The sequence below is a fragment of the Leucopleurus acutus genome (genome assembly GCF_964270905.1).
Source record: "Leucopleurus acutus genome assembly, chromosome: 6".
In the NCBI taxonomy this organism is placed as follows: domain Eukaryota; kingdom Metazoa; phylum Chordata; class Mammalia; order Artiodactyla; family Delphinidae; genus Leucopleurus; species Leucopleurus acutus.
In genome coordinates, this window is record NC_139149.1 from 58,297,941 (window position 1) to 58,404,786 (window position 106,846).

The 106,846-nt window shown below is 37.9% G+C and overlaps 1 protein-coding gene and 1 pseudogene across 2 annotated transcripts; one reads left to right on the forward strand and one right to left on the reverse strand.

Annotated features, from left to right (window-relative positions):
- Positions 1-5,356: 5,356 nt before the first annotated feature.
- On the reverse strand, positions 5,357-94,770 carry SLC25A12 (solute carrier family 25 member 12; the record flags this gene model as incomplete). The annotated part of the gene is made up of 18 exons (XM_082840955.1): positions 94,712-94,770; positions 93,710-93,763; positions 75,664-75,806; positions 65,790-65,905; positions 57,574-57,713; positions 48,341-48,487; positions 46,052-46,190; positions 45,283-45,376; positions 43,626-43,710; positions 32,462-32,543; positions 31,019-31,177; positions 27,688-27,740; positions 27,361-27,441; positions 11,729-11,869; positions 9,760-9,898; positions 7,051-7,209; positions 6,851-6,941; positions 5,357-5,555 (listed from the first exon to the last, which is right to left on the reverse strand). The coding sequence occupies exons 1-18, from the start codon at positions 94,721-94,723 to the stop codon at positions 5,357-5,359; spliced, it is 2,034 nt and encodes a 677-aa protein (XP_082697081.1). The 5' UTR covers positions 94,724-94,770.
- On the forward strand, positions 36,009-36,287 carry LOC309962879 (small nuclear ribonucleoprotein E-like; annotated as a pseudogene). The gene has a single exon. The product of its transcript is annotated as a small nuclear ribonucleoprotein E-like (transcript).
- Positions 94,771-106,846: the final 12,076 nt, after the last annotated feature.

The window sequence follows — 106,846 nt, forward strand, 5'->3', positions numbered from 1 at the left end:
AAATGAGACGAAAAGACAACCCTCAGAATGGGAGAAAATATTTGGAAACCAAGCAACTGACAAAGGATTAATCTCCAAAATTTACAAGCAGCTCACGCAGCTCAATATCAAAAAAACAAACAACCCAATCCAAAAATGGGCAGAAGACCTAAATAGACATTCCTCCAAAGAAGACATACAGGTTGCCAACAAACGTGTGAAAGGTTGCTCAACATCACTAATCATTAGAGAAATGCAAATCAAAACCACAATGAGGTATCACCTCACACCAGTCAGAATGGCCATCATCAAAAAACCTACAAAGAATAAATGCTGGAGAGGGTGTGGAGAAAAGGAAACCCTCTTGCACTGTTGGTGGGAATGTAAATTGATACAGCCACTGAGGAGGACAGTATGAAGTAGTTTTTAAAAACTAACAACAGAACTACCATGTGACCCAGCAATCCCACTACTGGGCATATACCCTGAAAAAAACCACAATTCAGAAGGAGATATGTACCACAATGTTCATGGCAGCATTATTTACAATAGCCAGGACATGGAAGCATCCTAAGTGTCCATTGACAGATGAATGGATAAAGAAGATGTGGCACATGTATACAATGGAATATTACTCGGCCATAAAAAGAAACGAAATTGAGTTATTTTTAATGAGGTGGATGGACCTAGAGTCTGTCATACAGAGTGAAGTGAGAAAGAGAAAAACAAATATCATATGCTAACACATATATATGGAATCTAAAAAACCAGAAAGGTTCTAATGAACCTAGGGGCAGGACAGGAATAAAGACGCAGATGTAGAGAATGGACTTGAGGACATGGGGAGAGGGGAAGGGTAAGCTGGGACAAAGTGAGAGAGTAGCATTGACATATATACACTACCAAATGTAAAACAGATAGCTAGGGGGAAGCAGCTGCATAGCACAGGGAGATGAGCTCGGTGTTTTGTGACCACCTAGAGGGGTGGAATAGAGAGGGTGGGAGAGAGGTGCAAGAAGGAGGGGATATGGGGATATATATACACGCATAGCTGATTCACTTTCTTATACAGCAGAAACTAACACACCATTGTAAAGCAATTATACTCCAATAAAGATGTTTAAAAAAAAAACATTAAAAAGACTTAAATAGGTTTTCCCTAGTGGCGCAGCGGTTGAGAGTCCGCCTGCCGATGCAGGGGACACAGGTTCATGCCCCGGTTTGGGAAGATCCCACATGCCACGTAGCGACTGGGCCTGTGAGCCATGGCCAGAGCCTGCGCGTCTGGAGCCTGTGCTCTGCAACGGGAAGAGGCCACAATAGTGAGAGGCCCACGTACCTCAAAAAAAAGACATTAAAAAGACTTAAATAAGTGATACAACATGTTCATGGATTAGAAGGTCCAATATAATAACATTAATTCTCTCCAAATGCCCTGCAGAATCATGGCAACTCCAATCAAAATCTCAATGTGTTTGGTTTGTTTTTTTAGTTTTGGGGAGGAAACTGACAAGCTGTTTTTAAAATGGATATGGAAGAACAAAGAACCAAGAAGAGCCATGAGCTCTTGAAGAACAAGGTGAAAGGACTTGCTATACTATATATCAAAACTTTTTTAAAAGATATAGTAATGAAGAGAGTGTATACAGCACAGAAGACCAATAAAACAAAATTAAAAGTCCAGAAATAAATCTTTGCATATATCAATGCTTAATATATAACAGAGAAAGCACTTCAAAGCAGTAGGAAAAGGAAGGTTTTTTTCAACCAATGGTGCTGGGACAACAGACTAACCATATAAAGAAGCAAAAAATAATAATAAAAAATTACCTCATACCACATGCCAAAGACAGTTCCAAGTAGGATGAAACTTCTGTGAGAGAGGCAAAACTAATAAAGCATTTAAGAAGAAAATATCAGCCATATTCATAACCTGGAGAGAGAAAAAAAGTTAAGTGAAATATAAACCATGCTACCCATAAGGGAAAACTGATGTATTTGAACATACTAAAATTAACATGTTAATCAAAACATTGTGAAAAGACAAGCCACAAACTGGGAAAAGATTTTGTAACACCACTCATAAAGGAATAGTATCCCGAACATATAAAGAACCCCCTGCCAATTATTAAGAAAAATGGACAAAACCTGAACACACATTTCACTCACCAAAGATGAAATCCAAATAGCCAATAAACTTATAGGCATTCTCACATGCTATGAGGTGGAAAGTAAATTAGTAAAGTCTTTTTGAAGAACAATGTGGCAATATATATGAACATATAAAAGGCGTCAGCCTCATCTGATATAAGGAAAATGCTAATTAAAATCACAAGATAACATTATACACTCGACAGATTGGTAAAACTTAAAGAGCCAATACACTCTTGAAGGAATGTAAATCAGTACGGGCATCTCTGGGAAAGAGTTTGGCATGATCTAGCTAAGTTGAATCTTATAAACCTTGTGCCTCTGTGGTTCTGCTCTTAGGTATATATCCTTTTAAAAATGCATACTCCAAAACACACATACAAAATATCCAGAGCCTGTAATATACCCAAACTGGAAACCACCCAGATGTCCAGAGTAAAATGGCAAAATAAGTTGTAATATATTCATACAATGGAGTAAGCAAATCATAGCTTATATAGCAATTTATAGGGATGAATCTTGTAATGTTTAGAAAAGGAAGTAAATATATACAGTATAATTTGATTCACATAAATTTCAAAAACAGGAACTAAATAGTGTGTTTAGGAATGTGTACGTGGGTGGTAAAACTATAAAGGAAAGCAAAGAAATGAAGAGCAGGGATGGTGTTAAAGACGACAGCAGGGGTTATGATGGGAGGATCCTGTGGGGGAACTTCTAAAGTATTAGAAATGTTCTTTCTTGACCTGGGTAGTTACATGGGTGTTCACTTTATGACTGTTTAAAAAATATCTATGTGTGTGTCTCTGTATACATATACACATAGATGTTTCATGTATTTTCTGTATATCGCACTATAGTAATCAGATACACAGATAGTAAATATGGAAAGACATTTGACCTCACTAGTAATTAGTAAAATGAAAACTAAAACGCCTATCACGATTTGCCTAAAACGTAAAATACTGACAATATCCATTTTTGCTGCGGTTGCAAAGAAATAGGCGTTCTGCATATGCTGTCAGAAGGAAAGTAAATTAGTAAAGCCTTTTTGAAGAACAATGTGACAATATATATAAAAATGTAAAACCCATTATCTCGTGAAGTACCAATTCCAATTTGAAATATCCATCCTAATGAAATACTAGCACATGTACTCAAAATACATGTACAAAGATGTTTACTGTTCACTGCAGCATTGCTTGCAATAGTGAAAAAATGAATAAATGTCAATAAGGGAGTTTTTGTGAAAAGTATCATAACCCATACACTGGAATACTATGCAGCTGTTAAAAATTAATCTTTGTGAACTGACCTGGAAAGATCTTAAAGACTTCAAGTGAACAAAAGCAAGTCACAGAACAACACATACACAGCATAATCCTGTTTTTAAAATATAAATATGTACATATATTTATATACATATATATGTATGAAAAACAGACCACAAATTTATACTCTAACCTGTTAGCAGTGATTACCTCTGGGGCAGGGAGGGTAAAGGGAGAAGCAGGGTAAAGAGGGTACTTTCACATCTCTCTCTCTCTCTCTCTCTCTCTCTCTCTCTATATATATATATATATATATATATATATATATATATATTTTTTTTTTTTTTTTTTTGTCCTGAAACTTTTGCAAGAACATATCCGTGGTCTACTTGCTTACTTTTAACCGGTGGTAATAGCAAAACAACTGTATTGCTATTTATTCCATTCCAATGAGAACAGCTGAATACATTTGGAAATAACTTGCTTTCGAAGCGAATTCTTTTGTTCCTGGAGGGCCTCGAGAGAGCCTATAGTGTGCTACAGGGCTGTCAGCCATCAGTTGATGAACCACGTGTAGGATATTAAGTGACTTGGTCCAGCTCCAAGCTCCCCCTTGAAAATATTTGCATACATTCTCATATGCCGGCTCATTGGCAATAGCAATAATGTTTTCCCAAAGCACTTGGCTAAAGTAAATAAATTCTGATGCTATACATCAAATCACAACCAGAGCAAAGTGTTGATGTGGCTGTCAAGATGCATGTTTAGATCTAAATTAGCAATCACACCCTTGGTGAGTGACTTTTGGAATAAGTTTGTATTTGGATTCATAATGAAGAGCCTAGACCCCACCAAATTATGAGATACAGCTTTTCTCTTTCTTCTGCACTCCTCTCACTCCACCACAGCCCTTTCCAAATCAAATGATTTCCTATAAAAGTGGGAAAGAGGGAAACCTGATCATTAGTTATTGGGAATCGGTAGTGAATCAAAATAAAAAGTACTATCAGTACCTTTATGAAGGAAAATCCAACTCCATGCATATATTTTGGTGTGCATTTTATTTTTGATTGGAATCATATCCATATGAAGGAAAATTGCCAAAGTATTCTTTACTCTTTTGAAAGCTAGGCCCTTGCCTTGCTGTGTCAGAGGAAGGCAAAACTAAGCCAGTAATGCTGGAGACATCCCTGTTTCCATATGCACACTGGCAGGAGAGGAGCTGTCTAGGAAATGCCTTTTGATTGATGAACAGAGGAGACGTGAAATATACACACGTGAAATATAAATAGAAACCTATCAGTACACACACAAGTCATTAACCTGGTCCTCCGGCATCCACTGGCATGCATCTGTTCCAAAGGGTCTCTTCTTCAACGGTCTCAGCACTTTGTCTCATTATGCCTCTTATCAGCAAATACCTTTTTATTCCAGAAGGGAAAACAAGCTAGGAATTAAATACATCCAATACTGAATGCTTTATTTCCGTAAGTCACCAATAAGAGAATGAATTTAATTTTAATACATTTATTTTCATGTAATTCTTAATAAAGCGCTTTCAAAACATTCTGTACATTTCAAGCCACTCAGAACTGCATTACATTCTATAAATGTGATTTGTCGGGATGAGGTGCCAAGATGTCTCTGTACAAAGATGTACAATATGTACAGTCACTAGAAGTGCAAGCTGTGCGAAGCAGTCTAGGACAGTAACTCATGCCAAGGCTTAGAAAACGTTTCAACACATAAAACTAAAGGTTCAAACTGCGTTGTATTTTTTTTTTTCCTGGGCAAATGATTAGTTTATAAACAAATATATGTATATGTCATATAGAAAGAATAGTTTGACCCCTCAGCTCAGTCAGCACCATGCAGCTGACTGGATGCGTTACGGGGCTGCTCTCCTAGGCCTCTCTCTCTAGGGCGCCATTTTGCCGCACTCGAGGGTTGTCTCATCACTGAGCTGCCGCCGCCACCTTTGGCTGAGCCACAGCAACACTAGGAGGTTTAAATTTGGGGAGATAAAGGCCAAACTTGTTTTCGATGCCAGCAAAAGTGGCTGTGGCGAGTCTGTATCCGCCGATGTGGTCGGGATTGGCAGGAGGAAGGTCTGCGATGCGCGACTTAGGTGTTGGTTCTGAGCCAGAGGGTTTGCTGTTGATAGGGAAAGCCAATGGTTAGTGGGCCCGAGACTGATAAAGATGGAAAACTACTGAACACTTTCAATCTGACCCACATGCCTCAAAGAAGAGTGTCTGTCCAATGAGTTCCTTGTCATTTATGCTGCATTAGTCATTATTTATAGCTACTCTGAAAGCAACACATTCACATATTTGATTAAGAGAAATGGCTTCAATTTCATATACATATATAGATCCACAGAAAAGAGACCAGAAAAAATACACTCAAATATCACCACTCTGGGAAGTAGGAATACGGATGATTTTCTCTTTTTGTTTTCCCAATTTTTTTACACTAAGCATAAATTAATCATAGAAAATTTACATCTTTCTTTTATTTTGACATAATTTTAAAAGCTAACTTTTAAGGTAACAGACTCACGAAGGTTATTACTAAAATTACTTAAAGAGAAATAGATATAATTCTTACTTTTCCAGGATGTAAAAGTATAGAAAAGCCTGGAATTGTGAGACTGCTGTTCTTACTTTCTTTGTGTTAAGTCCCTCTACTTCTTGGTTCAACAGCTAATTCCCTACTTGGCTTCTGAGCAGGAAAGGGGTTCACAGGTTTATGAGGAAAAGACTCAGATACAGAATTTGATCTTCTGCTGAAAAGCTGGTAATTGCTTCCTTTGGGTAAAACCTTCGCCAGCAAATTCAAGTGATTCCTCTTGTCCACAGCACAAGCTTCAAGTACTAAGCTTCAAAAGGCCCAATTTCTGGCCTAAATGTCACCAGTGATTTTGTCCGTGGGAATAACCTCTCTTTGAATTTTTTTTTTTTTTTGCAGTAAATCAGTTCTAAGAATGTCTATACCTATCTAAGAATAAATTATGGTGAATAATGAAATCTTGGGAGTGTGAAAGGGCTTGACTGAGTCTTAGAAAGTTTACAAAAGTGTAACTAATACAAATTTATATTACTTCTGGAGAAAAGGCCATATATAGTAAAATCCAAATAAGGAGCTAAATCCATGAAGCTCAGTATCTGCCTACACGTAGAAGACAGTTATTCACGTTACATTTTAATTTGCTGCCTCCCTAAACTTTCCCCAAGTAACTGCTTAATACTTGTATGATGTCACCCTGCCAAGGTCTTACTCCTCCGACACTGAAGCTTCTCAAGTCCACTGTCTGTTTTAAATGTGTTGGTCCTGCAGGATCCTCTGTCCTGTCAGTTTCTGTTCCAAAGCTGCCTTAGTAGGCTGAACAAAGACCTGTTTGGGGTTTTGGTGCTTTCTTTATAAGGGAGTTGAAAAGCTGCACTTACAGGCCTCCAAAATCAATGTAAAACCACCGCTGGAGAAGTTCATAGGTGACCAAAGTAACACCAAACTGGGGAGAGGATCGAAACACTCGAGCTGAAAGAGAAAGACTGGGGCAGTTAGCAGCAGGATGACTACGGCAAAGACAACCAGTAATGGGACCAGGACCCCAATGCCAGCCTTTCCACATGGCCCCAGCCCCTACCTGCGGTCCCTTTCCAAAATGCAGAGGGCCCTTCTTCCCGGAGTATCTTCCTGAAACAGTCGATGACACCACTGTAGGTCGTTTGGCCAGCGCGGGCGGCCACCTGCAGTCTTGTCTTGATGACATCAGCAGGGGTCACCAGAGAAGCGGCAGGCACACCTTTCGGGAGAAAGGCACATTTAATTCATCCAAAGTGCCTTAACAAAGGAGAGACATACTGCTAAAACTAACAATACAATTAGCAGCTTTAACTAGAAGCTTTTTAAATAGATACCTGGGTGCTAATGGAAAAAGGATCTATAAGCCTATTAGCTGCTTCAATGGGGTCAGGGCAAAGCTCTTTTTTTTTCTTTCTGAATTAGGAAAATCACTCTATATTGCATGATCCCGAAGAACTGTGAGAGGAAAAAAATGCAGCAACATGACTAGGACAATCCCCAAGTGTTCTTTAGGTTTCAATTATTTTACCTCCTTTCTTTTCTTAAATAAGATACAGTATTTTCATATATAATAGAAAAAATGAGGATAATGCCAATTTAATGAGCTGCTAAATATATCTGATACCAAGCTGTAGTGTTTTTTGCTGATTCCTGTCACCTTACTGTGCAAGGTGAATATCAACACTCGTATATCCACTCACCCGTTTGAGGGGCTAACTTGAGAGCTGACTGTGCCCCTTTCAGACATGCTTACATGACAGAAGTCATTACAACTGAAGCAGAGGAGGCCAGGCAGGCAGTTAAGGAACGTAAGGGAACTGATCATGAAAAGGCCTTGTCATCCGTCCCCTGTGCCCCAGCTCCCCGGGGCCATGTTAAGATTCAGCAGCAGCAGGACACACGAGATGGATTTCACAACCACACCTTTCACTTATAAAACAAAACAGGGAACAAAGGAGCAAGATAATCTTCCTCAGGGGGAAGAAATTCAATTTGGCCTGAATATCACCGAATGGTCACTAGGCAGATGGGGCCGTGACTCTGGGGGGGGGTTCTGTTAGAGACGAGGCAAACATCCCCCCGCAGAGCCCTCTACATTGTTCAGACAGAACTAGGTAAACTGCCGCCTTTGGAATGTTCTGAATTCTGAATGTTCTCAGTGCCTGCCAGCAAAGCTTTACAGGTAAAAATTAGAACAATTCATGTCTCATTCTGAAAACTGACATTGAATGTCTGTGGGCAAGAAGCTGGTGCTGACAGTTCCATGAAAATGTTTACTTGGTTCCGTCAACCACTGGCAAAACGCCTGTCCATGATAAGGCTGTTCTTTGCTGCTGCCTGGACAGCAGAGAGAAAAGACTGGGGGGAAGATTTGCTGGCCCTCACTTAAAATGGGGAGGCTTTGGTGAACACCCAAAAGGAACTGGATGAACACTCGGTGCCAAGACTGAGCAGGCAGCTTTACTGGCTTTCAAATTATAACTGCAAGTGACTGTCCCAAATAAGGGCTCAAGGCTCCCTGGGAGAGTTTCTTGATCATCACAAGTCATTCCCTATCATTGTGGATGAGAAGAGTAACATGCCCACCCGACACCCCTGGAAGCAAGGGCTCCTGCCACACACCACACTCCAGGGAGTGCTCGGGCTATCCCGCTGTGCTTAGCCAGCAAACCAGAGGAGAAGGTGCCCAGCGAGCCACACAGCAGTGCCAGGAGCCAAGTGGTAAGAGCCACCCTAAGCACCTGGGGACAGCCCTGGGTTTGTGCTCATTCACCTTGCCCGTTTGTCTCCCTGACCAGCTGTAACGGGGAGCAAACATGCGCCCTTTCCTTCTTCTGTCACATCCGAGGGCTGGTGCAACAAAGGACGCCTGGTCCTCCCCTTCTATCCCGAGTCAGCTCCCTCACAGCTCAAGAGGAAGGCTGGAGCATGAGATCAGGGGGAAGTGTCTTAGTACCTTCCTGCACTTGTTGGGCTCCTCTTTCAGATGGAATCTCTTCTGTGCTTAAATCCGGTATCTTAGACCAGATGAGGATTTTCATTCGTTCCGTTAACATTTACTGAGCTCCTATTATTACTATGTTGGCCACGTAGGGAAGGCAAGGATGAACAGAATGAAACCCCTGCCCTCAAGGAGCTTCCAGTCCAGTACAGGGGGTAAAACTTATGCAAACAACCATTAATAAAAGACAAAAAGTGTTAAGCGACAGAGAAGAGATGCCAACGGAGTGCAAGGTGTGTGCTGGGGAAGTACGGCTCACTTTGGTCTGATGAGGACGATGGCAGAAGGAACAGGAACAGTTTCCTGAAGCAAACTCGATTTTGAGCCAAATCGTGTTGATTCCAATATACAGAATTAGAAAGTGAGAGCATGCTTAGACCTGTGCGTCAGGTACAACAAAGCAACTGGTTTGATGAAGAATTTTTCCACCTTAATGCTTAGCTTGGCTGCACCCAAGGTTTCAGGGGTAGAGGAGGCTAAGGAACATGTTACTGATGAAAGCCAATTGAGATGGGCAGAGCTAATTTGGCTCTAAGTTGCTAAGCTGCATTAAGCTGTTTATCCACATTATGCAAATGAAATTAACTCTCATCAGAATTACAGCACACCTCGCAAAGGAGAAAAAGGGATCATATTTAAACGAAGTCAGATACAAACAATAACCTTTCCAGAAATAAAGGGGGAAAGCACATACAGATTCTGTACTTCTTAAAGAGAATGTAGGGGGAGGCGGGGACTCTTTTGGTTTAAAAAAAATATTGTAGTTACCTGCCATGGCTCCAGCTGTAAGGAGATATATACCTCCCACGTGTCCGTGTTCATCAGCCAGAAGTAGTTTGCAGTGAGCATAAACAGGAAAATAGATTGCAGAGAAGGGAATGTCTCGGAGGAAGCACGCTTTGGCACCCTGTCACACAGTGAGGAAACAGTGCAAAACAGTTGTGTAAACAAGGTGTGAATGCCCACCAGGGATCCAGGGTGACAAGCCTGAGATGTCCCTCAAACAGCTTTGGGACTGATGTGGAAGGGAAATGGGAGAACCAGCTGGGCACAGGGAAGTAGAGAGACACGGCTCAAAGTTTGAGAAACACTGGTGGACCCAGGAGTCCTAGAGTTAGTTAACTGGGTAATGATGGTATTCTGACAACTAAGCATTTTCTGGCATTTCCAGTATAGATTCAGATTTTAAGGTTAATAAAAATTCAATGCTCCAATCTCTAGGCTGCTTGTTCTGTTTAGCTTTGGTGAGTGCCAGGGGGAGGGCGTGTGGGTGGGAACAGACTTAGAAACCCAATATTAATAGCTTGATTTCAAAGCAACCAGCAAAGGCAGCCCCCAAAACTAACAAATTACCAATTCAACCCACCTCAGCTTTGAGTCCCTGAAGTACCAGGTAAGAAGCTATGGACAGGAGCAGTGGAAAAGGAAAGTGACTATTTTAGGGAAGGGGAAAAAGAAACCACCAATCTTCCCTCCTCATTCCCCATGTCCTAAATAGCAGAGGACGGGGGAAACCCAGACAAAATATTTTAGCAGGAAATTTCCCTGGGAGTAGAAATCCAGCCAGGTACAGCTTGTCTCAGTGACTGAGGTCGCAATGAACACCTTCCTCAACCCCACTATTCTACTCCCCAGGCTTTAGCTAGCCAGGCAAAAACTCCGTCTTTGGTACTTGTTTCCCCGATGGCTCTGTTTTTAAAAGACAAACTCAAACATTAAAAAAAAGAAATTCCTGGGACTCTCTGAAAGATGATACAGAGAGAAACAACTTTAATAAAATCAGCTCTCAAAGGGAATTCCAAAAAGGAAGTTGGGGGCAGAGGGGAGGGAATATGTAAAAAACTCTCTCAGGATAGGCATCATTGGTTTACTGGTCTCCTAAGGGCCTTGTAGCTGTGTGATTCTAATCTAGAGAATTTCTAATTTCCAATTTGTAGCTACAGAAGCCAATTTACACATTTCTACTGTGATGGATCTATAAATAAATCAGATGCTGTGGAAACACAGTTGTCTATAAAAGCTAAATTTACGTATACCCCCTTTATACCAGGCAAAAGAATAGAAAGAAATATTCTTCCTTGTTTAAGAAAAATAATAGCTTCTGCTCCATTACATCTGATGTGTAATGATGGGAGTAAGTACACCTGTGGGGAAGGAATCTGTTGACTGGCGTTTTGCTAAAGTACAGTACACCCTGGTTTGGTTTGGTTTTGTGTTTTTAAATGGAATTCATTATTGACAAATCCCACCACTTAACTTCTTAAAGACCTGAATCCTACCAAACTCTACTACTGTTTCACTGTGGTCAAATTATTAAGACAAAGAGAAGCTCCTACTGGGAAGATAACAATAGAGATAACTCAGACTCAAAATAAACGTAAGACTATTTTGAAGTCCTAAACCAGCCCAAAAAGAACACCAAAGAAACTTCCCAAACCCACCGTCAAATAAAAGGCTGTGAGCCTGCAGCCAGCTGGTCTGCAGGGCTGGCCTCCCTGCTGGCAGCTTCATAAAGGCCTGAAGATGACAACAGGAGAGCGTGTTTGTATATCCCAATGCCTCTAATAGAAGTGTCCTGGTTTTTCCTTTTTGTTTGATTTTCTACTCCAGGGACCACCCTGCTGGACAAGATTCCTTTTCCATTTGGCGGGGGAGAAGTCTGGTTCCACATTTTTTCACATTTCTATTGAGTACATTACAACCTCTCTACTGAGATAACCCAAGGGAATCTACTCACCTTATACAGACCAAAGAGTCCCAGGTCCCGGAGTACATTCAGGGCACTGACTCTGGGTCCTGTGGTGATCTCTCCAGCTACCTGCAGGCGAATCTTGACTATCTCCAGAGGGTTAGTAAAGATGACCTGAGAGCCACCAGCCTGCAGGCAAGAAAGGAGAGATAGAGCAGATTTCCAAATCAGCCCCACCGGAAGTACAGGCAAGAAAAATCCGGAGATGCCTCCACATTGTACCACTTTACGCTTCCCTCTTCACGGGGGGAATGAGAGTCCGACGCTTTGGCCTATGCTGGAGGGGCTCACAGGGATGGCCCGAAACTCTGTCTCAAGCTTTGTTTCTATTTGAAATGTCAAGAGTGTTTCCCAGAGCAGTCTTTCCAGGGTTAACCCAGCCATATGCAAAATGGCAAAACTAATAAACTCATTTGGAAAACAACAGTGAAGCCAGATGTGGCAGCACGAGAGCCAATGAAAGGGAACGAGATGGCAGAAGATTGATGGGTATCTTTTACCATGCTGGAGCTAAAAGTCGGATCTACAACAGTTTCTTTCCTCTTCTTAGCAAGCATTCTCCTTAGCTCAACCACCTGCTTCTGCTTCACTGGATTGCAGAGCAATTAACACAGAGGTGTTTCTGCCCCACAGAGGTGGCTTAAGTCAAAGGGGAAAGTCTCCTCTAGTTCAAATTCTAAAATGTACTATCCTGAACAAAACTCTGAGCCAGATCTACAACTACACCCACACAAAAGAAGATAATTTGGAAGGACAATTGCAGTATCATTTCAAGACCAAACCAGAAACACTGTTCAAAGACAGAGCTGGAAAATGGAACATGTAGTTACCATGAGAACGAGAGGGCAAATCAAAGCCACACTCCACACTCTCTAGCGGTGGGTGACTGACAGAGATATTTGAATTTGGCTAATGAAAGTGTATTTGCACCTGAAATCTGTTAACTAGTGGTGGGGGGGAAATGTTTAACAAAACTGCTACCAACTCCTTTTTTGGTTTCTGTGAGAAAGAAAAAAAGTGTTTATGTGTATGTGTGTACATATGGATATATAAAAAAAAATAAAAATTTAAAAAAAATATATACATCTCCATTCATGAAGTGAAAAAAATCTCATTTCCACATCTTCATCTCAAGTGTAGCTGTTTACATTATATAATCAGAACCACATTCGTATAATCATATCACATTATATAATCATAACTTCACTGTAATAGCATGTCACATGTGAAACAGGAAACGGGTACCTCACTGGTGATTCTAATTCCACAGGTATGGGTGGACTACAAACAACACCCATAGAACTCACAAGCAGGGGCTTCCCTGGTGGCGGAGTGGTTAAGAATCCACCTGCCAATGCAGGGGACACAGGTTCGAGCTCTGGTCCAGGAAGATCCTACATGCCGCGGAGCAACTGAGCCCATGCGCCACAACTACTGAGCCTGCGCTCTAGAGCCCACGAGCCACAACTACTGAGCCTGTGTGCCACAACTACTAAAGCCCACACACCTAAAGCCCGTGCTCCGCAACAAGAGAAACCACCGCAATGAGAAGCCTGTGCACCACAACGAAGAGCAGCCCGTGCTCACCGCAACTAGAGAAAGCCCATGTGTGGCAATGAAAACCCAACGCAGCCAAAAATAAATAAAATAAATTTATAAAAATTAAAACAATGGGGCTTCCCTGGTGGCGCAGTGGTTGAGAGTCTGCCTGCTGATTCAGGGGACGCGGGTTCGTGCCCTGGTCCGGGAAGATCCCACATACCACAGAGCGGCTGGGCCCGTGAGCCATGGCCGCTGAGCCTGTGCATCCGGCGCCGGTGCTCCGCAACAGGAGAGGCCACAAAAGTGAGGGGCCCGCGTACCGCCAAAAAAAAAACAAAAGTAAAAATTAAAATAAGTTATAAAACAAAAAATACTCACGAGCAACATTCAATGCCACCTCAGTACTCTACCTTCACCCACACTCCCGTTCATTTTTTCTAAAACCCACAGCCCTCCCAGACCTTTTCCAAGGGGGAGCAACAAGTCCCAGCCCATTCTCCTAACTGGCCAGGGGCTATAAACCAACTAAATACTCTTGTTCCAATCCTGATCCCTTATTCCTATCAACAACCACAACTGCCAACAGTGACACAAGATTCCTTTCCTCTTTGTGAGACGCTTACTGTCTTGGATTCCTCAGGGCCCTAATCCTCTTTTTGTCCACCAAGCACAGAGGGTGCAGCAATTTGCTGTCTCTCTGTGGACTTCCTGCGACTCCCAACTCTACACAATCCAGACCACTGGCACACAGGCCCCTGAATGACGACTGACCCAATTCTACATGTTGGTTTGCCTGTGTTTCTCTCTCTTTTAATCTAGGGCACTGCGGGCAGGAGGAAGTATTTCAATGTTTCAATCGAAGCAAACAATACTTTCAAAAGGATTGCTGGGTGAAGAATTATGTCAAAATGATAATCCAAGTAATTGCTCCCCGTAGCTGGCATTAAAGACCAAACCAATCGAAAAAGTTTACTACTTCCCTGAAATCTCTTGTTTAAATAATTGTTGCAAAGGCTGTATCTTTGGGGAAATGCGCTTTATGTTCTAAACTAAAGCAGATTAAATTAAAAAAAGAACCAGTTTTTATTATAATCCCCCAAATTTGCCACCACCAGATGATGTCAACCCCTGGGCGCTACTCATTAAACATGGACGTTATGTTTAAATAAATACAAGGTTCTTTCATGTTTTTAACCATTAGTAAATTATAACATCCTGCAGAGCAGGAATACTCCAACTAGCGCTCCCCCCAGCCACAGCTCCCTCCTCCTCGCTCTCTCACAGACCCTTCTGGAAATAACTGCCAGGTTACTGAGGTTTGTATTTCTTTAACAACTCTTCAAATTTCTTTCCACGGGTACATGTAATAGGCTTTCAATTAGAACAGTACACAACTAAAAGAAGGACACACAAACACATTAACCACTGCACGCTTTGAAGATCTGTTACCCAGCACATATACTAAGTCCCAGCAACGCACTGGAAACAACCACAAAACTAAACATATATATATATATGAAATATGACAAATGAGTGTGTAAACAATGAAACAATGACACTATGATCAAGGCACACACCGTGAGTTTGTTTCACACCTAAGTATGTACTCTACTATGACTGAAGGAGAAAATTTCTACCAATTTCATAGTCTGTATATGCTTTAAAAATTAATAACCATTTTTAAGAACTTTATGATAGACCTGGGAATATGTAGACAAATATTATTCCAGATGAAATGGAACAAGACCCCATGGGGCACTCCTAGGTAAAAATCCTTTCTGGGTCCCCCGTTTGTAGTTTGTAGGAAATAGGCTTCATTCAGCCTCCTTGACCTTCCCTTAGTTCCAAAGGGCAGATTCAAACAGTCGCTTTTCAGGGAAGGGACGGAACCCAGAAACAAAGCAGGAGCAATCAAGAAACAATACTGCAGCCATGGGGTGGGGTCCTGGTGCCTCCTCAAGGAATATACGTAACAAAATACCTTTGAGTTCTTCTGCAGGAACTAAGGCCCTACCCAGGTGGAGGACCGTAACTTCAGGTTGAGCACAGGATTCCTGGAACACTGCCTGGTTATCTCATCACCAACCAATCAGAAGAAAGGTACACAGTGGAAGATAAGGAAGACTCTGACCTCCCTCCCCAAATGATTCACCCTTTAAAAACTTTCACGGTTGAGCAGAATCTTTGAAGTTGGTTTTTGGACACGAGTCCGCCTTCTGCCCAGACTGCCGGGCTCCTAAAGCAAACTTTCCTTTTCCAACCAACACTTGCCTCTCAAGTACTGGCTTTCAAGAGGCGAGCAGCTGAACCTGACTTCAGTAATACAGAAACACTGAGTAATAAAGATTGCTATCTAATTTGTCTAAAACTTTGGATATTTTATAACACTTGAAGGAAAACATACAAGGCAAATACAGATTGTCCTTTTTTTTTTTTTGTGGTGTGTGGGCCTCCGTTGCAGAGCACAGGCTCCAGACGCGCAGGCTCAGCGGCCGTTGCTCACGGGCCCAGCCGCTCCGTGGCATGTGGGATCTTCCCGGACCGGGGCACGAACCCGTGTCCCCTAAATCAGCAGGCGGACTGTCAACCACTGCGCCACCAGGGAAGCCCCTCAGATTGTCCTTTTTTAAACGCTGAGGTTAACCACTCTCATACATATTAAACTGGGAACAGGGGGCAGGGGGAGTAAGATTTGCAATTAATTCAATCACTCTGATAAGAAATGTAGTGACAAAGAATGAGGATTATGATGTTATCACATCCTTAACTTTTTCCCCTCTGAGAAACAAACACCAGGAAAGTATCATTTTTCCTCTATATTAAGATGCTACTGATTATTAAGTGATATCATGAATTTAATAACAGCTTTCCACAGGGAAAAAACACTACTTACAGTAAATATAATCACTTAATATACAGAATTTCAGAAATGTTAAATTGTGAAATAAAAATATAATTTTCAATTTAAAAAGTACCTGTAGTTTTACAAATATGCTAACGTTTGCTATTTTAAAAAGCAATAAAATTAAACAGAAAAAAATTTTAAATGCCCATAAGTAAACAGTTAAGTAGAAATAATTATATGCTCTTAATAAGGCAATAAGATTAGGTAATAAATCATGCCAAGTGACATAAACAGAACATAAAGTATTAGGTACCCATTGATTACAAATATATCAAAATTTACCTAAGTTTATCAAAACCAGAATAGCTTTAGAGATGAAAACATTGGTTGCTCCCCTGGAAGGAGAAATAAATAGCTAGAAGAAAGAATCTGCAAAGCATATGCTGTTATATCTTTTAAATTCTGAATCATATGAATGCATTAACTATTCAAAAACAAAAAGCAACCCCCCAACGAGCACCACAAATGAGAAACAGAACTGGCCTTAGAAACAATGGCTCTTTTTACAGACTAGGTCCTCTCTCTCACATTCTTCCCCATGGTAAACTTGGTAATTCATACACTTTAAATGAATTTTTAAAAACTAGTTAGCACTTGTTATCTGTGGATCCAAAACTTTTAAAAGGCTTACCAACATACACATATATGAACATCAAAAAAATCTAACCAATTAAAGCTAGTGATCCTAAATAATAGACACCAAGATAAATAAAATTTCAGGTTAAAGCATGATGATACGCAACTATAACATAAATATATATGGACGTTTAATGTGTGTGCATATGTATGTGTGTTCATGTAAGTATGCAAGCATAAAGTTAAGACCACACTGGTTCCTGGGGATGGGAGTGGGAGAAACTATTTCCAAACAGCTCTTTAAAGAGATGTGCAAGCTCAGCTTGCCAAGAAAGACATGGCTTAGGGAGCTGGCTAGCTACCAGTTGTGGCTCCCAGGATTAGTAAATGCTCCAACTATCAAGTGGACCTCTTGCTGCACCTATACGGGCATGGGTATGGGTGTGTGTGCGTATGCCCATGTGCACATATAGGACAAAGACAGAAGAGTAGAAAGATTCCAGGTTCGGAAGGCTGTTGACCTATATGGTCGTTAACTTTGTAACTTTAGATAGGTCATAACCTTTCCATTCCTTGGTTTCCTAATATGACAACAGAGATTCCAACAACCTCACAGAGTTCTTATGCACTAACCTAAGGTGAGAGCGCTACGCAGATTGAAAACACCTGCAGCATAATGGGGTCACATCAGTCCTTTGTTGAGCAATAAATACATTTTGAGTTTTATGACTTATCCATTCAGAAGTATCTACTCCCTGAAAGAGGTAATGTGATCAGTCAGGTAAGTGCTCTGGCTAAGTTTAACAACATAAAAACCAGAGAGATGATTACAAAATACATGTAGGTCAGTCCCTTTAGACTTTTGAACTTTCTGCTTTGCTGACTCAGAAAGACATTAAATTTTTTCCCACTTAGCTTTATGAATGTGTCTAAAAAACTCTATATCATCTTTTTCTTTTATAAAACCAACACAGAGACTATTAAGATAATTAATAGGCAAGTCACAGCCTGGGCAAAATATTCATAACACATACACCTGACAAAGGACTGTATCCATGATTTATAAAGAACTCCTACAAATCAATAACAAAATATGAATAACCTAATAAAAATAGGCAGAAGACTGGAACAGATACTTCACTGAAAAAGATGTAAAAAGCCAATAAACACATGAAAGGATGCTCAATATCTTTAGTCATCAGGGAAATGCAAATTAAAACCACAGCAAGATATCACTTCACACCAAGCAGAATGACTAAAACAAAAAGACTAAAAATATCAAACATTGTTGAGGATGTGGAGTAACTGGAATATTTGTACACTGCTGATGAGACTGTAAAATGGTCCACCCACTTCAAAGAACCAACAGGCAGTTTCTTTTAAACTGAACATACATCTACCCTAGTCTACTCTTAGTCACCCAAGAAAACTGAAAACATATGTTGACAAAAATATTTGTACAAGAATGCTTATAACAACCTTATTTATAATAGATAAAAACTGGAAACAACCCAAATGTCCATCAATAGAAGAATGGACAAGCAAATTGTAGCTAATTCATACCATGGAATAATACTCAGTAAAATGAAAAACAAACAAAAAACCCAATACTGATACCCACACAATAACAAGGATGACTCTTGAAAACACTCTGTTAAGCAAAAGAGGCCGACCATAAAAGAATGCATTTCGTGCGAGTAGTTGATATGAAATCCAAGAAGGAACAAAACTGTTGACAGAAATCAGAATGGTGGCTGCCTGGGGGAGGGGAGGAATGACTGACTGGAAAGAGGCATGAATTAATTTTCTGGAGTGAAATGTTCTTTATCTCACTCTTGAGTGGTGATTTCATGGATGTATACAATTGTTAAAACTCATTAAGCTGACAGCTAAGTTTTTTTAATACATTAATTATACCTAAATAACATATATATGTATATATATTCAGATATATGCTAAATTTCTATGATATATATCTATGTAATATTTTAAAAAAAGAAAGAAAAGCCACTACAAAGTTGAATGGTCTCATCTAGATTTACTTTGACACATGGAGAAGGCCTTGATTTGATTCCCTAAGACAGCATCATAGAACAAAAGGAGTTGGTCTTTTCTTTAAAATCAAAATATTTGGGTGTACATGAAAACTGCAGCATATATTAGCTGTGTGATTTGGGGTGAGAGTTAGCCTGTCTGACCTTCTGTTTCTCATCTACCCATTTTATAGGAGGTGGTAATAGTGCATGTTAAGGTAATTGGAAAAATTCTAAGTTGACAACGAAGTATTGATATTATTCCTGCACACAACAGATACCATAATTAAACACTCAATTTTATATATATATATTTATTTAATAAATTTATTTATTTTCATTTATTATTTTTGGCTGTGTTGGGTCTTCGTCGCTACCCACGGGCTTTCTCTAGTTGTGGCGAGCAGGGGCTACTCTTCGTTACAGTGCGCAGGCTTCTCATGGCGGTGGCTTCTCTTGTTGCAGAGCACGGGCTCTAGAGCACATGGGCTTCAGTAGATGCAGCTCATGGGCTCTAGAGCACAGGCTCAGTAGTTGTGGCGCACGGGCTTAGCTGCTCCACAGCATGTGGGATCTTCCCGGACCAGGACTCAAACCTGTGTCCCCTGCATTGGCAGGTGGATTCTTAACTACTGCACCACTAGGCAAGCCCTAAACACTCAATTATATTTATGTCTGATATGGACATGTAATATATGTATGTGTAACATATATGTATACATTTATATATATATAAAGGGAGACTTTCTAAGAGAAAAATGAAAACATATGGCCTGACAAGAACGGCTTACCTGTGAGAACAATGAGAAAAATTATTGGAAACCTACTGTTACATATACATTACTCATAAGCATCCATAACAGATATTTGCTGAGTAACTGTATCCATATGCATACACTCTTATCTCATCCCCCCCTAAAGAAGGGTGGAGAAATTTAATCTAAAGTTCGAGTTATAGATACAACAACAAAAAAAAACGTATCAAATCTAAATCATAAATTCTGAACTATTAAGTCTTTTTTGAGAAGATTTTAATATAGATATAAAATACGTTTGGTTAATGTTCCCAATGAAGATTTAAAATTTCAAAACGCACACTCTGTTTATAATTCTGTTCCCAAAGGTTATATCTATTTCCAAAGTGAGAAGCTCCACTGTGATTTTCTGCTGCCCTTAGAAAGTGAGAGCTGCTTGCATTTCTAATCAGGAAGTCAGAGCCAACAAAACTTCTATCTGGTTTAAAAAAGAATGTGCATCATATGGTCACCTTATCTATGATGAAGGAGGAAAGAATATACAATGGAGAAAAGACAGCCTCTTCAGTAAGTGGTGCCAGGAAAACTGGACAGCTCCATGTAAAAGAATGAAATTAGAACATTTCCTAACACCACACACAAGAATAAACTCAAAATGGATTAGAGACCTAAATGTAAGGCCAGACACGATAAAACTCTTAGAGGAAAACATAGGCAGAACACTCTATGACATAAATCACAGCAAGATCCTTTTTGACCCACCTCCTAGAGAAATGGAAATAAAAATAAACAAATGGAACCTAATGAAACTTAAAAGCTTTTGCACAGCAAAGGAAACCATAAATGAGACAAAAAGACAACCCTCAGAATGGGAGAAAATATTTGGAAACCAAGCAACTGACAAAGGATTAATCTCCAAAATTTACAAGCAGCTCACGCAGCTCAATATCAAAAAAACAAACAACCCAATCCAAAAATGGGCAGAAGACCTAAATAGACATTCCTCCAAAGAAGACATACAGGTTGCCAACAAACGTGTGAAAGGTTGCTCAACATCACTAATCATTAGAGAAATGCAAATCAAAACCACAATGAGGTATCACCTCACACCAGTCAGAATGGCCATCATCAAAAAATCTACAAACAATAAATGCTGGAGAGGGTGTGGAGAAAAGGGAACCTTCTTGCACTGCTGGTGGGAATGTAAATTGATACAGCCACTATGGAGAACAGTATGGAGGTTCCTTAAAAAACTACAAATAAAACGACCATATGACCCAGCCATCCCACTACTGGGCATATACCCTGAGAAAACCATAATTCAAAAAGAGACATGTACCACAATGTTCATGGCAGCACTATTTACAATAGCCAGGACATGGAAGCATCCTAAGTGTCCATCGACAGAAGAATGGATAAGGAAGATGTGGCACATGTATACAATGGAATATTACTCGGCCATAAAAAGAAACGAAATTGAGTTATTTGTAGTGAGGTGGATGGACCTAGAGTCTGTCGTACAGAGTGAAGTTAAGTCAGAAAGAGAAAAACAAATAATGTATGCTAACACATATATATGGAATCTAAAAAAAAAGGTTCTGAAGAACGTAGAGGCAGTCAGGAATAAAGACGCAGATGCAGAAAATGAGCTTGAGGACACAGGGAGGGGGAAGGGTAAACTGGGACAAAGTGAGAGAGTAGCACTGACATATATACACTACCAAATGTAAAACAGATAGCTAGTGGGAAGCAGCTGCATAGCACAGGGAGATCAGCTCAGTGTTTTGTGACCACCTAGAGGGGTGGGATAGGGAGAGTGGGAGGGAGACGCAAGAGGGAGGGGATTTGGGGATATATGTATACGTATAGCTGATTCACTTTGTTATACAGCAGAAACTAACACAACATTGTAAAGCAACTATACTCCAATAAAGATGTTAAAAAATATATATAATGTACGTGCATGTGTGTGTGTGTGTGTGTGTGTGTGTGTGTGTGTTTATGTCTGTACATGCACAAAAGCACGTCTATAAAAGCATTAGGAGGAAATATACCGAAATGTTGACAATGAAAAATAAAACTTTCATTTGGTAATATCTCTGCTCAAAGCAAAACACCGGAAAAAATTAAGGTTAAAAATTTGTGTGAAAGATCAAAGACCTAAATGTAAGATCTAAAACTATAAAACCCTCAGAAGAAAATAGAGGTATAAATCTTCATGATCTTGGATTAGGCAATGACTTCTTAAATATGACACAAAAAGCACAAGCAACAAGAGAAAATATAGATAAGTTGGCCTTCATTAAAATCAAAGTCCAGTTCTTCAAAGGACACAGTCAAGAAAGTGAAAAATATTTGCAAATCACATATCTGGTAGGGTACACTAAATATATACAGAATTCTTGTGTGCATACAGAATACCCTAAATACATATAGAACTCTTACAATTCAATAATAAAAAACGAACAACCCAGCTAAAACATGGGCAAATATTCTGAATAGATTGTTCTCCAAACATAAACAAATGCCAGTACATTCATGAAAAGATGCTCAGCACTGTCAGTCATTAGATCACAGTAAGATACCATTTCATACCACTAGGATGGCTATAACAAAAAGACAGATAATAATAAGTATTGGCAAGAATGTGGAGAAATCAGAACCCCCATACATTGCTGGTAGGATTGTAAAATGGTGCAGCCACTTTGGAAAACAATCTGGCAGTTCCTCAAAATACTAGTTAGGGTTACCATAGGACCCACCAATTCCACTCCTAGGTATAAACACAAGAGAAATGAAAACATATGTCCACAAAACTTCTTACATGAATGTTCATAGCAGCATTATTCATAATAGCCAAAAGGTGGAAACAACCCACGTGTTCAACAACTGATGAATGGGTAAAAAAAATGTGGTATTATCGGTATAATGAAATATTATTCAGCAATAAAAAAGGTCTGAAATACTGATACATACTACAACATGAATAAACCTTGAAACGTTACACTAAGTGAAAGAAGCCAGACACAAAAGGCAATATATTGTTTGATTCCATTTATATGAAATGTCCAGAAATGGTGAATCTATAAGGACAGAAAGTTTACGAGTAGTAGCCTAAGACTTGATGGGGAGAGGGCGGGAAAATTGGAAGGCAATAGCTAAAGGGTACTAGGTTTCTTATGAGGATGAGAATGTGATAGTTGCACAGCTCTGTGAATATACTCAAAACTGCTGAATTGTACACTTTAAGTGTGGGGAATTGTATGATATGTGAACTCTATCTCAATAAAGCTGTTATTTTAAAATTTTTTCCTGAAACATAGCAAGCATTCGATGAATGAGAGAATGAATGAAAGACTGAACGAATGGAAACATAAACCAAGTATGAAAGAATATAGATTAGAGACAGAAGTGGTTTGAATCTCAATTTTTCCATTTACTAAGTGCTTGATTTCACTGAGCTTTTAGTTTCTTCGACTCTAGCTGGGAATAATGAGATAATGCCTATAAAGTGTTCAGTCCAGTGCAAGAGGCTCAAGAAACGGTAGCTATTATTACAATGAATTATAATCATAAGCACGTATTTTCTTTGGTGACATGCAGAAATGAAGCAAATCACGATAAGGAATTCTACTTTCAAATTACCACAGTGGAATATGTTTAGATATAAGATTAGGTTTTATCTGGTGAGAATGGTCAGAACTACCCTTTTTCTATGAGATATAAACATTTCCTAAGTCTAGTTCCTTGCACAGGAAGAAACTCTAAATCCTTCTCAGCCTTGACAGCTTGTTGGATGAGAATGAATAAATGGAAGAAAGAATGAATGAAAACATACCAAATATGAGTTAATAGAGATTTGGAGACAAGAGTGGTGTGACTCTCACCTTTGCCATTCACTAAGTGCTAGATGTCTCTCAGGTTTTAGTTTCTTCAACTCCAATTGGGAATAATAATGACAGAATGCCTATAAAATGTTCAGCCTAGTAAGAAAAGTCCCTACATGCTCATTAGCATTCTAGCAGATTAGAGCTACAGTAAAAGCAAAACCCAGCATCAATGATAATAGTAATACTGTAGTTAGGTTGAGTGGTAGGCTCATGGATGCTCATTTTATTATAACTTTTTGTTTATATAATGTGTTCTCTTTTGCATATATCTAATATCACATACTTTTAAAAACAGATCACAAAATAAAACAAACAACAAAAAAACACATAATGCTTAAGGACTGGATATTTTCATTTCTTGGTCACCTCAATGATCTAGTTAGTGTACATCATTTTTCCTATAGGACGGCACAGTCATTTTCAGAGCAGTAGAATTTCCCTCCCATATGTAGGGAACTCAAGACCCTAGTCCTAGCTGATTCTTCTGCTATGGAAAAAAAAGTTGTAAAGTCAATACTAACTGCTCAGTTTGAGCCATTTCTTCTGAATTAATCTGCATTAGGTCAACACATTAGGTATTGGGCTGGCAAAAATGTTTGTTCAGTTTTCTCCGTAAGATGGCTCTAGTAGCACTTAGTTGCCTTTAACTTCATTCAAAATAATTTTGTTAGACTGTATGTGACAGCTGTCATATCAGCATGCATTTAAAAAAAGACTTGTCAAAATTGGTGAATTTTTGTGTAGGCATTTTAATATTGAAGATGGAAGAAAAAAAAGCAACATTTTCGGCCTATTATGCTTTATTTGTTATTTCAAGAAAGGTAAAAACGTAACCGAAATGCAAAAAAAGATTTGTGCAGTGTATGGAGAAGGTACTGTGACTGATTGAACGTGTCAAAAGTGGTTTGCAAAGTTTCGTGCTGGAGATTTCTCTCTGGACGATGCTCCATGGTCGGGTTGAGCAGTTGAAGCAGATAGAGATCAAACCGAGACACTGAGAACAATCAACGTTATGCCATGCAGGAGATAGCTGACATACTAAAAATAACCAAATCAAGCGCTGAAAATCATTTGCACCAGCTTGGTTATGTTAATCGCTTTGATGTTTGGGTTCCACGTAAGTTAAGCGAAAACACCTTCTTGACCTTATTTCCGCATGCAGTTCTCTACTTAAACGTAATGAAAACGTTCGTTTTTAACACAAATTGTGATGGGTGATGAAAAGTGGATACTATACAATAATGTGGAATGCAAGAGTTGGTGGGGCAAGCGAAATGAACCCACCAGTCACACCAAAGGCCAGTCTTCATCCAAAGAAGGTGATGTTGTGTATATGGTGGGATTGGAAGGGAGTCCTCTATTATGAGCTCCTTCTGGAAAACCAAATGATTAATTCCAACAAATACTGCTCCCAATTAGACCAACTGAAAGCAGCACTCGACAAAAAGCATCTAGAATTAGTCAACAGAAAAGGCATAATCTTCCAACAGGATAACGCAAGACCATATGTTTCTTTGATGACCAGGCAAGAACTGGTACAGCTTGGCTAGGAAGTTCTGATTCATCTGCCGTATTCACCAGACATTGCACCTTCAGATTTCCATTTATTTAGGTCTTTATAAAATTCTCTTAATGGAAAAAATTTCAATTCTCTGTAAGACTGTAAAAGGCACCTGGAACAGTTCTTTGCTCAAAAAGATAAAAAGTTTTGGGAAGATGAAACCATGAAGTTGCCTGAAAAATGGCAGAAGGTAGTGGAACAAAAGGGTGAATTCGTTGTTCAATAAAGTTCTTGGTGAAAATGAAAAACGTGTCTTTTATTTTTACTTAAAAACCGAAGGGACTTTTTGGCCAACCCAATACATCTTTAACATTGAGTGATGTTTGGAAGAACAGCTGCACTCCTCTCACCTGGTGGCACTGACAGCATTCGGCCAAACACCCACAGGACACTCCACATTCTATCACCACCTGTACCCAGGATCCTGAGGGTTGGGTTCTCCTGATCAGCCTCACGGGCAGCCACTCTTCCTAGTGTTTATCTGGTGGCTGCTTACCATGTTTCATTCAGCAAAAAGAGTATTCCTATATTCCACAGTGCCTGATATTCTATCAGCAGAGACTCGTCCTTTTTGTTTAAGGTTATTCTCTGTTGAAATATATAGACTTTTGGAAGAAGTAGCAGATTGTGCTTTAACAGTCATTTATACTGTAGTGTGATCGAATTCATCAGTAGAAACTCAATAATTATACATTTTCTTTCCTCCCTGAAATGAAGAGATGTAGAGGAAACAGGGAAGCAGAAAGTGTTTGTGGTGAAGAAGTGCATACAACCTAATCATCCTCCTATAGCCCAACCTGACTATTTTTCACACTGTCAATTTCCAGCTAGACAATCCATCAAAGCGCCCAGAAATGAGTCAAAGCGTCCAGAAATAAATCTCTTAAGGAAGAGATTCAGACTGTCAGCACAACCCTCGAGGCACCCCAGACTTCAAGAGAAATTCCCAAAGTTCAAAAATAGAAACAGGGTCAATACCTAGGAAGAACAAAGGAACCAAATACCTGATTATAATTTAACCACTTAGGTCACATGTCAGACAAGAGAACAAGTCAGGTTCATGGGCAAAAACCTCTGGATATTACAAATGGAAACAAATAATTAGTTACATGGAACATAGAGAGCATGACTTGGAAGATTTCTGACAAATGTACACAGTGTTGCAGCAAAGCTGAGTTAGGAAATTTCTTAACCAAATTAAAACTAAAACCACTGAGAAAAAGAATATTTATGATACGCAATGGTTCTTTCATTAGAAGAGAAACACTTACAGCAACTAATTGGGGTAAAGAGGAGAAACAACAGTAAGAACTAAGCAAAGGTCTTAGTCTATGTCCATTATTTGTCCTACATGAAAAAAGTTAGCCAAAGACATGAGTTTTCTCCCTGAGAATGCACTTGGGCATGTGTGCAGGTATAGCGGCAAATGCACGTAAGTACACACGCGTGCACGCACGCACACTCACACAAAGGGAGTGCGCCAAGCTACCTCTTCCATAAGAACTTTGGTTGCAGAAAGATGAGGACCCAGGTATGTGCCAGGCTGACAAATATCATGAAGGAGAATCCAGAGCACCCTCTCTCTCTGACCCTCAGGGAATCTTCTCTGAATTAAAAGCTGCAAAGGTCACTGACCTCATCACCTCAGGTTCCACAAGCAACTGAGGAGGGTTTAGCCAAGACTGTCAGCCAAGTCAACTGGAAGCCATTAAGGGTTTCAGGGACAAAATGGACTAAATAAATCTTTAAAAAAATCATGTACTACCAAATGTGAAAGGAACACCACAAATAAGATGAGTTGAGCTGAAAACTTAGATTTGAGAATTGGTCTAAATCCAATGTCATGCTCACACTTTAAAGACAGAATCTCTTTAAAGTTCAGAATTGTCAATAGCTTCAACATAGTTATGGTTGTTTGCTCTGGTCCCTAAAAGGAGGAAAATTATAATTATACCACAATGGCTTACTCAATCCTACACCTAAAATACAAGGGTCCAACTAATCAGTCACCTCATACTTATTTTAAAGTTCCAGTCAATATAAATATAGGGTAACTCTACCCACTACTCTGTTTTCTGTGGTATTTAAAAAGAAACAGAATTAGAACTCTAAAAAGTGTAGAAGGTAATGTTTTAGGAGCTTCTAAGAATACTACCTCTACAAAAATACTACCTCTTTTCTGCCTCAAAACCAGTGATATTATGCAATGAAATTTAAAAAATGATTCCTTATTATCACTGAGAAAATCTGCTTAGAGTCCCTTGAGTTCAGGGGGCATGTCACTCAGACAGTATATCCAGTGTGCAAAAATCCTAAGGAACATATTTGCCGTGAGAAATCATCAGTATTAATACTTACACAACCTCCAGCAAGGACTTCTGCTAAAAGTGGAATGGAGCCATCTCTCCTGGTAAATTTGTCCCGGACAAAATCATTGACCTAATTAGAAAGACAACATCAGTTAACCAGAATTCCCAATCATTACCTTTAGTAGTACGTTACTGGTTTTCCCATATCAGCAAAATATTTGTCTCATATAAAATTTAAAATTAGCAAATGACTACAAATAAGTTTAAAATTGTACAAGTGCCTTGATAGTGTGCTAATCTTACCAGCATCTGTTTTCACTTTTGGCTTAATGATAATCTAAACAAAGGACATAAATTCAATGAGAAAGAAACTTACTGTCAGTTTAATGGCCTTTTCTGGAGCAACCCCTATAAGTTGTGGTATCAGACCTAGGTAAACAGAGAGAATCGTTAGCGGTATAGATGTACTAGACGTGAATACACAAGCCCAACAAGGTGGTTTTCCCCATATTATTTACCCATCAAACATTTTAGGGTTTTTATTAAAATGGGAAAAGTGGCTTATCCTAAAAACTATGCATATGTATATAATAATTATTCATGTCAAAACAATGTTATACTTCTTGAGGCTATAAATCCTTTTCTTAAGCACGCCTCCTTTAAAGCCTGGTTATCTAACACCTCCCAAAAAGTATGAGGAAAGAATGGAACCCATGGATCTTGTCTACTCCCAGAACACTGCCAATAGCAGGGAAACCAGATTACCTCCCTTTACAACCAACAACATACTAACATACACAGACACTTTAGAGAAGCCAATGTTGTATGCTTGGAAAAGCTCTGCAAAGCGTCCTGTTAAGTAGACCCAGATTTTGCCACAAATGATGCTACCTGCATAATAGCATACAGTGGCTTGGCTAATACAGAAAACCAACTCCCATCATTTTCTCTTTACAGAAACCCAGAATTCAGTACTCATTTATTTAAAAGAAAGCCAAGGGCTTCCCTGGTGGCGCAGTGGTTGGGAGTCCGCCTGCTGATGCAGGGGACACGGGTTCGTGCCCTGGTCTGGGAAGATCCCATATGCCGCGGAGCGGCTGGGCCCGTGAGCCATGGCCGCTGAGCCTGCGCGTCCAGAGCCTGTGCTCCGCAAAGGGCGAGGCCGCAACAGTGAGAGGCCCGTATACCGCCAAAATAAATAAATAAATAAATAAATAAAAGAAAGCCAAAACTGCAAAGAAAAATGCAGTTTTAAGTAACATTTAATGGGTATCTTCTACAAGCAAAAACAGCCCATTGTTAGCCTATTTGCTAATATATGTCAAACTTAAGACATTTCAAAAGATTTCTCCTAAAACAAAGGAAATCATTGTTCTTAGAAAGTTAAATTTTCCAGGCTGGCTGCAAAAGAAAAAAATATATAAACAACTCAACATCTGTAGCTATTCATAGGGCTCAACTTTCTAAAGCACACAGATTATCGAAATCGCTAAAATACATTTTTTGCATACATCTTTTAAAGATGCTAACAATAAACATACTATATCCTTTAAATCACCCAGCCAAGGGGAAGTTATGTATGTGTTTGCATGCTTGCTGCTGATCTTAAGCCTACTTTGAGGATACTGCTGAGTGATTTTCTGCAAGTTGAGAGCCAGCAAGTAATCGTACATACAGCCTACTGTCAGTCAAACTGAATTATCAGTGACAAACACAAATCTGCACACACCTTTAATGGGTAGCAAACTGATTTAAAAGAATAAATCAGCAGATGGCAGTCTTAACTTTCTAACTCTCATGATTATCAGGCCCTATTACTTTTAAGCTGACTCCCATACAACCGTGTCAGCATGTGTGTTTGTTTTACTACTTGTCTCAATAAGGCTCATGGAATTTTAATAAAGTATTGATTTATGTCATTTTATCATTGTTGCCTATAAAGAAATTTAGGCTAGTCTGTCAACAATTTTGTCAATCATCTGACAAAATAATGGACAACTTCTAAGCAATATATGACAATCTCAACAATCACAGTGTTCAGATACAGGACTCCTACAATCTCTCACTTAAAGGACTGATTTTATCAGCTCACATTCTGAATCAAGCTAATGATCCCTCCGCACCCTCCACCCCCAACTTGCTATATTGGACCCATTTAATTAACATGACATCTCTCCCAAATGAAATCTTCTGTAAGCATCCATCCATTGAGGAGGCTAAACTGTGAGGTGTATGTCTAGGTTCCTTCTCTTTTAAAGTATACCAAAGAGGAAGAAAGATTCTTACTTAACAAAGAAAGACTGGAGATGTCAAAGAAGCAAACCACCATAGCGCCACATAACCCTCAGATTCCCTATTAAATAAAATCTAGATATGCAGTGTTTAATACAGTCTAAAACAAGCACTCACATGCACAGATCTGCATTCTAACAAAGCACACCTCTTCCCATGGAGTAAATGTCGTACAGCTAGATTTCAGACAGGCTAGAGTTCTGCATATCTGAATAAAATTCATCGCATTCTTTCTCAGGAGCAGGGTATTGAGCCTAGTTTGATTCCAGAACAACTCTCTCCTCTTGTTCTATACAATGCCAAAAATGAACATCCTCATGACCCTCTCCTTCAAGTATAAGTATATTAGAACTACATTTTCACTTGAGTATCTGCACATAATGCCAATCAGAAGTGTTTTTCCTCCTGGTCATGAGCATAAAGCTTTGCTCAGGCCCAGTTTTTCTTTCCGAGGAAGAGGTTCTAAGCCAAACAGTTCAGCAGAGCTCAGAATGAGCTCAGGATTAATGGGACTGTGTGTGCGAACAAACAAGTACAGTAAATTACATAAATGCCCTGGAATTGAGCATGTAGAAAGTTTTTCAAAGAATTCCAAGTGGCGCCCAAAGGGATTAAAAAATTAATCTCCCTCCCAAAGGAAACCCTAAATTCTAATGTGAAAACATGTACATGAAAGTCTCCCTCTCCTAAGAGAACAAGTTCCTACAAAGCCGATGGGGGTGGGGAGAATTCTGCATGGGGTTGCTGCCTCTGATGCCGATAGCAGTGTGCTCAGCTTAGAGTTGGTGGTAACATTCCCTGCAAAAGAAAATCTCTCTGCTTCCACTCAGTGCCTCTGAACTACAGGGAGAAAAGGAGCAAGAATAAGATTTGGAGCAAAAAGGTTTTCTTTTCTTTCTTTCTTTCTTTCTTTTTTTTTTAACCTTCAGATGACTCACTGGTCTCCCTGGAAGAGACAAAAATGTGCAATATTTCTTTCAGGTGAAACAAACAGATAGAGTGTAAACTCACCTTCAAGTGGCAGCCTGGTTTCTATTTCACAGAGGAGAGATATATTTTTCCTCTCTAATTCTTTGAGAAAAGAAGCTCTCTATTTCTTAGCTGTCATCCTTGTATTCCACCTGCAGACATGTGCCTTAGTTTGTAAGAGCATGGTGACCACCATAGACCCATGCTGGGGAAAACACAGGCTTTAGATTGCAGGAAGAAGAAATAAAGACCTTGTCTGCAGACTAATATTGCTAGTTACCAGCAAGAATGTAAAAAGGGAAATGAGCAGGGAGGAAATAAAAAGAGAGAAACAGCCCTAGTCTGACTGAAAAGGCTATGCACTGATTTTCACAATCAGTGAGTCTGAAACCTGCTGCTGGTGAGATAAACTCACTAACTTCAGCAGCTGAGATCTGCTTGCTCACCCCGGTAGAGTCCAAAGAAGCCCTCATAACGCAAGACTTTCTTAAAACAGTCAAAGCTGTTTTTGTACATCAGCTCCCCGACAACAGAGCCGGTGCCACGCTGATTCTGCATGCGGGTCTTCACCAGGTCTATAGGGTACACCGCAGTGGCTCCCACAGCTACAAACGAAAACAATTGTTAGGCTTAAAAGAGAGCACAATTAAACGGAGAATCTGTAAGGACAACAAATCTCTTAATCAAAGGACTAGAAAACAGAACACAGTATATATCCTCGCCAAAGAGATTTTACGTAATTTTCCCTTCTTCCATACACAGCTGAAGGATCACAGGCTAGCAACCACTGGGATCCATAAATACAGCTGCTTCCGAGAACAACTGTAATGGATTTTCAAGTCATCTCCAACATTAGATAATCAACACTCAATTTCCTTTAACAACATTAAACTCTTATATATAACATATTTCTTTGTATTTTCCATTAAATGCCTACATATTATACCAGTTACCTCTTAAAATAACTATATATCTACACATAGGTGGCTGCAATTTTAAAATTTAGTTTACTACAGCATTTTGGTAAATTAACCTTAGTTACAACTATAATATTGGAACCAAATCTCAACATGACCCTCCCCCTACTCACAGCATTCGGTTTATAAAAATAAAAAGCCCGGGCTTTAGAACTTCTCAGGGACTGAAAAATTTATAACATGAATTAGAGTATTATATTTTTCAACTGTTGAAAACCAAAACATGCTTTGCAACTTCTAAAACAGATTGAAAAGAAAAAAATAATAGTTTCATCAGTTTCGACTTCTTTTGAAAAATCATAAGTATTTTAATCACACTACTAGGTTCTTCTCAATAAAGCAACTTCAGATTTTATACATTTTCTGTGGAGAGATTTAAGCAAAAAAAGCCTCTCAAATTTTGCCCAGGAGCAGGGAAGAGAGGTTCATTTTAACAAATAACCTTCAAGTCTAGATATTCTTCAGCCAGTAAAAGATGAGGTGAGGGGGGGGAAACAAGCAGAAAAGCAAAAGCGAATCACTGTGAGAGGTTGTTTTATTTCATAAGGTTCTGGAATTTGTACCCCAAATCTTGATCTCTTACCTGCCCTCACTCCTAACACCAGAAACACAGTCTTATTCTCCATTTCTTCGTACTGGCTTTAACCAGTATAATTAAGGGGAGTGCAGCACGCATCCAAGACTTTCACATGATTACAGAGGTTTTGTCTTGAAGACAGACTGGAGCCAGAGGGGCCATGGCTGTGCTATGACAAGTCCTCTGATCGTAGGTAAAAATAAAGAATACTTCAGAAAGCCCTGCAGTCGTGACCCTTGGGAACAATGAACTGAACCTTTGCTGATCTGTCCCGGTCTAGTGAGATAATATTACATGAACGCAAGCTTGAAACAGCACATAGACATGTCACTCACCTCCAGCAACTGAGCCCAGAGTGAATCTGTAAGCAGACTCGGCAATCTGGAGCCAGACAGGCCTGCCTAAACTGTGAGATTGCTGTGGGGAAGAAGAAAACATGTGAAAAATTTTGGAAAAGCATACGGCGAATGAAAAAAGCTATAATTTGGCTGTGTTAAGATTTTGAAATAGATACTCCTATTATTAGCATTTAAAACCCATATCTGGCCAAACAGACACAGTAGCTTTTTCCCCCCATTTGCACGAGCCTATTAACGCCTCATTTAGCTGCTACTACTGGGGAATACACTATCATTCTACAGAAGTGAATCTTTCAGGTAAGTAAATATTTCAGGTTTAAAATCATTTCCCCCTTCTTTACTTTAACCAACTTAGAATTTTAAAATCTTTCTAAAATGTATAGAAACTACCGCGATTCCTAAATCAGATAATATTCATCATAATTTTCCGCCTATGATGACTGAAGGTCAACATATTCATGCGTCCATCAATTTCTGCATCGAGATCTAACGCAGCTGTTTGTGCTATCTTCCCACGCTTGACAACTCTTACTTCTTTTACCAACAGCCTCCTAGTTTGATTTTGCCGCTTCTCATCTGTCAGGGCTGGAGAAATCACATAACTAGAATTGTTAGGATTATATGTAAAGCAAGGTCAAGGACTTCTCTTTTGGGCTAAAGTGAAAAACTTTAATAGCTGCTATTTCAAGGGTTCAGAGCCTTTGCCCCTTTATTTGAGGCTTTGAAGCTCAACCACTGAGGTTATCAATAGATAAGTATAGTATTTCTCACCTATGCTACCGAGCATTTGCTCTTCTAGACCTATGTATTCCTCAACTCTGCCTACGCAAAGAAAACACCTGAGGGACCTTAAAATATATATCCCTGAGGCCTGGGGTTTATAAATTTTTAAAAGGCTTCAAATCATTCTGCTGTGTAGTTAGGTTGAGAACCACTGTCCTAGCCATGTTTGTAGTTCTAACATAAAATCTATGTTGAAAATAAAGCTAATGGGAAAAACCTATTGTGGTTCAGAATGTTATTTCATTGGTACCCCAAAGCATAAAGGACTTGAAATAATTTGTCTATATTAGTGTGTCAGTCTTGTTCTTTAATATTTTCATTATGAAAATAACAGTTATGTGTATAAACAGTCTGAAATAAAGGAATAAAATACTGCTTTATCATAAGAAAACTTGAAAAATAACAACTTGAATGAGCTTTCAAAACACAGCATAATAAAAATGTTTAGATACTCTCACTAGAATAATTTAGAATAATTTAATGGAGAGGGACTCCTTGCCTAAAATCTAAAGAAAGAAAAAAGTAAGCTAGTCTACTCTCATTTGCTTTCATTTGTACAATCTCTTCAAAGTTCAATTAAGGAAGCTAAATATGGCAAAACCAGATATTTATAAACAATTTGGGAAGCAGCCTACAGAAAGGTTTTATCTGTCTTCTTGTTTTGTAAATTTTGCACCACAGTAAGTATCATTTCTGTTTGAACAAAAGCATCTGATATCTAAATATTTAACGTTTGATTGTGATCTCTGTAGGCAGAGATCTTTAAAAGCTCATTATGCTTGTCATAGTGTTGTGGTTCAATATATTCTATAGTGAAGGAAAATAAGTAATGTTTGATGAAAAGTCAATAAGAAACCCTTGGAAAATCTGGCAATTAGTCAAACACCATTACTTCAAACAAAATCACTACATATTTTATAAATGTCAACTGTCCCAATATACCAACTTTACTATGATGAAATTAGGTGAAAGCATACATCTATTACATCCAAAACTGAATGTAATACATGGAAGAAACCATCATAAAAAAAACTGCACAAAGACATAATCATGATTTTGTAGGGAATACATTTTTTTCCTAGCAAGTTAGCCCATGCAACTGCATGGCCATCCATTACGTTTGATCTACATGCTGTAACAAAAGTGAGCAATTAACAATTTAATATTGACATTTTATTTGAAATTTAATAAGGGAAAGAGTAGAATATTTTAACAAAACCTTGAGTATAAGCCTAATTTTGACTCATTCACAGAACAGCAAAAAATATGCCGTCCACAAAGATATTTTTTATTCCATTTATTACTATGATAATAATACTAACTTTAGACTGTTTAGAGATTTGTTGTCCCCCAAAAGGTGGAAGTACTTGACCAAGCACTCAGGACTGTTGCCCTGATGCAGCCCTCAGGGGTCCAGTGTTTTTCAATCTTCTGTAAATAAATTCCCTTGTGAGACCATAGAAGGATGCTTTACTCTCAGCAATTTCTAACCACAGTGAGACCACACTGTACTATTTTGCCAGTCAGTCCACTATACATACAAAGGTAAGATGGCCACACTATGGACAGGACAGGCGACTTGCCAAAGGTCTCACTGTGAAATAGGGAATAAGCAGAGCAACGGCCCCTGTCACTCCACTGCATTCTCCATTGTAACTGAACACTCGTGCCAGGCAAAGATTGTAAGCACTTAACTCCAATATATGATTTCATTTATAAATTATATGCATGTTTTACTGTACTAATTATATACATAAAAATCTAATATATATTATTAAATTACATATAATATACATCTAAACATAGAAATTATAAAATGAGATGAAATAAAATGATTTTTTAAAATTTAATTTTGCATTTATTAATGCAAAACCCTTCTCGGTATCACTTTAAAATATTATATTAACTGAATATGCTTCAGTTAGTTTTTCAAATATTGATTGAACACAACGCGGGTAATGAGTTAATTCTGATACTCTGTTTCAAAGACAATCCAGTTGAAAACAAACGCAATCTGTATCTCTGAGGTAAAGATGATGTTCAACATCACACATTTTAAAGAAATTCAAGTTATGGCGTATTGGCTTAGATTTTAAAATCTTTTATAACCAATGTGGCTGTTATACTACCTATATAGCATATATGTTTTTAACTTCTAAAAATGCACACATAAAACTTTTTTTCCGAAATCAAAGTTTCTCAGTCACAAAACTGGGTGAAAATAAATCCATTCTCGTAGATTATGAATTATTTTCAATCATGACTCCTTTCAAAAGAATATGTTAAATTTAAAACTCACTGACTAAAAAGAGCTATGGTCCCAAATATGAATCAAGTACTGGGGAGGGGCAAGATAAGGGTATGGGCCATATGATATCACTGATATGTGGAATCCAAAATACAACACAGGGCCTTCCCTGGTGGTCCAGTGGTTAAGACTCCATGCTTCCACTGCAGGGGGCACAGGTTTGATCACTGGTCAGGAAAATAAGATTCTGCACACCGTGCGGCACAGCAAAAAAAAACAACCAAACAAACAAACAAAAAACCCCGACACAAATGAACATTATCTACAAAACAAAAACAGACTCACAGATACAGAGAACAGACTTGTGGTTGCCAAGGGGGCCAGGGGGTGGGGAGGGGGGGACAACTGGGAGTTTAGGATTAGTGGATGTAAACTATTATATATCAGATGGATAGAGTGTGTGGGATAGTGTGGTCTTTGTGAGCTTCCACCATGGCGTACTGGGGCCAGGGCCAGAAGGTGCAAAAGGTGATGGTGCAGCCCATCAATCTCATCTTCTGATACTTGCAAAATATATCTCGGATTCAGGTGTGGCTTTATGAGCAAGTGAATATGCGGACACAGGGCTGTATCACTGGTTTTGATGAGTATATGAAGTTCGTATTAGATGATGCAGAAGAGATTCATTCTAAACCAAAGTCAAGAAAACAACTGGGTCGGATCATGCTAAAAGGAGATAACATTATTCTGCTCCAAAGTGTCTCCAACTAGAAATGATCAATGAAGTGAGAAATTGTTGAGAAGGCAATGCAGTTTGTTTAGGTGTCCTTTGTTAGAAGTGTAACTCTAAAGCATTTATTCATATTGTTTTGCTCACCTTTATGTTATTACCAGATGACAATAAATGCTGTGGGATTGTTTTTATTTTTAAAAAAATGGATAAACAACAAGGTCCTACTGTATAGCACAAGGAACTATATTCAATATCCTGTGATAAACCATAATGGAAAAGAATATGAGAAAGAATATATATATGTATAACAGTCACTTTGCTGTACAGCAGAAATTAAACACAACGTTGTAAATCAACTACACATCAATGAAATTTTTTAAAAAACTAAAAACAAAGGGAGGGTAAGTGAGTAAGAGACACAAGCTACTATGTATAAAATAAATAAGCAACAAGGATATATTGTACAGCTCAGGGAAATATAGTCATTATTTTATAACATTAAATGGAGTATAGTCTATAAAAATACTGAATCACTATGTTATACACCTGAAATTAACGTAATATTGTAAATCACCTATACCTCAATTAAAGAAAGAATCAAGTAACCACTAATTCTCTTATTCATACAAAAGCTTTCTCCTGTGTTCAAGCACATATATTTTCTTTATATGCTCTTCCTTTAAAGAATGTTTATAAGCCCTAAAAAATCCTGTGAAAACTGTAGGATTATACTGTCTTTAATTCTTAGCTAAAAACATCTCTAACTATAAATACCCAAATGCCTTTTGAAAATGCCACCTCTGCCCTTATTAAATTGCATCCTATTTTTTAAAAAACATACAATATACAGTTACTAAGGAGTTTTTTTTTTAGGCTTAGCTATCACTATAACTTATGGTTCACTTATATTCAGGTATGTAAATTAATATAATTAATGCTATGGATTTCATTTCATGAATATTCATAAGTAGAATGCTACTGTAGCTGTCATCTCTATTAATGACTGTGTACTGAATTTTTTAGCATTTAGGCTGAAAGAAAATCTCAGCACTAAGAAGATCACCTACCGTGAGCAAATGGGCCAAAGGAAAAGGCACTCTTTTCCTTAAGGTTATGATTATGATCATGGTGATATTTAACAAGATTAATTAAGTGTTTTTCAAAGCAAAATAAGAGTTGAAAATCTTAAATGATTTTACACCTGCTGCCTAAGCGTGTGTGTATGATAGGAAATGAGGAAATGGCTCGACAGCTCATTGAGAGAGGAGAAAGTTCTTGTACTTTGTTGTTAAATGTACCTTATCCTATAAATGAGAATTAGATAAGGCAAGATCATGTCAGTTAACAAGTCAGGCACCCTGCCCAAACCAAGCCGCTTCATGGAGTATGCCAACCCAATGATGAGAACTCCCTCTTCCAAATGGCACACTATTGACGGACAGAAGGAAAGGAAGGAAAAGCTGAAGTCTTTTACACTGAGCATGGGTTGTGGCGGGAGAGGGGAAGGCTAGACTTTACACCAACTAAAATGTATGACTGTAACAGCAAAATAAGCTTAGGGAAAATAAAATTCTTTTGTCTGCAAATCACATCTATGAATTTAGTATGCCTGAATTTGAATTCCATACTCTTGGCCTCATAAAACAAGATTAAAACCCAAAGCTGTTCATTGCAGCTCTATTTACAATAGCCCGGAGATGGAAACAACCTAAGTGCCCATCATCGGATGAATGGATAAAGAAGATGTGGCACATATATACAATGGAATATTACTCAGCCATAAAAAGAAACGAAATTGAGCTATTTGTAATGAGGTGGATAGACCTAGAGTCTGTCATACAGAGTGAAGTAAGTCAGAAAGAAAAAGACAAATACCGTATGCTAACACATATATATGGAATTTAAGAAAAAAAATGTCATGAAGAACCTAGGGGTAAAGCAGGAATAAAGACGCAGACCTCCTAGAGAACGGACTTGAGGTTATGGGGAGGGGGAAGGGTGAGCTGTGACAGGGTGAGAGAGAGTCATGGGCATATACACACTAACAAACGTAGTAAGGTAGATAGCTAGCGGGAAGCAGCCGCATGGCACAGGGATATTGGCTCGGTGCTTTGTGACAGCCTGGAGGGGTGGGATAGGGAGGGTGGGAGGGAGGGAGACTCAAGAGGGAAGACATATGGGAACATATGTTTATGTATGACTGATTCACTTTGTTATAAAACAGAAACTAACACACCATTGTAAAGCAATTATACCCCAATAAAGATGTTAAAAATAAATAAATAAATAAAATAAAATTATAAATATCCAAAAAAAAAAAAAAACCCAAAGCTGTGACGATATATACTTTTTTCTCAGTGAGAGGTGAGGTTAAATTGTGTTAGAGACTGTAATAAGTCTTTAATTCTAATACTTTAAATGAGGTAAATGGCTAATAAATACATAAATAAAACTAGTATAGAAACCCAATCTCCTCCTTTTTGAGAACAGATTTCCATTTATGGTAAAACTATTGCAGATGACAGAGGTTAAAAGTTCCAAAAAAAAGAAAAGAGTAAGTGGATTGTAACGCTTTCTCTTTACTCATGAAAACAAAGTTCTCAAGAAGGTCCATTAGAATGCAAAGCACACAAAGAGACAAACTCCTATTTGTCTAAGAAATGCTATATAGAAAACAGAGAGAAAAATCATTCTAATAATGTTCTGATAGAACCCAAGCCAGCTTATATTGCAAAAGTTCTTTGTGTGAGCGGTCTGTAGCTTGAATGTAATTTCCCATAGAAACAAAACTTTAAAAAAAAAGTATTTATATGCCCAAGCAGGTCCATCATAGATAATTTACCCCATATAGTTGAAAAAGCAATTACGTGGTATACAGTAAAGAAAAAAAAAAAGAAGTTGCCTACCCATTCTCACATTGGGCTAGATAGAATTGGTCTTTAACCTCCAAAGCACTTCATGCTTCAAAAATGTCACATCCTCTTCTCTCTGCAACCCACCTCCTTTTATTTAACCCATTTTACCCAATCAAAAATTTCCAATTTTCTCACTGGTCATCTCTAAACCACAACATATTTACCCATTCTACTATGGACACTTACTGCAAATAATGCTGCTATATACATTGTTGCATGTTCCTTTTAATCAACATATGTACTTATTCCTGTTAGGGACTACACCTGGGAGAGGAACTGTCAGGTCACAGGATATATGTCTCTTCAATTGTAGCTGATATTCCCAAATAGTTTCCAAAGTTGTGATGCCAGAAGTTTCTGACAGTTCCCATTCCTCCACCTCCTAAACAACACTTGCCATTGTCAGAGTATAATATCGGCCAATCTGGATAGTATAAAACAGCATCTAATTGTAGTTTTAATGTGTATTTTTTTTCTGTTTACTAATGATGCTGAACTAACTTCCCATCCCCTCCCCTCCCCTCCTCTTCCCTTCCCCATTTGGATATCGTCTATCTTTCCCTTTTGTGTAGCCTGTCTTTTCACCCTTTCAGTGATATGTTTTAATGAACAAAGGTTCTTAAATTTAATGAAGTTCAAGTTATTAATCGTTTTCTTTATGACAGGTATTTTGTGCCCTGTTTGTGAAATCTTTGCTTATCTCTCGATTATGAATATAATCTCCTATGTTATCTTCTCTAAGCTCTCAAGTTTAGAACATCCCAACTGGAACGTACTTTTGTGTATGGTATGGGGTGAGAATTTTTTTTCTATATGATATATATCAGTCATAATTTAAAAAAAATACAACGTAGAATTTCAGCCAGCACAAAAATTTTAAAAGCAAAACATTTCAGGCAATAAAGAAGAAAATACAAAGATATAATTCTTCCTCACTTCCCATCCCCTTCCACCTAAGGAAAGTGGATGAAGGTGGATGAAGGAGTTGTGTCATGTCTATATTTGAGCCCAACTTGTAGTTTGCTCGGATAGCTTTCTCGTATTTAACAACAATAACAACAACTGTAATAGCAGTTAACATTTATTGCATGCTTACTAGGTGTAAGTGCATTAGCTCATGTAATTCTCACAATAACCCTATGAGATGGATACTACTGTCTCTTCTTAATAAATGAGGAAACTGAGAAAGGAAAGATGTTACATAATCAGTCCCCAAGTTCTTAACCTCTGCCTCTCTCATAACTTCTATTTCTGAACTCTCAGATTCTCCATCATGCATATGTGCTTTCATAACAACTTTCATAGATTGAGATAACAACAAAACATGCCTTCCTTCCTATTTTTTTTTTGTTGTTGTTGTTTTTGGGTTTTTTTTTGCGGTACACGGGCCTCTCACTGTCGTGGCCTCTCCCGTTGCGGAGCACAGGCTCCGGACGCGCAGGCCCAGCGACCATGGCTCACAGGCCCAGCCGCTCCGTGGCATGTGGGATCTTCCTGGACCCGTGTCCCCTGACTCGGCAGGCGGACTCCCAACCACTATGCCACCAGGGAAGCCCCTTCCTATTTTTTATCTAAGTTTCAAGTAAATTCCTATAGAGGAACACTCTACATACAAAATGTAAATAATCATGTATTCATATTTGGTAGTATAGAAAAAATAAGAGAATCAAAAATGTCTTCTGAAAGTGACATGGAAACAGTTATGGTTAGCACTAATGTAATTCTGTGGCTTAGAGAATTTTAAAAGACAAGTCAGTCACTAAAATTGAAGTCTATATGGCTGCCTTAGAATGCCTCATAAATCTAAAATACGTTAACTGAAAAAACCTGTTTCTAGATTGAAAACTGCAGAAAGTTTATTACTTTGTTTGCTATAATAACTTAGGCATATTTTTATATTATTCTACTTGGGTCCTAGGCTATATTCCTTACATAGCTTTTAATGCTACAAGGAAAAAGGAAGATACACTAAAATTTTTGAAAAAGAAAAAAAAATCTATTGATTCACATAACTTTTACAGAATGCAAGAACTTAAAGGATTCTTAGAAATATCTGCAGGTACTAATTTTACTAAATGAGAAAGTGAGGCCCACAGAAACTTGTACCAGATGCCAAGGACAGTAAAGGTCAGAATTACAATGGATATAACTGGGGATATTAACTTGAATCCCTCTCAAATAATCTTCATAAATCTATTTCTATGAAATTCTAAAGATTATTTATGACTTGAGTTTTATTTTCCCAGGTATTGTTTTTACCCTAATTTACAGGGAAAAAACAGATTTAAAATCTTCATTTTATTTCTCTATTCCTAACCCTCAGCAATAAGACTACCCAATCTAGCTGATATGTGAAAGGAAAAATAATACAGTCTCTGACCTTCCTCCTTTGAGACCAATGTAAGAACACCCAGGATCTCTACATGCTCTCTGGAGACTGCAGATCCCTGTGCCATCCTACTGTTAGAGAAAAGGCAGAGAAGGCACTCTACCACCATCCTGGATGCCAATCAGAAACAAAGGGTAAGAAGAGTTAGTAGTGGTTTTTATCACTGCCCATTTTCTAAGTATCTGACAAGAGCTTTGAGGCCATCCATGCCAGCATAAAAAGCACCCGTGCTGCCACTGAAGGCAAATCATCTTCGAATCTGTCTTCAAAACAATTTCCAACAGTATCAGAATTACATCACCTTCCTAAGGAATCAGAAATATGAGCGACGCAGACTTAGGGCGCCAAAGATTACAAAAGTAACTTTCATTTATGGCCTCCAGGAAAATCGCTAGGGGCAAGAAAGGCAGGTAAAACAAAAAAGAGTGGCAGAAAGGCTTAGAAAGGAGGAAATGGGTGGGTTTTTTAAATTCATCACATTGTTTTTAATAAGCTAAATGAGATATTCCCCAGTTACAAATATTAAAGACACCCCCAAGGAAAGCTCTATTAATAGACCTGTAACACTAAAAAGTATCTCCTTTTGAAATGCAATTTTTCAAACTTCAAGAATAAATTTTTATAAATGTGTACTACAATATATGAAATTAAATTCAGTAAGAACTCTTTAAATATTTCAATACATCTCAAATTTTAAATAATTTTATTAAATTTTACTATAAATCAATGAATTGGAATAAATCCATCTATTTTTTTTAAAGGATCTGAGAACGTGTAACGAAAAGAAACTCTGATGTCAGCAGATAAGAGTTTTTTGCTACTAAAGAGGGTAAATCACAGTGGGTTACAGATATATTTTAATTTACACACACCAAGCAAAGTATTAACATAAAATGCAGATATAAAAGCAATTATTTTCCATTTTCAATTTACTTACCTGACTACAAAAGTTCTTGTTTATTTTACAAAGAAAAGCTGGAAATTCTAATTCATTTCAGAGGCAGAACCATCATTCCATGGAGTTCAAATAGAAGAAAGATTTGCTACTGAAACTTCCCACAGTGAACCACACTTAAATACCTAGATCTTTCACTAGCACACGTGGCTATTCAACAGTGTGGTAGCAGTAAAGAAAAAGCAGACTTGGTCTCTTTCCATGGCATGCCCATGTAGCTTTCTTCTCTCTCTTCTTGTCTCCTGTCTTCATCCCCCCTCTCCCCACACCCTCTCCATCTCTCCTAGCCTCAAAGGGCATCACAGTCTCCTAAAGAATCATGAGCGACACGGGTCTCATGTGTATTAGACAAGGACTAGCCCTCCTATAACCCTCACCACCCCCCGCAACCAAAACTATATGACCATTGCTGCAACTGAGGCTTCCTCCAAATGCTCCAGAAGTAGGGCTTCAGTTTAAATCAGATTTTTATAAAACTGCTCCATTCCACTATTCAAGGTAATATCATGGGGTTTATTTTCCTACCAGGACAGTATTTTTGAAACCAGAAATAAGACTGCATTAACTTTATAGGACTCAGAGCTATTGTTTTTATCACTCAAACAAAAAACTAATATTATCAAAAATGTAGTAATAATCAAGGTTTTCCTTCTGATTCATTAATTAGATAGTTTTCCTGTGTTACTGTTGTAATCTGTAAGACACATTCTCAGTGAAAGATTTAGTTCAGTAAAGGAATGTTTTGTATTTTAAAAACCCTATAAATACCAGTTTAATGATACAAAATGAACTTAACACTTATCTTTCAATGTCACTAGACAAATGAAAGGAAAAAACTGCTACTCCTAGGGGGAGGGAAGCCAAGCCCATGTATGTCTGCACTCTTATTTTCCTCAGCTTGATAAGCTAAAAGAAAAAACCACAAACATAAATCTAGTTGCTCCATAAAATACTCTGGGAGAGTAAGGGTAAAAGTTCTATAAAGCTGGTCTCTGAGCTAAGTAAAGTCTTTCTGTAAAGCAGTTTTTAATTTTCATAGATTCAGGAGCCTGAGGCTGTCATGTACATATTACTTCGGCATTTTTGAAGGTGACTCTGTTTAGGAGACTCCTCCTACCTGTCTCTGAAGTTCTGCCAGGTTGTAAGGTAAGGCCGCCTCAGCCAATGGGGCTATTCTCTCAATATCTGCCAAAGTCAAGCGCCTTCAGGCAAAAACACAGGAAAGAAAGAACTGTTAGATACCAACAAACTCCTCATACTAAGATCATCTTTCTTCAGAAAAAAAGAGGGTAAGACGAACTATGGTTTAAAAGTAGTATTTCTCTATGCACACAGATCATTTTAGTGAGAGAAATAAAAAAAACTTCAGACGCTGCTTGCCACACAAAAAGCAAAAGACTCTAAAGAAATAATGTGGAGTACACAAATTTAATGACTCCAAAGACAGATAATAAAATTAAAGAAATAATTCTTGCCAGAAGCAAAGTATAAACATTGACAGTTCATACACACATGCATTAAATATGCATAAGTGCAAAGTCTCTTGAGAAGGACAAAAATAAGTGATAAATACCGGTTGTCTTTAAGGGGAAAAGGGAGAAGGGTAGAAGGGAAACATTTTTACGGCATGCTCTTTTAAACTCTTAAGAATTTTGAACTACGCGAATGCACTACTGTTTCAAAAAAATTTTACTTTAAAATAAGTACATTCCCTGAACTGGCTAGTACATCACGTCAGATCCAGTCTTGAGAAGCACTTTTTGAAAGCATTTATTATCATGGAGGTATAATACCTTTACTAAAAATGTGAATTCTAGATGGATGAGACATGGCCTGATAGTTCATGTCAATCACCAAAGACGGGCTGGCTTATCCAGTCTCATCTCCAGCTCAACAATTCATTATGTAGCAGGAAGGTAATAAATCATCTATGTACACTCAACTTCTATTAGTCTTCAGTTCTAGGGTTCAAACCCATTTTTTCAGATATGCCTACACTTAAGTAACTACTACAGGTGACTAATAAAATCTGATCACTTAGCAGATCACACAGGTCCTACTGGGTGCCCAAAGACAAGGGTTTTTCATCTGGATTTGCATGAGATTTTGCAAATTAAATACTCTCTATGTGCTTTGGGTTTTCTCAATCAATAAAACAGAGGCATAAAACATCTGAGCTTAACTATGATGATAATGTCACAGGCATATTTCAAGAAAATGATACTCTCTGACACAAAATGGTATACACTGTTTAGTAAAATCCCCATTCACAATGAATCAAAAAGATTATAAGATTCCTGAACATGTACTTCAATTTATTTTATAAATTTAGGCAAATGTCCACAAATCACTAAAAATTCCTAACACCTCTAGAGTCCAGATTAAATCAATTTTTCTGTCCCTCTCTTACTTTTTGTCACTTCCCTCTCCCCCTCCTCTATCATTTTTCTTCCTTTCCCATTTCCCTCTCTCACACCTTACTCCTTTTCAACCCCTTACTCCCTTTCTTTTCACCCTCTCTCTCCATTTCTTCCCTCCCTTTTTTCTTCCCCTCCTTTTTCCCCTCTTGTCCTCTTTCCCTTTCCCTCCCTCCATCTCCCCCTATCTTTAGTCTGTCTTCATCTGTCTCTCCTTCCTCCCCTGTTTCTCATATCTGTCTATCTCTCTTTCTTGAAATGTATATACTGAATAAACTATTGTTTAAAAGAACACCACTGCTTCACGTTAAAATAACTGTCTTAAAAAATATCATGAAGAATTATTGGAATAGTTACCCTGTAGCATTATATAAGTCTGCAAGCTGGTACAGGATATCAATTTCTAGTGGGGTGACTTGTCCATAGCGTATGGCACTCTGGGCAAATTCCTCTGGAAGAAAAAGAAAATATTTTAAAATCTTAAAAGATTCTTAACATATAACAAACTTCTACCTTAACCAACTACTATCTGAAAGCTAAAAACATTTCAGTATTATTTTAAAAGGCTAAAACTGAATTTCAATGTCTAAGTTCAATTATATAGAAATAACCACAAAAGTATGAAAGGTGGCAAAAGATAAAATGTTAAGATGATGAAACAGTAAAAGCAGATAAAGATAAATTAACTTCAGGGATAAAACAATCTCTTTAGGATCCTCTCTCTTGTCTTGTTTATTTGATTTGGTCTCCAGAGTTACAAGACAAGAGAATTGGCTCTTCTCCAGTCACCTAAAACTTCCCACTACAATTCAGCAAAAGGAGTAGGCTTGCCCATCTTTCTGTGGCAACTCCTTCCTCATACAAACAAGCCACTGCCACTAACCTGTTTGACAGACTGGGCCAAGGTTCTTTTCAAAACTGTCAAAGCCACTTTTCCATTCCTGACCTCAGCATCCCATTAAATCCACCTGAACTTCTGGAGACCATTATGGCCCAAGTGAAGCATACATACATGGTAACATACTTTCTAGATCTGGCTTCAGAGTAGTAAACTTAGACCAACCTCATTCCCTAGATAAAGCGAAAATGCTGAGATTCGAATCAACGTATATTTTAAAAATCTTACCCTTTGTGACTTCAACATCTTTCCTTGTGCCAGCTAGAGTGCTATATATCTTACGAACAAGCTCCATGTTATTCAGTAAGGAGTTAAATGCATTGAAGTACGAGAAGCTAACCTGGTGTGAGATACTTCCTCCAGCTGCCTAGGAAATGACAACACAGAAAGTTAAACAAACAAACAAAACCAAAAAAGTACATTTATGGACACTGAACTTTTCTCAAAGAAGATCCAAAGGAGTCTTCACTACTAAAATGATTAACAGCCAGTCCATAAATACAAGGAAGGTATCGTGCTAAAACACTGTCAGTGTGTTTCATGCCCTCAAGGAAGTCTATGTAATTTAGGTGTTAAGGAAGAAAGCAACATCTGGAAGTTGGACTTCATGGTTCATCTACCTATAAGGTCAAAAACAACAAATACAATTATCACAGATCAAAACCAATGATTATTTAAACAGGATTTTCAAGACCTTCAACTATGGAACTCCTGCTAGTTCTGGATAATCCAAACCTCAATGTACAATATAAGGAGCATTTTTTAAACTTGCTTTTTTCCCCACACACATATACAAAAACCAGTGGTAACTTTAAATTTTAAGACTATTTCACTATGTCAACTCTCCTAATCTTTTCCTTTTTAAGTTTATTGTTATAGTTAAGATATAAAACAGTCCATGCTAGGTTCTGAATCTCTATCACAAAAGGTACAACTACCAAAAGCTCCAAAAGATGTAGAGAAAATCTAGGGATATAAATCATGTCTTTAGTAGAATAGCGCTAAAGAGGCTCTCTCATGCCTGGGGAAGGATGGGGGACAATGTGGCCCTCATTACCTCTACAGGGTGAGGAAGTAATTTCTCCCTCTGTCCAACACTTGGACATAGACTCAAAAGTGAATATTTTTCGTAGCTTGCAAAAGCCTAATTTCTAAGCCAAGAGGCAGATGATTAAAAACATTCTCTATTAAAAACTCAAAAGAAATACTCATAGAAATACCAGTGTGACAACCTTAATCATAAAGGTCTACATTAAGGACAGTATAGGTAATGCTGGGCATATGTTCCCACCCCCACCATCCCTCACACACATGCATTAACCTAAATATATATGATATTTGTATTAGCCTGAATTTGGATACCAACGACCCAAACGCCAGACTCAAATTATTTAACACATTCCTCCAGAAATTGAGATGGCATTTGGTAAACTGAGGCTGTAATAGGTCTATCTAACCCAACTGGAAAAGATTAGATGGGTCCCCTCACCCCAAGGCACTGAGTCCTTCTCTCTAGGATTTTCTTTCCTTCTTCCCTCCTTCTCTCCCTTTCTTTCTTTCCTTCCTTTCATTTTTTGGCTGGGGTACGAGGTGAGGGTAGGGGAGTGGGAGATGAGTGTCAAGGAGGTGAAATGTGTAGGAGAAAGTGACATGCTCCATGTTCAAATTCACTGAAGAAAAAGAACAGAAGTTGATCTTTCTACCCCCCGTCTGAATCAGGGATAATGATGTTCAGCTGAAACAACAAAAGCACTCATTGGCTTCCCTCCATTTAAAACAAGCAGCAATCAAAAACTTATACATAAGTACAACACATGAACAAGAAAACTGATAAGTGAGGACAGTTTCACCATTCTTTGTGAGGAAGTGGATGACATCAGTTTGCTATTGGTCCAGATGATTGCTTTACAGAGATTAGCAGTGTAGAGAACAAAAAACTGTCTGGTCCATGCAGACTGAATGCACAGGTGAAGGGGCAGAGAGAGGAGTGAGCCACAGAAGCTGACGCCCACATATTTCCTCCATACCTTCTGCCACAGCCATGGTTATTAAAACAGTGTAGAGGCCAGTGATGATCCCTCTAGCAAACAGCACCCTGCTGGCAACAAAGGAAGGAGCCATCCTTATAGCAAGGCTTTGGGAGCCTGGTGGGATGGAAAGAGGCCACAGGTGAAGGCAGTAGCGTCTGAGAGAAGTACTGCCCACTGGAAAAAGTAATTGCACGCCCTTGTCTACAAACTCCCCTGTTTTCTTTAGGGGGACTCTGTAAATGGAAATAAACAATTTGGAAATACATGAGAGCAAGATGGTGGTGCTGAAAAAAGCAGCTATGATCTGGGGAAAGACTATTCACTATCACCCCCACCACCACCTCCCTTACACACACCTGTTTACCTACTACCAACCAAGCATAAAGTTGGAATAGTTGAGACTGAGATAGGCCCAGGGATGCAATCCAGGACAATGGTTTCAAAGGTTTAAGGAAACAGAAAGTTGAAGTGGTTGCTTTTTACTTACTGAAACTAAGTTCTCCTCCACAAAGGGAGTAAGCATGTGAGACCGAATGGTAACCATGATGTCACTGAAATCCAGACCAGAAATCATGCCACTTTTGCTTTTGTCTTTCAGTGCAAAGGCTTGTCTTGCATGTTCCAATTGTAGTTCCTGGAGGGAAAGTTAGAAATGGGGCCTTAGGTTAACTAAAGCACATCCCGAGTGTATGTTTTAGAAAAGAAGGATAGACATCCTTCCCCTACATGCATTTACTACAAAAATGAACAATATACAGCTCTGAATGTACAATAAAACTCTTCATTTTTTTTAAAAAAGCACATTTTCCTGAAAATATACTACATGTTACTCCTCAGGAAAAGTGAATCACAGAATGTTAATAAAGAAAAGGGAGGAAAAACAACCTTTGTTTACTTGAGAAGTTTTCATCACTGAAAACTTTTCAGAGTATCTTTTCAGTGCTTTAAGTTCTACCTTTAAAATAACTAGTAACTCTCCTGCTTGAAGGCATTCTTATCATCCAAGAGTACTTTCTGAATTACAGCTGGCTCTCCACATCCGAGGGTTCCGCATCCGCAGATTCAACCAACTGAAGCTTGAAATTCTAACGTGAAAGTTATGAATAACAAACTGCATAAATAGTGTTCAGCTATCACTCTGTGTGGCTTTGAGTGATACTCATAAACTGCAGAACAATACAGAAGATCTCTGAACTTTTAAACTACTGGGCAGCTGACTTTTGTAATAGGTGATATCAAAAAAAAAGGTGCTAGTAATACCCTAAGGACTATGTAAAAGTCAAAATTTAGAGCATTTCTGCCCTGAGGACATATGACATAATCCAAATAAATCTGTTATCACAACATAATAATAGTGCTACTAGATGTCATTTTCACACTATTTGCAACTCCGGAAATAATATTCCTATCTAAATATATAAATATTATTCACAAAGTGAAATATTGTAATTTAATATTGTAAATATTGTAATGGCAATTTGCATTGCCATTCATTTATAAAAGCCTACAAATCAATGTTGATTTACCCTTTTCTGACATTTAAAATAGCTTTTGATAGAAGTTTCACCCTTTTACTAATTAATTATATTTTTCTATACCTCAATAGTAATTCAAAGACATTAAAATTGCCTTAGCAGGTGTTTGTCTCATAATTCATTAAGTTATATATTTGTTTTATATGGTTTTCTGTATTTGCATGATATTTAACAATAAAACAAGTTTCTAAAATATTTTTTCTTAGCAGGTTGATAGGCTAGAGACAAGTATATCAAACCTACTAAATCTTTCAATAATCTTAACTTTAAAAAAATTTAAAAACAACATTGTGGAAAACATCTAAACATTTTAACATCCATCATCACACATGTAAATATTTGAATTTGAAATATTTATAAATATTCAAATGTTCTATTGGTCTTGAAAAGACCAACAGAAGTAGAGAAACTAAAAGTCAACTGGTAAAAATGTATGAAAGATAGAGTACAAAATAAACAACCAGCATGATTTGACAAAGTTTTCTTTCCAACCCCTTCTGCTTTTTAAAAATTTCAACTTATTAAGGTATAATTGACAAATAAAATTATAATACATTTAAAGTGTACAATGTGATGATTTGATATATGTATATATTGTGCAAGGACTCCCACCATTGAGTTAACACATCCATCACCTCACATATTTATCTTTTTTTTTGACGAGAGCACTTAAGTTCTACTCTCGCAGCAAATTTCAATTATACAATACAGTATTATCATCAGCATGTTATACATTAGATCTTCAGATCTTATTTATCTTATAACAAAGTTTGTGCCCTTTTTCCAGCCTCTTCCTATTTCTCCCACCCCCTAGACACTATTCTACTCTGTTTCTACATGTACAACTTCTTTTTTTTAATTCTACATGTAAGTGATACCATGGAGTGTTTGTCTTTCTATGTCTGGCTTATTTCACTTAGCATAATGCCCTCCAAGTTCATCCATGTTGCTGCAAACGAGAGAATTTCCTTTTTTTTAAGTTGAAAAATATTCCATTGTATGAATGTGGAATAATATACGTATATATATACATACACACACCACATTTTCTTTATCCATTCTTTTGTCAATGGACATTTAGGTTGTTTCTACACCTTGGCTACTGTGATAATGCTACAATAAACACAGGAGTACAAAAAAAAAGTAAACACAGGAGTACAGATAATCTCTTTGAGATGATGATTTTATTTCCTTTGGATATATACTCAGAAGTAGGACTGCTGGATCACAGTAGCTCTATTTTAACTTCCTGAGGAACTTCCATACTGTTTTCCGTAATAGCTGTACCAGTTTACTTTCCCATCAACGGTGTACACAGGTTCCCTTTCCTCCACATCCTTGACAGCATTTGTTGTCTTTGGTCTTTTTAGTAACAGACATCCTAACAAGTACAAGGCGATATTTCATTGTGGTTTTGATTTGCATTTCCCAGATGATTAGCAATGCTAAGCAACTTTTCATGTACCTGTTGGCCATCTATATGTCTTCTTTGGAAAAATGTCTATTGTGGTCCCTTGCCCATTTTTAAATTGTGTTTTAATTTGTTTTGCTACTGAGTGGAATGAGTTCCTTGTATATTTTGGATATTGACCCCTTATCAGATATGTAGTTTGCAAATATTTTCTCCCATTCCATAGCTTGCCTTTTCTTTTTGTTGATTGTTTCCTTTGCTGTGCAGCTTTTCAGTTTGATGTAGTCCTACCTGTTTATTTTTGCTTTTGTTTATTTTGTTTATTTTTTAATTTGATATCAAATTCAAAAAATCATTGCCAAGATTGAAGTCAAGGAGCTTACTCTCTGTTTTCTTCTAGGAGTTTAAAGTTTCAGGTCTTACGTTCAAGTTTTTAATCCATTTTGAGTTGATTTTTGTGTATGGTTTAAGACAGGAGTCCAGTTTCATTCTTTTGCCTGTGGCTGTCCAGTTTTCCCAACACCAGTTATTAAAGAGACTACCCTTTCTCCACTGTGTATTCTTGGCTCTTCTGTCAAAAATTAATTGACCATATATGCATGGGTTTATTTCTGGGCTCTCTATTCTGTTCCACTGAGCTACGTCTGTTTTATAACAATGCCATACTATTTTGAATACTATACCTTTGCAATATAGTTTGAATTCAGGAAGTGTGATGCCTCCAGCTTTGTTCTTTCTCAACATTACTTTGGCTGCTTGGGGTCTTTTGTGGTTCCATACAAATGTGAGGATTGTTTTTTCTATTTCTGCGAAAAACACCTCTGGAAGTTTGATAGGAATTGCAATGAATCTACAGATCACTTTGGGTAGTATGGACATTTTAACAATATTAACTCTTCCAATCCATGAACACAAAATATCTTTCTATTTATGTCTTCTTCAATTTCTTTCATCAGTGCCTTAAAGTTTTCAGTTTACAGATCTTTTACTTCCTTAAATTTATTCCTGTTTTCTTCTTTTTAATGTTATTGTAAATGAGATTGTTTTCTTAATTTCTCTTTCCAATAGTTTCTTGTTAGTGTACTGAAATGCAACTCATTTTTTTTTTTTTTTTTGTGGTACGTGGGCCTCTCACTGTTGTGGCCTCTCCCGTTGCGGAGCACAGGCTCCGGAGGCGCAGGCTCAGCAGCCATGGCTCAGGGGCCCAGCCGCTCCACGGCATGTGGGATCTTCCCGGACCGGGGCATGAACCTGTGTCCCCTGCATCGGCAGGTGGACTCTCAACCACTGCGCCACCAGGGAAGCCCGCAACTCATTTTTGTATACTGATTTTATATCCGACAATTTTCCTGAAGTCATTTATTAGGTCTAATAGTATTTTGTGTAAGCGTAAAGTCTTTAGGGTTTTCTACATATACTATGTCCCCTACAAACAAGGACAATTTTAATTAACTTAATTAACTTAATTTTAATTTTTCTCTTTCCAACTTGGAAGCCTTTCATTTCTTTTTCTTGTCTAATTGCTCTAAGGACTTCCATTACTTTTTTTTTTTTTTTTTTTTTTTTGCGGTTCACAGGCCTCTCACTGTTGTGGCCTCTCCCGTTGTGGAGCACAGGCTCCGGACGCGCAGGCCCAGTGGCCATGGCTCACGGGCCTAGCCACTCTGCGGCATGTGGGATCTTCCCGGACCGGGGCATGAACCTGTGTCCCCTGCATCAGCAGGCGGACTCTCAACCACTGCGCCACCAGGGAAGCCCCTTCCATTACTTTTTGAATAACAGTGGCAACAGTGGACATCCTTGACTTGTTCCTGATCTTAGAGAAAAGGCTTTCAGCTTTTCACTACTGAGTATGATGTTAGCTGTGGACTTGTCATCTACAGCCTTTATTATGCTGAGGTATATTCCATCTACACCTAATTTAAGAGTTTTTATCATGAAAGGATCTTGAATTTTGTCAAATGCTTTTTCTGCATCTATATCTAATGAGATGATCATGATTTTTATCCTTCATTGTAGTGTATTAATGTGGTGTATTAGCATATGTTGAACCATCCTTGCATCTCAGGAATTAAGTCCCACTTGATTATTGTATATGATCCTTTTAGTATACTACTGAATTCAGTTTGCTAATATTTGGTTGAGAATATCTGCATCTATCTTCATCAGGGATACTGACTTGTAATTTTATTGTAGTGCCCTTGTCTGGCTTTGGTATCAGGGTAATACTGATCTTGTACAATGAATTTGGAAAACATATACCCTCCTATTTTTTGGAAGAGTTTGAGAAGGACTGATATTAATTCTTCTTAAAATGTTTGGTAATATTCATCAGTGAAGCCATCTGGTCCTGGACTTTTCTTCATTAAGAGGTTTTTGTTTACTGATTCAATCTCCTTGCTAGTAACTCGTCTGTTCAGAGTTTCCATTTCTTCATGATTCAGTCTTGGTAGGTTGTATGTGTCCAGGAATTTATCCATTTCTTCTAGGTTTTCTCATTTGTTGGTGTATAACTGTTTATAGTAGTTTCTTACGATCTTTATCAGTTGTAAGGTCTTCTCTTTCATTTCTGATTTTATTTGAGACTTCTTTTTTTCTTAATCTAGCTAAATGTTTGTCAGTTTTGTTTATTTTTTCAAAAAACCCATTCTTGGTTTCATTGATCTTTTCTACTGTCTTTCTAGTCTCTATTTCATTTATTTCTCCTTTGATCTTTGTTATTTCCTTCTACTGACTTTGGGCTTATTAGTTTATTCTCTTTCAAGTTCCTTGAGGTATAAAGGTAGATTGTTTGAGATTTTTCTTTTTTCTTAATGTAGGTGTTTATCACTATAACCTTCCTTCTTAGAACTGGTTTTGCTACATCCTTTAAGTTTTGGCATGCTGTGTTTCCATTTTCATTTGTCTCAAGATATTTTTTGATTTTCCTTTTGATTCCTTCTATGAACCATTGATTACTTAGGAGCATGTTGTTCAATCTCCAATTTGTAAATTTTCTCCTCTTCTACTTTAGTCATTCTCCCTAACATACTCCAACTTTCTATCACCTCAGCTCCAACCACATCACCCTTCAAATGAAGCAGGAATTTTTTACCTTTATTTCAACCTTAAAATATGGTTGAAAGTGCTCTCCAAGAAAAGGATATTCCTAAGCAGCATCAGAAGCACACACAGCTCCACTCTATCTTACATAGGCTTTCCCTTCCTCACTCTTTTTTTTCCTCCCTATTTATGCCTTTGTTATGTCTTTGTCTTTTCCATGCACGTCTTAGACTCTCAGAAATATCCAGTGGCAACCATGGGCATGATTAAGCCTTATTAATGACATTAATTCTGAAGAAAAGCAGAATCCTCACTGCAAGAGTAATGCAAGAGTTATGCTGGAAGAACAGATTTTCTATTTTCTATTAGGTCAACAGCTGAAGGACTCCCCTGTATCTTTTAAAGATATATATTTGAAGTATCACATATGAAACTATAGAGTGTATGGCATTGGCTTCCAAATGCTCCAGTAGGGAACAGAGTGGAGAGTATAGATTAAAAAAAGACTGGCCAACATTTAATAATTGTTGAAGCTAGTTGATGGGTACATGGAGGTTCATTATACTATTCTATTTTTAAATATATTTGAAGTCTTTCAAAATAAAAAATTAAAATTAAGGACTTCAAAAAGAAGCAACCAGGGCTTCCCTGGTGGCTCAGTGGTTGAGAGTCCACCTGCCGATGCAGGGGACATGAGTTCGTGCCCCGGTCTGGGAAGATCCCACATGCCGCGGAGCGGCTGGGCCCGTGAGCCATGGCCGCTGAGCCTGCGCGTCCGGAGCCTGTGCTCCACAATGGGAGAGGCCACAACAGTGAGAGAGGCCCACGTACCGCAAAAAAAAAAAAAAAAAAAGCCAGATCTAATACTCCAGATGGGTGGCTAAATCATTATTCTGATTCCCCAATCCAAAGTAAAAGACCTGAACATACAGGCATTAGAGAGTCCCCGGAAAAAGAGCCCAGCCAGAGAACTTTACAGTAAGGTCCAGTTAATAAATCCTGCCATGAACCCAAAGCCCCCAATAAGCCTCAATCTTAATTTTAATATGAGCAGAGGACCAAGAACCATCAGACATAGGAGAAGAGCTACGAACATGAAAAAGAGAGCCCCAAACAAAGAGAAGGAAAGTAACTTGACAGAAACAGACACTTTGCAGGGAGAAGAAAATTTTTAAAAAAAACAAAAAACCCTGCCTCTAATATGTTTGGAGAAGTGAGAGAAAATACTACACCCATGAAAGAAGAACAGTATGCTATTTTTAAAAGAAATATTTAGAAAACCAAAAAGAACTCTTGAAAATTAGAGATACAACAAAAGAAACAATAGAAGGTTCAGAAGGAAAACAGGAGAGAAAAGAAAACTAAAGGATCATACATTTATTATATTTACTAGTTCTAGACAGGAAAAAAAATAGAAGTAGAAAGAATATTTTCAAGAATTGAAGTACATAAGCTTTCAAATTAAAAGAGCCCCTGAATGCTCAGCACAATGAATAAAAATAAACTCATATCAAGGAATATCATCATGAAATTTCAAAATGCTGAAAAAAAAAATCTTAAAACCCTCCAGAAAGGGGAAAAAAAAAGTTTCAAAACAGAATAAAGATTAGAATGGTATTGGACTGCTCAGTGGCAACACTGGAAGCTAGAAAACAAAAGAGATATATTTTCAAATTAGGAGGAAAATAAATTACTAAAATTCTATACCCAGCCAAACTAAAGGTAATGATAGAGCAGAGGCTTTCATATATCAAGTCTCACAAAAAAATTATTTTACTTTCCTTAGGAAGCCCCTGAATTAAGTATTCTACCAAAAAGAGGGAGCAGGGACTTCCCTCGTGGTCCAGTGGCAAAGAATCCGCCTTCCAATGCAGGTGATGTGGGTTCAATCCCTGGTCGGGGAACTAAGATTCCACATGCCACGGGGCAACTAAGCCCGCACACCGCGACTACTGAGCACGCGCGCCTCAGCCAGAGAGCCCGTGTGCCGCAGACTACAGAGCCCATGCACTCTGGACCCCGCGCGCCACAACTAGAGCAAGAAAACCCACATTCCACAACTAAAGAGAAGCCTGCACACCACAACGAGCGCCACAATGAAAAATCCCACGTGCCGCAACGAAGACCCGACACAGCCAAATAAATAAATAGATCAAATAAATATTTTTTAAAAAAAGAGGAAGCAAACCATAATAAAGGAAGAGATGAAATCCAGCAAATGGGAGGTTCAACATAACAGAAAAGCAGATGGAGTCCCCAGGATGAAGGTGAAGGGAGATCACAAGCTGACAGCTATGTAGTAAGTACAAAGTCCAGTATCAGACAGTTCCAGGAAAATGGTGTAGGGGCTGTGGAAAACAGTCTGGCAGTTCTCAAAAAGTTAAAAAGTTATGACCCAGTAATCTCACACCTTAGGGATATACTCAAAAGATTTGAAAACAGGTATTCAAAAGCATACATGTATACCAATGTTCATAGCAGCACTATTCATAACAGCCAAAAGGCAAGAACAACCCAAGTGTCCATCAACTAATGAATGGACAGACGAAATATGATATATCCATACAATGGAATATTATTCAGCCATAAAAAGGAATGAAGGACTAACATATGCTACACACAGATAATCCTTGAAAACACTATGCTAAGAAAAAGCCAGACACAAAAATTCATATTGTATAATTCCACTGATATGAAATATCCAGAATAGGTAAATCCATAGACAGAAAGTAAATTGGAGCTAAGGAAAGGCAAGAATGGGGTGTTAGGGCTTCCCTGGTGGCACAGTGGTTGAGCGTCTGCCTGCCGATGCAGGGGACGTGGGTTCGTGCCCCGGTCCAGGAAGATCCCACATGCCGCGGAGCGGCTGGGCCCGTGAGCCATGTCCGCTGAGCCTCCGCGTCTGGAGCCTGTGCTCCGTGGAGGCCACAACAGTGAGAGGCCCACGTACAGCAAAAAAAAAAAAAAAAAAAAAGAATGGGGTGTGACTGTTTAACTGGTACAGGGTTTTTGTCTGGGGTAATGAAAAGGTTTCAGAATTAGAGCTGGTGGTTGCACAGCACTGTGAATGTACTAAATTGTGCGTTTTCACATGGTTAATTTTATGTTAATTGAACTTTACCTCAAATTGTTTTAAAAAGAAAGCAAGCTCCTGGATTGCTCCAAGAGGATGAAATTGACCAAACACCTACTCTGTTTTAAACATATTAAAATGAGATTTTAGTAACTGAGGCCAAGTCTGAGAATGAATTGGCATTAATATACAGAAAATGAAATAATAAAAATTAGAATCGCTAAGAAAATCATTTTAGTCATGCACAGTGTTTACAAAGTTGTGGTGATTCAAATATGATTACCGATCTAAGCAGAATCATGACATAATTATATGGAGGGAGGGGACAGAAAATGTCCAAGTCTGTGATAGAGAGGGAAAGGTGAAAAAGCTAGCTCCTAATCTTCCATAGTTCAAATTAAATAAAAAATACCTAAAAGTGAAAAATTAAAAAGTACAAGTGCCAGCACATGTTTATTATTTAAAGGTATGAAAGTAAACACCGAAAGAAACAATTACGAGAATTTAAATAAGTTGCCTCTGGGAGTGAGAAATGAAAAATGGGGGTGAAATGCCACAGAGGATTGCTATTTTTTGTAATAAACCTAATAAAGCTAAAAGGGAAGGAGATGGAGGAGGAATGGTATATATTTACACTGGTTATGAAAAACTAAGCTCACCTGAAGAAACTGTGTGAATTCTGTGTAGTTAAGATGCTTCTTCCGATTATGCCCAAAATGCAGCCGGATAAATTCACAGTCCCAGTTAAAAGGGATATGGTGATGAATAGTAGTCTGCCCAAAAATTTCTTTGACATTTTCTTGAAAGGGAAAACAAAAATAAATAAATTATATCTGGAATAAGTAGTTTAGTCCACTGCAATGTTCCTACAGAAAGAAATTAAGAGAAATTTTAAAAGTCAATATTATCTGTTTCTACTAACATTAGCTGCAAAATTTTTTGTGCTCAGAAACCCATGCACAGGAGCACAATTGATACAAAATATAATTTTACAGTTAAGATTGTGTACCATTACATATAAGGCCATGAGATTCTTAATTTCTCTTGATTTAATTTTAATTAGAAAGTGATTTATATCTTGCATTATAAATGGCTGCTACTTTGCATTCCAGTATAAAATCAATAGTGTTTTCCCGGTTCCTCAAGGAGTCGAATTAAGCCCTTTATCAGAAGCATGAATACCTAAATTACAGTATAATGCAATATTTGTCATACTAAGTATGGCTTGATTGAGGCTTGATTATTACATTCACACTAGCCTGAATATGTCTATTGAAGATAGGTATAAGAAATACTATCAAAAGCATATCATTAGCTCAGCAGCAAGCACCTTATTAAAAGCTTCTGATATTGTCAAAAATATGGTCTTGACACAAAGCTACAAGATCCCCATAAAAACCATGATTATTAGTCTCAGCTATTAAAATATTTTAAGATAAGTGAAATTAGTGATTCACTTTTAAGTAAAGAAGGACTAAACACAGTATACTAACTTTTAGATAGGAACCAGTCACACTGTGTAATATACAACCAAAACCCTCTGACAGCTTGTCTTCATGCACTAACAAAGTCATTCACTTTCTTACACCGTTCTACACTTACTATGAAAGTCAATTCACAAATGACTGGTACTTTAACAAGCATAGACTGGATAGACTAATTTAGAAGCTCATGCCAAAAAAAAAAAATCGTTAACAAAGTTAAGAAAGCAGGAAGCCCGTTTTACTGATGTCTTAACAAAATTATTTTCAAATTTAAGCCAATTATATTAGTGAAAGGATTTTACTATCTATAGCTATCAATTATACTAAAGAATTAGTAAATACAAGCTTAATGTTTTATAATCTCCAACTATGCTATTTTATCTAATTTCTGCAAATTCTCTAAGATATAAATCTCATATTGTAAATGGTTTAATGGATTCCCTTTAGTTTTAATATACCTTTTTTTTTTTTTTTTTTGATAAAAGCATTGCTATGCTGGGGGAGCAGTAGGGAGTGTAAGAATCCTGAACTGGAAATCCTACCAGTCTGGACTCAACATGACAGCTCTGAATAGGTCACAGTGATTAGTAAGTTGGAAGGCGGCATTGGATGTCACTGGGGAGATGGGATTCTCATCTTTTCTTTCAAATGGAATGTAGCATTTATTTCTGGCCTAAATAGCAACAGTATTTCAGAGTTTTCAAATCATGTCAATTATTTTCATCTTCCATAAACACAAATTAAATATATGAGTTTTTGTTTCTGAAAGCAAAGAATTAATGCAATACAGCAAGTCATGGGATCCTAACCAACACAAAGGATTACCCTTGAATCTATATGAAACTTCAACAAGTTGTAAGATATGTTAAAGTTTACAAAATAATTAAAATAATAAGGATGGCAACAAACTATTTAGAGTTAAAAGTATTATGGCCGTTTAGCAAAGATTTTTTTAGGATCCTCCTAATTCAATTAATTAGTTGCTTCTCTTTCCAAATTAATTAATTTGATTTCTTATTTTAAGTGTTAAACTAAGGGAATATGAAGAAATTAATGGAAAGCATATTAGGATAACTTAAATTACTACATATATTTAAGTAACATTAAGATAAATTATTAAAGGGAATGAGTTATTTTATAACCTTTATTTTAAAGGTCACAACTCCCAAAACTCAACTATTTGATAGGAAATATATGTATTGCTACCTAAATAAGTTTTATATAACAGTGGAATAAAACTGAATTCCCTTTGTATGACTGGAAAATATCAGAATCTCAAGTGTGAAACTATATCAAATAAAGCCAAAGATTCAAAAGCTTTCAAACTTATGAAAATTTAATGAACCATGAAAATTGTCTTCTATTATCACAAAAAGGATATTTATAAACCAAAATTACAATGTATAATTTACATTCAGAAAAATAGCTCTAAAATAAAAACTTTTAACTAAAATCCTATTTTGTAAACTACTTAGCAACCTTTAAATAAAATCTTACAATACCTTTGAAACAATTAAAATGATGGCTTAAATTACTCATAATAATTTCCCCAAATATAGAAGTGTCATTTTCCATAAATATTTGTTTAAACATTTCTCCCTTCACCCAAAGTGGTCAGTTGACAGCTTTGTATATGGTTTTATTATGACCATTATTATGTGCTGTTATTAACTACCCCCAGACACTTTTAATTATTTTAGCCATGTCACAGGCTACAAAATTTCAAACCTACTTTGGCACCTCTTGATAGTCCACTTCCCTTCTGTTATTATTTCCACTACCAACTGCCTAAGGCTAAGTCAGGAAGCTTACAGAAATAATTAGTACAACTATTGTTTTGAAGTCAAATTCATAATTACCGCTTTACTTTTACCAGGATATGCTTATTAAAAAAAAAAAAAAGTTATACAAAAGCTCCAGAACTGGAGAGCTTATACTTGTGTGAGGCAATAGCCCAAAGAGCTGATGATCTTCTTATCTTACCCAGTTTTATCAGCTTCCGTTAGACATGAAAGGGAGCACCAATAATCTCAAATATACCCAATATATCTAACTGAAACTACATAGCAAGTTTCCCCCCAGAGAGAATCCCGTCTTTCCAGTGGCAAACAAGGGTCTTTAGCTCTCCAAGGAGTACTATTTCAGTGGCCACAGTTCTGGCTTGGATGAAAGGGATATGATAGTCACATCTTATTGGCAACAAGATCATGATCGAGTGTTTTATACTAGGTTGGCACTGCTAAGGGGAAATAGGAATCCATTTGTTTTCTGACATATAGAAAACAAAAGACCACTTTTTCACTTCCTGCAGAGCATGGGCTCATGAAAGAGATGGTTTATAATTCCTCTGAAAAGGGAAATGGGGCCAGATACAAAAGTAGCCTGTCATTATGTTCTCTTTGCTTAAAGGAGAGGAGCACAATGAGTTGTCAGGAGGGCAGGTAATGGTGACAACTGTGATTAAGTAAAAATGTTCACAGACATATAACATTAGTCAGTTTAGCTGTATCAGTCACTTATGATGATTGCACTAGATGAAATACATCAAAGCATATATATTATGTAAATATGTCTTAACAGAGGTTTTAATTTCCCCAGCAGCCCACACTGTGTCTCCCCATCTCATCCACCCTCATCCCTCCCCTGGTCCTTATGGGAGCTTCCTACTGGTCTTGTTCACCTTTCTGCAGTACAAAATTACCTCTGACCGGGGCTGGCACTCTTCTCCAAGACTGCCGCCATGCCTGTTCCATGAATGAGCCTGGAAGGAGCTGCTGTACCAACGGTGTGGCCAGAGAACTCCTCCTGTAGGTATACAAGCCATCAGCCCTGTGACACAGCCCACCTACCATCAGCCCAACGACATACTGATTCCAAGGATTCCAGCCCAGCAGGAGCCACTCCTTCCAACTTATAGGCTTGAGATCAAACATTTTTATTGTCAGGGGAAAAAAAAGTCCTCAATAGCTGAGTTTCACCTGCACAGTTCTTAAAGTGAAGTCAGAGAGGCTTTTAGAAGGACTCCCACCAGGAACAATGAATATCCTTGTGTATAACTGAACAAAAACAATGGCAAGACTTGCAGAAGTAAAGAGTTTCTCAGTGAGGGAAAACTTGGGGGGAAAGAAGAGGAATGACTAAGAAACTAAAAAAGAAAAAAAAGGAAAACAAACAACAACAAAAAGATCAACAACAGGAGCTTGTAGAAGTCCCAGCCAACCCAGCATGTCAGGCCAGACTTCTGGGTTCTATTTCCAGGTGGCTCATTAGTTTCCAGGGTGATCTCCTCTGTTTTGTATTTCTATTAACCCTTTACCTACCTCCAAAAGGGACTACTGTACAATCAGTCAACAGAGTAGTAGTCCTGCTGCCAAATATATGTAAAGGTCCACTTCTCAGGAAAAATGAGTTTACATTTAAAGAGCATCTATTACTATAGAAGTTAGATGCTTCAACAATCTATCACCAAATGGCATAAAAACAAGTAAAACCATGTTCTCTTTTTACCTCAAATTCTAACCTACTCTATAGCCTTGAATATTAATGTGACCTTCTCTGCGATACCTGAAAGGAGTCTCAAAAAGTCTTCCTGATTTAATTTGAACACCCAAGTGAAGCTCTCATTCTTACCAAGTTAAACTAGGCATTTATTACCATTAGAATTTCATATTATACCATGTCTATAGCTTTGTTTCCACTGAGAGAGGATATGACATTTTTCATATCTAGACTTCCATCTCCTAACTCTTTTTAACAATAGCAGTGGTCATGCCTAAAACAGCCCAATCAGATTATTATTCCCTTTAGGGAAAAAGAGTCTGTTTTAGAGGCACAAATGGAACACATTTTTATTTGTTATACATAATGATGGTCAAACACGGTACAAAATCGAAAGGAATCCCTACTTTTTGAGGGTTCTACAGTCGGGGTAAAGATGTGCCCCTGGAAAAGTTTTCTTCAGAGAGTTCCCATTCCCAGGCAAACACTTTGGAACACAATGTTGATGAGATTTTTAATAGAAAATTTAGAATATATAACATTTATTAGTTAATAGGTAAGAGTGTTGTTGGGGTTTTTTTTTAGAATGATTACATCCTTGTTAAAGCAATAGGGTTTTTGTTTTTTTTTTAACTTGGGACAAATGCATGGCAACTATTGACAACACACTGTAGAATAGCTGGTTATCTAGGGTACGTCAATCTAATTCTATTGCGCAGAATATCCAGTACACTAGTGGACAACAGTGAGGCCAAGGCAAGTTTACACAATATCTAGCACACACCAGTCATGCAATGGCCCCTATAAGGCTCATGCCACCAGGCAGAAACAGATATACAAGCCATTAAGTAATCATCCACAGCATGCATTAGAAGTTTTACTAAAAGAACACCAAAGAAGAAACAACTGATGATTTTATTCACTCTTTTAAAAACTCCAAAACCCTCTCTTGAGCTTGTACATTCTAAAATGGATGACCAAGGTCTCAATGTAAGTCCTCTCGCCCAGAGCAGAGGTATCTCTAATTAAAAAAAAAAAAAAACTTGTCCAGCATTCAAGTAAATGTTGTTCAATACTGATATATATAAATATTTGCAAAGATACACACAATTTAAGTACCCAATTTGATGTGTATAAAAAGCATATCTAAAAAAAAAGCATAGATGAGAATATACACAAGTACACAGATAACATCATCGTCATAGTCCATGAGATATACTGACGGCGTAATAGTCTTTCCCCACTCCATTACACCTTGCATCCAATATTCTCTCCCGCCTTTCTCTCCTGATGTGCACAAGAAAAATCTATACTTTAAATAAGCTCCAAACTAGAAAACATAAGGCCATCTGGTGAAAAGGATTTAGAGTTAGAATGGATCTAAATTTTCCTTTTACCTAAACATACGTCTATAAATACATAAGCACAATTCATTTTATTAAGTGAGTACAAACATGAAAACTGACCTTTATCATAGATCCAAAATCCTATTAAAACAAACTCCAAGTTAATTATTTCCTTATGTTGAAATTCTGTAGTCTCGAATACAGCCTGAAATGAGTGGGCCTTAGAAATTTTGTTAAATGGCGTCTGTAACAGTTTCAATGCTTTTCTTCTTTTCTTAAGAATATAAAATTAAAATTTCTCTCCTTCATTATGATTTTTTTCATTTTAGTTAAGAAAGTTTGTCTAAAAATGAATCCTCAGAATTTGGGATGTAGGGCAGGGAGGGGAAATGGTCAAGGTCCCCAGCAAATAGGTGAGCACCCTCAAGAGAACCATCCAGTTAGCCAGGGACCACAGGAACAATGTCGAAAGGGAGCTCAATTTTTTCTCATTCCATAAGAATCTTCCTAACTCTAGATTATGGAGCAGCAGAATGAAGGATTCTGGAGGGTTTATATGCTCTTCAGTTCAGAACAGGTGCTATAAAAACTAAAACTGATTTGTTCTGCTTTTAATCCTAATTATATTTTCTTGAAATTTTAACTCATAAATCGTAGTCTGAGGGAAAAACAAAAGATCTATAAAACGCTAAAGTTGGAGTCTAATAACTACAAGCTTTCATCTGCATGAAATAATGTGTGTATAAACCATTCAGCTACTTCCTACACATTTTAATCTGCTAATCCACAATGGCATGAGTCTCTATTGTTAGTCTGTTGAATAAACTGACTTGAGTGACTTATTTTTAAAATAGAAATTGGAAAAAGCAATCAAATGGATGAGGCACAAAGAATCATGATACCAAGGTAAAGGGGACCAAAAAAAATAGAATTTGGTTTCGGGAAATCTAATTCTTAAGAAATGGACACATGACAGAAGCACAGGTATACTGTCACTAAGGCAGATATTTATATCAAGTTATTTCCCAAGCATCTGTGCATCACATTTGGAAATAAGGTATATGAGCATGTGTGATACTTATTGAAAATAGAAAAGGCAGCATTCTCAGCAGTACAGGGTTAATGCTGAATGATGAGATGATAAAGGCTTTATGCTTTAAACTATAAAATCTGGGTGTTTCTGAGGAAAATCAACGTTCTTTAGGAGGCAGAATGGCCAGAGCTTGCTCCAAAGCAGAGAGAATGCCAAGATAAACACAGACACCTGAAGAGCTCTGCATAGGTATTTATTTGGGAAAATCTTCTGATAACAGAAGACAACTGGGTCAGTGGGCAGAAAGAAGGAAACAATCAATGCCAAGCTAGAACATGTGCCCACTAAGATGACAGCAAAGGCGCACTGGTCCTTTCAAATACCTGTATTTTCTCACCATTCTCACCATAGCAGCGATACATCTTCCTCTGGGTTTAACTAGAGGATATTTGTTTTATAACCAACACTACGGTGAATAAATATTTAGCCCTGTGGCTCAGGGGAAGCCTGATTTTCAAGAGTTTCCCTACCACATACTGATTCCAATTCACACCACTAAAGGAGTTCAAGTTGAGGTTTACAAAATGAAAAAGTTCTGGAGATCTGTTTCATTACAGTGTGAATATACTTAACACTACTGAACTGTACGCTTACAAATGGTTAAGATGCTAAGGTTTATGTTAGGTGTTGTTTTACCACAATAAAAAAAATCCAAATATTAAAAAAAAAAGGGAGGAGTGCTCTAGGTCCTTGATAACACTACATTATTTTTATTGAAAAGCCTCTTGCAGGAGAAAATTAGCTGATACTCTTACTAAACACATACTAATTTCTGCAAGTAAGCCTCTTCAAAAAACTAATACATGGCTATAGATAGAAATCCTAGCTTGTATGCTTTGAGACATCCACAATGTGCTAGATTATGTGCCTACCAAAGGATTTAAATTGATTTCTACATCCAATTCAAATGGCAACTTTAATATTCTAGCCTTGTTGCCTAAAACCAAAAATCTAAAATGGGGGTTCAGAGAATGCTAACTATTCTTGCCTTAACTCCCTCCTTCCGTTCCATTCTTAGGTGTTAAAATGACATAGCAGCAATTTTCCAAAGATGCTCCAGAGAAGCTCTGAACTCTCTACCCAAAAATTCCTGAAGGTATGAGATGATTACTCCACGTTGTTCAGTCTGTTTCATAAAAAATGTTGCCCAGGCTGGCCCAGAACAAGATAATTTCACACCACCTACTTCAGGAATGTGAAAGTGTCAGAGAGTCAATGAGTTGATGTAACAACATTCCTAAATTCCTTAATTTTTTGCAATAGTCTAATGCTTAAAAGAAAATAAAGCCATTTTAATTTTATCTATGTAAATCCTTTTAGGAAATTTAATACTTCATTTTTTGACTAGCTCTTAAAATAAGCAGCAATCTATATGCAGTTACTAAATTTAGCAATTAAAAACTGAACCAGCCTCACTAACTTCACTTAAACATATAATCTTTTTTTTTTCTTACCAAATGTCACCTCTCCATTTCCACTCTTGTCAAACAATTGGAAAGCCACTATGAACATGGAATCTGGAGCACATAAAACAGATTCAAATGCCAAAAACTCTTGATAGGAGATCAACCTGGAATAAAATATAAAATATTATTGGCTGGTAACCTGCCTTTACAGTATGAATTGTAGCTCAGGGTAACCAAATAACTGATGAAGGGAAGTGTCTCTTTACAGTGGTATTCCAGATAAGAAAGAAAGAAGGAATGATAGAATGTTACCGTTTTGTAAACCCTTAACTCATTAATGGACCTGGGCAATAATCAATAGCCTCTAACATGGCAAGAAGAAAGAGACTAGACTGAAAATAATTGAACCTGAATCTGATCAAGTCTCTAGATCAGAGTTGCTAAAGCTTGGCCCTCAATCGTGCCATTTGAAGCTGGATAACTCTTTGCTGTGGGGGCCTCCTGTGCATTGTATCATGATTAGCAGCATCACTGGCCTCTGCCCACTAGATGCCAATAGCACCTGCCCCACCGAGAACCACTTTAGATGTAATCAACAATTTACAGAAAAATACAAAGGGCAAAGGAACATCTCAAATTAAATATTACCACAGAAACACAATCAGCAAAAATGCAGACTGTGGGAAACTACAGAGTGAACATTCTGTATATGCAAAAAAAAAAAAAAGAACTTTTAAAGAAGATATGGAGGAGAACCTCATTAAAGACCTAAGAGATGTAGCAATTAATTACAAAGATACAGATCTTATTTGGATTCTGATTAAAGCAAAGTAAAAAAAATTTTTTTTACTTTATAAAAAAATCAGGAAATGGAAATACTGTTACAACACAAATGCTTGATGATATTAAGACATCAATGCTTTTGAGGAGGTTTTGTTTGGTTTTTGGTAATTTTTCTTATCTTCTAGAAATACACACTGAGATATTTACAGATGAAATATGTCACCTGGAATTTGCTTCAAAATACTCCAGAGGATGGAGGAATGGATGGAGGTATAAGTGAAACAAATTTAATAATTATCTTAATAATTATTAAAAGTGGGTGTATTTACTTCATTAAAGTGAACCCTAAGATGAACTGGGGACCTTGGTGATTATGATGTGTCAGTGCAGTTCATCCTTGGTTAAAAAAAAAAGTCTTAAAAAAGAATTAACACTCAGGGTAGACATTTTTGGCAAAACTTGTTACACTTTTATATATGTATACATATTATATATGTGTGTGTGTTTGTTGGACTGTGATGTAAAATGTACTTTTTAGATCAAAAAAGTTTGCAGGTTAAAAAAGTTTGCAGGTTAAAAGTTAAATTATACTGGCAAATAAAAGCACAAACTAACCTCAAAAAAAGTGGGCGATGAGTATATTGCATTTATTATACTACTCTTTGTTTTATATATGTTTGAAATGTCAATAATAAAATTTTTAAAGGAAAATTCAAAACCAAAAGGAAGAAAACTAACTTATTTCATCCTATAATACTCAAGGTTGTGAAATTAGCCAGTGGCCAAAACTACACTGAAATTGCCTTCAGTGATCTTATGGAGTAGGCATATGCTAGTTTAGAGTCATCTTCCACAACAAATCTTGCTGCAAATATTTCATACCATGTTGCTGCTACTGATAGTGACTAGTATCCAAGTGACAGTATATATCCAAGAAATACATATAACAGTATATATCCAAGTAATTATACACACACACACCAGTAGTGCCACATTTTACTCTCAAATGGGCTTATTCGGACAATACATTTACAGTCACCCTATCCAAAGGAACAGACCTAATTCTAAATGTAGCTTCTAGGCCCACAGGATCTGACTTCTCCATATCTCCTCCCTGCTCTCTGCACTCCAGGCCACTCATTTTAAGCTCCTAAAACAATCCATGCTCCTTCCACTCAGGTCCATCATTCAGCAATTCATTTTCCTTGGAATGATCCCACCATCTCCAAACTTCTGTCCATTAAATTTCCACCCAGTCTTTTTTTTTTTTTTAATATTTATTTATTTATTTATTTTTGGCTGTGTTGGGTCTTCGTTTCTGTGCGACAGCTTTCTCTAGTTGCGGCAAGCGGGGTCACTCTTCATCGCGGTGCACGGGCCTCTCACTATCGCGGCCTCTCTTGTTGCGGAGCACAGGCTCCAGACGCGCAGGCTCAGTAGTTGTGGCTCACAGGCCCAGTTGCTCCGCGGCATGTGGGATCTTCCCAGACCAGGGCTCGAACCCGTGTCCCCTGCACTGGCAGGCAGATTCTCAACTACTGCGCCACCAGGGAAGCCCCGACCCCAGTCTTTATATAGCTCATTTCAAATATCATTTCCTCAAGAGAATCATCTTAAAGTCCCCAGATGACTTCACATCCCCTTCACACCTTACAGCAGTACTGTACTTTTTTAGCGCCCCTCACAGAATTCTTGTTAAAGTAATTATGTAACTCATTGTTTAAAGTCCAATTCCCCGTTAGAAGGTAGGCCTGTCAGAGTACAGGCTTGATTCAGGGTAGGAACTCATAAATCTTCTTGAATACACCCAATTTAGAATACATGACTTTTTAGAGATACCTGTTTTCCAACACAGTATTAAGAAAGTGACTACATTTTACTTTTCATTTTATGCCCTCATTCATCTAAGACATATTTTACATTCAAAGTTACATTTTCTATTACTTAAAACACTTTGAAGTATGTTCAAATTACACAGATTACATTATATCCAAAGCAACGATGTACACTATGCCTTTACCCTTTTTTGAGGGAAAGAAAGGCTTTGTGGTGGTAGTATTCAGGGCACTGAAGACTATGCCCTCACTGTGCCCACGCTGAAGAATCCTTGGTGAAATTAGGAGCTTGAGTGCCTAATGAATCCTGGGAGGAACAATCGAAACTGTTTATCAGGCCATATGTCATAACACACCTTATGCATTACTAAAAAATACAGTAAAACTCAAAAGTATGATTATCAGTACACAAATTGTAGGGTAGTAAAAACCAAAGAAGTAACAATATATCAGGTATCATCATGACTACGCACACACTCCTAAAAAGCAATGAGCAATATGTGGTTTTAAGCTCTGAACAAAACTAAAGATCAATGAGAATGTATAACACAAATACAATAGTGATCTAGGAAATGAGTTAGAGTAGACTTTCACTTTCTACATTATGTAATTCAGAAACATTTGAAATTTTTATATTTATAATAAAGAATTAGCATTATTTCTTCTGCTCATAACATTAATTTTAAAAATAAAAATTAAAAGTAGCTAGGCTGATTATAGGAGGGAAGAACAATGCCCAGCATCTTGGTTTTTCTAAAACAAGTCTCAGGAATTAGACATCAAAAGTACAATTACCCTGAAATACAGAATATGTAGCTTTAAAGCATATTTCATGCTCAGTAGTAAAACTTTCTGTATTTATGAGACGAGGTCAAAGACCTTTTCCTTAACTAGCAAAGGTCATAAGTGGTTGGCTGGCAGACTGAATTTGGCCCACACATATGTTTTCTTTAGCATGTAAAGCATTATGTTTTTAGTTAGGTTTGTTGCCAACATTAGGAAATCCTAAGATTTCACAAAACTATCCAGTTTTCTGGTTTCTCTTGATAAATTATGAACTTGGGCAACAGGTTTCTGGTTCCAAGTAGCACCAGCTTCCTGGAGCCTAGCAGAAGCGGCCTTCTCCAGAGAGGCCAGGGCTTGCCAGTTATCTACACCTGCCTCTGCAGATTTGAGACTCTGGCAGCGTAGATTTCCAACTAAGTGCCATTTTGTTTAAAATATAAATTCTATGGACTTTATTAAATATCTACATTTTTATCTACCAGTATATTCAAAAAGGCAAATCATATATTCATGAAATTTAGAGTCAGAAGGACCCTTAGAAAATCTGAAGAAGTGATCTGTTCAAAGACATTCAGCAACATTCAGTGGGCCACGTCGAAGACTCAACTCCTGCCTTCAATCCAGTGTTCACCATCCTGCCCCCCAATCCCAAATTTAAAGTTATAGTTGAAAAATAGAAAGGGTATCTGGTACCTATAGCAAGTAGAACATTATTATAATACTCAGCCAACCCTCAATACTCAGAGTTACCTTTGTTATACAGGGATTTATTTAAAGAAAGAAAAGTCAATTAAGAAACACAAAAGCAACTTAAAAATAAGTCACTTCATATTATTCACCCTTAAAAAGGAATGAAATTCTGATACATCCTGCAACGTGAATGAATCTTTAAAACATTACGCTAAGTGAAATAAGCCAGATGCAAAAGAGCAAATATTGTATTGTCCCACTGATGTGAAGTACCTAGAACAAATTCATAGAGACAGAAAGTAGAATAGTGGTTACCAGGAACTGGGTGTTGGGGGAGAATGGGGACTTGTTTAATGGGTATGAAGTTTCAGTATGGATGATGAAAAAGCTCTGGAGATGAACAGCGGTGACGATAGCACAACAATGTGAATGTACTTAATGCCACTGCACTGTACACTTAAAAATGGCTAAAATGGTAAATTTTATGTTATATATATTTTAATACAATAAAAAATAATAAGTCACATGGGGTTTCCCAGGTGTGCATGTTTGCCAAAACTCAGGAAATGTACCTTTAATATTTATATTTTTCACTGTGTGTAAATGTTACATCTAAAGAAAAAAACCTCAAAACAAATATTAAATTCTAGTTAATAATATGCATGCTGAAATATTTAAGAAATGTATCAATGTCTGCAATTTACTTGAAATGTGTAAAAAAAAATAAGACGGACTGATGTAAAGACAGACGATAGATACATGAAAAGAAGTAGAGAAAGGTGTTAATGGTAGAATACATGTGGTGGGTATATGGGGTATTCACTGTAAAATTCTTTCAACTTTCCTGAATGTTTGAAATTTTTCATAATAAAATATTGGGAGGAAATGGGGAGTGGGGATAGGCCACTTATTCTCTCTGATATGCTCCTTATCTATTTTTAGTCCACAGGCATTTTATACCACATTGTAATGTAACAATACTTTTCAGAAAGCAAGAAACAGTCTGCTTATCTGGCAACATAAAGCAAACATGTTCCAGAATAATTTTTAAAGCTCTTTTTCCTTTATTCTGCCATGATTCTCCTATCTATAAAAGAATCCGATCAAGACTTCAGCAAAACAAGGGCAAACCACAAGCCACTAACTGTGGAGTGAAGAAACCGTTGCTTACTTCACACTTTGATAGTTTGTTTTCTTTTCTTTTCTTTTTTTTTAAATTTATTTTTGGCTGCGTTGGGTCTTCTTTGCTGCGCGTGGACTTTTCTCTAGTTGCTGTTGTCTTCATTGTGGCACACGGGCTTCTCATTGCGGTGGCTTCTCTTGTAGTGGAGCACGGGCTATAGGCACGTGGGTTTCAGTAGTTGTGGCTCCCGGGCTCTAGGGCGCAGGCTCAGTAGTTGTGGCACACGGGCTTAGCTGCTCCACAGCATGTGGGATCTTCCTGGACCAGGGCTCAAACCCATGTCCCCTGCATTGGCAGGCGGATTCTTAACCACTGCGCCACCAGGGGAGCCCATAGTTTGTTTTCTTTTAACGAGGATGAGGGGGCACCTTCACTTTTTACCCTACCTGCTGTTTGACTTTTTTCAAAGAACATGTATTCATTTTATAACTTTGAAATAATATATTTTATTAATTTGATGTTTTAAAATTTTCCTAAAGAGATCCTTTTTAATTTACTGAATGGAAACTAATAAAATTCCACAACATTAATATGATAATTTTGTAATTTTTAAAACAACCAAGATTTCCTCATTAAACGTTTTTCTATATGCATGTAGAATATTAAAGGAAAACACTTGTGAAAAAGAAAGGAAGGAAAACTAGAGTTTTCCACATTATAGGAGAATAGGGCCTCCTGATGAAATTCTGACTAGAGCTAAATATAGAAACTATGGTTCTAGAAGTTACAGTTTCAAACAAGAATCTAAATATTTTAGATTAAATCACACAATAATGGTCCCTGAGATCTGCAATTAATGCACAAAATCATTTTGCTTTTCATTATACAGCCAGAACTTCAAAGTTTAAGCCACAATCTCACAAATAATGCTTGGCTAATGGCTTTTACTTTTAGACAACCCATCATGCTATTTATACTATACAATGCTGTTTCTACATGGCTCTCCATAGCAAGCACCTGTATCAAAACACTCCTGCTTATTTTACTATCTGTTGGAGGAAAGGGAGCAGGGAAGAAGAGAAAGGGGGCAGTTTACATGCTAAGAAAACATGGAGGGTAAGGGCAGAGCATGGGGCCACATTTGACCACTCCCAAACCTCCTTTTCGGATACACTTAACTAAATCACTCAAACTTGTTTATGCTAGTTGTATTAACTGAGATTTGGTCTGGGGTAATTATAAACAATATTATGTGATTCTATTTCAATTTATATATCTATAGGACTCATCATCAAAAAGTATAATAGAATCAAGGAATACCTCTTGGAGCTGGAAAAAAGATGGACCAACTGAACTATTCTAACCTTTCATCATTGCCCTGGGTAAAGGGGCGGGAAACAGAACAATGGGGAAAAGATAGTTTTTTTTAATTAAGAGAACTTAATCTTGTGTTATTGGGGAAGTCAATCAACCTCTCTGGAGCTCATTTTCCTTAAACGTTAAATGAGGAAGGGTTGGCTACTTGGAATAAGTTAAACATTATCAAAGCCTCTGATTTTCTTAAAAGTATTAAAGAAACTTTAACAATGATATTTAACTTTTTTTTAAACATCTTTACTGGAGTATAATTGCTTTACAATGGTGTGTTAGTTTCTGCTTTATAACAAAGTGAATCAGTTATACATATACATATGTCCCCATACCTCTTCCCTCTTGTGTCTGCCTCCCTCCCACCCTCCCTATCCCACCCCTCTAGGTGGTCACAAAGCACCAAGCTGATCTCCCTGTGCTATGCGGCTGCTTCCCACTAGCTAGCTATTTTATGTTTGGTAGTGTATATATGTCCATGCCACTCTCTCACTTTGTCCCAGCTTACCCTTCCCCCTCCCCGTACCCTCAAGTCCATTCTCTAGTAGGTCTGTGTCTTTATTTCCGTCTTGCCCCTAGGTTCTTCATAACCTTTTTGAAGTCATAGACCCTTTTGAAAAACGTGTGATTTCTCCCCAGAAAAATGCAGATACAAATTCACTCATTTCGCATTATATTTCAGCAAGTTCAGGAAACTCTGAAGACTATCCAAGAACGGGAGGTTAAGAATCACTGTGTTTCTAGGGCTTCCCTGGTGCCGCAGTGGATAAGAATCCGCCTGCCGATGCAGGGGACACGGGTTCGAGCCCTGGCCCGGGAAGATCCAACATGCTGCAGAGCAACTAAGCCCGTGCGCCACAACTACTGAGCCTGCGCTCTAGAGCCCACAGGCCACAACTACTGAGCCTGCGTGCTGCAACAACTGAAGCCCACGCACCTAGAGCCCGTGCTCCGCACCAAAAGAAGCCACCACAATGAGAAGCCGGCGCACCGCAACAAAGAGTAGCCCCCGCTCGCTGCAACTAGGAAAAGCCCGTGCGCAGCAATGAAGAGCCAACGCAGCCAAAAAATTAATTAATTAAAAAAAGAATCACTGTTTCTAGAAAATTCCACCTTTCTCTGCTTTTAGAAATAATCTGTATGTTTCATAAACATATATTTATCATATATTTATAATTTTTATGACCTAACTCTATGAATCAGATTTCCTACCCAATCTCAATCTGATTTATTCCAAGGAGAGAGGGGAAAAAGGAAGTTTAAGATGTTTTTAAAATTTGAAATAGAACAGATTTACTTTTTCAAAAGAGAAACAGTTTTTGGTTTTTTTTTTAAGTAAACACTATTCAACAGTATTAGATTCTTTACTAGCCAAACCCATTTTTGATCTATCCCACTCTGGCAACTTAAACACTTGATTACACTTGACCACACTTTAACAACACAACTGATTCTGGCAGAACCACATGAAGCTTCAAATAAGATAGACAAGTAGGATGGATCAGAGCAGACAGTCACAAAAGGAAGCATCTGAAAAGATATGGATATCTGAAAGCAAGTCTCAGGCCAAATTAATGACAATAAATACTCTAACAAAAGTTTCTAAAAGAGCTTTAATAAATTTGAAGAAGGAATTCTGATTAAATATGATTAATTTTTATATGCCTTACTGTCTAATCACTATTGAGAGACTCAATGACTGAATGGTCCACAGTAACTCAGCAGTTCATTTGACTTTTTTTAAGAGACAAGGCACAAAATGTATACAAGTTCCCCGATATCTGCCATTGATAAATTATACAAAATCTTTCCAAGATATAAAGTACTCATAGTAACTTTCATGCACTGTGCTAGATTCTATGAGAAAATACAAATGAATACAATAACCCAGGATTCAAAGAACTTAGAAACCAACACTTCTACTTTAACTATTAAACAGCCTTCTAAACGAATTTCACTGCATGCAAGTCTTGTCCTACTCTAACCTTCCATTTTTTAAAAATCTGATCGTATTTGTAATAACAGAAATAAGGTTTAAAGACTTAAAACTAGTTTTGCCTAGTTTTTCAAAGTTCTTCACACAAGCACCTCTACAGGTAGGATAAAGAAACTGGGCCCTTGGAGGCCTGGGGCTGTAGCTTGGAACTCACAAAGCAAGGCATATAAATATTCCATTCCCTCCATAATACAGTCATACTTGATTTTAATATAAAAATGCTATTTCCCCTTGATTTGAGTAAACTGACACTCTAGTAAGATGCACCTTGTAACTTCTGTGACTGCACACATGTGTACACTACCAGGCTAAAAATACCTCCAAATCTGAGAGTCACAAGCCTACAGGATACAGTCAAAGCTTAGCACATGAGGTCCCCAGCTGCACTCCAACTGCTACTCTGACAACAAAAAAGTAATGCCACAGCCCCACCGAAGTACTTATAACACAACCTCCTCAATGTGTATGCAGCAGAGACATGCAAGTGGCCCTTGATGTTTCATGCCACTGTTGTTCCCTTTCCTGGAATTCTCCTCCCTATTTGTCCAACCACCAGCAAGCTCCTTTTTGTCTTGCCAGATTTCACTCAAGCATCACTTCTTCTAAGATGCTCTCCTGACCACCCAAAACATAGTTAACCATGCTTTCTTGGGTGTCCTTTGTATGTTTCATATGGTTCTACTATAACACCTTATTCCCAAAGTATTACTTTTTTTCTTTGTTTACTCATCCTCTTTCTCACTAAGCCATGAGTTTCTTCTTACGGTCAAGAACCTCATTTAATTTGTTTGTATTTCTAACGTCCAACAGTGCCTGGCAAATGGTGGTTGTTCAATAAATATTTGTCAGGTAAATGAGTACACAGATAAATGAATAAATACCACTCTCTAAATTCTTCCCTGATTTATTTTTCTTCATAGCAGTTATAACCACCTAACATTATAATTTACTTTAAAATTTTGTTTATTGGTTTTCTATGATTTATTCACTGATGGAATTCTAGTACTTAGAACACTGCCTAAAATATAGTAGGTACTCAATATTTACTGAATGAATGAATGAATGAATGAATGAAAGACACTTAGTTACCTGAAAACCATTCTGCTCAGATTATTCAATATAAAATACACCTTTTGCATGTAATTTTTTTTCAAAAAAAGAAAGAAATGCTAGTATATTTGACAATGGCACTAAATAACAGTTTTTATAAACTTCTAAGAAAAGATATGGTTTATTAATATTAAAATTCCAGATGGTCATGGGTAAATTCATGGTTTTCCTATTTTTTAACATAATATGGAAGAACATTAGTTTTTTTAAAAAGTGCATAAAGGTTCTTACCCATCCTTGGTTTGATCAGCTACTCCTGCCAAGAGCTGCACAATCTTCGGATTGCTATTTGGATCATTATACAGTCCAAGATAGCGCTGGACAAAGTCTTCCGGGGTCATGTAATGTTCTCCATTGACCTCAGTAGTGGCATACTAAAAAATAAATAAATAATGTATACTTAAAATTAAAAGTATTCAATATCATTTCGTAGCCAACAAATGTTTTCTGAAAAGGTAAATTAAAGGCCAGTATCATAATCAAAATAAGAATAATAAATGCAGATTTTTCTCTGTATGGTCAAAAAACAAACACCCAGAGCCTGAGTTAAGAACATCAGTAAGGTACTGATACATGCTACAATATGGATGAACCTTGAAAACATTATAAGGTAAAGAAAACACACAAAATGCCACAAACCACATGATCCCATTTATATGAAATGTCCACAACAGGCAAATTCAGAGCTTCAGAGAAAAGAGTAGTTGCCAGGAACTAGGAGGAGGGGTGAATGGAGAGTAACCACTTTATGTAGGGGGTTTTTCTTTGGGGGTGATAAAAATGGTCTGGAATTAGATACTGGTGATAGTCATACAACATTGTAAATAAACTAAAAAACACTGACTTGCATACTTTAAAATGGTAAATTTTATGTAATGACTTTTATGTCAATCAAATGTATGTGTAGATATATATGAAAAAATATGAGAAAGACGAAGAAAGGTGAAAGGGCAGCCAAGTGAGCAAGATGGAAAGTGAGAAGATAACATCTGGAGACTTCCTGCCTGCAAGAGTCGGGGGGTGGGGATGGGGACACAACCTGCCAAACCTTGAATGACAACAGCATAGCAAACAAGACCTGCCATCATAGGTACTCATTCTAAGTTCCAGGAGCGAGAAAAAACAAAAACATTCTGCCTTTTACGTCAATAATTTTAGAGAATAAAATAATAATAATACCTGCCTATCATACAAATGCCTCTTTATACATTCAGGGTTTTATGTACTATGGTGTGACCAAACATGACCAACCAAAGTCTTCATCTTTGGGTTGTAGTTGATCAATTTAGCTACTTCGGGCAACTATCAAAGTAGTAACATCAGAAAATTTGTCAGAAGTGAGGAATACAAGGCCCACTAGTGCCAAGCACAATAAATTCAAACAAACAAAACAAAAACCCACACCAGAGCCTGGCCCATCATCATAAAATTGCAGGACATCAGGATAAAGAGAAAATCTTTAAAGTTTTCAGAGAGAAAAAATAGGTCATATATAAAGAATTATGAATCATGGGCCTCAATGTTTCCCAACAGAAACAGTAGAAGCTTGAAGACATTGCAGTAAGGCACTGAAAATTCTAAGATAAATGATTTCTCACCTAGAGTTCTAAACTGAGTCAAACTTTCAACCAATTGTAAGAGTAGGTTAAAAGTACTTTGAGATATCCAGGTTCTCAAGATTTTTTTTCTCCCTTTATGTACCCTTTCTCAGGAAGCTATGATAATTCGCTCCATCAAAAAGTGAGCATGGGGGTTCCCTGGTGGCGCAGTGGTTGAGAGTCCGCCTGCCAATGCAGGGCACACGGGTTCGTGCCCGGGTCTGGGAAGATGCCACATGCCGCGGAGCGGCTGGGCCCGTGAGCCATGGCCGCTGAGCCTGCGCGTCCGGAGCCTGTGCTCCGCAACGGGAGAGGCCACAGCAGTGAGAGGCCCGCGTACCGCAAAAAAAAAAAAAAAAAAAAAAAGAGAGAGCATGGACCAAGTAAGAGAAAGACAGGGGATCCAGGAAACAGATAATCAAATCCAGTAAAGTGGCCAAGGGAAATCCCAGTACAACATTTGTGCTGCAGGTCTCTGGAGTGCCATTCCTGGCTGGAGCAGACAGAGGGCTCCAAGAGGGCAAGCCACTAGGGAAACTGTAATATCAGGGTATCCAAGGCATTTGGTACGTGGAAAATAACATAGGGAGGAGCTTAAATCTTTATGCAAATGCCCTCCTCTCAATGAGACCTACTCTTCATCAGCCTATTTCGCATCACCACCCATGCCTATATCATATTCCCAATTCCTCCAGGGTGCTCTGCTTTTTTTCCCCCTGGCACCTATCACCTTCTAACATACTATATATTTTACTTCTTTATTATGTTTACTGTATCTCCCAACTAGAATGTAAATAACACAAAAGAAGGAATTTTTGTCTAGTTTGTTCCCTGATGTATCCCCAAGCACCAAGAATAATACCTGGCACATGGAGGGCACTCTAAAGATTTGTTAATGAATTAGTACTAGGTACACAAATCACTAAGTAAATGAAAAGTTAGGTAATTTTTAACTCTATAAAAACATTAAATTATGAATAAGTACTTCTTTTGTATAAAAATAGAAAATATTATAATACATGACTTGGCTGAAAATAAACAGAACTTAGTCATAATAATGTAGATACCAAACATTAATTTAATAACAATTACAAATATGCTCATAAGAATGGAGGGAGAAGAATGCGGGAGGAAGTAGTATAAAGAAGCTAAGTCCTCATCTGCTATAATAGAAAGTCAATAGTGTCTAGAAACAGCAGTATAGAAATATGAAGGGAAATATCAAAATGAATAGCTAGAAAAGTTACAAGAGCTTGCTTCTAGGAAACAAGATGAGGATGAGAAGGATAAGAGCAAAGGACGGTTGGTCTGCTTTTTGGTTAAGCATTTCAAATGTCCTCATTTGTGAATCTGTCTAAACCAAGCCACTAGCTCTTTCAATAAGGAGAGAGTTAAATTTTTAAATATTTCCTTGGTTGTACTCTGAAAAATACCATAGAGGCTATCACAACAAATGCTCTATCAGCCTGCACAAGAAGCAGCCCAAAGGTGGACACATTTTTACTAGCTGGTACTACCAAAAGCACCTCACTAATATCACCCCAAAATAAAGTCATGTTCTCTCTACATGCTATAAAAGTCATTCCTGAAAGGGTCCTGGGTTTATATCCTGGCTCTACCACTAACTCGCTGTGAGTCCTTCAATGATGCCATTCTCCTCCCAAGCCTCTAGATAAAACATGCATCTATAAAATGAAAACTAAATAATCTTTGAATTTTAAAACAATATACATGCAAACACAGGATAAAGAAAAAATAAACTGAATGGCATTGATAGTGATAGTGAGTGGATTCTACTAATTCTAATCAACTGCTTCTTCTCCTCCTTCAAGTTCTTCAATGTATAGCATAACATTGTTATGCTATACATTGACATGTATACCCTGACATGTTTACCAAGATACGAAAACCACCAGAGTTAAGGACAGGCAGGAGTGGGGAAAGGCACAATGTCAGGGAGACTACTGCAACTGGAAAGAGGGATCAATACAAGGAAGTATAAAAATAGAATTTTAAGAGACTGACAAGTCAACAACTAACTAGAATGAGTGCCAAAGGAATGAGAAACATACACTGGGAACCAAAAAGAATGATTCATTTTGCGGATAGGCGGGAAGGGATTGATGGGAAGGAAAAGAAAATAATGTTTAGAATAGGCCTTGAGAGTAAAACTTAATTTCAACTGCAAATGGAGAGAAGTATTTCAGGCTTAAAAAAAAGCAAACAAATACAGAAATTTAAAACATATATTTATTTCTTTTTGGGGGGAGGAGGAGTTAGTTGGAGAAAGAAATGGTAACAAAGAGAGGGTATACAAAGATATGTAGAAGAAAGTGAAGCTGAAAGGCAGTTTGAGACCAGATAGTGGAAGACTTGGAATGCTAAACTGAATAGTCTGTACTTTATCCTGGCCATGGGAAGCCACTGAAAATTTTACGACAGGAGAGAGACATGATCTGGCCTGTGCTCTCTCCGGAGGCAAAGTAAAAGATGGACTGGAGAAGAGAGTCTGGGGGCAGGGAGACCAAGCAGTGGCTACTGCAACGATCCAGGTAAAAGAGACTGAGGCCTGAACCAAGGCAATGGGAGTGAAAATGCAAAACAATGGGGACTTTCACCCACTGCTAGCAGCTTTTTCTTTTATTTATGATTTTAATGCTGTCAATTCATACCATTCAAAATTCAAAAGGATATACAGTGAAAAGTCTTCCTCCCACCTCTGTCCCCAGTCACTCAATTCCTCACTCCAGGGGCAATCAATTTCTTGCATATGCTTCCAGAGATGTTCTGTGCATAAACAAGTAAATTTTATATATAGGAGATATATATATATATATGCCAATATATATACATACAAATATGTACGTATGAATATTCTTATCCATTTCTTTTTTACACAAATGATAACATACTGTTTACATTGTTCTATACACCTTGCTTTTTCAAATTCAGGCCTTTTAAAAAGTGATTTAGGGCTTCCCTGGTGGCACAGTGGTTAAGAATCCGCCTGCCAATGCAGGGGGACATGGGTTCAAGCCCTGGCTCAGGAAGATCCCACATGCTGCGGAGCAACTAAGCCCGTGTGCCACAACTACTAAGCTTGCGCTCTAGAGCCTGCGAGCCACAACTACTGAGCCCATGTGCCACAACTACTGAAGCCTGTGCGCCTAGAGCCCATGCTCCACAAGAGAAGCCACGACAATGAGAAGCCCGCGCACCGCAACCAAGAGTAGTCCCTGCTCACCGCAGCTAGAGAAAGCCTGTGTGCAGCAGCAAAGACCCAACACAGCCATAAATAAATAAATAAATAAATTTTTAAAAAGTGATTTAGCAATATATATGTACATACACACAAATATACATACATGTCATATATAAAGAACCATAGAAATGCTCATATTCTCTGACAAAGAATCCTGGGCCAACTTTTATGAGAAATTTAAAAGAATTAAGAACTAAATATAAAATAAGGAAATACAAGAGATGGGTTATGGTGATCTTTGTTCTCTCACTTCACAATTTGAGTGTTGCTTTCTTTAATTAGCAGATGTCAATTTTCGAAAGAAACAATATGAAAACATTTCAGAGTCTTTACAAAATACAGCAACTAATTGTTCATTTCTTTTGTCACGGAGGTGTCTAATATCTAATACTAATACCTAAATTTGATTGCCAGGACTATCACCACTATATACACAGAACACACACACACACACACACACACACACACACACAGAATGTATACTGCACTTACTGAATCACCAGGATTTCACAACATTCTTGACTTTAAAACTATCAGGAAATAGAGCAGCCTTAGCACAAATCACCAAGGACACAGTGGCCAACAAGGAAAACAAATGCTTTTGTTGACATGTACTTGGAACAGGCTTTGCCAGTATCTTAGGTTATAAATGATGCCAGAGAATCACTTACCCTGAGGTATTTTGCTAGTGTTTTCCCCAACTCTCCTAGTCTATTTTAACTTGATTTTAACTGAAAGATAAAGTGCATAGCTCAGAGGAAAAAAACACAAGTCTTCTCACCTACAAGGAGTCAGTACTTGACTTCTGCAGGAGACAGTTAACTAATTAACTCATTAAATTAGAGACAATTACTTGGCAATGTCAGTGAGCCTGCTGCCTGAACAGACAAAACAGAAGAGGGAATTTAGAACTGAAACTAGAAATCTACTCACAGTCAGTCAAGAGACTAAAACATTTTAGGTATTATGTTAACAAAGAAAAGCAGGTACCTCAAAAACAGGTGGTACGTTTAAACCGAAAAGTATTTTTTAAAAGAAGACTGACCTGTTTATTTTAAATAACTTCATTGCTTTCAACACTTATTTTAATTGACTGGATAATAATGTTTAAACAGACCAAAAAAAAAAAAAAAAAAGAAACATGGCCTAAAGTAACACATACAGCTAGAAATAGGAAAAGGTTAAGTGGCCTTATTGAGACCTTCTCTTTCTGCTAACCAAAATGACTTGCATGTTTACACTAAAAACGATAAAAAGCAATTTAAAAAAAGTTTTGGATCTCCTAGACTAACACTTATGCTAAAATTTTAATATATTAAAGTAATTTAGTAGTTTCACAATATCATTTCTTTTTTTTTAAGTTTTTATAAAATTAATTAATTTATTTATTTTTGGCTGTGTTGGGTCTTCATTGCTGCAGGCAGGCTTTCTCTAGTTGCGGTGCATGGGCTTCTCACGAGGTAGCTTCTCTTGTTGCAGAGCACGGGCTCTAGGTGCACAGGCTTCAGTAGTTGTGGTGCGTGGGCTCAGCAGTTGTGGCTCATTGGCTTAGTTGCTCCGTGGCATGTGGGATCCTCCCAGACCATGGATTGAACCCATGTCCCCTTCATTGGCAGGCGGATTCTTAACCACTGTGCCACCAGGGAAGTCCCACGATATCATTCGTATTTTGTTCCTATCATTTCAAAGACTGAACTAAAATGACTTTAAATGAAATTAACCAAATATTATATCCATACTCCAAATAACTTTAGAGTTAATCCTTTGCCATTTCAAATATGTTTCTTAAGCAGTCATAAATCCCTCTTGGGCAAGAAGTCAAGGACACATGAAAGACACAGACAAGAAGTAGCTGACAGTATCTGAATAAAAATAGGTAGTCTGTTCTCTCGATTAAACTTTTTCCTAACCTAGCGCAAGTATTTTAATGTAAAAGTGCACATAGCTTTGACATTTCCAGAAATATTTGAACTTACTTTGAGTATAGTTCATACGTGTTTGAAAAAGCCTTGACATTCTGAAGCTTGAGAAAGAAAATGGATCTTAATGAAAAATTAGAATCTTTATACATTTATTCAAAATTATTGCTGATAAAAGACAGTAGGGTTTCATATACAGATTTATGTTGTACTTGCACTGAACTACCTCTAGCACCAAGTGATAAGATCATGTTATCTAGAAATGTTTTGTCTATCAAGCCTACAGATCAACACATCAAGACCTCACTTGACTGTAGTAAATTGGATAACAGTAACTCCTTTGCAATTTACCAAATTTAACCTTAAGTAACCTTTAGAATGTATGCAACCTACATCACAGGTTAACTATAAAGTAGACTTTACGTAGAGTCTATACACAACCCTAAATTTCCATTGAGTAAGGAAAAAAAAATGTTAACTTAAAATTCAATGACATGAATGAGTAAACCCAAATAGTCTAAATGATATTAAATTACCTGTTTAAATGGTTTAAGTTCAAAAACAGATTTTATTTGATGTTCGATATTTCTAAAAGATTTTCCAGAGATTATAAAGGAAAATTCTGACAGGCTGTGACTAGAAAGTTGGTTACTTTTAAAGAAATTATACAGTGTGTCAAGATAAAGAATTTTCTTTTTTCAGTAATACCAAAACAAGGTAATATATCTAGAAGCACTACTTATTAAGCGGAAAATCTGCTTAAATCAAATCTTTCAGGTTACTTTGTTTTCACTTTTAAAACATTTATCAAGCACCAACTTTGTGCTGGGCATTAGGCCTGGTACTAGGGATGTAGAGATCAAAAAAACTTAGTTCCAGCCCTCAAGTTGCTCAGAGAGGATGGCATGATGGACACTGAAACTAAGGTCAGAAAACAGGGACTAAGCCTGGGTTGTTAACTAGTAGAGATTTCTTGAGCAAACACATAGCTTCTCAGAGTCTCTTTAACAACAAGTTACAGAAAGATAGATATTTTTGTAAGGGAGAAAATGAGATCTTGAACACCAAAGTACTTGGAAATTGTAAAGCTAATGCATATTGACATAGTTATTCTAAAATGCTTAGAAGACACAGAAAAGCAGAGGATCCCAGTTTCCCTCTTGCGTATTGAATTTTTCAGCTTCTGCTCGAACGTGAAGGAGTTACTCTTCTAACTCCTCCCCTTTATCCAAACCAAGGTTTCTTTGGGGTTGACTTCCACTATTCTTGGGTTTACCAGAAAATCAGTCCTGACTGGTCTAGGCAGCTTCATCTCTGCTCAGCCAACATGTGGCTGTAATATGAGTCAAAACACGCTGTTCCTCCATGACTTTGCTCCAATTAAGATACACTGACATTTTCAGATCTTAACATCCTTGCGATTTCAGTAATTCTCAAACGACAACGTCACAAAGTTCAGTAACTACAAATATCACGTAGAGCATTTCCCATATAGAAAAATGAATTACATGAACAGTGGAGGAGAAAGACAGGTACCAAGGCAAGAGCTGAGCATATGAAGCTAATCCTCTTGCTGTCCTTCACTATCATTACTGCTCTTACTCCTAATGGAAGCCAAATTTAGTCAGGAATGCATGCCCTTTCACTACACAAGCACTCTATGCAACAAGCAAAGACCGCAACAGATCCAACAACACAAACCCTGTTACAATAGTACAATGTGGAATTCATCTATCATAAATAATATTTTAATGAGAAAAAATAATTTTTAACACATATGGTCACATAAATTTTAACAACTCTATTGAGCCACATTAATTTTTTTTAAACAGAGATTTTAATTAGTGACACAAAATTTTTCTGATATTTACTAAAATCTACAAATGCATTAGGAAAAGGCAGTTTTATACATCTAATTAGCACTTTCAGTTGCATATTTCATGTATACTAGAAACAAAACCTTCTATTTAATTTTGCAAAGAAAATTCTCCAGAAGTCTTCCTTTCTCACTCTGATTGCTTCATGAAATACTATTCTCTTTTTGCTTTAATATATGTATTTTTTACTGTCCATTACAGCAAGTCCTACTGTCAGCTACTAAACAATGCAATTTCTAATAGAATGAGGAGGTGTAAGACGCTCGTGAATCACTGAAATCAACTAAAGCTACCATAATAAACTAGGTCTATCAAAACAACCCCTAAAAATGGCCAAAAACCTTGTAAATAAAATAATGACCCCAGACAAGTCAATAACTGGAACTAGAATGCTTCTCAGGGCAGATTAAGTTGAATAATTAATTTGCATTGTTTTTAAAATAAATACTTCAATCTCTTGGTCTAAGTAACCATGGGAACATACAAGGAGCATATACACTTATAAGCCGGGGCAAATCACGTTTGCCAATCAAGGTGCAGCTCCTAGGAGTACAGAATGCTTTACTGTTGGTAAGCCTTGATTAAATAGCAAGATTTCTGCCATGGAGAAAGAAGGCCCTTTATCCTGGTAGGGAGCAAAGACAGATCAACAAAATGCAATGTAGGAACCTGGCTTGGGTCCTGATTTTAAAAAAGCAACTTTAAAAAAATCAAACAAGGGACTTCCCTGGCAGCGCAGTGGTTAAGAATCCACCTGCCAATGCAGGGGACACGGGTTCGAGCCCTGGTCCGGGAAGATCCCACATGCTGTGGAGCAACTAAGTCCGTGTGCCACAACTACTGAGCTTGTGCTCTAGAGCCTGCGAGCCACAACTACTGAAGCCTGTGTGCCACAACTACTGAAGCCCGCTCACCTAGAGCCTGTGCTCTGCAAGAAGAGAAGCCACCGCAATGAGAAGCCCACGCACTGCAACGAAGAGCAGCCTCCGCTCGCCACAACTAGAGAAACCCCACGTGGCAGCAACGAAGACCCAATGCAGCCAAAAATAAAAATTAAAAAAAAAAAGTTATCTTAAAAAAAAAATGAAACAAGCATGGAAATTTCAACGTGAATGGAAATCCATGTGGTTAAGGAAAAATTTTAGGTGTGACAACGTATTGTGGTTTGGTTGGCTTTTCAGAGTCATCATCTTTTAGAGACAGACACTAAAGTATTTATGCATGCAGTGATAGGATGTCTGGAAATTGCTTCAGAATAATCCAGTGCAGCTGCAATATAGATGAAGCAAAATTAGCTATGATAGTTGGTGAAGATCAGTGATGGGTACATAGCAATTCATTATGCTACCTTCTTTAAATTCATATATGTTTGAAATTTTCCATAATAAAAAAGGCTTTTTAAAAGGTTACCAAAAAACGAGATGATTCTACACTTACTACCATACCTGTATTGCCCTACAATATTAAGTAAAAAAGGCATGCTGTATTAACATACATAAAGCAAGTCTCTTCCATTTACCATACAACCTTGAAGAGGTTGCTTAACTGTTCTGGGGCTCAGTTTTCTCATCTATAAAATGGGAATATTAATGGCACCTACCTTATAGAGTTGTTCTGAGGATTACATATGATTTGTATAAAACAATTAAAACATTGCCTAAGACATAACAGTAAGCAAACAATAGCACAGTTCTAGAAGCCCAATACTGGCCATGGCACTGGTTTCAGTGAACGATGTTTCAGAAATTTCAGCAGCACTAAGTAGAAGAGAGCTGGACAGAACAGGGAGATGATGATTTTTTAAAAATTACACACATAAAGAATGAATTACAAGTCTCTCTTTCACGTCTGTGTCTTGGTATTTCTTGGTTGGACTATTTTTCCTTCTCTGATTCAGAAAGAACAACTGAAGGTTCAAAAAAAACTCTGCATATATCTTCCACAGTCTCCCAGTCTTAAGACCATGGCTCTACCCCTTCTCAGAACCTACAGACTTGTGAGAAATTACCTCTTACGGTGGTATTTCTGAATGTGGGGATTTGTGAAGATCTTCAGATTTATATCTCAAGAATGTGAGTAGGACTTCCCTGGCGGTGCAGTGGTTAAGAATCCGCCTGCCAATGCAGGGGACATGGGTTCGAGCCCTGGTCCAGGAATCCCACAGGCCATGGAGGAACTAAACCTGTGCGCTACAACTACGGAAGCCGGCGCACCTAGAGCACGTGCTCCGCAACAAAAAAAAGCCACCACAATGAAAAGTCTGCGCACCACAACGAAGACCCAACACATCCAAAAAAAAAAAAAAAAGTGAGTAATTAACTGATTAAATGTACATAATCATAAACACTTACTAGCATCTTAGTCACTTTATAGGTCCAGCACAGTTACCTGGGGAACACAAGGGACTGAGATCCTTTTCAGGAAAGAAAAGTCCTCACCTCAGAAGAAAAGGAAGGGGACAAAGAACTAAGCTTTACTAGATTCTCCATGTGTCAGGCACTATTTACATATTACCTTATTTATCTTCATAACATCCCTACATGCTAGATATGGTTACTCTTTCTTAGACAGATGAGGAAACAGACTCCAAAAGTAATGTAAACACCTAAGGTCATATAGCAAAAAGGGATCAAATAAGGATTCAAGTTCTGGTTAGATTACAAAGCCCATGTAGGTTCCAGCTACACTCTGTGGCCTCCTGGATGAAAAGGAGTCAACCAAGGCCCAGCTCAAGATATTCTAAGAGTGCTGTGGACAGGAGGAAATTAAACTGAAAGAATCACAGTCTACTCAAGGCAGTCATCCACGAGAAAGGACAGAAATGTATGAGAAAGCTTACATTTCAATATGATCTATCTAAATACAATGTATTTAAAATATAAATTGAATCATTCCACTTCCAAGGTGAAGGACCTTCAGCGGTTTCCATGACACTCTTTATAAGAAGAATCCAAACTCTTCTTCATGGCCTACAAACAAGGCCCTGCTTGGTGTGGCTCCTTCAGCCTCGTCTCTTACTGGCCATGCACCCCCTCACTCACTGATGCTTCAGGCACACTGGCCTCATTTTGGGTTGTTGAACATACCAAACCCTATCACCATCTAGGCCCTTGCACTTGCGGAACTCTCTATACCTACCTTTCAGTTCTCAGCCCTAATATCACTTCCTCAGGGGCCTTCACTAGCCACCATCTTGAAACACAGTCACCTTTTCCGTCATTCCATTCATTGGACTTGTCGCAATCTGTAGTTGGTTTTGGTTCGTTTATTTGTTTCTCAGTGTGTGGGCTTTGTTATTGTCTGTCTCACCCCTACCTAGAATGTGAGGTCCTACCTTCACTAAACTCCTCTATCTTATCTGCAAAGGTAGAACCACACATATGACTGGCCTATCACATAGAAGACAATTAAAAATGTATTGATTGGTAGTAGAACATAGATGGCATTTAATAACACGTTTTTTCATCCTTTCAATTATTTTTTAATCTGTCTAGCTGATTCAAGGATAAAGTCTTCACTGTGTTGCTCGTATGCCCTTAATGCCTAACACTTTTTTATTAATAAGAACTCTACATAGTTTACGGCAAATACTTTATAAACTAAAGATAAATGTTATCATCTTCAATTCCTATAGTCTGAAAAACTGGTGAAAACCTGTTAATCAGTGTGGCTAAGAAAACTATAGATCTCCTTCTGTGTGTCTCTTACTGGGTTCTACAACCCAATTTACACTGCAAAGTCCTTTTTTAACTTCAGGTTCTGAATTACTAAGTTCTTACTTTTTAAATTATTCACTTGCTCAAAATTTAATACATATACATTGAAATTTTGTTTTTATTTCCCCCGAATTCTTTCCCCAACCTAGTTAACATTATCTATCCTCCATACCTTTCTTAATGCCCATTAAATTATATCAAACATATATATGTTTAAATATACATACAACATATATGAAGTAATGTTTAGAAAAGTAGAATCATTCTACATAAACTTTTTTACATCTTTCTTTCCTCATTTATAGTACATTGGAAGTCCCTCTAAATCATCTGGAATAAGCCTAACTCATTCTTTCTCGTGTCTGCATAATTTTCCATGTTATGGTTATTTCATAATTTTTCTACTGCTTCCCTTTGATAGCATTTATTTTGTCCCCCCCTTTTTTCTATTTTTTGAGGGACAATTGAGTGCTGCCACTAACAACCTTGTACATATATATTCTTATGAGTATTTTTATTTCTCTGGGATAAATATCCCAAAAGTAGGACTGCTTGTTTAAGTGGTATCTTTTTATTTTAAACCATTGCCAACTGCTTTGCAAAGAGTCTTTGTTTCCACAAATGCAGTATGAGAGCACCTTTCTTCTCCACATTTGGCCTCAGTAGGTGTTATCATCTTTCAATACTTGATAATCTTATTAGAACTGTAATATTGTGGTACACATTCTACACTTTGGAAAACATAGTCCTAACTCATATTTCAACAAAATAGAAAAGTCTCCTGCTAAAAGCCCTGCTTAATTCCCTTCTCAACCACAGGTTACTGCCAAAAGTAAATAAATACATAGTATGTAAACAAATATTTACTGAATAAAGCACATTTCTTTCAATCAAAAATTTATATGTTATCATAAAAACCCTAAGGAAGAATCACTCTTTGCTTTACATTAGCAGTAGCATCTTCTATACCTACTTTCTAATGTAAAATAAACAAGATAGAAAAAATGCATTTTCATAATTTTATATGGGATATGATCTTCATTGTTACATTGGTGATAATGAAAAAAAGAACAGGATCAAAATAATATTTGGTTTCTACATTGCCATACATTTTTGGTCTAGCATATATAACGGTACAGTCTCAACATGTATTGCTTTTATCACAGAATACATTGGTAAATGAACAACAGAAAATCTGTCAACTAAAAAAAAGACAGAGGGCTTCCCTGGTGGTGCAGTAGTTAAGAATCCGCCTGCCAATGCAGGGGACACGGGTTCGAGCCCTGGTCTGGAAAGATCCCATGTGCTGCGGAGCATGCCTGTGTGCCACAACTACTGAGCCTGAGCTCTAGAGCCCACAAGCCACAACTACTGAGCCCACGTGCCACAACTACTGAGACCGCGCACCTAGAGCCCGTGCTCCGCAACAAGAGAAGCCACCGCGATGAGAAGCCCACGCAACAAAACGAAGGGTAGCCCCTGCTCGCCACAACTAGAGAAAGCCCGTGCACAGCAACGAAGATCCAACGCAACCAAAAGTAAATAAAATAAAATAAATAAATCTATAAAAAAAAAAAGACAGAGCTCTTGAAAAATCATTCACTTAAAACAGTTTTTTGTTTTGTTCTGGTTTGGTTTTTTCGGTCCCACTGTGCAGCTTGCGGGATCTTAGTTCCCAACCAGGGATTGAACCAGGGGCCACAGCAGTGAAAGCGCCAAGTCCTAACCACTGGACAGCCAGGGAAGTCCCTTAAAACAGTTTTTTGATAAACCTACTTTGCCACAAAGCACAGACCAAACCAGATTAACTCTTCATTTTGAAATTCGTCAGGCTTATAACAAACAGCCTGTGACATTCCTGTTGCCCTCACCTCACCTCCCTCTTCATCGCTTCTATTGTCTCCTTTTGCTACTGTATACCTCTGATGTAGCAAATTTGGTTAAATGATAGTGTGTGGGTGAGAGAGGTAAAAGAAGGCATAAATCAAGAAATGACAGTTGTAAGGGTAGCAACAGTAAAATATTAGTTTGACAGATGGTTGTAAAATTATAGCAGTCTAACACATAAGAATTCATAGCTTTGCTCCAATTTTATGAACTTGGGTGACAGGAAAAAGCAGAATCCTAGTGAATATTATTGTTCTTTTTTAATTAATAGAAAACATAGCTCATCAAAATTTGAGAAACAATGAACACAGACAAAATAAACCTATTTCTCTAGACTCAGAACCATAATGCTTTACTCTCATGAACTTGCACACATCATTCCATTAAACATAGATACAACAGCACTTTCAAACAGGAATATTTTTGCTGTTTACAAAACAAATGATTTTTTGAGCCACACCGACTATTCGTGAATTTAGACAGTTAATGCCACAGATCTAAATTTTACAAAAGAGAGCTTCCAACTGCATTCTAAAATTCAAAATTAACTCTTCTCTTTAAGTAGCTCAAATGACCCTGAACTCAAGTGACCCCCAAATCCTACCAAAACCAAATTATACTAATAACCGAATAATCTAGGTTTTAGTCTTTGACTATACCCTTTTTGTGAAACTCTAAACTCCCATGGGATCATTCTCCCTAGTTCCCCTGCTCCTCCTTCCACTTCAATTGAGGATATCACTTATAAATCAGTCCCTTATTCCCTGTCTTGTTTATTTTATAAGTAATCCCCCTAACCCAAGGATTCATCTACCACCTGTACAAATTTGTATCTGACTTTTTTTTTTTTTTTTTTTTGCGCTACGCGGACCTCTCACTATTGTAGCCTCTCCCGTTGTGGAGCACAGGCTCCGGACGCACAGGCTCAGCGGCCATGGCTCACGGGCCCAGCCGCTCCACGGCATGTGGGATCTTCCTGGACCGGGGCACGAACCCGTGTCCCCTGCATCGGCAGGCGGACTCTCAACCACTGCGCCACCAGGGAAGCCCCTGTATCTGATTTTTACTTACTGGGACACATTTATTTAGCAACCAAACTTCAAACTGCGCCCCCCCCAAATTCCCAAAATAGATGCCTTATAAATTAACATCTATTCTAAAAATGCCAGATTCACTACTCCTTCCTTTACTTTCACATTTAATACCAAATTCAATTGATTCATCCCTTCCAAAGTCCCTGGTATTGTCCTTCCATTCCATTTCCTCAGCCATCAGCCACTCCTGGTCATTATCTCCAACATGAATTATTTCAATAGCCTCTTAACTGATCTCTCTACCTACTTCCAACCTCTCCATACTTTATCCAACATACACAAAGAGCTGCCAGAATTCACCACTTCAGTTTGCCCACTCAGAAACCCACAGTGCCTTCCTACTGTTGCAAACCTAAACTCCTTGGCCAAACGTTCTAGGGAGTCACAGTGTAAAGGTACTGTTTTTCATCACCTAAGTAACTGGATTTCTTCTTCTTTAACTTCTTAAAAAACACAGCTGCTGTTAGACCCTTACATACCTCTAGCTTTCAAAAGTCATCCCATTTCAAGATCCCACAAGTGGCAGAGTATAAGGGTTAAGAAGATGGATTCTATAGTTTGATTTGAATCCAAATCTCTACCACTTATGAGCTAAGTGACATTAACCAAGCCAATTAACTTCATCTGTTTAACAGGGACAACAATGCTATCTCCTAAGGTTGTTATGAAAATTAATAAAATACCCTTACCTGAAATATTGTAAATCAACTACATGTCAATTAAGAATTTTTTTAAAGAAAATTAATATAATACCCTTAAAGGACTAGGTCAATACCCAGCATACTACAGAATGATCAGTAAATGATAGCCACTGTCATTATTATCACATGACCACAATTATCTGGACAAACCAACTTGACTGTCATACCAGAGGCTATGCATTTGCCTTCATTATTCTTCACTCCCTCTACCAAAAACTGTGGGAGATGGAACCCGTCTCAAAGAGGAGCTTGTCACATGTCCATTACCATTCAAGTCTTGGCTCAATTCTCCCCTGTAATTATTCAATATACTAAACTAAATACAAGTGCATACATGGCACACAAATAATCCTCAGTAAATATATGTAGCAACATTAAGTTATAAAGAAATGCATAGTTAGTATGTATTTTTGCCTATTACCTCTAAAATATTTATAAACCATATGTATCTAAAACAAAACTTTCTAAATAATGTTCTACAGCTTCAAGTAACTATAGTTTGAAGTATTTCAGACAGAAATTTTAAAATCTATGTTACTTGCTAACTGCCCTCAAACTGATTCAACTAAAGCTGCTTCAGCTACTTGACGGTAAGTTATCTCCTCTGTCTCTTACCAATAACTCTTGGGTCAGTGCTTTACAGTTAGTGCTAAACATGCAATTATAAATTCCACAAAGTTTCAGTATAAAAAATAAGGGCATCATCAAAATAATGTGTAAAAAGATAAGATTTAAAAGTTTTCAAAAAGCTAGGCACAGTCCCAGCTCTCTCTGTATTTGCATTCTCCCCTCTCCCCAAAAACCAAATCCATACAGAATCACAGATTTTTTCCATAGGATTTTTAAAGCTGAAAGGACTTCAGTTCACATTCCCTTATGGCCCACTGAGTCCCACATGAGAAGATGAAGCCCAGGAAAGCCAGATAATTAGCTTACAGGTACCACAACCAGATAGAGGCAGGGCTGGCAACTGAACCTAGCGTTCCTAACACCTGGGTCAGTGCTCTGTTCATCACCTCCTGCAGCATTTTCAAATGATTTCTTCCATGCCTACTTAATTTAGAAAATAAAATGAACTATATCACATGAACTCCTCATAAAACAATTGAGTACATGGTGTGGTTAACACTGACATATTTTTGGTTATTTTCAAGAACAACTGTGAGGAATAAAGGTTTTGAACCATAAATAGAGCATGTCTATCACAATTACTTTTGTTCTGGAAATGATGCTTCCCTTCAACAGATTTTATAAAATTTAAGATTCTCATTTTCACTAATTGGTCATCTGTGAAGCGTGTTCCCCAACAATAGCTTAAGCAACTCACATGTCTCAGATAAAAATGTCATCTATTCCAGGCTGATCTGTATATGTTAGAGTCTGTTCCTAATATAGAATCATAGACTTTTGCAGTTGGAAAGAACCTTGGAGATCACCTCTCATTTTACAGAGGAAACTAATACCCAGCAGGGACCTGCCCAAGGTCAAAGTTTCTATATGAGAACCATGTCCAGAATAGAAAGTTCTTAAAAGAAGATTTCAGAGAAAAACACAACATTTGGTAGAACACCTTAGCTTGTCTCCCTTTATATGTACTTAGGTACAATTTCCTGCACGCAGAACTTTTGAAATTTAAGAAAAGAAAGCAAAACAAAAAAACTAAGCCAATTTTTTAGGCGTCTACAGCAAGGCACTGATCCTAAAAACTTAGCAGAAGTGAAGGTGGATCCTTGCGAGAATCCCAAACAGTAACATTTTGTAACACAACCCCCAATGCCCATGGACATAATATAAATAAACAGAGGGCGAAAACACACAAATTAAGAACAGTTATAATATTCTTACCTCTGTAACAAATTACACAGTTGCTTAGAAGTAGGAAAACTTTATAAGCACACAGCTTTCAAGGAAAAAAGAATTTTAATCATCATACCTATCAATTGCACAAGAGTGTCAATACATTTTGAAATTTTATTTTGGTCACAATGGTTAAGAGAAGATGGAAATCCTTTTTAGTGTTTTTTTTACATGTCTTAAGTCATGTTAAAAAATGTGAGGGAAATCTTTTTATAAAAACGTAATAAGAGACTTACAATCTATAATATCTATTGTCAAGTTCTTAAGAATACATGAAAATAGAACATTCCTGAAAGTTAAGGCCTAAAAAGTACTAGACTTATATCTCCCCCACCAAGAAAAAGCACAGCCCGTAAGCCAATTTACCTGTAGGAATATGTTTCTTAACTCCTGAGGATCACCTCGCTTGGTTGTCTGCACCTGTAAGAAAAAAAAAGCCAGTTAATGCTTCACTAGAGACCAGGCAATCTCTTGAGATTACAGTTCACAAATGCCAGCAATCAATGCTCTTATCTTTTATAAGGGCATTTAGCTTAAAACAAACCAAAAGCACTAATACTGATAACAACTGTCAAATTGGAGCTCTGTGACCACAGGGTGGAAAGACAGGTGTGAAGAGCCTAAAATATAGCAAATCTACCACATAGATTTCCCCTGGACTGGAAAGGGAAGGCCATGAGGATCAATCCCCTACCTTACTCCACATCCACCAGCAACACATTTGGCAACCACCCACCTTCAAATCAAGAGGCCATTAAGGCTAGTAGAGACAACAGGAAAGTTGAAACTCCCAAATTAATCGCATGGCCTACTGGCCTTTCTTCCCGTGGAAAGCAATCCAGAATATAATTATCTCCACGCCCCTCTCTTTCTCCACCCAACCTAAAATCATGAAAACCGCTGCAACGTTTCTAAATACTTTAGCCATCCTGCCACCTGCAGCTCAAATGCCAACCACTGCCCCCTGCTCCAGAGGCCCCAAAATACTCAATTACTCACCCCCTCCCCCACCGCGGTACACAGATGCCTTAGGCATCCCCGGCTATATATGCCACTTCCTCCCACTCCCTTTCTGATGCCCTCCAACCCCTGGCTCACAATTCCATGTACCCAGGGCAGGATACTACGCTTCCTTCACCGACCTGTGGTCCTTACAAGCCCCTCCAACTCAAAATCCCTCCTCCTTCCCCTCCCCCGGCCGGGCATCCTCTCCCTCCAGTCCAAGCCCCGCACGGCTCTCCCTGGAGCCCCAGGACACGCTATCTAACAATCAGGCAAAGAAGTAAATAGGAAGAGGTGAGGGACTGCAGGCACGGTCCCCGGAATGTCTCTTATGAAATAAAGACAGCAGCAGAGAGTTAGAGTCACCTTGACCGCCATGCTGTGCTCAGAAGCCGGGGACGAGCGAGTGAGCGAGCAGGGCCGAGCTGTCAGGGCACGCGCGCGCCGCCTTCCCGGCCGCGCCCGCCCTCCCTCCCGCTCGCTCGCCGGCGTCGCGCGCGCCTCTATGCAAATGAGCCCGGGGCGGGCGGGGCCGGCAGGGGGCTCGGCGTCCCAGCCAGAAAGAGCGGGCCCGCGGGGTGGAGGAGGACGTGCCTCCCGCCGGGGAGACTGGAGGACCAAGCCGTGGGATTCCGGCGTGCCGCTTGATTGCCGGCAGCTGAGCAGCCGCCAGGAAAGCCCCAGGTCTCTTAAGACCTCTTAGTGGGTGTGGCTTTGGGAGCCGACTTCAGCCAAAGTCGTTTTCTCCTGAGACTTAGAGCAACACTTGGGGCCTAGATTGAGCAAGATTTCGAAGGATCAAAGAACATGTTCCGTTTGAAAGAATAACAGCAAATGAATTGATGACAACTAAAGGGAAATACTGACAATAAAACAGATTGGGAACCACTCACTCTGGGGAAAGCCTAAGTAAACATAACTTGAGAAATAGGTCCTTAAATTGGCATGCGATGAATACGCTTAATATACTTGTGCTTCGTGTACTGTTATAAAGCTTTATTAGTAGACTCCACATTCCTAATCACCCATATCCTTTGTGCATGAGGTGGGGCACAAATGCCAAGGGGGGAAAAAATCCATTTGACAGGGCTGGCACTGAATCCTGGCTCAACTTGCCTCTACATAAACATTTCCAGCCCTGTCTAAGAAAGGGTAGCTCTACTTTGAACCAAAATAATGTCTCTCAAACTGAGTCTTGCCATTATGACTATATTGAGCCAAATATTGAGTCATTCAACAAATGTTTGCTGGGCATCTATTATATGCCAGATACAGTCCTGCTTATAAAGAATACAAAGATTAATAACATATAGCCCTTACTGTCTAGGAGTTTACAGATGGTCAGTGCTTCCCCACAACCCCAAACCTAAGTGTATTTTTTTTGTTGGTTGATTGTTTGTGTTTTTAAACCAAGCAAGCTTCCTGTTTAAAAAAAAAGTCTAACAACTCCAAGGTTTAGCTTATCTCATTTAGCGCTATAATCCCTCTCCACCCTCTTTTCCATTTCCAGTGTTGAATCTCACAGGAGGCTTCCCTTTTCTCCAGTCTCACTAATCATAATATTTGTGTTAAGTATCCAAGTTAATATTGTAGAAATGAGGCAAGTGGACTGGCAAATGGAAATTGTTGATAAGGAATGATATATTACTAGTACTCCTAAAGTGAGCTTTTCTGCTGCAGTTGCTTTAACTGTCTGCCACCATCACATCTCTTTCTTCAGTCCGTTCAAAGTTATTTTAACAATGTAATTGGACATAAAGATTTACAAATTCATATTTTGTTTTACCAGCACCTTATGTCCCTGATACTCTGCTCTCTTATTTTATGAAGTTTCTCTAAGTAGGAATCTCAAGTTGTTTATTTTATGCTACTTTTCAAGGGAAGGATGTCTGTTTGTAGCCCAAAGTCCCTTAGTTTGAATAAAAGTACTTAAGGGAAAGGAATACATTTATTTAAAATGAAGGGATTATTTTCTATTGGAACACATTGTTGTTGACCAAATCCATACCGTTGGAGTGAAATTTAGGGACAGACTGGCCACTTGTAGAGAGGAAGACAACACTACATTTAGACAGAACCCACCACAATAATTCATAGGTATAGGCAGGCACCAGGCCACAATAACAATTTTCTTGAATAAAAAATAGCTGATCTTTGAGCAAGCTCTAGAGTTTCACTGATGCCAATCTAGTTGCAATGGAGATGATATAATAATTTAAAACTAAGGCTGCCAGCTACCCTAAATAAAGAGAAGTTAGGAGAGCTCAGCTACCCTAAATAAAGGTGAATTTTGGGACTTCCCTGGTGGTCCAGTGATTAAGAATCCGCCTTCCAACGCAGCAGATGCGGGTTCAATCCCTGGTCAGGGAACTAAGATCCCACATGCTGCAGGGCAACTAAGCCTGTGCGCCGCAACTACTGAGCCCACGTGCCACGACTAGAGAAGCCCGTGCAACAGAAATAGAGTAGCCCATGTGCCACGCACCGCTACAAAGACCCAGCACAGACAAAAGAAAAAAAAGGTGAATTTTGCTAGGTTTTTCATCTGTCCAAATATAACAAACAATAAATTGAACAAAGGTATTAAAAGTGTGTACTGTGGGATGAACTAAGTATGGAAATGAATACAAAAGCCTATGAGTTAGAGCTTCTGCACTGAAAAACTTTGAAATCTGTCATTCTGTTATGATGATTGGCTAATAGTGTTGTTAGATGTTAAAACAAACTACAACTTACTTTTTCCTGAATTGTAGATGATCAGGGTTGAGGGAAAACTTATTAGTTAATGGAATAACAAAAGACAAACCTGTCAAATAAGATTCACAAAATATTTGGGAAAAGGAAGTAGAAACATTCAAAACTTTTTATAATTTTTAAAAATAGAATGCCAGTATAGAAATTTATAACTTTCTTTACACTGCAAATGATATTTGTAAACAAGAAATAATTTTAACACCTTGGCACAACTGTAAGTTGAAAACTTGATAACTGAGTCTAAAAAGAATGACATTTCAGAAAGTGAAATTGGAAGTTAAAGGCTAAGAGACTAGCTGCAAAGGTACTGTCATTAATAGTCACTTTTTAGAGTTGGTTTCATAAAATATTTAATATGAAGCTTGACTGAGCTGGAAATTTAAATCTGCTTGTGAAGTCCTTGCCCATGAAAATAATATATTACCCCCAGATGCAAAAACGAAGTATGGGCTTACTAGACAAATCCACAGAAATATGTCTCCAACTCCCAGGCAGCTGACATTGCATTAACTTTGTGGGTGAAAGTTGGAATTATCCTAATGCCTAGCACCCTAATAAACTAAAATGTAGTTATTAAAACAAGAGGCAATTTCCAATGAGCATGTTCTGCCACAACTCCTGGCCCTCCTTCTATCTTTAATAACATGTTCTTTCTGTTTATATTCTAGCTCCCTCTGATTATTTTACTGACATGGATACATTATTGTTCCCATTTCCATATCCCACACAGCTACGATGGATGCCATCTTGCAAGAACTAAATCAAGGTGGTGTACAAACATGTAGTAGAGCATTAGGATATCACTGACTAACTAAACCAGGAGTGGGGCTCCTCCTAGATAAAGGGTACATACACCATCACTATGATGAGGAATAAGCTGGCATTTATGCCATCCCCACATCAAGATGCTCACTTAACATATTTGAAATAAATAGCATAATGAAATAAATGGCACATACACACAAAGATATTTGAACATCTGGAAATTTTAAGTGTAGATTGGTTTGAGCCTACTCTAGAAGTATAAAACGGTTCTTTATATTTTATTGAAATATTGCAAAACCTACAAACTTTATAAGTTGTGCTTTTAACGTTTTCCTTGCTAAGAGTCTATATGGGGAAACGGCAGGGGTAGACTGGGCAGAAGTATGAAGAGTTAAGTGTCCAAGTCTGAGCAAATTATGTTTCAGTTGGTAGGCTGACCTGGAAATCAATAAATCAGAAATTATTATTTCAACCCAAGCCACTTATAGTTAGATACTAGATAAATGACACATTTTAGGACTTCTCTATACTGTACAATTATTATACTCCCTGTAGGAACATTGGCGCTAATTGAAATAAATTCTCATTTTGGTGGAGAGGGAAGAGTAACATATCAGAAATCAGATGAAATAGCTGTACTCTTGCAATTGCATCTTCCTAAACTGCTCTTCCTCACAGTCTGACTCTAAGTCCTATAAATTATGCAATGCAGATAACAGTGATCTTAGTTTGGGACCACAGTCTTCTTTATTCCCTTGTGGAGGCAGTAATAGCCAGTTTTCTTTTCAATAGATTTTGTAAGGAATTCATGGAATGAGCTGCTCTAGATGTTGAAGGCTGTGAGTGCCCTATTACTGTATTAGTCATGTACAAGCTGGTATTTAGTGGGAAACCTTATGATCAGATGGAGGATTGAACTAGGTGAGCTTTAATGCTTCTTTTAACACTCTAATGTTATGATTTGGAATGACCCAAATTTTAGTTAACAAACATTGATTAAGTGCCTTGTGTTGGTACTAAACTTGCTGTTGCAGCTATAGGAAATATAAGAAAAATAAAGAGCATGATTCCCAAAGTATGGAGAATATTTTATTGCGGCAACAGTTACTATTCATTTTTTCAATGAATAAAGCTGAAAGAATGATACCAAAACCTTTGTATATGCCAAAGGCCAAGGCAGCTTTAGGTAATAATTGGGTAAAAACTCTGTGGTTTGTCACATATTCCCATTCCAATCAAAAGTATATAACTGGAAGAGCAAACATCCTGCCCAGTCCTTCAGCCGCTCACCCCTCCTCTCCTCTGGGGATTTACTTGGATCTGGTTTTTGCCTCCCTTCCACTCAGAGGTCAGTAAGGAAGGATGCTTTGGGTCTGATCCAAAGTAAAGAAAAAATTTCCACTTTAAAAATTGTGGGCTTCCCTGGTGGCGCAGTGGTTGGGAGTCCACCTGCCAATGCTAGGGGATGAGGGTTCGGGCCCTGGTCCGGGAGGATCCCACATTCCGTGGAGCCTGCACTCTGGAGCCCGCGAGCCGCGGCTGCTGTGCCCGTGGGCCACAATCCCCGCGCCGGGAGCCCGTGCTCCGCGACGGGAGGGGCCGCCGCGGTGAGGGGCCTGCTCGCAGTGGCAGGGGGTGGGCCCCCAGCTCGCAGTGGCAGGGCAGGGCCCGCGTGCAGCAGCGGGGACCTAACGCCTCCAAAAATAGATAAATTTTTTTAAAAATTGTGCTGGGAGAAAAACAAAGACCCCAGAATATCCAAAGCAAACTTGAAAAAGAACAAAGTTGGAGGACTTACACTACCTGGCTTCAAGATTTAGTATAAAGCTAAAGAAATCAATATTGTACTGTACTGGCTGGCAAAAGGATAGATAAATAGATCAATGGAACAGAATAGAGAGCTCAGAAATAGTTCCAAAATTATAAAGTCATTTGATTTCTAACAAAGGTGCCAATGCAATCTAATGGGGCAAGGAGTCTTTTCAACAAATGACACGACTAGCTAGATATCCATGTGGGAAAATAGAGAAACTTCAACCTCTACCTCAAAACATATACTAAAATAAATTTGAGATGAATCATAGACCTAAATGCAAAAGCTAAAATCATAAAGCTTTTAGTAGAAAACATTAAAGAATATCTTCATGACTCAGAGTTAGATAAAGGTGTTTTAGTGAGAACATAAAAGTCAATAACCATAAATTAAGAAATTGATAAATTAGATTTCACTAAACTCAAAAATTTCTACTTATCAAAAGACAGCATTAAGAAAATTAATAGGACAAAAACAAAAAAAAAGAAAAAGAAAAGAAATAGGCAAGCCACATCTAGGAGAAAAACTAGCAAACATATATAAAACAAAGGACTGATATCCAGGATATAAAGAACTCCTAAAACTCAATGGTAAATGAACAGCCTAGTTTAAAAATGGGCAAAAGACGCAAACACTTCACAAAAGAAGATATACAAATTGCTAATATGCACATGAAAAACTGCACAACATCATTAGTCATCAGGGAAATGCAAATTAAGTTACAGTAAAAAGATAGTACTACATACCTGCTAGAATGGCTAAAATTAAAAAGACTGAAAACACCAGATTCTGGCAAGGATGTGGAGCAACCAGAGTTCTTGTGCACTGTGGTGGAAGTGTAAATAATATAACCACTTTGGGAAAAGATTGAGCGGGTTTTTATAAAACTAAACCTATACCTACACTATGAATCAGCAGTTCTACCTTTCAGTGTTTACCCAAGAGAAATGAAAATATGTGTGGATAAAAAGACTTGGTCAAGAATGTTCACAACCACTTTATTCATAAAAGCCAAAAACTTCAGACTTCCCTGGTGGCTCAGTGGATAAGACTCTGAGCTCCCAATGCAGGGGGCCTGGGTCCGATCCCTGGTCAGGGAACTAGATCCCACATGCATGCAGCAACTAAGAGTTCGCACGCCACAACTACAGAGCCGCGTGCCGCAACTAAGGAGCCTGGGAGCCACAACTAAGGAGCCCACCTGCTGCAACGAAGTAGCCCATGTGCCACAACTAAGGAGCCAGCGAGCCGCAACTAAGGAGCCCGCCTACCACAATTAAGACCTGGTGCAACAAAATAAATAAATATTTTAATTAATTAATTAATTAATTAATTTAAAAAAGCCAAAAACTGGAAAAGCCCAGTCGTCCATCAATAGGAGACTGGATAAACAAACTATGATATATTCACAGAATGGAATACTATTCAGCAGTAAAAGAGAGCAAACTACTGATACACACAATGACATGGATGAATCTTAAAAGTATCATGCTAAATGAAAGAAGCCTTACATGGAATCATATACAAAAGAGCATATACTATGTGATTACATTTATGTGAAGTTCTAGAACAAACAAAACTAATCTATGGTGGGAAAAAGCAGAACCATGGTTGCTTAGGGAGAGGAACTGACTGGAAAGAGGCATGAGGGAACTATCTGGAGTAATAGTAATCGTCTGTGTCTTGCTAGGGGCTTCGGTTACAGGTGTATGTATTTTCCAAAATTTAGGGAATGTACACTTAAGGTTTATACATTTCATTGTGTGTCAATTTTTCCTCAAAAGAAAAAAAATCTGTAAATAAATATTGAACTAGGTATGTAATGACATGAAGTATTTAAGGAGAAGAGTACTGGTATATTAAATTTACTTTGAATTCCATAAAAGAAATAAGACAATGGATGGATGGATAGATAGATAGATAGATAGATATGTTATACCTAACCTGGGGTGGGGGTGGTATTTAGGAATTCACTGTTAAAATTCTTTTAACTTTTGTATACTTTTGAAATTTTTCATAATAAAATGCTGGGGAAAATCGTGCTGGGTCTTCTGATACTGAAGATGGCTATCCAGTTATGTAATTCTGTTATTTGGCTAAAAATTGTAATGGACCTTGTTTCTTAAACACTGACAGGTCTCTGTGCATTGTTGCAGGGTAGGGAAAAGAAACTGAAACTGTTTGACAAATAATATATCTCTAGTATGGGCAGCGAAATCTATGAAGACTATATTGCACTGAGGAAGAAAAATGTTTTCATTAACATGGATTCAGACAGTAATTATATGTCCTTGGGAGTTGTGTGTGTTTGTGTCTATGTGTCTGTTTGGTCTAAGTTACCCACAGGAAAATTAGAGGAAGAATGTGGAGGTATATTTGCACAACATACTGACAGAAACCTTGGAAAGTACCAGACTTGGAATCTGAAGCCTGCCCTGGAACTCTCCTGTTGAAATGCACCTAGAGTGTAAATCTAGGCTGAGAAACTCAAGACTTTGGTGGGAAATATCCTGCAACGGGTCATTGTGTCCTTGGACTGCCCTGTTGGGGGAAGGAGAACTCATCCTAGGGTGAAATCAACCCCAGTGAGAAGGGAGTTTCAAAAAAGGGGAGGGCAGGTTTGTAGTGGGAGACCTAAAAAAAGGACTCCTTAAGGAAGAGAGGGCCACAAATCTCAAGACAAGGAAGCTAGGAACCAGGGTATGCCCAGGAAGAAACTCCTTCTGAAGAATTGCTATAAAGGAATAATGTAATGCAATGTAGTATTGATCAGCATAAAATTGTACTGACCAGAAGAATAATCAGGAAATTTAAGTTAGAAAGTTCTGGAGAAACAACATGAAAGAGCTAAAACTTGAGGACAGTTAGACCTTGTGGAAAGAGACAAATCAAGGAGGAAAAGTGGGCAGAATTGTGGAATGATTGGCATTCTTTTGATTGGAAAAGGTCAGAAGCTGAGAACACAGAAGGAACTTGACTAAGAACTGTTAAAAGGTCTCAGTCAAAGTAGTATTCTGCACTTTCCATTCCCAGTAGCCCTGACAATAGTATATCTAGCACCTTAAGGTAATGACAATATAAGAAAAAGCTACATAAAAATGAAATAAATAATTATGAGGTCTTCACCATGGTATAAGGTCTTTGTACTTCAAAAGATGTAACAATGGATAAGAATAAACTTACGTATAAAAAGGGTTAACTAGGGGGTCCCCTGGTGGCCTAGTGGTTAGGATTCAGCACTTTCACTGTGGAGGCCTGGGTTTGGGCAACCATCCTACATGCTGCGTGGTGTGGCCAAAATACCAAAAAAAAGGGGGGGTTAACTATATTTTGTGCTTTTGAGGAAGCTTCTGAGTAATGCTGACCTGCTGCTTCTTGCGTGATTCTGGTCAAGTCAGCATGGGAAGAAATCATGGAGTACCAGATGTACATGGTCTTGCCTGTATTATCTCTCACTTTTACTACTTGGAAAGAAGCCCCAGAAAACATTGCTTATCCTGTTCTTCCATCAGCCTGGATGGATGGATGGGCTTACCTGGACAGTTCAGGATGAGGATGGGTAATAAAATAGTCAGCAATTATACTTCCTTTAATCATCCCCAGCCCCTCAATAAAGCATTTTATGTGAACTAGTTTTGTGTTGATGGTGTGGACGGAAAGTTAAGGCGCAGTAATGGGAAGTGTAGCCTTCCTCATATCACACCTTCACTGAGATCCATGTGGCAGTAGCAGCAACATCATTTCATCAAAGACAGTAGGCTCAGAGTCCTAGGTAGGGAACAGCAGCCAAGTGAGTATAACCCAAGGCATACTGGGTGGTAAAGAGGGGACATGGATCACAGAGAAGAAACTGCTCAGTAGTAGATGAGACAAATCCCCTTTTGTTCAAACTTACTAGAGCACCATGAAGGGATGAAATGACATTTCATCATATGAAATTCTATATGGCTATGAAGTTCTACTCCATCTCTTAGACAGAGTGTTGGCTTATTATTGATATCCATAAGCAGGACATATGAAGGGAACATAAATATTCCTCTCCATAAAGATCTTACAACGTATTAAGACAAAACATAGGTAAAACCATTAATTAACAATGCATATGCTTAACTGTGTGGCAAATTTATGCAATACAGGTTTAGAAAAAGAAAAAATCAGTTCAAGCTGGGTGATATACAGAAGGTTTCACGGAAACCATAATTTGCCACTTCTTGAATTCATGATTTCTCTGTTTCTTCCAGGGTATATCTTATTACCCTATCCTTCCTCCTTCATCCACACCCTCGGCCCTAACACTTATCTAAATGCTTGACATTAACTATGTAAGTACGACTTAAATGTTTATTTATTTATTTATTTATTTATTTTGCGGTACGCGGGCCTCTCACTGTTGTGGCCTCTCCCGTTGCGGAGCACAGGCTCCGGACGCACAGGCTCAGCGGCCATGGCTCATGGGCCCAGCTGCTCCGCGGCATGTGGGATCTTCCCGGACCGGGGCACGAACCCGTGTCCCCTGCATCGGCAGGCGGACTCTCAACCACTGCGCCACCAGAGAAGCCCCTTAAATATTTATTGATTATTCTTACCTGGTTGCTCAACCACTAGCCATTAGTCCTGTTATATTTCCTAAGTAAAGACCATTGCCATTGTCTTAGTGGCTCAAGCCAGAAAGCTGGGTATCAGACTCTTCCTTACCCCTCACATCCAAATAGCTACCCAGTCCTGTGTTTTCCATCCTCTTCAGGCTTTTTAAAATCTCTTCTTTTGATTATAATGGCCTTCATTTTGCCTCCTAATTGCTTTCCCATGCCTCCAGTTCTCCACTTTCTGCCTCCTGTCACTATCCTCAAATCCATTCTCCACAGTGCTGTCAACTGCTCGATATAAAAGAGATACTAAATTTTGTCACTTCCCCATCCTTCAGTGGCTCTCTAGCGACTTCAATATAAAATCCAAGTTCCTCAGTTTGACGAAGAATAGAAGCTTCCTGATCTAGACCCTTCCTCTTACTTATATCTTACTATTATACTTGTTCCTTTAGTCACAAAGATTTTTGAGCTTTTATGCTATTTCCTTTACTGGAGATATTTTACTCCACATTTATTACAATTGGCCTATCCTTTAAGATACAGATCAAGAATCTCTTCCTCCAGAAAACAATCCTTAACCCCCCTTTTTCACCCATCATAGACCTCCCCATCATATTTATCACATTGTGATAAACCACATTGTCTTTTCCACTGGTGGCTTTCAAATTTTATTGCCCCAGACCTAAATAGTAAAAAATACATTTTTTATCACAACCCCAGTACACACTGAAGTAAAAACTTCATGAAGCAATATTGAACTTTTTTACATGCAACATACTCTGGTATTTGCTATTCTGTACTATTCTATTTTTTATTTTCTAATTCTGTTTTCAACATTCTGAATTGATTTCATGACCCATGCTTAAAAATGCTACAGTAGCAGCTCTTGTCTTTTCTGGCTCTCCTTGCTCTCTCCTTTTCTCTTCCAGAAACATGGTCTCTGGTGTGGCTGTCTCTGATGGGGCCATCAAAGCGTTCAATGACATGAAGGTGCATAAGTCATCGACACCAGAGGAGGAGAAGAAGTGCAAGAAGGCGGTGCTCTTCTGCCTGAGCGAGGACAAGAACATCATCCTGGAGGAGAGCAAGGAGACTCTAGACGACCCCTACGCCAACTTTGTCAAGAGGCTGCCAGACAAGGACTGCAACGAAGACCCAATGCAGCCAAAAATAAATTAATTAATTAGTAAAAAAAGTTAATAATAGTAATATTTAATATAGGAATTAACAGTAGTAGAAATATATTGATATATAGAAGAGGAGATATCAGCAAGAGTTTTTATGCATATGTATACCAAATAAACATGACAATGACTAGATTACCTGATTTCTAAAATCACTTTGCTCTAAAATTCCTGATTCTGTATTATTCAAAGTACCTTAGTTGCTCTTAAAATCTATTAAAAAATAACACCATATCTATAGTAACATAAACTGCCTCATATACAACAAAATTTAACTTTATAAAGATATGTAAAAGTAAACCTTTTATTCTTTAAACGCATCCTAACCCTACCAACGCACCCTTCTTACCTGATGAAGCAGGTTCTCTTTGTATTATATGATGCCGGTTAGCATGACAGTTTCCTTCTCTTAGATCATTAAATTCTGGATTCCTTCTAGCAAAATTTTCAGAAAGAATTCTTTTACTAATTTGCACAGTGATTGGTTGGTTTAGCTTGTTAACAACTATATATATTCCCTCAAAATTCTGATTTGTAAAAAAATTTAGAAGAAACACTACCATAAAGCTATTTTATTTTTTTATAATTCTTTTAAGAGAGAGGTTTATGAACTAAATACTTAACAGCACTGTACAGCAGGCATAAAAGCTCTTCACTTTGTGTGTCCAGATCATAGGAAGTTAAGAGTCTTGTTCTGCATAGCGATATGGGTAAACAGGTTACAAAGGGGGTGCCTGAAAACCAACCCATTAGAACGACAGCTTTCACAACAATGTGAATATACTTAATGCTACTGAATTGTATGCTTAAAAATGATTAAGATGGGACTTCCCTGGTGGCACAGTGGTTAAGAATCCACCTGCCAATGCAGGGGATGTGGGTTCGAGCCCTGGTCCGGGAAGATCCCACATGCTGCAGAGCAACTAAGCCCGGGCGCCACAGCTATGGAGCCTGCGCTCTAGAGCCCATGGGCCACAGCTACTGAGCCCACATGCCACAACTAAAAAAGCCCACACACCTAGAGCCCGTGCTCCGCAAAGAAGAGTAGCCCCTACTCGCTGCAACTAGAGAACACCTGCACGCAGCAACGAAGACCCAACGCAGCCAAAATTAAAGATAAATAAATAAATTTATTTTTTTAAAAAATGATTAAGATGGTCAATTTTATGTTATGTATTTTTTTACTACAATCAAAAAAAGAAAGACAGAATGACTGAAACAATATATCAGTTTAAAATATTTCTAGTCATAATTTTCACCACGTTTTAGTCTTATTTATTTAATATCAAAGTAGCTTTGATAGTTTTCTTCACCCTCCTCCTATCCTGAAGCTCTTCTACATTGAAAAACAACACAAACAACAGCAAAAAAAAGTTTAAAACAGAGGAACAATGGT